The sequence below is a fragment of the Microtus oregoni genome, unplaced genomic scaffold (assembly GCF_018167655.1).
Source record: "Microtus oregoni isolate MIOR12 unplaced genomic scaffold, Mior012 000051F_ref0000332, whole genome shotgun sequence".
Lineage (NCBI taxonomy): Eukaryota > Metazoa > Chordata > Mammalia > Rodentia > Cricetidae > Microtus > Microtus oregoni.
Window position 1 is genome coordinate 326,514 of NW_024543811.1, and position 144,179 is coordinate 470,692.

The window sequence follows — 144,179 nt, forward strand, 5'->3', positions numbered from 1 at the left end:
CTGAGTACTGAGCACCGATCACCCTGAGCACTGAGCTCCCAGCACCCTGAGTACTGAGCACCCAGCACCCTGAGCACTGTGCGCCCAGCACCCTGAGTACTGAGCACCCAGCACCCTGAGCACTGAGCACCCAGCACCCTGAGTACTGAGCACCCAGCACCCTGAGCACTGAGCACCCAGCACCATGAGTACTGCGCACCCAGCACCCCGAGCACTGAGCACCCAGCACCCCAAGAATGAGCACCCAGCACCCCGAGTACTGAGCACTGAGCACCCTGAGAACTGAGTACCCAGCACCCTGAGCACTGAGCACCCAGCACCCTGAGTACTGAGCACCCAGCACCCTGAGTACTGAGCACCCAGCACCCTGAGCAATGAGCACCGAGCACCCCGAGTACTGAGCACCCAGCACCCTGAGTACTGAGCACCCAGCACGCTGAGTACTGAACACCCAGCACCCTGAGCACTGAGCACTGAGCACCCTGAGCACTGAGTACTGAGCACCGAGCACCCCGAGCACTGAGCACCCAGCACCCGGAGTACTGAGCACCCAGCACCCTGAGTACTAAGCACCGAGCACCCTGAGTTCTGAGCACCCAGCACCCTGAACACTGAACAGACAGCACCCTGAGTACTGAGCAGCTCGAGCACTGAGCACCCAGCACACTGAGTCCTGAGCACCGAGCACATCGAGCACTTAGCACCCAGCACCCCGAGCACTGAGCACCCAGCACCCTGAGCACTGAGCACCGAGCACCCCGAGTACTGAGCACCCAGCCCCCTGAGTACTGAGCACCCAGCACCCTGAGTACTGAACACCCAGCACCCTGTACACTGAACATACAGCACCCTGAGTACTGAGCACCTCGAGCACTGAGCACCCAGCACCCTGAGTACTGAGCACCGAGCACCCCGAGCACTGAGCACCCAGCACCCCGAGCACTGAGCACCCAGCACCCCGAGCACTGAGCACCCAGCACCCTGAGCACTGAGCACCCAGCACCCTGAGTACTGAGCACCCAGTACCCTGAGCACTGAGTACCCAGCAACCTGAGCACTGAGCACCCAGCACCCTTAGCACTGAGCACCCAGCACCCTGAGCACTGAGCACCCAGCAGCCTGAGTACTGAGCACTGAGCACCTAGCACCCCGAGTACTGAGCACCCAGCACCCTGAGTACTGAGCACTGAGCACCCAGCACCCCGAGCACTGAGCACCCAGCACCCTGAGCACTGAGCACCCAGCACCCCAGTACTGAGCACACAGCACCCTGAGTACTGAGCACCCAGCACCCTGAGCACTGAGCACCCAGCACCCTGAGTAATGAGCACCCAGCACCCTGAGTATTGAGCAACCAGCACCCTGAGCACTGAGCACTGAGCACCCAGCACCCTGAGCACTGAGCACTGAACACCCAGCACCCCGAGCACTGAGCACCCAGCACCCCGAGCACTGAGCACCCAGCACCCTGAGCACTGAGTACCCTGTGGACTGAACACCCAGCACCCTGAGCACTGAGCACCCAGCACCCTGAGTACTGAGCACCGATCACCCTGAGCACTGAGCACCCAGCACCTCGAGCACTGAGCACCCAGCACCCTGAGTACTGAGCTCCCAGCACCCCGAGCACTGAGCACCCAGTACCCTGAGTACTGAGCACCCTGAGTACTGAGCACCGATCACCCTGAGCACTGAGCTCCCAGCACCCTGAGTACTGAGCACCCAGCACCCTGAGCACTGTGCGCCCAGCACCCTGAGTACTGAGCACCCAGCACCCTGAGCACTGAGCCCCCAGCACCCTGAGTACTGTGCACCAAGCACCCCGAGCACTGAGCACCCAGCACCCCAAGGATGAGCACGCAGCACCCCGAGTACTGAGCACCGAGCACCCTGAGCACTGAGAACCCAGCACCCTGAGCACTGAGCACCCAGCACCCTGAGTACTGAGCACCCAGCACACTGAGTACTGAGCACCCAGCACCCTGAGCAATGAGCACCGAGCACCCCGAGTACTGAGCACCCAGCACCCTGAGTACTGGGCACTCAGCACCCTGAGTACTGAACACCCAGCACCCTGAGCACTGAGCACTGAGCACCCTGAGCACTGAGTACTGAGCACCGAGCACCCCGAGCACTGAGCACCCAGCACCCGGAGTACTGAGCACCCAGCACCCTGAGTACTAAGCACCGAGCACCCTGAGTACTGAGCACCCAGCACCCTGAACACTGAACATACAGCACCCTGAGTACTGAGCACCTCGAGCACTGAGCACCCAGCACACTGAGTACTGAGCACCGAGCACATCGAGCACTGAGCACCCAGCACCCTGAGCACTGAGCACCCAGCACCCCGAGCACTGAGCACCCAGCACCCTGAGCACTGAGCACCCAGTACCCTGAGTACTGAGCACCCAGCACCCTGAGCACTGAGTACCCAGCACCCTGAGCACTGAGCACCCAGCACCCTGAGCACTGAGCACCCAGCACCCTGGGCACTGAGCACCCAGCACCCTGAGTACTGAGCACTGAGCACCCAGCACCCCGAGTACTAAGCACCCAGCACCCTGAAAACTGAGCACTGAGCACCCAGCACCCCGAGCACTGACCACCCAGCACCCTGAGCACTGAGCACTGAACACCCAGCACCCCGAGCACTGAGCACCCAGCACCCCGAGCACTAAGAACCCAGCACCCTGAGCACTGAGCACCCTGTGGAATGAACACCCAGCACCCTGAGCACTGAGCACCCAGCACCCTGAGTACTGAGCACCGATCACACTGAGCACTGAGCACCCAGCACCCCGAGCACTGAGCACCCAGCACCCTGAGTACTGAGCTCCCAGCACCCCGAGCACTGAGCACCCAGTACCCTGAATACTGAGCACCCTGAGTACTGAGCTCCCAGCACCCTGAGTACTGAGCACCCAGCACCCTGAGCACTGTGCGCCCAGCACCCTGAGTACTGAGCACCCAGCACCCTGAGCACTGAGCACCCAGCACCCTGAGTACTGAGCACCCAGCACCCTGAGCACTGAGCACCCAGCACCATGAGTACTGCGCACCCAGCACCCCGAGCACTGAGCACCCAGCACCCTGAGTACTGAGCACCCAGCACCCTGAGCACTGAGCACCCAGCACCATGAGTACTGCGCACCCAGCACCCCGAGCACTGAGCACCCAGCACCCCAAGAATGAGCACCCAGCACCCCGAGTACTGAGCACTGAGCACCCTGAGAACTGAGTACCCAGCACCCTGAGCACTGAGCACCCAGCACCCTGAGTACTGAGCACCCAGCACCCTGAGTACTGAGCACCCAGCACCCTGAGCAATGAGCACCGAGCACCCCGAGTACTGAGCACCCAGCACCCTGAGCACTGAGCTCCCAGCACCCTGAGTACTGAGCACCCAGCACCCTGAGCACTGTGCGCCCAGCACCCTGAGTACTGAGCACCCAGCACCCTGAGCACTGAGCACCCAGCACCCTGAGTACTGAGCACCCAGCACCCTGAGCACTGAGCACCCAGCACCATGAGTACTGCGCACCCAGCACCCCGAGCACTGAGCACCCAGCACCCCAAGAATGAGCACCCAGCACCCCGAGTACTGAGCACTGAGCACCCTGAGAACTGAGTACCCAGCACCCTGAGCACTGAGCACCCAGCACCCTGAGTACTGAGCACCCAGCACCCTGAGTACTGAGCACCCAGCACCCTGAGCAATGAGCACCGAGCACCCCGAGTACTGAGCACCCAGCACCCAGAGTACTGAGCACCCAGCACGCTGAGTACTGAACACCCAGCACCCTGAGCACTGAGCACTGAGCACCCTGAGCACTGAGTACTGAGCACCGAGCACCCCGAGCACTGAGCACCCAGCACCCGGAGTACTGAGCACCCAGCACCCTGAGTACTAAGCACCGAGCACCCTGAGTACTGAGCACCCAGCACCTTGAACACTGAACACCCAGCACCCTGAGCACTGAGCACTGAGCACCCTGAGCACTGAGTACTGAGCACACAGCACACTGAGTCCTGAGCACCGAGCACCCCGAGCACTGAGCACCCAGCACCCCGAGCACTGAGCACCCAGCACCCCGAGCACTGAGCACCCAGCACCCTGAGCACTGAGCACCCAGCACCCTGAGTAGTGAGCACCCAGTACCCTGAGCACTGAGTACCCAGCAACCTGAGCACTGAGCACCCAGCACCCTAAGCACTGAGCACCCAGCACCCTGAGCACTGAGCACCCAGCACCCTGAGTACTGAGCACTGAGCACCTAGCACCCCGAGTACAGAGCACCCAGCACCCTGAGTACTGAGCACTGAGCACCCAGCACCCCGAGCACTGAGCACCCAGCACCCTGAGCTCTGAGCACCCAGCACCCGAGCACTGAGCACCCAGCACCCTGAGTACTGAGCACCCAGCACCCTGAGTACTGAGCACCCAGCACCCCGAGTACTGAGCACCCAACACCCTGAGTACTGAGCACCCAGCACCCTGAGCACTGAGCACCCAGCACCCCGAGCACTGAGCACCCAGCACCCTGAGTACTGAGCACCCAGTACCCTGAGCACTGAGCACATAGCACCCTGAGCACTGAGCACCCAGCACCCTGAGCACTGAGCACACAGCACCCTGAGTACTGAGCACCCAGGACCCTGAGTACTGAGCACTGAGCACGCACCACCCCGAGCACTGAGCACCCAGCACCCTGAGTACTGAGCACTGAGCACCCAGCACCCCGAGCACTGAGCACCCAGCACCCTGAGCACTGAGCACCCAGCACCCGAGTACTGAGCACCCAGCACAATGAGTACTGAGCACCCAGCACCCTGAATACTGAACACCCATCACCCCGAGTACTGAGCACCCAGCACCCTGAGTACTGAGCACCCAGCACCCTGAGCACTGAGCACCCAGCACCCTGAGCACTGAGCACCCAGCACCCTGAGCACTGAGCACCCAGCACCCTGAGCACTGAGCACCCAGCACCCTGAGTAGTGAGCACCCAACGTACTGAGCACCGAGCACCCCGAGCACTGAGCACCCAGCACCCTGAGCACTGAGCACCCAGCACCCTGAGCACTGAGCACCCAGCACCCGAGTAATGAGCACCCACCACCCTGAGTACAGAGCACCCAGCACCCTGAGTACTGAGCACCCAGCACCCTGAGCACTGAGCACCCAGCACGCTGAGCACTGAGCACACAGCACCCTGAGCACCGAGCACCCAGCACCCTGAGTAGTGAGCACCCAACGTACTGAGCACCGAGCACCCCGAGCACTGAGCACCCAGCACCCTGAGTACTGAGCACCGATCACCCCGAGCACTGAGCACCCAGCACCCTGAGTACTGAGCTCCGAGCACCCAGAGCACTGAGCACCCAGCGCCCCGAGCACTGAGCACCCAGCACCCTGAGCACTGAGCACCCAGCACCCTGAGTACTGAGCACCCAGCACCCTGAGTACTGAACACCCAGCACCCTGAGCACTGAGCACTGAGCACCCTGAGCACTGAGTACTGAGCACTGAGCAACCTGAGCACTTAGCACCCAGCACCCCGAGTACTGAGCACCCAGCAAGCCGAGCACTGAGCACCCAGCGCCCTGAGCACTGAGCACCCAGCACCCCGAGCACTGATCACTGAGCACCCTGAGCACTGAGCACCCAGCACACCGAGTACTGAGCACTGAGCACCCTGAGTACTGAGCACCAAGCACCCTAAGTACTGAGCACTGAGCACCCTGAGTACTGAGCACCCAGCACCCTGAGCACTGAGCACCCAGCACCCTGAGTACTGAGCACCCAGCACCCTGAGCACTGAGCACCCAGCACCCTGAGCACTGAGCACGCAGCACCCTGAGCACTGCGCACCCAGCACCCCGAGCACTGAGCACCCAGCACCCCAAGAATGAGCACCCAGCACCCCGAGTACTGAGCACTGAGCACCCTGAGAACTGAGTACCCAGCACCCTGAGCACTGAGCACCCAGCACCCTGAGTACTGAGCACCCAGCACCCTGAGTACTGAGCACCCAGCACCCTGAGCAATGAGCACCGAGCACCCCGAGTACTGAGCACCCAGCACCCTGAGTACTGAGCACCCAGCACGCTGAGTACTGAACACCCAGCACCCTGAGCACTGAGCACTGAGCACCCTGAGCACTGAGTACTGAGCACCGAGCACCCCGAGCACTGAGCACCCAGCACCCGGAGTACTGAGCACCCAGCACCCTGAGTACTAAGCACCGAGCACCCTGAGTTCTGAGCACCCAGCACCCTGAACACTGAACAGACAGCACCCTGAGTACTGAGCAGCTCGAGCACTGAGCACCCAGCAAACTGAGTCCTGAGCACCGAGCACATCGAGCACTTAGCACCCAGCACCCCGAGCACTGAGCACCCAGCACCCTGAGCACTGAGCACCGAGCACCCCGAGTACTGAGCACCCAGCCCCCTGAGTACTGAGCACCCAGCACCCTGAGTACTGAACACCCAGCACCCTGTACACTGAACATACAGCACCCTGAGTACTGAGCACCTCGAGCACTGAGCACCCAGCACCCTGAGTACTGAGCACCGAGCACCCCGAGCACTGAGCACCCAGCACCCCGAGCACTGAGCACCCAGCACCCCGAGCACTGAGCACCCAGCACCCTGAGCACTGAGCACCCAGCACCCTGAGTACTGAGCACCCAGTACCCTGAGCACTGAGTACCCAGCAACCTGAGCACTGAGCACCCAGCACCCTTAGCACTGAGCACCCAGCACCCTGAGCACTGAGCACCCAGCAGCCTGAGTACTGAGCACTGAGCACCTAGCACCCCGAGTACTGAGCACCCAGCACCCTGAGTACTGAGCACTGAGCACCCAGCACCCCGAGCACTGAGCACCCAGCACCCTGAGCACTGAGCACCCAGCACCCGAGTACTGAGCACACAGCACCCTGAGTACTGAGCACCCAGCACCCTGAGCACTGAGCACCCAGCACCCTGAGTAATGAGCACCCAGCACCCTGAGTATTGAGCAACCAGCACCCTGAGCACTGAGCACTGAGCACCCAGCACCCTGAGCACAGACACTGAACACCCAGCACCCCGAGCACTGAGCACCCAGCACCCCGAGCACTGAGCACCCAGCACCCTGAGCACTGAGTACCCTGTGGACTGAACACCCAGCACCCTGAGCACTGAGCACCCAGCACCCTGAGTACTGAGCACCGATCACCCTGAGCACTGAGCACCCAGCACCCCGAGCACTGAGCACCCAGCACCCTGAGTACTGAGCTCCCAGCACCCCGAGCACTGAGCACCCAGTACCCTGAGTACTGAGCACCCTGAGTACTGAGCACCGATCACCCTGAGCACTGAGCTCCCAGCACCCTGAGTACTGAGCACCCAGCACCCTGAGCACTGTGCGCCCAGCACCCTGAGTACTGAGCACCCAGCACCCTGAGCACTGAGCCCCCAGCACCCTGAGTACTGCGCACCAAGCACCCCGAGCACTGAGCACCCAGCACCCCAAGGATGAGCACGCAGCACCCCGAGTACTGAGCACCGAGCACCCTGAGCACTGAGAACCCAGCACCCTGAGCACTGAGCACCCAGCACCCTGAGTACTGAGCACCCAGCACACTGAGTACTGAGCACCCAGCACCCTGAGCAATGAGCACCGAGCACCCCGAGTACTGAGCACCCAGCACCCTGAGTACTGGGCACCCAGCACCCTGAGTACTGAACACCCAGCACCCTGAGCACTGAGCACTGAGCACCCTGAGCACTGAGTACTGAGCACCGAGCACCCCGTGCACTGAGCACCCAGCACCCTGAACACTGAACATACAGCACCCTGAGTACTGAGCACCTCGAGCACTGAGCACCCAGCACACTGAGTACTGAGCACCGAGCACATCGAGCACTGAGCACCCAGCACCCCGAGCACTGAGCACCCAGCACCCCGAGCACTGAGCACCCAGCACCCTGAGCACTGAGCACCCAGTACCCTGAGTACTGAGCACCCAGCACCCTGAGCACTGAGTACCCAGCACCCTGAGCACTGAGCACCCAGCACCCTGAGCACTGAGCACCCAGCACCCTGGGCACTGAGCACCCAGCACCCTGAGTACTGAGCACTGAGCACCCAGCACCCCGAGTACTAAGCACCCAGCACCCTGAGTACTGAGCACTGAGCACCCAGCACCCCGAGCACTGACCACCCAGCACCCTGAGCACTGAGCATTGAACACCCAGCACCCCGAGCACTGAGCACCCAGCACCCCGAGCACTAAGCACCCAGCACCCTGAGCACTGAGCACCCTGTGGAATGAACACCCAGCACCCTGAGCACTGAGCACCCAGCACCCTGAGTACTGAGCACCGATCACACTGAGCACTGAGCACCCAGCACCCCGAGCACTGAGCACCCAGCACCCTGAGTACTGAGCTCCCAGCACCCCGAGCACTGAGCACCCAGTACCCTGAATACTGAGCACCCTGAGTACTGAGCTCCCAGCACCCTGAGTACTGAGCACCCAGCACCCTGAGCACTGTGCGCCCAGCACCCTGAGTACTGAGCACCCAGCACCCTGAGCACTGAGCACCCAGCACCCTGAGTACTGAGCACCCAGCACCCTGAGCACTGAGCACCCAGCATCATGAGTACTGCGCACCCAGCACCCCGAGCACTGAGCACCCAGCACCCTGAGTACTGAGCACCCAGCACCCTGAGCACTGAGCACCCAGCACCATGAGTACTGCGCACCCAGCACCCCGAGCACTGAGCACCCAGCACCCCAAGAATGAGCACCCAGCACCCCGAGTACTGAGCACCCAGCACCCAGAGTACTGAGCACCCAGCACGCTGAGTACTGAACACCCAGCACCCTGAGCACTGAGTACTGAGCACACAGCACACTGAGTCCTGAGCACCGAGCACCCCGAGCACTGAGCACCCAGCACCCCGAGCACTGAGCACCCAGCACCCCGAGCACTGAGCACCCAGCACCCTGAGCACTGAGCACCCAGCACCCTGAGTAGTGAGCACCCAGTACCCTGAGCACTGAGTACCCAGCAACCTAAGCACTGAGCACCCAGCACCCTAAGCACTGAGCACCCAGCACCCTGAGCACTGAGCACCCAGCACCCTGAGTACTGAGCACTGAGCACCTAGCACCCCGAGTACAGAGCACCCAGCACCCTGAGTACTGAGCACTGAGCACCCAGCACCCCGAGCACTGAGCACCCAGCACCCTGAGCTCTGAGCACCCAGCACCCGAGCACTGAGCACCCAGCACCCTGAGTACTGAGCACCCAGCACCCTGAGTACTGAGCACCCAGCACCCCGAGTACTGAGCACCCAACACCCTGAGTACTGAGCACCCAGCACCCTGAGCACTGAGCACCCAGCACCCCGAGCACTGAGCACCCAGCACCCTGAGTACTGAGCACCCAGTACCCTGAGCACTGAGCACATAGCACCCTGAGCACTGAGCACCCAGCACCCTGAGCACTGAGCACACAGCACCCTGAGTACTGAGCACCCAGGACCCTGAGTACTGAGCACTGAGCACGCACCACCCCGAGCACTGAGCACCCAGCACCCTGAGTACTGAGCACTGAGCACCCAGCACCCCGAGCACTGAGCACCCAGCACCCTGAGCACTGAGCACCCAGCACCCGAGTACTGAGCACCCAGCACAATGAGTACTGAGCACCCAGCACCCTGAATACTGAACACCCATCACCCCGAGTACTGAGCACCCAGCACCCTGAGCACTGAGCACCCAGCACCCTGAGCACTGAGCACCCAGCACCCTGAGCACTGAGCACCCAGCACCCTGAGCACTGAGCACCCAGCACCCTGAGTAGTGAGCACCCAACGTACTGAGCACCGAGCACCCCGAGCACAGAGCACCCAGCACCCTGAGCACTGAGCACCCAGCACCCTGAGCACTGAGCACCCAGCACCCGAGTAATGAGCACCCAGCACCCTGAGTACAGAGCACCCAGCACCCTGAGTACTGAGCACCCAGCACCCTGAGCACTGAGCACCCAGCACGCTGAGCACTGAGCACACAGCACCCTGAGCACCGAGCACCCAGCACCCTGAGTAGTGAGCACCCAACGTACTGAGCACCGAGCACCCCGAGCACTGAGCACCCAGCACCCTGAGTACTGAGCACCGATCACCCCGAGCACTGAGCACCCAGCACCCTGAGTACTGAGCTCCGAGCACCCAGAGCACTGAGCACCCAGCGCCCCGAGCACTGAGCACCCAGCACCCTGAGCACTGAGCACCCAGCACCCTGAGTACTGAGCACCCAGCACCCTGAGTACTGAACACCCAGCACCCTGAGCACTGAGCACTGAGCACCCTGAGCACTGAGTACTGAGCACTGAGCAACCTGAGCACTTAGCACCCAGCACCCCGAGTACTGAGCACCCAGCAAGCCGAGCACTGAGCACCCAGCGCCCTGAGCACTGAGCACCCAGCACCCCGAGCACTGATCACTGAGCACCTTGAGCACTGAGCACCCAGCACACCGAGTACTGAGCACTGAGCACCCTGAGTACTGAGCACCAAGCACCCTAAGTACTGAGCACTGAGCACCCTGAGTACTGAGCACCCAGCACCCTGAGCACTGAGCACCCAGCACCCTGAGTACTGAGCACCCAGCACCCTGAGCACTGAGCACCCAGCACCCTGAGCACTGAGCACGCAGCACCCTGAGCACTGAGCACCCAGCACCCTGAGCACTGAGCCCCCAGCACCCCGAGCACTGAGCACCCAGCACCCTGAGTACTGAGCACCCAGCACCCTGAGCACTGAGCACCCAGCACCCTGAGCACTGAGCACCCAGCACCCTGAGTAGTGAGCACCCAACGTACTGAGCACCGAGGACCCCGAGCCCTGAACACCCAGCACCCTGAGCACTGAGCACCCAGCACCCTGAGCACTGAGCACAAAGCACCCGAGTACTGAGCACCCAGCACCCTGAGTACTGAGCACCCAGCACCCTGAGTACTGAGCACCCAGCACCCCGAGTACTGAGCACCCAGCACCCTGAGTACTGAGCAGCCAGCACCCTAAGCACTGAGCACCCAGCACCCCGAGCACTGAGCACCCAGCACCCTGAGTACTGAGCACCCAGCACCCTGAGCACTGAGCACCCAGCACCCTGAGCACTGAGCACCCAGCACCCTGAGCACTGAGCACCCAGCACCCTGAGTAGTGAGCACCCAACGTACTGAGCATCGAGCACCCCGAGCACTGAGCACCCAGCACCCTGAGTACTGAGCACCGAGCACCCCGAGCACTGAGCACCCAGCACCCTGAGTACTGAGCTCCGAGCACCCTGAGCACTGAGCACCCAGCGCCCCAAGCACCGAGCACCCTGAGCACTGAGCACACAGCACCCTGACTACTGAGCACCCAGCACCCTGAGTACTGAACACCCAGCACCCTGAGCACTGAGCACTGAGCACCCTGAGCACTGAGTACTGAGCACTGAGCACCGTGAGCACTGAGCACCCAGCAACCTGAGTACTGAGCACCCAGCACCCCGAGCACTGAGCACCCAGCACCCCGAGCACTGAGCACCCAGCACCCCGAGCACTGAGCACTGAGCACCCAGCACCCCGAGTACTGAGCACTGAGCACCCTGAGCACTGAGCACCCAGCACCCCGAGTACTGAGCACTGAGCACCCTGAGTACTGAGCACCCAGCACCCTGAGCACTGAGTACCCAGCACCCTGAGCACTGAGCACCCAGCACCCTGAGCACTGAGCACCCAGCACCCTGAGTACTGAGCACCCAGCACCCTGAGTACTGAGCACCCAGCACCCCGAGTACTGAGCACCCAGCACCCTGAGTACTGAGCACCCAGCAACCTGAGTATTGAGCACTGAGCACACAGCACCCTGAGCACTGAGCACCCAGCACCCTGAGTACTGAGCACTGAGCACCCAGCACCCCGAGCACTGAGCACCCAGCACCCTGAGCACTGAGCACCCAGCACCCTGAGTACTGAGCACCCAGCACCCTAAGCAATGAGCACCCTGAGTACTGAGCACCCAGCACCTTGAGCACTGAGCACCGAGCACCCCGAGCACTGAGCACCCAGCACCCGGAGTACTGAGCACCCAGCACCCTGAGTACTACGCACCGAGCACCCTGAGTACTGAGCACCCAGCACCCTGAGCACCGAACACACAGCACCCTGAGTACTGAGCACATCGAGCACTGAGCACCCAGCACCCTGAGTACTGAGCACCGAGCACCCCGAGCACTGAGCACCCAGCACCGCGAGCACTGAGCACCCAGCACCCTGAGTACTGAGCACCCAGCACCCCGAGCACTGATCACCCAGCACCCTGAGTACTGAGCACCCAGCACCCTGAGCACTGAGCACCCAGCACCCTGAGTACTGAGCACCCAGCACCCTGAGTACTGAGCAACCAGCACCCTGAGCACTGAGCACCCAGCACCCTGAGCACTGAGCACCCAGCACCCCGAGCACTGAGCACCCAGCACCCCGAGCACTGAGCACCCAGCACCCTGAGTACTGAGCACCCTGTGGACTGAACACCCAGCACCCTGAGCACTGAGCACCCAGCACCCTGAGTACTGAGCACCGATCACCCTGAGCACTGAGCACCCAGCACCCCGAGCACTGAGCACCCAGTACCCTGAGTACTGAGCACCCTGGGTACTGAGCACCGATCACCCTGAGCACTGAGCTCCCAGCACCCTGAGTACTGAGCACCCAGCACCCTGAGCACTGAGCACCCAGCACCCCGAGCACTGAGCACCCAGCACCCTGAGCACTGTGCACCCAGCACCCTGAGCACTGAGCACCCAGCACCCTGAGCACTGAGCACCCAGCACCCTGAGTAGTGAGCACCCAACGTACTGAGCACCGAGCACCCCGAGCACTGAGCACCCAGCACCCTGAGTACTGAGCACCGAGCACCCTGAGCACTGAGCACCCAGCACCCTGAGTACTGAGCATACAGCACCCTGAGCAATGAGCACCCTGAGTACTGAGCACACAGCACCTTGAGCACTGAGCACCGAGCACCCCGAGCACTGAGCACCCAGCACCCGGAGTACTGAGCACCCAGCACCCTGAGTACTAAGCACCGAGCACCCTGAGTACTGAGCACCCAGCACCCTGAGCACTGAATACAAAGCACCCTGAGTACTGAGCACCTCGAGCACTGAGCACCCAGCACCGCGAGCACTGAGCACATAGCACCCCGAGCACTGAGCACCCAGCACCCTGAGTACTGAGCACCCAGCACCCTGAGTACTGAGCACCCAGCACCCTGAGCACTGAGTACCCAGCACCCTGAGCACTGAGCACCCAGCACCCTGAGCACTGAGCACACAGCACCCTGAGCACTGAGCACCCAGCACCCTGAGTACTGAGCACTGAGCACCCAGCACCCGAGCACTGAGCACCCAGCACCCTGAGTACTAAGCACCGAGCACCCCGAGTACTGAGCACCCAGCACCCTGAGTACTGAGCTCCGAGCACCCCGAGCACTGAGCAACCAGCACCCTGAGTACTGAGCACCCAGCACCCTAAGCAATGAGCACCCTGAGTACTGAGCACCCAGCACCTTGAGCACTGAGCATCGAGCACCCCGAGCACTGAGCACCCAGCACCCGGAGTACTGAGCACCCAGCACCCTGAGTACTAAGCACCGAGCACCCTGAGTACTGAGCACCCAGCACCCTGAGCACCGAACACACAGCACCCTGAGTACTGAGCACATCGAGCACTGAGGACCCAGCACCCTGAGTACTGAGCACCGAGCACCCCGAGCACTGAGCACCCAGCACCGTGAGCACTGAGCACCCAGCACCCTGAGTACTGAGCACCCAGCACCCCGAGCACTGATCACCCAGCACCCTGAGTACTGAGCACCCAGCACCCTGAGCACTGAGCACCCAGCACCCTGAGTACTGAGCACCCAGCACCCTGAGTACTGAGCAACCAGCACCCTGAGCACTGAGCACCCAGCACCCTGAGCACTGAGCACCCAGCACCCCGAGCACTGAGCACCCAGCACCCCGAGCACTGAGCACCTAGCACCCTGAGTACTGAGCACCCTGTGGACTGAACACCCAGCACCCTGAGCACTGAGCACCCAGCACCCTGAGTACTGAGCACCGATCACCCTGAGCACTGAGCACCCAGCACCCCGAGCACTGAGCACCCAGTACCCTGAGTACCTAGCACCCTGGGTACTGAGCACCGATCACCCTGAGCACTGAGGTCCCAGCACCCTGAGTACTGAGCACCCAGCACCCTGAGCACTGAGCACCCAGCACCCTGAGTACTGAGCACCCAGCACCCTGAGCACTGAGCACCCAGCACCCTGAGTACTGAGCACCCAGCACCCTGAGCACTGAGCACCCAGCACCCTGAGTACTGAGCACCCAGCACCCTGAGCACTGAGCTCCCAGCACCCCGAGAATGAGCACCCAGCACCCCGAGTACTGAGCACCGAGCACCCTGAGCACTGAGTACCCAGCACCCTGGGCACTGAGCACCCAGCACCCTGAGTACTGAGCACCCAGCCCCCTGAGCACTGAGCACCGAGCACCCCGAGAACTGAGCACCCAGCCCCCTGAGTACTGAGCACCCAGCACCCTGAGTACTGAACACCCAGCACCCTGATCACTGAGCACTGAGCACCCTGAACACTGAGTACTGAGCACCGAGCACCCCGAGCACTGAGCACCCAGTACCCTGAGTACTGAGCACCCTGAGTACTGAGCACCGATCACCCTGAGCACTGAGCTCCCAGCACCCTGAGTACTGAGCACCCAGCACCCTGAGCACTGAGCACCCAGCACCCTGAGTACTGAGCACCCAGCACCCTGAGCACTGAGCACCCAGCACCCTGAGTACTGAGCACCCAGCACCCTGAGCACTGAGCACCCAGCACCCTGAGTACTGAGCATCCAGCACCCCGAGCACTGAGCTCCCAGCACCCCGAGAATGAGCACCCAGGACCCCGAGTACTGAGCACCGAGCACCCTGAGCACTGAGTACCCAGCACCCTGAGCACTGAGCACCCAGCACCCTGAGTACTGAGCACCCAGCACCCTGAGTACTGAGCACCCAGCACCCTGAGCACTGAGCTCTGAGCACCCCGAGAACTGAGCACCCAGCCCCCTGAGTACTGAGCACCCTGCACCCTGAGTACTGAAGACCCAGCACCCTGATCACTGAGCTCTGAGCACCCTGAGCACTGAGCACACAGCACCCTGAGTACTGAGCACCCAGGACCCTGAGTACTGAGCACTGAGCACGCAGCACCCTGAGCACTGAGCACCCAGCACCCTGAGTACTGAGCACTGAGCACCCAGCACCCCGAGCACTGAGCACCCAGCACCCTGAGCACTGAGCACCCAGCACCCGAGTACTGAGCACCCAGCACAATGAGTACTGAGCAGCCAGCACCCTGAATACTGAGCACCCAGCACCCCGAGTACTGAGCACCCAGCATCCTGAGTACTGAGCACCCAGCACCCTGAGCACTGAGCACCCAGCACCCTTAGCACTGAGCACCCAGCACGGTGAGCACTGAGCACCAAGCACCCTGAGCACTGAGCACCCAGCACCCTGAGCACTGAGCACCCAGCACCCTGAGCACTGAGCACCCAGCACCCTGAGTAGTGAGCACCCAACGTACTGAGCACCGAGCACCCCGAGCACTGAGCACCCAGCACTCTGAGCACTGAGCACCCAGCACCCTGAGCACTGAGCACCCAGCACCCGAGTACTGAGCACCCAGCACCCTGAGTACTGAGCACCCAGCACCCTGAGTACTGAGCACCCAGCACCCTGAGCACTGAGCACCCAGCACCCTGAGCACTGAGCACCCAGCACCCTGAGCACTGAGCACCCAGCACCCTGAGTAGTGAGCACCCAACGTACTGAGCACCGAGCACCCCGAGCACTGAGCACCCAGCACCCTGAGTACTGAGCACCCAGCACCCTGAGCACTGAATACAAAGCACCCTGAGTACTGAGCACCTCGAGCACTGAGCACCCAGCACCGCGAGCACTGAGCACATAGCACCCCGAGCACTGAGCACCCAGCACCCTGAGTACTGAGCACCCAGCACCCTGAGTACTGAGCACCCAGCACCCTGAGCACTGAGTACCCAGCACCCTGAGCACTGAGCACCCAGCACCCTGAGCACTGAGCACACAGCACCCTGAGCACTGAGCACCCAGCACCCTGAGTACTGAGCACTGAGCACCCAGCACCCGAGCACTGAGCACCCAGCACCCTGAGTACTAAGCACCGAGCACCCCGAGTACTGAGCACCCAGCACCCTGAGTACTGAGCTCCGAGCACCCCGAGCACTGAGCAACCAGCACCCTGAGTACTGAGCACCCAGCACCCTAAGCAATGAGCACCCTGAGTACTGAGCACCCAGCACCTTGAGCACTGAGCATCGAGCACCCCGAGCACTGAGCACCCAGCACCCGGAGTACTGAGCACCCAGCACCCTGAGTACTAAGCACCGAGCACCCTGAGTACTGAGCACCCAGCACCCTGAGCACCGAACACACAGCACCCTGAGTACTGAGCACATCGAGCACTGAGGACCCAGCACCCTGAGTACTGAGCACCGAGCACCCCGAGCACTGAGCACCCAGCACCGTGAGCACTGAGCACCCAGCACCCTGAGTACTGAGCACCCAGCACCCCGAGCACTGATCACCCAGCACCCTGAGTACTGAGCACCCAGCACCCTGAGCACTGAGCACCCAGCACCCTGAGTACTGAGCACCCAGCACCCTGAGTACTGAGCAACCAGCACCCTGAGCACTGAGCACCCAGCACCCTGAGCACTGAGCACCCAGCACCCCGAGCACTGAGCACCCAGCACCCCGAGCACTGAGCACCTAGCACCCTGAGTACTGAGCACCCTGTGGACTGAACACCCAGCACCCTGAGCACTGAGCACCCAGCACCCTGAGTACTGAGCACCGATCACCCTGAGCACTGAGCACCCAGCACCCCGAGCACTGAGCACCCAGTACCCTGAGTACCTAGCACCCTGGGTACTGAGCACCGATCACCCTGAGCACTGAGGTCCCAGCACCCTGAGTACTGAGCACCCAGCACCCTGAGCACTGAGCACCCAGCACCCTGAGTACTGAGCACCCAGCACCCTGAGCACTGAGCACCCAGCACCCTGAGTACTGAGCACCCAGCACCCTGAGCACTGAGCACCCAGCACCCTGAGTACTGAGCACCCAGCACCCTGAGCACTGAGCTCCCAGCACCCCGAGAATGAGCACCCAGCACCCCGAGTACTGAGCACCGAGCACCCTGAGCACTGAGTACCCAGCACCCTGGGCACTGAGCACCCAGCACCCTGAGTACTGAGCACCCAGCCCCCTGAGCACTGAGCACCGAGCACCCCGAGAACTGAGCACCCAGCCCCCTGAGTACTGAGCACCCAGCACCCTGAGTACTGAACACCCAGCACCCTGATCACTGAGCACTGAGCACCCTGAACACTGAGTACTGAGCACCGAGCACCCCGAGCACTGAGCACCCAGTACCCTGAGTACTGAGCACCCTGAGTACTGAGCACCGATCACCCTGAGCACTGAGCTCCCAGCACCCTGAGTACTGAGCACCCAGCACCCTGAGCACTGAGCACCCAGCACCCTGAGTACTGAGCACCCAGCACCCTGAGCACTGAGCACCCAGCACCCTGAGTACTGAGCACCCAGCACCCTGAGCACTGAGCACCCAGCACCCTGAGTACTGAGCATCCAGCACCCCGAGCACTGAGCTCCCAGCACCCCGAGAATGAGCACCCAGGACCCCGAGTACTGAGCACCGAGCACCCTGAGCACTGAGTACCCAGCACCCTGAGCACTGAGCACCCAGCACCCTGAGTACTGAGCACCCAGCACCCTGAGTACTGAGCACCCAGCACCCTGAGCACTGAGCTCTGAGCACCCCGAGAACTGAGCACCCAGCCCCCTGAGTACTGAGCACCCTGCACCCTGAGTACTGAAGACCCAGCACCCTGATCACTGAGCTCTGAGCACCCTGAGCACTGAGCACACAGCACCCTGAGTACTGAGCACCCAGGACCCTGAGTACTGAGCACTGAGCACGCAGCACCCTGAGCACTGAGCACCCAGCACCCTGAGTACTGAGCACTGAGCACCCAGCACCCCGAGCACTGAGCACCCAGCACCCTGAGCACTGAGCACCCAGCACCCGAGTACTGAGCACCCAGCACAATGAGTACTGAGCAGCCAGCACCCTGAATACTGAGCACCCAGCACCCCGAGTACTGAGCACCCAGCATCCTGAGTACTGAGCACCCAGCACCCTGAGCACTGAGCACCCAGCACCCTTAGCACTGAGCACCCAGCACGGTGAGCACTGAGCACCAAGCACCCTGAGCACTGAGCACCCAGCACCCTGAGCACTGAGCACCCAGCACCCTGAGCACTGAGCACCCAGCACCCTGAGTAGTGAGCACCCAACGTACTGAGCACCGAGCACCCCGAGCACTGAGCACCCAGCACTCTGAGCACTGAGCACCCAGCACCCTGAGCACTGAGCACCCAGCACCCGAGTACTGAGCACCCAGCACCCTGAGTACTGAGCACCCAGCACCCTGAGTACTGAGCACCCAGCACCCTGAGCACTGAGCACCCAGCACCCTGAGCACTGAGCACCCAGCACCCTGAGCACTGAGCACCCAGCACCCTGAGTAGTGAGCACCCAACGTACTGAGCACCGAGCACCCCGAGCACTGAGCACCCAGCACCCTGAGTACTGAGCACCGATCACCCCGAGCACTGAGCACCCAGCACCCTGAGTACTGAGCTCCGAGCACCCCGAGCACTGAGCACCCAGCGCCCCGAGCACTGAGCACCCAGCACCCTGAGCACTGAGCACCCAGGACCCTGAGTACTGAGCACCCAGCACCCTGAGTACTGAACACCCAGCACCCTGAGCACTGAGCACTGAGCACCCTGAGCACTGAGTACTGAGCACTGAGCAACCTGAGCACTGAGCACCCAGCACCCCGAGTACTGAGCACCCAGCACCCCGAGCACTGAGCACCCAGCGCCCTGAGCACTGAGCACCCAGCACCCCGAGCCCTGAGCACTGAGCACCCTGAGCACTGAGCACCCAGCACACCGAGTACTGAGCACTGAGCACCCTGAGTACTGAGCACCAAGCACCCTAAGTACTGAGCACTGAGCACCCTGAGTACTGAGCACCCAGCACCCTGAGCACTTTGCACCCAGCACCCTGAGTACTGAGCACCCAGCACCCTGAGTACTGAACACCCAGCACCCTGAGCACTGAGCACTGAGCACCCTGAGCACTGAGTACTGAGCACTGAGCAACCTGAGCACTGAGCACCCAGCACCCCGAGTACTTAGCACCCAGCACACCGAGCACTGAGCACCCAGCGCCCTGAGCACTGAGCACCCAGCACCCCGAGCACTGAGCACTGAGCACCCTGAGCACTGAGCACCCAGCACACCGAGTACTGAGCACTGAGCACCCTGAGTACTGATCACCAGGCACCCTAAGTACTGAGCACTGAGCACCCTGAGTACTGAGCACCCAGCACCCTGAGCACTGAGCACCCAGCACCCTGAGTACTGAGCACCCAGCACCCTGAGCACTGAGCACCCAGCACCCTGAGAACTGAGCACCCAGCACCCTGAGCACTGAGCACCCAGCACCCTGAGTAGTGAGCACCCAACGTACTGAGCACCGAGCACCCCGAGCACTGAGCACCCAGCACCCTGAGTACTGAGCACCGATCACCCCGAGCACTGAGCACCCAGCACCCTGAGTACTGAGCTCCGAGCACCCCGAGCACTGAGCACCCAGCGCCCCGAGCACTGAGCACCCAGCACCCTGAGCACTGAGCACCCAGGACCCTGAGTACTGAGCACCCAGCACCCTGAGTACTGAGCACCCAGCACCCCGAGTACTGAGCACCCAGCACCCTGAGCACTGAGCACCCAGCACCCTGAGTACTGAGCACCCAGCACCCTGAGTACTGAGCACCCAGCACCCCGAGTACTGAGCACCCAGCACCCTGAGTACTGAGCACCCAGCAACCTGAGTATTGAGCACTGAGCACACAGCACCCTGAGCACTGAGCACCCAGCACCCTGAGTACTGAGCACTGAGCACCCAGCACCCCGAGCACTGAGCACCCAGCACCCTGAGCACTGAGCACCCAGCACCCTGAGTACTGAGCACCCAGCACCCTAAGCAATGAGCACCCTGAGTACTGAGCACCCAGCACCTTGAGCACTGAGCACCGAGCACCCCGAGCACTGAGCACCCAGCACCCGGAGTACTGAGCACCCAGCACCCTGAGTACTACGCACCGAGCACCCTGAGTACTGAGCACCCAGCACCCTGAGCACCGAACACACAGCACCCTGAGTACTGAGCACATCGAGCACTGAGCACCCAGCACCCTGAGTACTGAGCACCGAGCACCCCGAGCACTGAGCACCCAGCACCGCGAGCACTGAGCACCCAGCACCCTGAGTACTGAGCACCCAGCACCCCGAGCACTGATCACCCAGCACCCTGAGTACTGAGCACCCAGCACCCTGAGCACTGAGCACCCAGCACCCTGAGTACTGAGCACCCAGCACCCTGAGTACTGAGCAACCAGCACCCTGAGCACTGAGCACCCAGCACCCTGAGCACTGAGCACCCAGCACCCCGAGCACTGAGCACCCAGCACCCCGAGCACTGAGCACCCAGCACCCTGAGTACTGAGCACCCTGTGGACTGAACACCCAGCACCCTGAGCACTGAGCACCCAGCACCCTGAGTACTGAGCACCGATCACCCTGAGCACTGAGCACCCAGCACCCCGAGCACTGAGCACCCAGTACCCTGAGTACTGAGCACCCTGGGTACTGAGCACCGATCACCCTGAGCACTGAGCTCCCAGCACCCTGAGTACTGAGCACCCAGCACCCTGAGCACTGAGCACCCAGCACCCCGAGCACTGAGCACCCAGCACCCTGAGCACTGTGCACCCAGCACCCTGAGCACTGAGCACCCAGCACCCTGAGCACTGAGCACCCAGCACCCTGAGTAGTGAGCACCCAACGTACTGAGCACCGAGCACCCCGAGCACTGAGCACCCAGCACCCTGAATACTGAGCACCGAGCACCCTGAGCACTGAGCACCCAGCACCCTGAGTACTGAGCATACAGCACCCTGAGCAATGAGCACCCTGAGTACTGAGCACACAGCACCTTGAGCACTGAGCACCGAGCACCCCGAGCACTGAGCACCCAGCACCCGGAGTACTGAGCACCCAGCACCCTGAGTACTAAGCACCGAGCACCCTGAGTACTGAGCACCCAGCACCCTGAGCACTGAATACAAAGCACCCTGAGTACTGAGCACCTCGAGCACTGAGCACCCAGCACCGCGAGCACTGAGCACATAGCACCCCGAGCACTGAGCACCCAGCACCCTGAGTACTGAGCACCCAGCACCCTGAGTACTGAGCACCCAGCACCCTGAGCACTGAGTACCCAGCACCCTGAGCACTGAGCACCCAGCACCCTGAGCACTGAGCACACAGCACCCTGAGCACTGAGCACCCAGCACCCTGAGTACTGAGCACTGAGCACCCAGCACCCGAGCACTGAGCACCCAGCACCCTGAGTACTAAGCACCGAGCACCCCGAGTACTGAGCACCCAGCACCCTGAGTACTGAGCTCCGAGCACCCCGAGCACTGAGCAACCAGCACCCTGAGTACTGAGCACCCAGCACCCTAAGCAATGAGCACCCTGAGTACTGAGCACCCAGCACCTTGAGCACTGAGCATCGAGCACCCCGAGCACTGAGCACCCAGCACCCGGAGTACTGAGCACCCAGCACCCTGAGTACTAAGCACCGAGCACCCTGAGTACTGAGCACCCAGCACCCTGAGCACCGAACACACAGCACCCTGAGTACTGAGCACATCGAGCACTGAGCACCCAGCACCCTGAGTACTGAGCACCGAGCACCCCGAGCACTGAGCACCCAGCACCGTGAGCACTGAGCACCCAGCACCCTGAGTACTGAGCACCCAGCACCCCGAGCACTGATCACCCAGCACCCTGAGTACTGAGCACCCAGCACCCTGAGCACTGAGCACCCAGCACCCTGAGTACTGAGCACCCAGCACCCTGAGTACTGAGCAACCAGCACCCTGAGCACTGAGCACCCAGCACCCTGAGCACTGAGCACCCAGCACCCCGAGCACTGAGCACCCAGCACCCCGAGCACTGAGCACCTAGCACCCTGAGTACTGAGCACCCTGTGGACTGAACACCCAGCACCCTGAGCACTGAGCACCCAGCACCCTGAGTACTGAGCACCGATCACCCTGAGCACTGAGCACCCAGCACCCCGAGCACTGAGCACCCAGTACCCTGAGTACCTAGCACCCTGGGTACTGAGCACCGATCACCCTGAGCACTGAGGTCCCAGCACCCTGAGTACTGAGCACCCAGCACCCTGAGCACTGAGCACCCAGCACCCTGAGTACTGAGCACCCAGCACCCTGAGCACTGAGCACCCAGCACCCTGAGTACTGAGCACCCAGCACCCTGAGCACTGAGCACCCAGCACCCTGAGTACTGAGCACCCAGCACCCTGAGCACTGAGCTCCCAGCACCCCGAGAATGAGCACCCAGCACCCCGAGTACTGAGCACCGAGCACCCTGAGCACTGAGTACCCAGCACCCTGGGCACTGAGCACCCAGCACCCTGAGTACTGAGCACCCAGCCCCCTGAGCACTGAGCACCGAGCACCCCGAGAACTGAGCACCCAGCCCCCTGAGTACTGAGCACCCAGCACCCTGAGTACTGAACACCCAGCACCCTGATCACTGAGAACTGAGCACCCTGAACACTGAGTACTGAGCACCGAGCACCCCGAGCACTGAGCACCCAGTACCCTGAGTACTGAGCACCCTGAGTACTGAGCACCGATCACCCTGAGCACTGAGCTCCCAGCACCCTGAGTACTGAGCACCCAGCACCCTGAGCACTGAGCACCCAGCACCCTGAGTACTGAGCACCCAGCACCCTGAGCACTGAGCACCCAGCACCCTGAGTACTGAGCACCCAGCACCCTGAGCACTGAGCACCCAGCACCCTGAGTACTGAGCATTCAGCACCCCGAGCACTGAGCTCCCTGCACCCCGAGAATGAGCACCCAGGACCCCGAGTACTGAGCACCGAGCACCCTGAGCACTGAGTACCCAGCACCCTGAGCACTGAGCACCCAGCACCCTGAGTACTGAGCACCCAGCACCCTGAGTACTGAGCACCCAGCACCCTGAGCACTGAGCTCTGAGCACCCCGAGAACTGAGCACCCAGCCCCCTGAGTACTGAGCACCCTGCACCCTGAGTACTGAAGACCCAGCACCCTGATCACTGAGCACTGAGCACCCTGAGCACTGAGTACTGAGCACCGAACAGCCCGAGCACTGAGCACCCCGCACCCGGAGTACTGAGCACCCAGCTCCCTGAGTACTAAGCACCGAGCACCCTGAGTACTGAGCACCCAGCACCCTGAACACTGAACATACAGCACCCTGAGTACTGAGCACCTCGAGCACTGAGCACCCAGCACCCTGAGTACTGAGCACCGAGCACCCCGAGCACTGAGCACCCAGCACCCCTAGCACTGAGCACCCAGCACCCCGAGCACTGAGCACCCAGCACCCTGAGCACTGAGCACCCAGCACCCTGAGTACTGAGCACCCAGCACCCTGAGCACTGAGTACCCAGCACCCTGAGCACTGAGCACCCAGCACCCTGAGTACTGAGCACCCAGCACCCTGAGCACTGAGCACCCAGCACCATGAGTACTGAGCACTGAGCACCTAGCACCCAGAGTACTGAGCACCCAGCACCCTGAGTACTGAGCACTGAGCACCCAGCACCCCGAGCACTGAGCACCCAGCACCCTGAGCACTGAGCACCCAGCACCCGAGTACTGAGCACCCAGCGCCCTGAGTACTGAGCACCCAGCACCCTGAGTACTGAGCACCAAGCACCCCGAGTACTGAGCACCCAACACCCTGAGTACTGAGCACCCAGCACCCTGAGCACTGAGCACCCAGCACCCCGAGCACTGAGCACCCAGCACCCTGAGTACTGAGCACCCAGCACCCTGAGCACTGAGCACCCAGCACCCTGAGCACTGAGCACCCAGCACCCTGAGCACTGAGCACACAGCACCCTGAGTACTGAGCACCCAGGACCCTGAGTACTGAGCACTGAGCACGCAGCACCCTGAGCACTGAGCACCCAGCACCCTGAGTACTGAGCACTGAGCACCCAGCACCCCGAGCACTGAGCACCCAGCACCCTGAGCACTGAGCACCCAGCACCCGAGTACTGAGCACCCAGCACAATGAGTACTGAGCAGCCAGCACCCTGAATACTGAGCACCCAGCACCCCGAGTACTGAGCACCCAGCACCCTGAGTACTGAGCACCCAGCACCCTGAGCACTGAGCACCCAGCACCCTTAGCACTGAGCACCCAGCACCCTGAGCACTGAGCACCCAGCACCCTGAGCACTGAGCACCCAGCACCCTGAGCACTGAGCACCCAGCACCCTGAGCACTGAGCACCCAGCACCCTGAGTAGTGAGCACCCAACGTACTGAGCACCGAGCACCCCGAGCACTGAGCACCCAGCACTCTGAGCACTGAGCACCCAGCACCCTGAGCACTGAGCACCCAGCACCCGAGTACTGAGCACCCAGCACCCTGAGTACTGAGCACCCAGCACCCTGAGTACTGAGCACCCAGCACCCTGAGCACTGAGCACCCAGCACCCTGAGCACTGAGCACCCAGCACCCTGAGCACTGAGCACCCAGCACCCTGAGTAGTGAGCACCCAACGTACTGAGCACCGAGCACCCCGAGCACTGAGCACCCAGCACCCTGAGTACTGAGCACCGATCACCCCGAGCACTGAGCACCCAGCACCCTGAGTACTGAGCTCCGAGCACCCCGAGCACTGAGCACCCAGCGCCCCGAGCACTGAGCACCCAGCACCCTGAGCACTGAGCACCCAGGACCCTGAGTACTGAGCACCCAGCACCCTGAGTACTGAACACCCAGCACCCTGAGCACTGAGCACTGAGCACCCTGAGCACTGAGTACTGAGCACTGAGCAACCTGAGCACTGAGCACCCAGCACCCCGAGTACTGAGCACCCAGCACCCCGAGCACTGAGCACCCAGCGCCCTGAGCACTGAGCACCCAGCACCCCGAGCCCTGAGCACTGAGCACCCTGAGCACTGAGCACCCAGCACACCGAGTACTGAGCACTGAGCACCCTGAGTACTGAGCACCAAGCACCCTAAGTACTGAGCACTGAGCACCCTGAGTACTGAGCACCCAGCACCCTGAGCACTTTGCACCCAGCACCCTGAGTACTGAGCACCCAGCACCCTGAGTACTGAACACCCAGCACCCTGAGCACTGAGCACTGAGCACCCTGAGCACTGAGTACTGAGCACTGAGCAACCTGAGCACTGAGCACCCAGCACCCCGAGTACTTAGCACCCAGCACACCGAGCACTGAGCAACCAGCGCCCTGAGCACTGAGCACCCAGCACCCCGAGCACTGAGCACTGAGCACCCTGAGCACTGAGCACCCAGCACACCGAGTACTGAGCACTGAGCACCCTGAGTACTGATCACCAGGCACCCTAAGTACTGAGCACTGAGCACCCTGAGTACTGAGCACCCAGCACCCTGAGCACTGAGCACCCAGCACCCTGAGTACTGAGCACCCAGCACCCTGAGCACTGAGCACCCAGCACCCTGAGCATTGAGCACCCAGCACCCTGAGCACTGAGCACCCAGCACCCTGAGTAGTGAGCACCCAACGTACTGAGCACCGAGCACCCCGAGCACTGAGCACCCAGCACCCTGAGTACTGAGCACCGATCACCCCGAGCACTGAGCACCCAGCACCCTGAGTACTGAGCTCCGAGCACCCCGAGCACTGAGCACCCAGCGCCCCGAGCACTGAGCACCCAGCACCCTGAGCACTGAGCACCCAGGACCCTGAGTACTGAGCACCCAGCACCCTGAGTACTGAACACCCAGCACCCTGAGCACTGAGCACTGAGCACCCAGAGCACTGAGTACTGAGCACTGAGCAACCTGAGCACTGAGCACCCAGCACCCCGAGTACTGAGCACCCAGCACACCGAGCACTGAGCACCCAGCGCCCTGAGCACTGAGCACCCAGCACCCCGAGCACTGAGCACTGAGCACCCTGAGCACTGAGCACCCAGCACACCGAGTACTGAGCACTGAGCACCCTGAGTACTGAGCACCAAGCACCCTAAGTACTGAGCACTGAGCACCCTGAGTACTGAGCACCTAGCACCCTGAGCACTCTGCACCCAGCACCCTGAGTACTGAGCACCCAGCACCCTGAGTACTGAACACCCAGCACCCTGAGCACTGAGCACTGAGCACCCTGAGCACTGAGTACTGAGCACTGAGCAACCTGAGCACTGAGCACCCAGCACCCCGAGTACTGAGCACCCAGCACACCGAGCACTGAGCACCCAGCGCCCTGAGCACTGAGCACCCAGCACCCCGAGCACTGAGCACTGAGCACCCTGAGCACTGAGCACCCAGCACACCGAGTACTGAGCACTGAGCACCCTGAGTACTGATCACCAGGCACCCTAAGTACTGAGCACTGAGCACCCTGAGTACTGAGCACCCAGCACCCTGAGCACTGAGCACCCAGCACCCTGAGTACTGAGCACCCAGCACCCTGAGCACTGAGCACCCAGCACCCTGAGCACTGAGCACGCAGCACCCTGAGTAGTGAGCACCCAAAATACTGAGCATTGAGCACCCTGAGCACTGAGCACCCAGCACCCTGAGTACTGAGCACCGAGCACCCCGAGCACTGAGCACCCAGCGCCCCGAGCACCGAGCACCCTGAGCACTGAGCACCCAGCACCCTGAGTACTGAGCACCCAGCACCCTGAGTACTGAGCACAGAGCACCCCGAGCACTGAGCACCCAGCGCCCCGAGCACCGAGCACCCTGAGCACTGAGCACCCAGCACCCTGACTACTGAGCACCCAGCACCCTGAGTACTGAACACCCAGCACCCCGAGTACTGAGCACTGAGCACCCTGAGTACTGAGCACCCAGCACCCTGAGCACTGAGTACCCAGCACCCTGAGCACTGAGCACCCAGCACCCTGAGCACTGAGCACCCAGCACCCTGAGCACTGAGCACCCAGCACCCTGAGTATTGAGCACTGAGCACCGAGCACCCCGAGCACTGAGCACCCAGCACCCTGAGTACTGAGCACTGAGCACCCAGAGTACTGAGCACCCAGCACCCTGAGTACTGAGCACCCAGCACCCTGAGTACTGAGCACCCAGCACCCCGAGTACTGAGCACCCAGCACCCTGAGTACTGAGCACCCAGCAACCTGAGCACTGAGCACCCAGCACCCCGAGCACTGAGCACCCAGCATCCTGAGTACTGAGCACCCAGCACCCTGAGCACTGAGCACCCAGCACCCTGAGCACTGAGCACCCAGCACCCTGAGCACTGAGCACCCAGCACCCTGAGTAGTGAGCACCCAACGTACTGAGCACCGAGCACCCCGAGCACTGAGCACCCAGCACCCTGAGTACTGAGCACCGAGCACCCCGAGCACTGAGCACCCAGCACCCTGAGTCCTGAGCTCCGAGCACCCTGAGCACTGAGCACCCAGCGCCCCGAGCACCGAGCACCCTGAGCACTGAGCACCCAGCACCCTGAGTACTGAGCATACAGCACCCTGAGCAATGAGCACCCTGAGAACTGAGCACCCAGCACCTTGAGCACTGAGCACCGAGCACCCCGAGCACTGAGCACCCAGCACCCGGAGTACTGAGCACCCAGCACCCTGAGTACTAAGCACCTAGCACCCTGAGTACTGAGCACCCAGCACCCTGAGCACTGAATACAAAGCAACCTGAGTACTGAGCACCCTGAGTACTGAGCACCCAGCACCCTGAGTCCTGAGCACCCAGCACCCTGAGCACTGAGGACCGAGCACCCTGAGTACTAAGCACCCAGCACCCTGAGTACTGAGCACCCAGCACCCTGAGCACTGAGTACCCAGCACCTGAGCACTGAGCACCCAGCATCCTGAGCACTGAGCACACAGCACCCTGAGCACTGAGCACCCAGCACCCTGAGTACTGAGCACTGAGCACCCAGCACCCGAGCACTGAGCACCCAGCACCCTGAGTACTGAGCACCGAGCACCCCGAGTACTGAGCACCCAGCACCCTGAGTACTGAGCTCCGAGCACCCCGAGCACTGAGCACCTAGCACCCTGAGTACTGAGCACATAGCACCCTAAGCAATGAGCACCCTGAGTACTGAGCACCCAGCACCTTGAGCACTGAGCACCGAGCACCCCGAGCACTGAGCACCCAGCACCCGGAGTACTGAGCACCCAGCACCCTGAGTACTAAGCACCGAGCACCCTGAGTACTGAGCACCCAGCACCCTGAGCACTGAACACACAGCACCCTGAGTACTGAGAACCTCGAGCACTGAGCACCCAGCACCCTGAGTACTGAGCACCGAGCACCCCGTGCACTGAGCACCCAGCACCGCGAGCACTGAGCACCCAGCACCCTGAGTACTGAGCACCCAGCACCCCGAGCACTGATCACCCAGCACCCTGAGTACTGAGCACCCAGCACCCTGAGCACTGAGCACCCAGCACCCTGAGTACTGAGCACCCAGCACCCTGAGTACTGAGCAACCAGCACCCTGAGCACTGAGCACTGAGCACCCAGCACCCTGAGCACTGAGCACCCAGCACCCCGAGCACTGAGCACCCAGCACCCCGAGCACTGAGCACCCAGCACCCTGAGCACTGAGCACCCTGTGGACTGAACACCCAGCACCCTGAGCACTGAGCACCCAGCACCCTGAGTACTGAGCACTGATCACCCTGAGCACTGAGCACCCAGCACCCCGAGCACTGAGCACCCAGTACCCTGAGTACTGAGCACCCTGAGTACTGAGCACCGATCACCCTGAGCACTGAGCTCCCAGCACCCTGAGTACTGAGCACCCAGCACCCTGAGCACTGAGCACCCAGCACCCTGAGTACTGAGCACCCAGCACCCTGAGCACTGAGCACCCAGCACCCTGAGTACTGAGCACCCAGCACCCTGAGCACTGAGCACCCAGCACCCTGAGTACTGAGCACCCAGCACCCCGAGCACTGAGCTCCCAGCACCCCGAGAATGAGCACCCAGCACCCCGAGTACTGAGCACCGAGCACCCTGAGCACTGAGTACCCAGCACCCTGAGCACTGAGCACCAAGCACCCTGAGTAATGAGCACCCAGCACCCTGAGTACTGAGCACCCAGCACCCTGAGCACTGAGCACCGAGCACCCCGAGTACTGAGCACCCAGCCCCCTGAGTACTGAGCACCCAGCACCCTGAGTACTGAACACCCAGCACCCTGAGCACTGAGCACTGAGCACCCTGAGCACTGAGTACTGAGCACCGAGCACCCCGAGCACTGAGCACCCAGCACCCGGAGTACTGAGCACCCAGCACCCTGAGTACTAAGCACCGAGCACCCTGAGTACTGAGCACCCAGCACCCTGAACACTGAACATACAGCACCCTGAGTACTGAGCACCTCGAGCACTGAGCACCCAGCACCCTGAGTACTGAGCACCGAGCACCCCGAGCACTGAGCACCCAGCACCCCGAGCACTGAGCACCCAGCACCCCGAGCACTGAGCACCCAGCACCCTGAGCACTGAGCACCCAGCACCCTGAGTACTGAGCACCCAGTACCCTGAGCACTGAGTACCCATCACCCTGAGCACTGAGCACCCAGCACCCTGAGCACTGAGCACCCAGCACCCTGAGCACTGAGCACCCAGCACCCTGAGTACTGAGCACTGAGCACCTAGTACCCCGAGTACTGAGCACCCAGCACCCTGAGTACTGAGCACTGAGCACCCAGCACCCCGAGCACTGAGCACCCAGCACCCTGAGTACTGAGCACCCAGCACACTGAGCACTGAGCACCCAGCACCCTGAGCACTGAGCACCCAGCACCCTGAGTACTGAGCACTCAGCACCCTGAGCACTGAGCACCCAGCACCCTGAGCACTGAGCACCCAGCACCCCGAGTACTGAGCACCCAACACCCTGAGTACTGAGCACCCAGCACCCTGAGCACGGAGCACCCAGCACCCAGAGCACTGAGCACCCAGCAGCCTGAGTACTGAGCACCCAGCACCCTGAGCACTGAGCACCCAGCACCCTGAGCACTGAGCACCCAGCACCCTAAGCACTGAGCACACAGCACCCTGAGTACTGAGCACCCAGGACCCTGAGTACTGAGCACTGAGCACGCAGCACCCTGAGCACTGAGCACCCAGCACCCTGAGTACTGAGCACTGAGCACCCAGCACCCCGAGCACTGAGCACCCAGCACCCTGAGCACTGAGCACCCAGCACCCGAGTACTGAGCACCCAGCACAATGAGTACTGAGCACCCAGCACCCTGAATACTGAGCACCCAGCACCCCGAGTACTGAGCACCCAGCACCCTGAGTACTGAGCACCCAGCACCCTGAGCACTGAGCACCCAGCACCCTTAGCACTGAGCACCCAGCACCCTGAGTACTGAGCACCCAGCACCCTGAGCACTGAGCACCCAGCACCCTGAGCACTGAGCACCCAGCACCCTGAGCACTGAGCACCCAGCACCCTGAGTAGTGAGCACCCAACGTACTGAGCACCGAGCACCCCGAGCACTGAGCACCCAGCACTCTGAGCACTGAGCACCCAGCACCCTGAGCACTGAGCACCCAGCACCCGAGTACTGAGCACCCAGCACCCTGAGTATTGAGCACCCAGCACCCTGAGTAGTGAGCACCCAGCACCCTGAGCACTGAGCACCCCGAGCACTGAGCACCCAGCACCCTGAGCACTGAGCACCCAGCACCCCGAGCACTGAGCACCCAGCACCCTGAGTAGTGAGCACCCAACGTACTGAGCACCGAGCACCCCGAGCACTGAGCACCCAGCACCCTGAGTACTGAGCACCGATCACCCCGAGCACTGAGCACCCAGCACCCTGAGTACTGAGCTCCGAGCACCCCGAGCACTGAGCACCCAGCGCTCCGAGCACTGAGCACCCAGCACCCTGAGCACTGAGCACCCAGCACCCTGAGTACTGAGCACCCAGCACCCTGAGTACTGAACACCCAGCATCCTGAGCACTGAGCACTGAGCACCCTGAGCACTGAGTACTGAGCACTGAGCAACCTGAGCACTGAGCACCCAGCAACCCGAGTACTGAGCACCCAGCACCCCGAGCACTGAGCACCCAGCGCCCTGAGCACTGAGCACCCAGCACCCCGAGCACTGAGCACTGAGCACATTGAGCACTGAGCACCCAGCACACCGAGTACTGAGCACTGAGCACCCTGAGTACTGAGCACCAAGCACCCTAAGTACTGAGCACTGAGCACCCTGAGTACTGAGCACCCAGCACCCTGAGCACTTTGCACCCAGCACCCTGAGTACTGAGCACACAGCACCCTGAGTACTGAACACCCAGCACCCTGAGCACTGAGCACTGAGCACCCTGAGCACTGAGTACTGAGCACTGAGCAACCTGAGCACTGAGCACCCAGCACCCCGAGCACTGAGCACCCAGCGCCCTGAGCACTGAGCACCCAGCACCCCGAGCACTGAGCACTGAGCACCCTGAGCACTGAGCACCCAGCACCCTGAGCACTGAGCACGCAGCACCCTGAGTAGTGAGCACCCAACGTACTGAGCATCGAGCACCCTGAGCACTGAGCACCCAGCACCCTGAGTACTGAGCACCGAGCACCCCGAGCACTGAGCAGCCAGCACCCTGCGTACTGAGCTCCGAGCACCCCGAGCACTGAGCACCCAGCGCCCCGAGCACCGAGCACCCTGAGCACTGAGCACCCAGCACCCTGAGTACTTAGCACCCAGCACCCTGAGCAATGAGCACCCTGAGGTCTGAGCACCCAGCACCCTGAGCACTGAGCACACAGCACCCTGAGCACTGAGCACCCAGCACCCTGAGTACTGAGCACTGCGCACCCAGCACCCCGAGCACTGAGCACCCAGCACCCTGAGCACTGAGCACCAGCACCCGAGTACTGAGCACCCAGCACCCTGAGTACTGAGCACCCAGCACCCTGAGTACTGAGCACACAGCACCCCGAGTACTGAGCACCAAGCACCCTGAGTACTGAGCATCCAGCACCCTGAGCACTGAGCACCCAGCACCCCGAGCACTGAGCACCCAGCACCCTGAGTACTGAGCACCCAGCACCCTGAGCACTGAGCTCCCAGCACCCAGAGCACTGAGCACCCAGCACCCTGAGCACTGAGCACCCAGCAACCTGAGTAGTGAGCACCCAACGTACTGAGCACCGAGCACCCCGAGCACTGAGCACCCAGCACCCTGAGCACTGAGCACCCAGCACCCTGAGCACTGAGCACCCACCACCCGAGTACTGAGCACCCAGCACCCTGAGTACTGAGCACCCAGCACCCTGAGTGCTGAGCACCCAGCACCCCGAGTACTGAGCACCCAGCACCCTGAGTACTGAGCACCCAGCACCCTGAGCACTGAGCACCCAGCACCCTGAGCACTGAGCACCCAGCACCCTGAGTACTGAGCACCCAGCACCCTGAGCACTGAGCACCCAGCACCCTGAGTACTGAGCACCCAGCACCCTGAGCACTGAGCACCCAGCACCCCAAGCACTGAGCACCCAGCACCCTGAGTACTGAGCACCCAGCACCCTGAGCACTGAGCACCCAGCACCCTGAGCACTGAGCACCCAGCACCCTGAGCACTGAGCACCCAGCACCCTGAGTACTGAGCTCCGAGCACCCCGAGCACTGAGCACCCAGCGCCCCGAGCACCGAGCACCCTGAGCACTGAGCACCCAGCACCCTGACTACTGAGCACCCAGCATCCTGAGTACTGAACACCCAGCACCCTGAGCACTGAGCACTGAGCACCCTGAGCACTGAGTACTGAGCACTGAGCACCCTGAGCACTGAGCACCCAGCACCCCGAGCACTGAGCACTGAGCACCCTGAGCACTGAGCACCCAGCACCCCGTGTACTGAGCACTGAGCACCCTGAGCACTGAGCACCCAGCACCCCGAGTACTGAGCACTGAGCACCCTGAGTACTGAGCACCCAGCACCCTGAGCACTGAGTACCCAGCATCCTGAGCACTGAGCACCCAGCACCCTGAGCACTGAGCACCCAGCACCCTGAGCACTGAGCACCCAGCACCCTGAGTATTGAGCACTGAGCACCGAGCACCCCGAGCACTGAGCACCCAGCACCCTGAGTACTGAGCACTGAGCACCCAGCACCCCGAGCACTGAGCACCCAGCACCCTGAGCACTGAGCACCCAGCACCCTGAGTACTGAGCACCCAGTACCCTGAGCACTGAGTACCCATCACCCTGAGCACTGAGCACCCAGCACCCTGAGCACTGAGCACCCAGCACCCTGAGCACTGAGCACCCAGCACCCTGAGTTCTGAGCACTGAGCACCTAGTACCCCGAGTACTGAGCACCCAGCACCCTGAGTACTGAGCACTGAACACCCAGCACCCCGAGCACTGAGCACCCAGCACCCTGAGTACTGAGCACCCAGCACACTGAGCACTGAGCACCCAGCACCCTGAGCACTGAGCACCCAGCACCCTGAGTACTGAGCACTCAGCACCCTGAGCACTGAGCACCCAGCACCCTGAGCACTGAGCACCCAGCACCCCGAGTACTGAGCACCCAACACCCTGAGTACTGAGCACCCAGCACCCTGAGCACGGAGCACCCAGCACCCAGAGCACTGAGCACCCAGCAGCCTGAGTACTGAGCACCCAGCACCCTGAGCACTGAGCACCCAGCACCCTGAGCACTGAGCACCCAGCACCCTAAGCACTGAGCACACAGCACCCTGAGTACTGAGCACCCAGGACCCTGAGTACTGAGCACTGAGCACGCAGCACCCTGAGCACTGAGCACCCAGCACCCTGAGTACTGAGCACTGAGCACCCAGCACCCCGAGCACTGAGCACCCAGCACCCTGAGCACTGAGCACCCAGCACCCGAGTACTGAGCACCCAGCACAATGAGTACTGAGCACCCAGCACCCTGAATACTGAGCACCCAGCACCCCGAGTACTGAGCACCCAGCACCCTGAGTACTGAGCACCCAGCACCCTGAGCACTGAGCACCCAGCACCCTTAGCACTGAGCACCCAGCACCCTGAGTACTGAGCACCCAGCACCCTGAGCACTGAGCACCCAGCACCCTGAGCACTGAGCACCCAGCACCCTGAGCACTGAGCACCCAGCACCCTGAGTAGTGAGCACCCAACGTACTGAGCACCGAGCACCCCGAGCACTGAGCACCCAGCACTCTGAGCACTGAGCACCCAGCACCCTGAGCACTGAGCACCCAGCACCCGAGTACTGAGCACCCAGCACCCTGAGTATTGAGCACCCAGCACCCTGACTAGTGAGCACCCAGCACCCTGAGCACTGAGCACCCCGAGCACTGAGCACCCAGCACCCTGAGCACTGAGCACCCAGCACCCCGAGCACTGAGCACCCAGCACCCTGAGTAGTGAGCACCCAACGTACTGAGCACCGAGCACCCCGAGCACTGAGCACCCAGCACCCTGAGTACTGAGCACCGATCACCCCGAGCACTGAGCACCCAGCACCCTGAGTACTGAGCTCCGAGCACCCCGAGCACTGAGCACCCAGCGCTCCGAGCACTGAGCACCCAGCACCCTGAGCACTGAGCACCCAGCACCCTGAGTACTGAGCACCCAGCACCCTGAGTACTGAACACCCAGCATCCTGAGCACTGAGCACTGAGCACCCTGAGCACTGAGTACTGAGCACTGAGCAACCTGAGCACTGAGCACCCAGCAACCCGAGTACTGAGCACCCAGCACCCCGAGCACTGAGCACCCAGCGCCCTGAGCACTGAGCACCCAGCACCATGAGCACTGAGCACTGAGCACATTGAGCACTGAGCACCCAGCACACCGAGTACTGAGCACTGAGCACCCTGAGTACTGAGCACCAAGCACCCTAAGTACTGAGCACTGAGCACCCTGAGTACTGAGCACCCAGCACCCTGAGCACTTTGCACCCAGCACCCTGAGTACTGAGCACTGAGCAACCTGAGCACTGAGCACCCAGCAACCCGAGTACTGAGCACCCAGCACCCCGAGCACTGAGCACCCAGCGCCCTGAGCACTGAGCACCCAGCACCATGAGCACTGAGCACTGAGCACATTGAGCACTGAGCACCCAGCACACCGAGTACTGAGCACTGAGCACCCTGAGTACTGAGCACCAAGCACCCTAAGTACTGAGCACTGAGCACCCTGAGTACTGAGCACCCAGCACCCTGAGCACTGAGCACCCTGAGCACTGAGTACTGAGCACTGAGCAACCTGAGCACTGAGCACCCAGCACCCCGAGCACTGAGCACCCAGCGCCCTGAGCACTGAGCACCCAGCACCCCGAGCACTGAGCACCCAGCACCCCGAGCACTGAGCACCCAGCGCCCTGAGCACTGAGCACCCAGCACCCCGAGCACTGAGCACTGAGCACCCTGAGCACTGAGCACCCAGCACCCTGAGCACTGAGCACGCAGCACCCTGAGTAGTGAGCACCCAACGTACTGAGCATCGAGCACCCTGAGCACTGAGCACCCAGCACCCTGAGTACTGAGCACCGAGCACCCCGAGCACTGAGCAGCCAGCACCCTGCGTACTGAGCTCCGAGCACCCCGAGCACTGAGCTCCCAGCGCCCTGAGCACCGAGCACCCTGAGCACTGAGCACCCAGCACCCTGAGTACTTAGCACCCAGCACCCTGAGCAATGAGCACCCTGAGGTCTGAGCACCCAGCACCCTGAGCACTGAGCACACAGCACCCTGAGCACTGAGCACCCAGCACCCTGAGTACTGAGCACTGCGCACCCAGCACCCCGAGCACTGAGCACCCAGCACCCTGAGCACTGAGCACCAGCACCCGAGTACTGAGCACCCAGCACCCTGAGTACTGAGCACCCAGCACCCTGAGTACTGAGCACACAGCACCCCGAGTACTGAGCACCAAGCACCCTGAGTACTGAGCATCCAGCACCCTGAGCACTGAGCACCCAGCACCCCGAGCACTGAGCACCCAGCACCCTGAGTACTGAGCACCCAGCACCCTGAGCACTGAGCTCCCAGCACCCAGAGCACTGAGCACCCAGCACCCTGAGCACTGAGCACCCAGCAACCTGAGTAGTGAGCACCCAACGTACTGAGCACCGAGCACCCCGAGCACTGAGCACCCAGCACCCTGAGCACTGAGCACCCAGCACCCTGAGCACTGAGCACCCACCACCCGAGTACTGAGCACCCAGCACCCTGAGTACTGAGCACCCAGCACCCTGAGTGCTGAGCACCCAGCACCCCGAGTACTGAGCACCCAGCACCCTGAGTACTGAGCACCCAGCACCCTGAGCACTGAGCACCCAGCACCCTGAGCACTGAGCACCCAGCACCCTGAGCACTGAGCACCCAGCACCCTGAGCACTGAGCACCCAGCACCCTGAGCACTGAGCACCCAGCACCCTGAGTAGTGAGCACCCAACGTACTGAGCACCGAGCACCCCGAGCACTGAGCACCCAGCACTCTGAGCACTGAGCACCCAGCACCCTGAGCACTGAGCACCCAGCACCCGAGTACTGAGCACCCAGCACCCTGAGTATTGAGCACCCAGCACCCTGAGTAGTGAGCACCCAGCACCCTGAGCACTGAGCACCCCGAGCACTGAGCACCCAGCACCCTGAGCACTGAGCACCCAGCACCCCGAGCACTGAGCACCCAGCACCCTGAGTAGTGAGCACCCAACGTACTGAGCACCGAGCACCCCGAGCACTGAGCACCCAGCACCCTGAGTACTGAGCACCGATCACCCCGAGCACTGAGCACCCAGCACCCTGAGTACTGAGCTCCGAGCACCCCGAGCACTGAGCACCCAGCGCTCCGAGCACTGAGCACCCAGCACCGTGAGCACTGAGCACCCAGCACCCTGAGTACTGAGCACCCAGCACCCTGAGTACTGAACACCCAGCATCCTGAGCACTGAGCACTGAGCACCCTGAGCACTGAGTACTGAGCACTGAGCAACCTGAGCACTGAGCACCCAGCAACCCGAGTACTGAGCACCCAGCACCCCGAGCACTGAGCACCCAGCGCCCTGAGCACTGAGCACCCAGCACCCCGAGCACTGAGCACTGAGCACATTGAGCACTGAGCACCCAGCACACCGAGTACTGAGCACTGAGCACCCTGAGTACTGAGCACCAAGCACCCTAAGTACTGAGCACTGAGCACCCTGAGTACTGAGCACCCAGCACCCTGAGCACTTTGCACCCAGCACCCTGAGTACTGAGCACACAGCACCCTGAGTACTGAACACCCAGCACCCTGAGCACTGAGCACTGAGCACCCTGAGCACTGAGTACTGAGCACTGAGCAACCTGAGCACTGAGCACCCAGCACCCCGAGCACTGAGCACCCAGCGCCCTGAGCACTGAGCACCCAGCACCCCGAGCACTGAGCACTGAGCACCCTGAGCACTGAGCACCCAGCACCCTGAGCACTGAGCACGCAGCACCCTGAGTAGTGAGCACCCAACGTACTGAGCATCGAGCACCCTGAGCACTGAGCACAAAGCACCCTGAGTACTGAGCACCGAGCACCCCGAGCACTGAGCAGCCAGCACCCTGCGTACTGAGCTCCGAGCACCCCGAGCACTGAGCACCCAGCGCCCCGAGCACCGAGCACCCTGAGCACTGAGCACCCAGCACCCTGAGTACTTAGCACCCAGCACCCTGAGCAATGAGCACCCTGAGGTCTGAGCACCCAGCACCCTGAGCACTGAGCACACAGCACCCTGAGCACTGAGCACCCAGCACCCTGAGTACTGAGCACTGCGCACCCAGCACCCCGAGCACTGAGCACCCAGCACCCTGAGCACTGAGCACCAGCACCCGAGTACTGAGCACCCAGCACCCTGAGTACTGAGCACCCAGCACCCTGAGTACTGAGCACACAGCACCCCGAGTACTGAGCACCAAGCACCCTGAGTACTGAGCATCCAGCACCCTGAGCACTGAGCACCCAGCACCCCGAGCACTGAGCACCCAGCACCCTGAGTACTGAGCACCCAGCACCCTGAGCACTGAGCTCCCAGCACCCAGAGCACTGAGCACCCAGCACCCTGAGCACTGAGCACCCAGCAACCTGAGTAGTGAGCACCCAACGTACTGAGCACCGAGCACCCCGAGCACTGAGCACCCAGCACCCTGAGCACTGAGCACCCAGCACCCTGAGCACTGAGCACCCACCACCCGAGTACTGAGCACCCAGCACCCTGAGTACTGAGCACCCAGCACCCTGAGTGCTGAGCACCCAGCACCCCGAGTACTGAGCACCCAGCACCCTGAGTACTGAGCACCCAGCACCCTGAGCACTGAGCACCCAGCACCCTGAGCACTGAGCACCCAGCACCCTGAGTACTGAGCACCCAGCACCCTGAGCACTGAGCACCCAGCACCCTGAGTACTGAGCACCCAGCACCCTGAGCACTGAGCACCCAGCACCCCAAGCACTGAGCACCCAGCACCCTGAGTACTGAGCACCCAGCACCCTGAGCACTGAGCACCCAGCACCCTGAGCACTGAGCACCCAGCACCCTGAGCACTGAGCACCCAGCACCCTGAGTACTGAGCTCCGAGCACCCCGAGCACTGAGCACCCAGCGCCCCGAGCACCGAGCACCCTGAGCACTGAGCACCCAGCACCCTGACTACTGAGCACCCAGCATCCTGAGTACTGAACACCCAGCACCCTGAGCACTGAGCACTGAGCACCCTGAGCACTGAGTACTGAGCACTGAGCACCCTGAGCACTGAGCACCCAGCACCCCGAGCACTGAGCACTGAGCACCCTGAGCACTGAGCACCCAGCACCCCGTGTACTGAGCACTGAGCACCCTGAGCACTGAGCACCCAGCACCCCGAGTACTGAGCACTGAGCACCCTGAGTACTGAGCACCCAGCACCCTGAGCACTGAGTACCCAGCATCCTGAGCACTGAGCACCCAGCACCCTGAGCACTGAGCACCCAGCACCCTGAGCACTGAGCACCCAGCACCCTGAGTATTGAGCACTGAGCACCGAGCACCCCGAGCACTGAGCACCCAGCACCCTGAGTACTGAGCACTGAGCACCCAGCACACCGAGCACTGAGCACCCAGCACCCTGAGCACTGAGCACCCAGCACCCTGAGTACTGAGCACCGAGCACCCTGAGTACTGAGCACCCAGCACCCTGAGTACTGAGCACCCAGCACCCTGAGTACTGAGCACCCAGCAACCTGAGCACTGAGCACCCAGCACCCCGAGCACTGAGCACCCAGCATCCTGAGTACTGAGCACCCAGCACCCTGAGCACTGAATACAAAGCACCCTGAGTACTGAGCATCTCGAGCACTGAGCACCCAGCACCGCGAGCACTGAGCACATAGCACCCCGAGCACTGAGCACCCAGCACCCTGAGTACTGAGCACCCAGCACCCTGAGTACTGAGCACCCAGCACCCTGAGCACTGAGTACCCAGCACCTGAGCACTGAGCACCCAGCACCCTGAGCACTGAGCACACAGCACCCTGAGCACTGAGCACCCAGCACCCTGAGTACTGAGCACTGAGCACCCAGCACCCGAGCACTGAGCACCCAGCACCCTGAGTACTGAGCACCGAGCACCCCGAGTACTGAGCACCCAGCACCCTGAGTACTGAGCTCCGAGCACCCCGAGCACTGAGCACCTAGCACCCTGAGTACTGAGCACATAGCACCCTAAGCAATGAGCACCCTGAGTACTGAGCACCCAGCACATTGAGCACTGAGCACCGAGCACCCCGAGCACTAAGCACCCAGCACCCGGAGTACTGAGCACCCAGCACCCTGAGTACTAAGCACCGAGCACCCTGAGTACTGAGCACCCAGCACCCTGAGCACTGAACACACAGCACCCTGAGTACTGAGCACCTCGAGCACTGAGCACCCAGCACCCTGAGTACTGAGCACCGAGCACCCCGAGCACTGAGCACCCAGCACCGCGAGCACTGAGCACCCAGCACCCTGAGTACTGAGCACCCAGCACCCCGAGCACTGATCACCCAGCACCCTGAGTACTGAGCACCCAGCACCCTGAGCACTGAGCACCCAGCACCCTGAGTACTGAGCACCCAGCACCCTGAGTACTGAGCAACCAGCACCCTGAGCACTGAGCACTGAGCACCCAGCACCCTGAGCACTGAGCACGCAGCACCCCGAGCACTGAGCACCCAGTACCCCGAGCACTGAGCACCCAGCACCCTGAGCACTGATCACCCTGTGGACTGAACACCCAGCACCCTGAGCACTGAGCACCCAGCACCCTGAGTACTGAGCACTGATCACCCTGAGCACTGAGCACCCAGCACACCGAGCACTGAGCACCCAGCACCCTGAGTACTGAGCTCCCAGCACCCCGAGCACTGAGCACCCAGTACCCTGAGTACTGAGCACCCTGAGTACTGAGCACCGATCACCCTGAGCACTGAGCTCCCAGCACCCTGAGTACTGAGCACCCAGCACCCTGAGCACTGAGCACCCAGCACCCTGAGTACTGAGCACCCAGCACCCTGAGCACTGAGCACCCAGCACCCTGAGTACTGAGCACCCAGCACCCTGAGCACTGAGCACCCAGCACCCTGAGTACTGAGCACCCAGCACCCTGAGCACTGAGCTCCCAGCACCCCGAGAATGAGCACCCAGCACCCCGAGTACTGAGCACCGAGCACCCTGAGCACTGAGTACCCAGCACCCTGAGCACTGAGCACCCAGCACCCTGAGTACTGAGCACCCAGCACCCTGAGTACTGAGCACCCAGCACCCTGAGCACTGAGCACCGAGCACCCCGAGTACTGAGCACCCAGCCCCCTGAGTACTGAGCACCCAGCACCCTGAGTACTGAACACCCAGCACCCTGAGCACTGAGCACTGAGCACCCTGAGCACTGAGTACTGAGCACCGAGCACCCCGAGCACTGAGCACCCAGCACCCGGAGTACTGAGCACCCAGCACCCTGAGTACTAAGCACCGAGCACCCTGAGTACTGAGCACCCAGCACCCTGAACACTGAACATACAGCACCCTGAGTACTGAGCACCTCGAGCACTGAGCACCCAGCACCCTGAGTACTGAGCACCGAGCACCCCGAGCACTGAGCACCCAGCACCCCGAGCACTGAGCACCCAGCACCCCGAGCACTGAGCACCCAGCACCCTGAGCACTGAGCACCCAGCACCCTGAGTACTGAGCACCCAGTACCCTGAGCACTGAGTACCCAGCACCCCGAGCACTGAGCACCCAGCACCCTGAGTACTGAACACCCAGCACCCTGAGCACTGAGCACTGAGCACCCTGAGCACTGAGTACTGAGCACTGAGCAACCTGAGCACTGAGCACCCAGCACCCCGAGCACTGAGCACCCAGCGCCCTGAGCACTGAGCACCCAGCACCCCGAGCACTGAGCACTGAGCACCCTGAGCACTGAGCACCCAGCACCCTGAGCACTGAGCACGCAGCACCCTGAGTAGTGAGCACCCAACGTACTGAGCATCGAGCACCCTGAGCACTGAGCACCCAGCACCCTGAGTACTGAGCACCGAGCACCCCGAGCACTGAGCAGCCAGCACCCTGCGTACTGAGCTCCGAGCACCCCGAGCACTGAGCACCCAGCGCCCCGAGCACCGAGCACCCTGAGCACTGAGCACCCAGCACCCTGAGTACTTAGCACCCAGCACCCTGAGCAATGAGCACCCTGAGGTCTGAGCACCCAGCACCCTGAGCACTGAGCACACAGCACCCTGAGCACTGAGCACCCAGCACCCTGAGTACTGAGCACTGAGCACCCAGCACCCCGAGCACTGAGCACCCAGCACCCTGAGCACTGAGCACCAGCACCCGAGTACTGAGCACCCAGCACCCTGAGTACTGAGCACCCAGCACCCTGAGTACTGAGCACACAGCACCCCGAGTACTGAGCACCAAGCACCCTGAGTACTGAGCATCCAGCACCCTGAGCACTGAGCACCCAGCACCCCGAGCACTGAGCACCCAGCACCCTGAGTACTGAGCACCCAGCACCCTGAGCACTGAGCTCCCAGCACCCAGAGCACTGAGCACCCAGCACCCTGAGCACTGAGCACCCAGCAACCTGAGTAGTGAGCACCCAACGTACTGAGCACCGAGCACCCCGAGCACTGAGCACCCAGCACCCTGAGCACTGAGCACCCAGCACCCTGAGCACTGAGCACCCACCACCCGAGTACTGAGCACCCAGCACCCTGAGTACTGAGCACCCAGCACCCTGAGTACTGAGCACCCAGCACCCCGAGTACTGAGCACCCAGCACCCTGAGTACTGAGCACCCAGCACCCTGAGCACTGAGCACCCAGCACCCTGAGCACTGAGCACCCAGCACCCTGAGTACTGAGCACCCAGCACCCTGAGCACTGAGCACCCAGCACCCTGAGTACTGAGCACCCAGCACCCTGAGCACTGAGCACCCAGCACCCCAAGCACTGAGCACCCAGCACCCTGAGTACTGAGCACCCAGCACCCTGAGCACTGAGCACCCAGCACCCTGAGCACTGAGCACCCAGCACCCTGAGCACTGAGCACCCAGCACCCTGAGTACTGAGCTCCGAGCACCCCGAGCACTGAGCACCCAGCGCCCCGAGCACCGAGCACCCTGAGCACTGAGCACCCAGCACCCTGACTACTGAGCACCCAGCATCCTGAGTACTGAACACCCAGCACCCTGAGCACTGAGCACTGAGCACCCTGAGCACTGAGTACTGAGCACTGAGCACCCTGAGCACTGAGCACCCAGCACCCCGAGCACTGAGCACTGAGCACCCTGAGCACTGAGCACCCAGCACCCCGTGTACTGAGCACTGAGCACCCTGAGCACTGAGCACCCAGCACCCCGAGTACTGAGCACTGAGCACCCTGAGTACTGAGCACCCAGCACCCTGAGCACTGAGTACCCAGCATCCTGAGCACTGAGCACCCAGCACCCTGAGCACTGAGCACCCAGCACCCTGAGCACTGAGCACCCAGCACCCTGAGTATTGAGCACTGAGCACCGAGCACCCCGAGCACTGAGCACCCAGCACCCTGAGTACTGAGCACTGAGCACCCAGCACACCGAGCACTGAGCACCCAGCACCCTGAGCACTGAGCACCCAGCACCCTGAGTACTGAGCACCGAGCACCCTGAGTACTGAGCACCCAGCACCCTGAGTACTGAGCACCCAGCACCCTGAGTACTGAGCACCCAGCAACCTGAGCACTGAGCACCCATCACCCTGAGCAATGAGCACCCTGTGGACTGAACACCCAGCACCCTGAGCACTGAGCACCCAGCACCCTGAGTACTGAGCACTGATCACCCTGAGCACTGAGCACCCAGCACCCCGAGCACTGAGCACCCAGCACCCTGAGTACTGAGCTCCCAGCACCCCGAGCACTGAGCACCCAGTACCCTGAGTACTGAGCACCCTGAGTACTGAGCACCGATCACCCTGAGCACTGAGCTCCCAGCACCCTGAGTACTGAGCACCCAGCACCCTGAGCACTGAGCACCCAGCACCCTGAGTACTGAGCACCCAGCACCCTGAGCACTGAGCACCCAGCACCCTGAGTACTGAGCACCCAGCACCCTGAGCACTGAGCACCCAGCACCCTGAGTACTGAGCACCCAGCACCCCGAGCACTGAGCTCCCAGCACCCCGAGAATGAGCACCCAGCACCCCGAGTACTGAGCACCGAGCACCCTGAGCACTGAGTACCCAGCACCCTGAGCACTGAGCACCCAGCACCCTGAGTACTGAGCACCCAGCACCCTGAGTACTGAGCACCCAGCACCCTGAGCACTGAGCACCGAGCACCCCGAGTACTGAGCACCCAGCCCCCTGAGTACTGAGCACCCAGCACCCTGAGTACTGAACACCCAGCACCCTGAGCACTGAGCACTGAGCACCCTGAGCACTGAGTACTGAGCACCGAGCACCCCGAGCACTGAGCACCCAGCACCCGGAGTACTGAGCACCCAGCACCCTGAGTACTAAGCACCGAGCACCCTGAGTACTGAGCACCCAGCACCCTGTACACTGAACATACAGCACCCTGAGTACTGAGCACCTCGAGCACTGAGCACCCAGCACCCTGAGTACTGAGCACCGAGCACCCCGAGCACTGAGCACCCAGCACCCCGAGCACTGAGCACCCAGCACCCCGAGCACTGAGCACCCAGCACCCTGAGCACTGAGCACCCAGCACCCTGAGTACTGAGCACCCAGTACCCTGAGCACTGAGTACCCAGCACCCTGAGCACTGAGCACCTAGCACCCTGTGTACTGAGCACTGACCACCTAGCACCCCGAGTACTGAGCACCCAGCACCCTGTGTACCGAGCACTGACCACCTAGCACCCCGAGTACTGAGCACCCAGCACCCTGAGCACTGAGCACCCAGCACCCCGAGCACTGAGCACCCAGCACCCTGAGTACTGAGCACCCAGCACCCGAGTACTGAGCACCCAGCACCCTGAGTACTGAGCACCCAGCACCCTGAGTACTGAGCACCCAGCACCCTGAGTACTGAGCACCCAGTACCCCGAGTACTGAGCACCCAACACCCTGAGTACTGAGCACCCAGCACCCTGAGTACTGAGCACCCAGCACCCTGAGCACTGAGCACCCAGCACCCTGAGTACTGAGCACCCAGCACCCTGAGCACTGAGCACCCAGCACCCTGAGCACTGAGTACCCAGGACCCTGAGTACTGAGCACTGAGCACGCAGCACCCTGAGTACTGAGCACCCAGGACCCTGAGTACTGAGCACCCAGCACCCCAGCACCCTGAGCACTGAGCACCCAGCACCCTGAGTACTGAGCACCCAGCACCCGAGTACTGAGCACCCAGCACCCTGAGCACTGAGCACCCATCACCCGAGTACTGAGCACCCAGCACAATGAGTACTGAGCACCCAGCAGCCTGAATACTGAGCACTCAGCACCCCGAGTACTGAGCACCCAGCACCCTGAGTACTGAGCACCCAGCACCCTGAGCACTGAGCACCCAGCACCCCGAGCACTGAGCACCCAGCACCCTGAGTACTGAGCACCCAGCACCCTGATCACTGAGCACCCAGAACCCTGAGTAGTGAGCACCCAACGTACTGAGCACCGAGCACCCTGAGCACTGAGCACCCAGAACCCTGAGCACCGAGCACCCCGAGCACTGAGCACCGAGCACCCCGAGCACTGAGCACCCAGCACCCTGATCACTGATCACCCAGCACCCTGAGCACTGAGCACCCAGCACCCGAGTACTGAGCACCCAGCACCCTGAGTACTGAGCACCCAGCACCCTGAGTACTGAGCACCCAGCACCCTGAGCACTGAGCACCCAGCACCCTGAGCACTGAGCACCCAGCACCCTGAGCACTGAGCACGCAGCACCCTGAGTAGTGAGCACCCAACGTACTGAGCACCGAGCACCCCGAGCACTGAGCACCCAGCACCCTGAGTACTGAGCACCGATCACCCCGAGCACTGAGCACCCAGCACCCTGAGTACTGAGCTCCGAGCACCCCGAGCACTGAGCACCCAGCGCCCCGAGCACTGAGCACCCAGCACCCTGAGCACTGAGCACCCAGCACCCTGAGTACTGAGCACCCAGCACCCTGAGTACTGAACACCCAGCACCCTGAGCACTGAGCACTGAGCACCCTGAGCACTGAGTACTGAGCACTGAGCAACCTGAGCACTGAGCACCCAGCACCCCGAGTACTGAGCACCCAGCACGCCGAGCACTGAGCACCCAGCGCCCTGAGCACTGAGCACCCAGCACCCCGAGCACTGAGCACTGAGCACCCTGAGCACTGAGCACCCAGCACACCGAGTACTGAGCACTGAGCACCCTGAGTACTGAGCACCAAGCACCCTAAGTACTGAGCACTGAGCACCCTGAGTACTGAGCACACAGCACCCTGAGCACTGAGTACCCAGCACCCTGAGTACTGAGCACTGAGAACCCTGATTACTGAGCACGGAGCACTCTGAGTACTGAGCACCCAGCACCCTGATCACTGAGCACCCAGCACCCTGAGCACTGAGCACCCAGCACCTTGAGTACTGAGCACCGAGCACCCTGAGCACTGAGCACCCTGCACCCTGAGTACTGAGCACCCAGCACACTGAGCACTGAGCACCCAGCACCCTGAGCACTGAGCACCCAGCAGCCCGAGCACTGATCACCCAGCACCCTGAGTACTGAGCACCCAGCACCCTGAGCACTGAGCACCCAGCACCCTGAGTACTGAGCACCCAGCACCCTGAGTACTGAGCAACCAGCACCCTGAGCACTGAGCACTGAGCACCCAGCACCCTGAGCACTGAGCACTGAACACCCAGCACCCCGAGCACTGAGCACCCAGCACCCCGAGCACTGAGCACCCAGCACCCTGAGCACTGAGCACCCTGTGGACTGAACACCCAGCACCCTGAGCACTGAGCACCCAGCACCCTGAGTACTGAGCACCGATCACCCTGAGCACTGAGCACCCAGCACCCCGAGCACTGAGCACCCAGCACCCTGAGTACTGAGCTCCCAGCACCCCGAGTACTGAGCACCCAGCACCCTGAGCACTGAGCACCCAGCACCCTGAGTACTGAGCACCCAGCACCCTGAGCACTGAGCACCCAGCACCATGAGTACTGCGCACCCAGCACCCCGAGCACTGAGCACCCAGCACCCCAAGAATGAGCACCCAGCACCCCGAGTACTGAGCACCGAGCACCCTGAGCACTGAGTACCAAGCACCCTGAGCACTGAGCACCCAGCACCCTGAGTACTGAGCACCCAGCACCCTGAGTACTGAGCACCCAGCACCCTGAGCACTGAGCACCGAGCACCCCGAGTACTGAGCACCCAGCAACCTGAGTACTGAGCACCCAGCACCCTGAGTACTGAACACCCAGCACCCTGAGCACTGAGCACTGAGCACCCTGAGCACTGAGTACTGAGCAAGGAGCACCCCGAGCACTGAGCACCCAGCACCCGGAGTACTGAGCACCCAGCACCCTGAGTACTAAGCACCGAGCACCCTGAGTACTGAGCACCCAGCACCCTGAACACTGAACATACAGCACCCTTAGTACTGAGCACCTCGAGCACTGAGCACCCAGCACCCTGAGCACTGAGCACCGAGCACCCCGAGTACTGAGCACCCAGCAACCTGAGTACTGAGCACCCAGCACCCTGAGTACTGAACACCCAGCACCCTGAGCACTGAGCACTGAGCACCCTGAGCACTGAGTACTGAGCAAGGAGCACCCCGAGCACTGAGCACCCAGCACCCGGAGTACTGAGCACCCAGCACCCTGAGTACTAAGCACCGAGCACCCTGAGTACTGAGCACCCAGCACCCTGAACACTGAACATACAGCACCCTTAGTACTGAGCACCTCGAGCACTGAGCACCCAGCACCCTGAGTACTGAGCACCGAGCACCCCGAGCACTGAGCACCCAGCACCCCGAGCACTGAGCACCCAGCACCCCGAGCACTGAGCACCCAGCACCCTGAGCACTGAGCACCCAGCACCCTGAGTACTGAGCACCTCGAGCACTGAGCACCCAGCACCCTGAGTACTGAGCACCGAGCACCCCGAGCACTGAGCACCCAGCACCGCGAGCACTGAGCACCCAGCACCCTGAGTACTGAGCACCCAGCACCCCGAGCACTGATCACCCAGCACCCTGAGTACTGAGCACCCAGCACCCTGAGCACTGAGCAACCAGCACCCTGAGCACTGAGCACTGAGCACCCAGCACCCTGAGCACTGAGCACCCAGCACCCCGAGCACTGAGCACCCAGCACCCCGAGCACTGAGCACCCATCACCCTGAGCAATGAGCACCCTGTGGACTGAACACCCAGCACCCTGAGCACTGAGCACCCAGCACCCTGAGTACTGAGCACTGATCACCCTGAGCACTGAGCACCCAGCACCCCGAGCACTGAGCACCCAGCACCCTGAGTACTGAGCTCCCAGCACCCCGAGCACTGAGCACCCAGTACCCTGAGTACTGAGCACCCTGAGTACTGAGCACCGATCACCCTGAGCACTGAGCTCCCAGCACCCTGAGTACTGAGCACCCAGCACCCTGAGCACTGAGCACCCAGCACCCTGAGTACTGAGCACCCAGCACCCTGAGCACTGAGCACCCAGCACCCTGAGTACTGAGCACCCAGCACCCTGAGCACTGAGCACCCAGCACCCTGAGTACTGAGCACCCAGCACCCCGAGCACTGAGCTCCCAGCACCCCGAGAATGAGCACCCAGCACCCCGAGTACTGAGCACCGAGCACCCTGAGCACTGAGTACCCAGCACCCTGAGCACTGAGCACCCAGCACCCTGAGTACTGAGCACCCAGCACCCTGAGTACTGAGCACCCAGCACCCTGAGCACTGAGCACCGAGCACCCCGAGTACTGAGCACCCAGCCCCCTGAGTACTGAGCACCCAGCACCCTGAGTACTGAACACCCAGCACCCTGAGCACTGAGCACTGAGCACCCTGAGCACTGAGTACTGAGCACCGAGCACCCCGAGCACTGAGCACCCAGCACCCGGAGTACTGAGCACCCAGCACCCTGAGTACTAAGCACCGAGCACCCTGAGTACTGAGCACCCAGCACCCTGTACACTGAACATACAGCACCCTGAGTACTGAGCACCTCGAGCACTGAGCACCCAGCACCCTGAGTACTGAGCACCGAGCACCCCGAGCACTGAGCACCCAGCACCCCGAGCACTGAGCACCCAGCACCCCGAGCACTGAGCACCCAGCACCCTGAGCACTGAGCACCCAGCACCCTGAGTACTGAGCACCCAGTACCCTGAGCACTGAGTACCCAGCACCCTGAGCACTGAGCACCTAGCACCCTGTGTACTGAGCACTGACCACCTAGCACCCCGAGTACTGAGCACCCAGCACCCTGTGTACCGAGCACTGACCACCTAGCACCCCGAGTACTGAGCACCCAGCACCCTGAGCACTGAGCACCCAGCACCCCGAGCACTGAGCACCCAGCACCCTGAGTACTGAGCACCCAGCACCCGAGTACTGAGCACCCAGCACCCTGAGTACTGAGCACCCAGCACCCTGAGTACTGAGCACCCAGCACCCTGAGTACTGAGCACCCAGTACCCCGAGTACTGAGCACCCAACACCCTGAGTACTGAGCACCCAGCACCCTGAGTACTGAGCACCCAGCACCCTGAGCACTGAGCACCCAGCACCCTGAGTACTGAGCACCCAGCACCCTGAGCACTGAGCACCCAGCACCCTGAGCACTGAGTACCCAGGACCCTGAGTACTGAGCACTGAGCACGCAGCACCCTGAGTACTGAGCACCCAGGACCCTGAGTACTGAGCACCCAGCACCCCAGCACCCTGAGCACTGAGCACCCAGCACCCTGAGTACTGAGCACCCAGCACCCGAGTACTGAGCACCCAGCACCCTGAGCACTGAGCACCCATCACCCGAGTACTGAGCACCCAGCACAATGAGTACTTAGCACCCAGCACCCTGAATACTGAGCACTCAGCACCCCGAGTACTGAGCACCCAGCACCCTGAGTACTGAGCACCCAGCACCCTGAGCACTGAGCACCCAGCACCCCGAGCACTGAGCACCCAGCACCCTGAGTACTGAGCACCCAGCACCCTGATCACTGAGCACCCAGAACCCTGAGTAGTGAGCACCCAACGTACTGAGCACCGAGCACCCTGAGCACTGAGCACCCAGAAGCCTGAGCACCGAGCACCCCGAGCACTGAGCACCGAGCACCCCGAGCACTGAGCACCCAGCACCCTGATCACTGATCACCAAGCACCCTGAGCACTGAGCACTCAGCACCCGAGTACTGAGCACCCAGCACCCTGAGTACTGAGCACCCAGCACCCTGAGTACTGAGCACCCAGCACCCTGAGCACTGAGCACCCAGCACCCTGAGCACTGAGCACCCAGCACCCTGAGCACTGAGCACGCAGCACCCTGAGTAGTGAGCACCCAACGTACTGAGCACCGAGCACCCCGAGCACTGAGCAACCAGCACCCTGAGTACTGAGCACCGATCACCCCGAGCACTGAGCACCCAGCACCCTGAGTACTGAGCTCCGAGCACCCCGAGCACTGAGCACCCAGCGCCCCGAGCACTGAGCACCCAGCACCCTGAGCACTGAGCACCCAGCACCCTGAGTACTGAGCACCCAGCACCCTGAGTACTGAACACCCAGCACCCTGAGCACTGAGCACTGAGCACCCTGAGCACTGAGTACTGAGCACTGAGCAACCTGAGCACTGAGCACCCAGCACCCCGAGTACTGAGCACCCAGCACGCCGAGCACTGAGCACCCAGCGCCCTGAGCACTGAGCACCCAGCACCCCGAGCACTGAGCACTGAGCACCCTGAGCACTGAGCACCCAGCACACCGAGTACTGAGCACTGAGCACCCTGAGTACTGAGCACCAAGCACCCTAAGTACTGAGCACTGAGCACCCTGAGTACTGAGCACACAGCACCCTGAGCACTGAGTACCCAGCACCCTGAGTACTGAGCACTGAGAACCCTGATTACTGAGCACGGAGCACTCTGAGTACTGAGCACCCAGCACCCTGATCACTGAGCACCCAGCACCCTGAGCACTGAGCACCCAGCACCTTGAGTACTGAGCACCGAGCACCCTGAGCACTGAGCACCCAGCACCCTGAGTATTGAGCACCCAGCACCCTGAGCACTGAGCACCCAGCACCCTGAGCACTGAGCACCCAGCAGCCCGAGCACTGATCACCCAGCACCCTGAGTACTGAGCACCCAGCACCCTGAGCACTGAGCACCCAGCACCCTGAGTACTGAGCACCCAGCACCCTGAGTACTGAGCAACCAGCACCCTGAGCACTGAGCACTGAGCACCCAGCACCCTGAGCACTGAGCACTGAACACCCAGCACCCCGAGCACTGAGCACCCAGCACCCCGAGCACTGAGCACCCAGCACCCTGTGCACTGAGCACCCTGTGGACTGAACACCCAGCACCCTGAGCACTGAGCACCCAGCACCCTGAGTACTGAGCACCGATCACCCTGAGCACTGAGCACCCAGCACCCCGAGCACTGAGCACCCAGCACCCTGAGTACTGAGCTCCCAGCACCCCGAGTACTGAGCACCCAGCACCCTGAGCACTGAGCACCCAGCACCCTGAGTACTGAGCACCCAGCACCCTGAGCACTGAGCACCCAGCACCATGAGTACTGCGCACCCAGCACCTCGAGCACTGAGCACCCAGCACCCCAAGAATGAGCACCCAGCACCCCGAGTACTGAGCACCGAGCACCCTGAGCACTGAGTACCAAGCACCCTGAGCACTGAGCACCCAGCACCCTGAGTACTGAGCACCCAGCACCCTGAGTACTGAGCACCCAGCACCCTGAGCACTGAGCACCGAGCACCCCGAGTACTGAGCACCCAGCAACCTGAGTACTGAGCACCCAGCACCCTGAGTACTGAACACCCAGCACCCTGAGCACTGAGCACTGAGCACCCTGAGCACTGAGTACTGAGCACGGAGCACCCCGAGCACTGAGCACCCAGCACCCGGAGTACTGAGCACCCAGCACCCTGAGTACTAAGCACCGAGCACTCTGAGTACTGAGCACCCAGCACCCTGAACACTGAACATACAGCACCCTTAGTACTGAGCACCTCGAGCACTGAGCACCCAGCACCCTGAGTACTGAGCACCGAGCACCCCGAGCACTGAGCACCCAGCACCCCGAGTACTGAGCACCCAGCACCCCGAGCACTGAGCACCCAGCACCCTGAGCACTGAGCACCCAGCACCCTGAGTACTGAGCACCCAGTACCCTGAGCACTGAGTACCCAGCACCCTGAGCACTGAGCACCCAGCGCCCCGAGCACCGAGCACCCTGAGCACTGAGCACCCAGCACCCTGACTACTGAGCACCCAGCACCCTGAGTACTGAACACCCAGCATCCTGAGCACTGAGCACTGAGCACCCTGAGCACTGAGTACTGAGCACTGAGCACCCTGAGCACTGAGCACCCAGCACCCCGAGTACTGAGCACCCAGCACCCCGAGCACTGAGCACCCAGCACCCCGAGCACTGAGCACCCAGCACCCCGAGCACTGAGCACCCAGCACCCCGAGTACTGAGCACTGAGCACCCTGAGTACTGAGCACCCAGCACCCTGAGCACTGAGCACCCAGCACCCCGAGTACTGAGCACTGAGCACCCTGAGTACTGAGCACCCAGCACCCTGAGCACTGAGTACCCAGCACCCTGAGCACTGAGCACCCAGCACCCTGAGCACTGAGCACCCAGCACCCTGAGCACTGAGCACCCAGCACCCTGAGTATTGAGCACTGAGCACCGAGCACCCCGAGCACTGAGCACCCAGCACCCTGAGTACTGAGCACTGAGCACCCAGCACACCGAGCACTGAGCACCCAGCACCCTGAGCACTGAGCACCCAGCACCCTGAGTACTGAGCACCGAGCACCCTGAGTACTGAGCACCCAGCACCCTGAGTACTGAGCACCCAGCACCCTGAGTACTGAGCACCCAGCAACCTGAGCACTGAGCACCCAGCACCCTGAGCACTGAGCACCCAGCATCCTGAGTACTGAGCACCCAGCACCCTGAGCACTGAGCACCCAGCACCCTGAGCACTGAGCACCCAGCACCCTGAGCACTGAGCACCCAGCACCCTGAGTAGTGAGCACCCAACGTACTGAGCACCGAGCACCCCGAGCACTGAGCACCCAGCACCCTGAGTACTGAGCTCCGAGCACCCTGAGCACTGAGCACCCAGCGCCCCGAGCACCGAGCACCCTGAGCACTGAGCACCCAGCACCCTGAGTACTGAGCATACAGCACCCTGAGCAATGAGCACCCTGAGTACTGAGCACCCAGCACCTTGAGCACTGAGCACCCAGCACCGCGAGCACTGAGCACATAGCACCCCGAGCACTGAGCACCCAGTACCCTGAGTACTGAGCACCCAGCACCCTGAGTACTGAGCACCCAGCACCCTGAGCACTGAGTACCCAGCACCTGAACACTGAGCACCCAGCACCCCGAGCACTGAGCACCCAGCACCCTGAGTACTGAGCTCCCAGCACCCCGAGCACTGAGCACCCAGTACCCTGAGTACTGAGCACCCAGAGTACTGAGCACCGATCACCCTGAGCACTGAGCTCCCAGCACCCTGAGTACTGAGCACCCAGCACCCTGAGCACTGAGCACCCAGCACCCTGAGTACTGAGCACCCAGCACCGTGAGCACTGAGCACCCAGCACCCTGAGTACTGAGCACCCAGCACCCTGAGCACTGAGCACCCAGCACCCTGAGTACTGAGCACCCAGCACCCCGAGCACTGAGCTCCCAGCACCCCGAGAATGAGCACCCAGCACCCCGAGTACTGAGCACCGAGCACCCTGAGCACTGAGTACCCAGCACCCTGAGCACTGAGCACCCAGCACCCTGAGTACTGAGCACCCAGCACCCTGAGTACTGAGCACCCAGCACCCTGAGTACTGAACACCCAGCACCCTGAGCACTGAGCACTGAGCACCCTGAGAACTGAGTACTGAGCACCGAGCACCCCGAGCACTGAGCACCCAGCACCCGGAGTACTGAGCACCCAGCACCCTGAGTACTAAGCACCGAGCACCCTGAGTACTGAGCACCCAGCACCCTGTACACTGAACATACAGCACCCTGAGTACTGAGCACCTCGAGCACTGAGCACCCAGCACCCTGAGTACTGAGCACCGAGCACCCCGAGCACTGAGCACCCAGCACCCCGAGCACTGAGCACCCAGCACCCCGAGCACTGAGCACCCAGCACCCTGAGCACTGAGCACCCAGCACCCTGAGTACTGAGCACCCAGTACCCTGAGCACTGAGTACCCAGCACCCTGAGCACTGAGCACCTAGCACCCTGTGTACTGAGCACTGACCACCTAGCACCCCGAGTACTGAGCACCCAGCACCCTGTGTACTGAGCACTGACCACCTAGCACCCCGAGTACTGAGCACCCAGCACCCTGAGCACTGAGCACCCAGCACCCCGAGCACTGAGCACCCAGCACCCTGAGTACTGAGCACCCAGCACCCGAGTACTGAGCACCCAGCACCCTGAGTACTGAGCACCCAGCACCCTGAGTACTGAGCACCCAGCACCCTGAGTACTGAGCACCCAGCACCCTGAGTACTGAGCTCCCAGCACCCCGAGAATGAGCACCCAGCACCCCGAGTACTGAGCACCGAGCACCCTGAGCACTGAGTACCCAGCACCCTGAGCACTGAGCACCCAGCACCCTGAGTACTGAGCACCCAGCACCCTGAGTACTGAGCACCCAGCACCCTGAGCACTGAGCACCGAGCACCCCGAGTACTGAGCACCCAGCCCCCTGAGTACTGAGAACCCAGCACCCTGAGTACTGAACACCCAGCACCCTGAGCACTGAGCACTGAGCACCCTGAGCACTGAGTACTGAGCACCGAGCACCCCGAGCACTGAGCACCCAGCACCCAGAGTACTGAGCACCCAGCACCCTGAGTACTAAGCACCGAGCACCCTGAGTACTGAGCACCCAGCACCCTGTACACTGAACATGCAGCACCCTGAGTACTGAGCACCTCGAGCACTGAGCACCCAGCACCCTGAGTACTGAGCACCGAGCACCCCGAGCACTGAGCACCCAGCACCCCGAGCACTGAGCACCCAGCACCCCGAGCACTGAGCACCCAGCACCCTGAGCACTGAGCACCCAGCACCCTGAGTACTGAGCACCCAGTACCCTGAGCACTGAGTACCCAGCACCCTGAGCACTGAGCACCTAGCACCCTGTGTACTGAGCACTGACCACCTAGCACCCCGAGTACTGAGCACCCAGCACCCTGTGTACCGAGCACTGACCACCTAGCACCCCGAGTACTGAGCACCCAGCACCCTGAGCACTGAGCACCCAGCACCCTGAGCACTGAGCCCCCAGCACCCTGAGTACTGAGCACCCAGCACCCGAGTACTGAGCACCCAGCACCCTGAGTACTGAGCACCCAGCACCCTGAGTACTGAGCACCCAGCACCCTGAGTACTGAGCACCCAGTACCCCGAGTACTGAGCACCCAACACCCTGAGTACTGAGCACCCAGCACCCTGAGTACTGAGCACCCAGCACCCTGAGCACTGAGCACCCAGCACCCTGAGTACTGAGCACCCAGCACCCTGAGCACTGAGCACCCAGCACCCTGAGCACTGAGTAGCCAGGACCCTGAGTACTGAGCACTGAGCACGCAGCACCCTGAGTACTGAGCACCCAGGACCCTGAGTACTGAGCACCCAGCACCCAGCTCCCTGAGCACTGAGCACCCAGCACCCTGAGTACTGAGCACCCAGCACCCGAGTACTGAGCACCCAGCACCCTGAGCACTGAGCACCCATCACCCGAGTACTGAGCACCCAGCACAATGAGTACTGAGCACCCAGCACCCTGAATACTGAGCACTCAGCACCCCGAGTACTGAGCACCCAGCACCCTGAGTACTGAGCACCCAGCACCCTGAGCACTGAGCACCCAGCACCCCGAGCACTGAGCACCCAGCACCCTGAGTACTGAGCACCCAGCACCCTGATCACTGAGCACCCAGAACCCTGAGTAGTGAGCACCCAACGTACTGAGCACCGAGCACCCTGAGCACTGAGCACCCAGAACCCTGAGCACCGAGCACCCCGAGCACTGAGCACCGAGCACCCCGAGCACTGAGCACCCAGCACCCTGATCACTGATCACCCAGCACCCTGAGCACTGAGCACCCAGCACCCGAGTACTGAGCACCCAGCACCCTGAGTACTGAGCACCCAGCACCCTGAGTACTGAGCACCCAGCACCCTGAGCACTGAGCACCCAGCACCCTGAGCACTGAGCACCCAGCACCCTGAGCACTGAGCACGCAGCACCCTGAGTAGTGAGCACCCAACGTACTGAGCACCGAGCACCCCGAGCAATGAGCACCCAGCACCCTGAGTACTGAGCACCGATCACCCCGAGCACTGAGCACCCAGCACCCTGAGTACTGAGCTCCGAGCACCCCGAGCACTGAGCACCCAGCGCCCCGAGCACTGAGCACCCAGCACCCTGAGCACTGAGCACCCAGCACCCTGAGTACTGAGCACCCAGCACCCTGAGTACTGAACACCCAGCACCCTGAGCACTGAGCACTGAGCACCCTGAGCACTGAGTACTGAGCACTGAGCAACCTGAGCACTGAGCACCCAGCACCCCGAGTACTGAGCACCCAGCACGCCGAGCACTGAGCACCCAGCGCCCTGAGCACTGAGCACCCAGCACCCCGAGCACTGAGCACTGAGCACCCTGAGCACTGAGCACCCAGCACACCGAGTACTGAGCACTGAGCACCCTGAGTACTGAGCACCAAGCACCCTAAGTACTGAGCACTGAGCACCCTGAGTACTGAGCACACAGCACCCTGAGCACTGAGTACCCAGCACCCTGAGTACTGAGCACTGAGAACCCTGATTACTGAGCACGGAGCACCCTGAGTACTGAGCACCCAGCACCCTGATCACTGAGCACCCAGCACCCTGAGCACTGAGCACCCAGCAACTTGAGTACTGAGCACCGAGCACCCCGAGCACTGAGCACCCAGCACCCTGAGTACTGAGCACCCAGCACCCTGAGCACTGAGCACCCAGCACCCTGAGCACTGAGCACCCAGCAGGGCGAGCACTGATCACCCAGCACCCTGAGTACTGAGCACCCAGCACCCTGAGCACTGAGCACCCAGCACCCTGAGTACTGAGCACCCAGCACCCTGAGTACTGAGCAACCAGCACCCTGAGCACTGAGCACTGAGCACCCAGCACCCTGAGCACTGAGCACTGAACACCCAGCACCCAGAGCACTGAGCACCCAGCACCCCGAGCACTGAGCACCCAGCACCCTGAGCACTGAGCACCCTGTGGACTGAACACCCAGCACCCTGAGCACTGAGCACCCAGCACCCTGAGTACTGAGCACCGATCACCCTGAGCACTGAGTACCCAGCACCCCGAGCACTGAGCACCCAGCACCCTGAGTACTGACCTCCCAGCACCCCGAGTACTGAGCACCCAGCACCCTGAGCACTGAGCACCCAGCACCCTGAGTACTGAGCACCCAGCACCCTGAGCACTGAGCACCCAGCAACATGAGTACTGCGCACCCAGCACCCCGAGCACTGAGCACCCAGCACCCCAAGAATGAGCACCCAGCACCCCGAGTACTGAGCACCGAGCACCCTGAGCACTGAGTACCAAGCACCCTGAGCACTGAGCACCCAGCACCCTGAGTACTGAGCACCCAGCACCCTGAGTACTGAGCACCCAGCACCCTGAGCACTGAGCACCGAGCACCCCGAGTACTGAGCACCCAGCAACCTGAGTACTGAGCACCCAGCACCCTGAGTACTGAACACCCAGCACCCTGAGCACTGAGCACTGAGCACCCTGAGCACTGAGTACTGAGCACGGAGCACCCCGAGCACTGAGCACCCAGCACCCGGAGTACTGAGCACCCAGCACCCTGAGTACTAAGCACCGAGCACCCTGAGTACTGAGCACCCAGCACCCTGAACACTGAACATACAGCACCCTGAGTACTGAGCACCTCGAGCACTGAGCACCCAGCACCCTGAGTACTGAGCACCGAGCACCCTGAGCACTGAGCACCCAGCACCCCGAGCACTGAGCACCCAGCACCCCGAGCACTGAGCACCCAGCACCCTGAGCACTGAGCACCCAGCACCCTGAGTACTGAGCACCCAGTACCCTGAGCACTGAGTACCCAGCACCCTGAGCACTGAGCACCCAGCGCCCCGAGCACCGAGCACCCTGAGCACTGAGCACCCAGCACCCTGACTACTGAGCACCCAGCACCCTGAGTACTGAACACCCAGCATCCTGAGCACTGAGCACTGAGCACCCTGAGCACTGAGTACTGAGCACTGAGCACCCTGAGCACTGAGCACCCAGCACCCTGAGTACTGAGCACCCAGCACCCCGAGCACTGAGCACCCAGCACCCTGAGCACTGAGCACCCAGCACCCCGAGCACTGAGCACCCAGCACCCTGAGCACTGAGCACCGGCACCCGAGTACTGAGCACCCAGCACCCTGAGTACTGAGCACCCAGCACCCTGAGTACTGAGCACACAGCACCCCGAGTACTGAGCACCCAGCACCCTGAGTACTGAGCATCCAGCACACTGAGCACTGAGCACCCAGCACCCCGAGCACTGAGCACCCAGCACCCTGAGTACTGAGCACCCAGCACCCTGAGCACTGAGCACCCAGCACCCTGAGCACTGAGCACCCAGAACCCTGAGCACTGAGCACCCAGCACCCTGAGTAGTGAGCACCCAACGTACTGAGCACCGAGCACCCCGAGCACTGAGCACCCAGCACCCTGAGCACTGAGCACCCAGCACCCTGAGCACTGAGCACCCAGCACCCTGAGCACTGAGCACCCAGCACCCTGAGCACTGAGCACCCAGCACCCTGAGGACTGAGCACTGAGCACCCAGCACACCGAGCACTGAGCACCCAGCACCCTGAGCACTGAGCACCCAGCACCCTGAGTACTGAGAACCGAGCACCCTGAGTACTGAGCACCCAGCACCCTGAGTACTGAGCACCCAGCACCCTGAGTACTGAGCACCCAGCAACCTGAGCACTGAGCACCCAGCACCCCGAGCACTGAGCACCCAGCATCCTGAGTACTGAGCACCCAGCACCCTGAGCACTGAGCACCCAGCACCCTGAGCACTGAGCACCCAGCACCCTGAGCACTGAGCACCCAGCACCCTAAGTAGTGAGCACCCAACGTACTGAGCACCCAGCACCCTGAGCACTGAGCACCCAGCACCCTGAGTACTGAGCACCGAGCACCCCGAGCACTGAGCACCCAGCACCCTGAGTACTGAGCTCCGAGCACCCTGTGCACTGAGCACCCAGCGCCCCGAGCACCGAGCACCCTGAGCACTGAGCACCCAGCACCCTGAGTACTGAGCATACAGCACCCTGAGCAATGAGCACCCTGAGTACTGAGCACCCAGCACCTTGAGCACTGAGCACCTAGCACCCCGAGCACTGAGCACCCAGCACCCGGAGTACTGAGCACCCAGCACCCTGAGTACTAAGCACCTAGCACCCTGAGTACTGAGCACCCAGCACCCTGAGCACTGAATACAAAGCACCCTGAGTACTGAGCACCTCGAGCACTGAGCACCCAGCACCGCGAGCACTGAGCACATAGCACCCCGAGCACTGAGCACCCAGCACCCTGAGTACTGAGCACCCAGCACCCTGAGTACTGAGCACCCAGCACCCTGAGCACTGAGTACCCAGCACCTGAGCACTGAGCACCCAGCACCCTGAGCACTGAGCACACAGCACCCTGAGCACTGAGCACCCAGCACCCTGAGTACTGAGCACTGAGCACCCAGCACGCGAGCACTGAGCACCCAGCACCCTGAGTACTGAGCACCGAGCACCCCGAGTACTGAGCACCCAGCACCCTGAGTACTGAGCTCCGAGCACCCCGAGCACTGAGCACCGAGCACCCTGAGTACTGAGCACATAGCACCCTAAGCAATGAGCACCCTGAGTACTGAGCACCCAGCACCTTGAGCACTGAGCACCGAGCACCCCGAGCACTGAGCACCCAGCACCCGGAGTACTGAGCACCCAGCACCCTGAGTACTAAGCACCGAGCACCCTGAGTACTGAGCACCCAGCACCCTGAGCACTGAACACACAGCACCCTGAGTACTGAGCACCTCGAGCACTGAGCACCCAGCACCCTGAGTACTGAGCACCGAGCACCCCGAGCACTGAGCACCCAGCACCGCGAGCACTGAGCACCCAGCACCCTGAGTACTGAGCACCCAGCACCCCGAGCACTGATCACCCAGCACCCTGAGTACTGAGCACCCAGCACCCTGAGCACTGAGCAACCAGCACCCTGAGCACTGAGCACTGAGCACCCAGCACCCTGAGCACTGAGCACCCAGCACCCCGAGCACTGAGCACCCAGTACCCCGAGCACTGAGCACCCATCACCCTGAGCACTGAGCACCCTGTGGACTGAACACCCAGCACCCTGAGCACTGAGCACCCAGCACCCTGAGTACTGAGCACTGATCACCCTGAGCACTGAGCACCCAGCACCCCGAGCACTGAGCACCCAGCACCCTGAGTACTGAGCTCCCAGCACCCCGAGCACTGAGCACCCAGTACCCTGAGTACTGAGCACCCTGAGTACTGAGCACCGATCACCCTGAGCACTGAGCTCCCAGCACCCTGAGTACTGAGCACCCAGCACCCTGAGCACTGAGCACCCAGCACCCTGAGTACTGAGCACCCAGCACCCTGAGCACTGAGCACCCAGCACCCTGAGTACTGAGCACCCAGCACCCTGAGCACTGAGCACCCAGCACCCTGAGTACTGAGCACCCAGCACCCCGAGCACTGAGCTCCCAGCACCCCGAGAATGAGCACCCAGCACCCCGAGTACTGAGCACCGAGCACCCTGAGCACTGAGTACCCAGCACCCTGAGCACTGAGCACCCAGCACCCTGAGTACTGAGCACCCAGCACCCTGAGTACTGAGCACCCAGCACCCTGAGCACTGAGCACCGAGCACCCCGAGTACTGAGCACCCAGCCCCCTGAGTACTGAGCACCCAGCACCCTGAGTACTGAACACCCAGCACCCTGAGCACTGAGCACTGAGCACCCTGAGCACTGAGTACTGAGCACCGAGCACCCCGAGCACTGAGCACCCAGCACCCGGAGTACTGAGCACCCAGCACCCTGAGTACTAAGCACCGAGCACCCTGAGTACTGAGCACCCAGCACCCTGTACACTGAACATACAGCACCCTGAGTACTGAGCACCTCGAGCACTGAGCACCCAGCACCCTGAGTACTGAGCACCGAGCACCCCGAGCACTGAGCACCCAGCACCCCGAGCACTGAGCACCCAGCACCCCGAGCACTGAGCACCCAGCACCCTGAGCACTGAGCACCCAGCACCCTGAGTACTGAGCACCCAGTACCCTGAGCACTGAGTACCCAGCACCCTGAGCACTGAGCACCTAGCACCCTGTGTACTGAGCACTGACCACCTAGCACCCCGAGTACTGAGCACCCAGCACCCTGTGTACCGAGCACTGACCACCTAGCACCCCGAGTACTGAGCACCCAGCACCCTGAGCTCTGAGCACCCAGCACCCCGAGCACTGAGCACCCAGCACCCTGAGTACTGAGCACCCAGCACCCGAGTACTGAGCACCCAGCACCCTGAGTACTGAGCACCCAGCACCCTGAGTACTGAGCACCCAGCACCCTGAGTACTGAGCACCCAGTACCCCGAGTACTGAGCACCCAACACCCTGAGTACTGAGCACCCAGCACCCTGAGTACTGAGCACCCAGCACCCTGAGCACTGAGCACCCAGCACCCTGAGTACTGAGCACCCAGCACCCTGAGCACTGAGCACCCAGCACCCTGAGCACTGAGTACCCAGGACCCTGAGTACTGAGCACTGAGCACGCAGCACCCTGAGTACTGAGCACCCAGGACCCTGAGTACTGAGCACCCAGCACCCCAGCACCCTGAGCACTGAGCACCCAGCACCCTGAGTACTGAGCACCCAGCACCCGAGTACTGAGCACCCAGCACCCTGAGCACTGAGCACCCATCACCCGAGTACTGAGCACCCAGCACAATGAGTACTGAGCACCCAGCACCCTGAATACTGAGCACTCAGCACCCCGAGTACTGAGCACCCAGCACCCTGAGTACTGAGCACCCAGCACCCTGAGCACTGAGCACCCAGCACCCCGAGCACTGAGCACCCAGCACCCTGAGTACTGAGCACCCAGCACCCTGATCACTGAGCACCCAGAACCCTGAGTAGTGAGCACCCAACGTACTGAGCACCGAGCACCCTGAGCACTGAGCACCCAGAACCCTGAGCACCGAGCACCCCGAGCACTGAGCACCGAGCACCCCGAGCACTGAGCACCCAGCACCCTGATCACTGATCACCCAGCACCCTGAGCACTGAGCACCCAGCACCCGAGTACTGAGCACCCAGCACCCTGAGTACTGAGCACCCAGCACCCTGAGTACTGAGCACCCAGCACCCTGAGCACTGAGCACCCAGCACCCTGAGCACTGAGCACCCAGCACCCTGAGCACTGAGCACGCAGCACCCTGAGTAGTGAGCACCCAACGTACTGAGCACCGAGCACCCCGAGCACTGAGCACCCAGCACCCTGAGTACTGAGCACCGATCACCCCGAGCACTGAGCACCCAGCACCCTGAGTACTGAGCTCCGAGCACCCCGAGCACTGAGCACCCAGCGCCCCGAGCACTGAGCACCCAGCACCCTGAGCACTGAGCACCCAGCACCCTGAGTACTGAGCACCCAGCACCCTGAGTACTGAGTACCCAGCACCCTGAGCACTGAGCACCCAGCAGCCCGAGCACTGATCACCCAGCACCCTGAGTACTGAGCAACCAGCACCCTGAGCACTGAGCACTGAGCACCCAGCACCCTGAGCACTGAGCACTGAACACCCAGCACCCCGAGCACTGAGCACCCAGCACCCCGAGCACTGAGCACCCAGCACCCTGAGCACTGAGCACCCAGCACCCTGAGCACTGAGCACCCAGCAGCCCGAGCACTGATCACCCAGCACCCTGAGTACTGAGCACCCAGCACCCTGAGCACTGAGCACCCAGCACCCTGAGTACTGAGCACCCAGCACCCTGAGTACTGAGCAACCAGCACCCTGAGCACTGAGCACTGAGCACCCAGCACCCTGAGCACTGAGCACTGAACACCCAGCACCCCGAGCACTGAGCACCCAGCACCCCGAGCACTGAGCACCCAGCACCCTGAGCACTGAGCACCCTGTGGACTGAACACCCAGCACCCTGAGCACTGAGCACCCAGCACCCTGAGTACTGAGCACCGATCACCCTGAGCACTGAGCACCCAGCACCCCGAGCACTGAGCACCCAGCACCCTGAGTACTGACCTCCCAGCACCCCGAGTACTGAGCACCCAGCACCCTGAGCACTGAGCACCCAGCACCCTGAGTACTGAGCACCCAGCACCCTGAGCACTGAGCACCCAGCACCATGAGTACTGCGCACCCAGCACCCCGAGCACTGAGCACCCAGCACCCCAAGAATGAGCACCCAGCACCCCGAGTACTGAGCACCGAGCACCCTGAGCACTGAGTACCAAGCACCCTGAGCACTGAGCACCCAGCACCCTGAGTACTGAGCACCCAGCACCCTGAGTACTGAGCACCCAGCACCCTGAGCACTGAGCACCGAGCACCCCGAGTACTGAGCACCCAGCCCCCTGAGTACTGAGCACCCAGCACCCTGAGTACTGAACACCCAGCACCCTGAGCACTGAGCACTGAGCACCCTGAGCACTGAGTACTGAGAACCGAGCACCCCGAGCACTGAGCACCCAGCACCCGGAGTACTGAGCACCCAGCACCCTGAGTACTAAGCACCGAGCACCCTGAGTACTGAGCACCCAGCACCCTGTACACTGAACATACAGCACCCTGAGTACTGAGCACCTCGAGCACTGAGCACCCAGCACCCTGAGTACTGAGCACCGAGCACCCCGAGCACTGAGCACCCAGCACCCCGAGCACTGAGCACCCAGCACCCCGAGCACTGAGCACCCAGCACCCTGAGCACTGAGCACCCAGCACCCTGAGTACTGAGCACCCAGTACCCTGAGCACTGAGTACCCAGCACCCTGAGCACTGAGCACCTAGCACCCTGTGTACTGAGCACTGACCACCTAGCACCCCGAGTACTGAGCACCCAGCACCCTGTGTACCGAGCACTGACCACCTAGCACCCCGAGTACTGAGCACCCAGCACCCTGAGCACTGAGCACCCAGCACCCCGAGCACTGAGCACCCAGCACCCTGAGTACTGAGCACCCAGCACCCCGAGCACTGATCACCCAGCACCCTGAGTACTGAGCACCCAGCACCCTGAGCACTGAGCAACCAGCACCCTGAGCACTGAGCACTGAGCACCCAGCACCCTGAGCACTGAGCACCCAGCACCCCGAGCACTGAGCACCCAGTACCCCGAGCACTGAGCACCCATCACCCTGAGCACTGAGCACCCTGTGGACTGAACACCCAGCACCCTGAGCACTGAGCACCCAGCACCCTGAGTACTGAGCACTGATCACCCTGAGCACTGAGCACCCAGCACCCCGAGCACTGAGCACCCAGCACCCTGAGTACTGAGCTCCCAGCACCCCGAGCACTGAGCACCCAGTACCCTGAGTACTGAGCACCCTGAGTACTGAGCACCGATCACCCTGAGCACTGAGCTCCCAGCACCCTGAGTACTGAGCACCCAGCACCCTGAGCACTGAGCACCCAGCACCCTGAGTACTGAGCACCCAGCACCCTGAGCACTGAGCACCCAGCACCCTGAGTACTGAGCACCCAGCACCCTGAGCACTGAGCACCCAGCACCCTGAGTACTGAGCACCCAGCACCCCGAGCACTGAGCTCCCAGCACCCCGAGAATGAGCACCCAGCACCCCGAGTACTGAGCACCGAGCACCCTGAGCACTGAGTACCCAGCACCCTGAGCACTGAGCACCCAGCACCCTGAGTACTGAGCACCCAGCACCCTGAGTACTGAGCACCCAGCACCCTGAGCACTGAGCACCGAGCACCCCGAGTACTGAGCACCCAGCCCCCTGAGTACTGAGCACCCAGCACCCTGAGTACTGAACACCCAGCACCCTGAGCACTGAGCACTGAGCACCCTGAGCACTGAGTACTGAGCACCGAGCACCCCGAGCACTGAGCACCCAGCACCCGGAGTACTGAGCACCCAGCACCCTGAGTACTAAGCACCGAGCACCCTGAGTACTGAGCACCCAGCACCCTGTACACTGAACATACAGCACCCTGAGTACTGAGCACCTCGAGCACTGAGCACCCAGCACCCTGAGTACTGAGCACCGAGCACCCCGAGCACTGAGCACCCAGCACCCCGAGCACTGAGCACCCAGCACCCCGAGCACTGAGCACCCAGCACCCTGAGCACTGAGCACCCAGCACCCTGAGTACTGAGCACCCAGTACCCTGAGCACTGAGTACCCAGCACCCTGAGCACTGAGCACCTAGCACCCTGTGTACTGAGCACTGACCACCTAGCACCCCGAGTACTGAGCACCCAGCACCCTGTGTACCGAGCACTGACCACCTAGCACCCCGAGTACTGAGCACCCAGCACCCTGAGCTCTGAGCACCCAGCACCCCGAGCACTGAGCACCCAGCACCCTGAGTACTGAGCACCCAGCACCCGAGTACTGAGCACCCAGCACCCTGAGTACTGAGCACCCAGCACCCTGAGTACTGAGCACCCAGCACCCTGAGTACTGAGCACCCAGTACCCCGAGTACTGAGCACCCAACACCCTGAGTACTGAGCACCCAGCACCCTGAGTACTGAGCACCCAGCACCCTGAGCACTGAGCACCCAGCACCCTGAGTACTGAGCACCCAGCACCCTGAGCACTGAGCACCCAGCACCCTGAGCACTGAGTACCCAGGACCCTGAGTACTGAGCACTGAGCACGCAGCACCCTGAGTACTGAGCACCCAGGACCCTGAGTACTGAGCACCCAGCACCCCAGCACCCTGAGCACTGAGCACCCAGCACCCTGAGTACTGAGCACCCAGCACCCGAGTACTGAGCACCCAGCACCCTGAGCACTGAGCACCCATCACCCGAGTACTGAGCACCCAGCACAATGAGTACTGAGCACCCAGCACCCTGAATACTGAGCACTCAGCACCCCGAGTACTGAGCACCCAGCACCCTGAGTACTGAGCACCCAGCACCCTGAGCACTGAGCACCCAGCACCCCGAGCACTGAGCACCCAGCACCCTGAGTACTGAGCACCCAGCACCCTGATCACTGAGCACCCAGAACCCTGAGTAGTGAGCACCCAACGTACTGAGCACCGAGCACCCTGAGCACTGAGCACCCAGAACCCTGAGCACCGAGCACCCCGAGCACTGAGCACCGAGCACCCCGAGCACTGAGCACCCAGCACCCTGATCACTGATCACCCAGCACCCTGAGCACTGAGCACCCAGCACCCGAGTACTGAGCACCCAGCACCCTGAGTACTGAGCACCCAGCACCCTGAGTACTGAGCACCCAGCACCCTGAGCACTGAGCACCCAGCACCCTGAGCACTGAGCACCCAGCACCCTGAGCACTGAGCACGCAGCACCCTGAGTAGTGAGCACCCAACGTACTGAGCACCGAGCACCCCGAGCACTGAGCACCCAGCACCCTGAGTACTGAGCACCGATCACCCCGAGCACTGAGCACCCAGCACCCTGAGTACTGAGCTCCGAGCACCCCGAGCACTGAGCACCCAGCGCCCCGAGCACTGAGCACCCAGCACCCTGAGCACTGAGCACCCAGCACCCTGAGTACTGAGCACCCAGCACCCTGAGTACTGAACACCCAGCACCCTGAGCACTGAGCACTGAGCACCCTGAGCACTGAGTACTGAGCACTGAGCAACCTGAGCACTGAGCACCCAGCACCCCGAGTACTGAGCACCCAGCACGCCGAGCACTGAGCACCCAGCGCCCTGAGCACTGAGCACCCAGCACCCCGAGCACTGAGCACTGAGCACCCTGAGCACTGAGCACCCAGCACACCGAGTACTGAGCACTGAGCACCCTGAGTACTGAGCACCAAGCACCCTAAGTACTGAGCACTGAGCACCCTGAGTACTGAGCACACAGCACCCTGAGCACTGAGTACCCAGCACCCTGAGTACTGAGCACTGAGAACCCTGATTACTGAGCACGGAGCACTCTGAGTACTGAGCACCCAGCACCCTGATCACTGAGCACCCAGCACCCTGAGCACTGAGCACCCAGCACCTTGAGTACTGAGCACCGAGCACCCTGAGCACTGAGCACCCAGCACCCTGAGTACTGAGCACCCAGCACCCTGAGCACTGAGCACCCAGCACCCTGAGCACTGAGCACCCAGCAGCCCGAGCACTGATCACCCAGCACCCTGAGTACTGAGCACCCAGCACCCTGAGCACTGAGCACCCAGCACCCTGAGTACTGAGCACCCAGCACCCTGAGTACTGAGCAACCAGCACCCTGAGCACTGAGCACTGAGCACCCAGCACCCTGAGCACTGAGCACTGAACACCCAGCACCCCGAGCACTGAGCACCCAGCACCCCGAGCACTGAGCACCCAGCACCCTGAGCACTGAGCACCCTGTGGACTGAACACCCAGCACCCTGAGCACTGAGCACCCAGCACCCTGAGTACTGAGCACCGATCACCCTGAGCACTGAGCACCCAGCACCCCGAGCACTGAGCACCCAGCACCCTGAGTACTGACCTCCCAGCACCCCGAGTACTGAGCACCCAGCACCCTGAGCACTGAGCACCCAGCACCCTGAGTACTGAGCACCCAGCACCCTGAGCACTGAGCACCCAGCACCATGAGTACTGCGCACCCAGCACCCCGAGCACTGAGCACCCAGCACCCCAAGAATGAGCACCCAGCACCCCGAGTACTGAGCACCGAGCACCCTGAGCACTGAGTACCAAGCACCCTGAGCACTGAGCACCCAGCACCCTGAGTACTGAGCACCCAGCACCCTGAGTACTGAGCACCCAGCACCCTGAGCACTGAGCACCGAGCACCCCGAGTACTGAGCACCCAGCCCCCTGAGTACTGAGCACCCAGCACCCTGAGTACTGAACACCCAGCACCCTGAGCACTGAGCACTGAGCACCCTGAGCACTGAGTACTGAGCACCGAGCACCCCGAGCACTGAGCACCCAGCACCCGGAGTACTGAGCACCCAGCACCCTGAGTACTAAGCACCGAGCACCCTGAGTACTGAGCACCCAGCACCCTGTACACTGAACATACAGCACCCTGAGTACTGAGCACCTCGAGCACTGAGCACCCAGCACCCTGAGTACTGAGCACCGAGCACCCCGAGCACTGAGCACCCAGCACCCCGAGCACTGAGCACCCAGCACCCCGAGCACTGAGCACCCAGCACCCTGAGCACTGAGCACCCAGCACCCTGAGTACTGAGCACCCAGTACCCTGAGCACTGAGTACCCAGCACCCTGAGCACTGAGCACCTAGCACCCTGTGTACTGAGCACTGACCACCTAGCACCCCGAGTACTGAGCACCCAGCACCCTGTGTACCGAGCACTGACCACCTAGCACCCCGAGTACTGAGCACCCAGCACCCTGAGCACTGAGCACCCAGCACCCCGAGCACTGAGCACCCAGCACCCTGAGTACTGAGCACCCAGCACCCGAGTACTGAGCACGCAACACCCTGAGTACTGAGCACCCAGCACCCTGAGTACTGAGCACCCAGCACCCTGAGCACTGAGCACCCAGCACCCTGAGTACTGAGCACCCAGCACCCTGAGCACTGAGCACCCAGCACCCTGAGCACTGAGTACCCAGGACCCTGAGTACTGAGCACTGAGCACGCAGCACCCTGAGTACTGAGCACCCAGGACCCTGAGTACTGAGCACCCAGCACCCCAGCACCCTGAGCACTGAGCACCCAGCACCCTGAGTACTGAGCACCCAGCACCCGAGTACTGAGCACCCAGCACCCTGAGCACTGAGCACCCATTACCCGAGTACTGAGCACCCAGCACAATGTGTACTGAGCACCCAGCACCCTGAATACTGAGCACTCAGCACCCCGAGTACTGAGCACCCAGCACCCTGAGTACTGAGCACCCAGCACCCTGAGCACTGAGCACCCAGCACCCCGAGCACTGAGCACCCAGCACCCTGAGTACTGAGCACCCAGCACCCTGATCACTGAGCACCCAGAACCCTGAGTAGTGAGCACCCAACGTACTGAGCACCGAGCACCCTGAGCACTGAGCACCCAGAACCCTGAGCACCGAGCACCCCGAGCACTGAGCACCGAGCACCCCGAGCACTGAGCACCCAGCACCGTGATCACTGATCACCCAGCACCCTGAGCACTGAGCACCCAGCACCCGAGTACTGAGCACCCAGCACCCTGAGTACTGAGCACCCAGCACCCTGAGTACTGAGCACCCAGCACCCTGAGCACTGAGCACCCAGCACCCTGAGCACTGAGCACCCAGCACCCTGAGAACTGAGCACGCAGCACCCTGAGTAGTGAGCACCCAACGTACTGAGCACCGAGCACCCGAGCACTGAGCACCCAGCACCCTGAGTACTGAGCACCGATCACCCCGAGCACTGAGCACCCAGCACCCTGAGTACTGAGCTCCGAGCACCCCGAGCACTGAGCACCCAGCGCCCCGAGCACTGAGCACCCAGCACCCTGAGCACTGAGCACCCAGCACCCTGAGTACTGAGCACCCAGCACCCTGAGTACTGAACACCCAGCACCCTGAGCACTGAGCACTGAGCACCCTGAGCACTGAGTACTGAGCACTGAGCAACCTGAGCACTGAGCACCCAGCACCCCGAGTACTGAGCACCCAGCACGCCGAGCACTGAGCACCCAGCGCCCTGAGCACTGAGCACCCAGCACCCCGAGCACTGAGCACTGAGCACCCTGAGCACTGAGCACCCAGCACACCGAGTACTGAGCACTGAGCACCCTGAGTACTGAGCACCAAGCACCCTAAGTACTGAGCACTGAGCACCCTGAGTACTGAGCACACAGCACCCTGAGCACTGAGTACCCAGCACCCTGAGTACTGAGCACTGAGAACCCTGATTACTGAGCACGGAGCACTCTGAGTACTGAGCACCCAGCACCCTGATCACTGAGCACCCAGCACCCTGAGCACTGAGCACCCAGCACCTTGAGTACTGAGCACCGAGCACCCTGAGCACTGAGCACCCAGCACCCTGAGTACTGAGCACCCAGCACCCTGAGCACTGAGCACCCAGCACCCTGAGCACTGAGCACCCAGCAGCCCGAGCACTGATCACCCAGCACCCTGAGTACTGAGCACCCAGCACCCTGAGCACTGAGCACCCAGCACCCTGAGTACTGAGCACCCAGCACCCTGAGTACTGAGCAACCAGCACCCTGAGCACTGAGCACTGAGCACCCAGCACCCTGAGCACTGAGCACTGAACACCCAGCACCCCGAGCACTGAGCACCCAGCACCCCGAGCACTGAGCACCCAGCACCCTGAGCACTGAGCACCCTGTGGACTGAACACCCAGCACCCTGAGCACTGAGCACCCAGCACCCCGAGCACTGAGCACCCAGCACCCTGAGTACTGAGCACCCAGCACCCTGATCACTGAGCACCCAGAACCCTGAGTAGTGAGCAACCAACGTACTGAGCACCGAGCACCCTGAGCACTGAGCACCCAGAACCCTGAGCACCGAGCACCCCGAGCACTGAGCACCGAGCACCCCGAGCACTGAGCACCCAGAACCCTGATCACTGATCACCCAGCACCCTGAGCACTGAGCACCCAGCACCCGAGTACTGAGCACCCAGCACCCTGAGTACTGAGCACCCAGCACCCTGAGTACTGTGCACCCAGCACCCTGAGCACTGAGCAACCAGCACCCTGAGCACTGAGCACCCAGCACCCTGAGCACTGAGCACGCAGCACCCTGAGTAGTGAGCACCCAACGTACTGAGCACCGAGCACCCCGAGCACTGAGCACCCAGCACCCTGAGTACTGAGCACCGATCACCCCGAGCACTGAGCACCCAGCACCCTGAGTACTGAGCTCCGAGCACCCCGAGCACTGAGCACCCAGCGCCCCGAGCACTGAGCACCCAGCACCCTGAGCACTGAGCACCCAGCACCCTGAGTACTGAGCACCCAGCACCCTGAGTACTGAACACCCAGCACCCTGAGCACTGAGCACTGAGCACCCTGAGCACTGAGTACTGAGCACTGAGCAACCTGAGCACTGAGCACCCAGCACCCCGAGTACTGAGCACCCAGCACGCCGAGCACTGAGCACCCAGCGCCCTGAGCACTGAGCACCCAGCACCCCGAGCACTGAGCACTGAGCACCCTGAGCACTGAGCACCCAGCACACCGAGTACTGAGCACTGAGCACCCTGAGTACTGAGCACCAAGCACCCTAAGTACTGAGCACTGAGCACCCTGAGTACTGAGCACACAGCACCCTGAGCACTGAGTACCCAGCACCCTGAGTACTGAGCACTGAGAACCCTGATTACTGAGCACGGAGCACTCTGAGTACTGAGCACCCAGCACCCTGATCACTGAGCACCCAGCACCCTGAGCACTGAGCACCCAGCACCTTGAGTACTGAGCACCGAGCACCCTGAGCACTGAGCACCCAGCACCCTGAGTACTGAGCACCCAGCACCCTGAGCACTGAGCACCCAGCACCCTGAGCACTGAGCACCCAGCAGCCCGAGCAATGATCACCCAGCACCCTGAGTACTGAGCACCCAGCACCCTGAGCACTGAGCACCCAGTACCCTGAGTACTGAGCACCCAGCACCCTGAGTACTGAGCAACCAGCACCCTGAGCACTGAGCACTGAGCACCCAGCACCCTGAGCACTGAGCACTGAAGACCCAGCACCCCGAGCACTGAGCACCCAGCACCCCGAGCATTGAGCACCCAGCACCCTGAGCACTGAGCACCCTGTGGACTGAACACCCAGCACCCTGAGCACTGAGCACCCAGCACCCTGAGTACTGAGCACCGATCACCCTGAGCACTGAGCACCCAGCACCCCGAGCACTGAGCACCCAGCACCCTGAGTACTGACCTCCCAGCACCCCGAGTACTGAGCACCCAGCACCCTGAGCACTGAGCACCCAGCACCCTGAGTACTGAGCACCCAGCACCCTGAGCACTGAGCACCCAGCACCATGAGTACTGCGCACCCAGCACCCCGAGCACTGAGCACCCAGCACCCCAAGAATGAGCACCCAGCACCCCGAGTACTGAGCACCGAGCACCCTGAGCACTGAGTACCAAGCACCCTGAGCACTGAGCACCCAGCACCCTGAGTACTGAGCACCCAGCACCCTGAGTACTGAGCACCCAGCACCCTGAGCACTGAGCACCGAGCACCCCGAGTACTGAGCACCCAGCAACCTGAGTACTGAGCACCCAGCACCCTGAGTACTGAACACCCAGCACCCTGAGCACTGAGCACTGAGCACCCTGAGCACTGAGTACTGAGCACGGAGCACGCCGAGCACTGAGCACCCAGCACCCGGAGTACTGAGCACCCAGCACCCTGAGTACTATGCACCGAGCACCCTGAGTACTGAGCACCCAGCACCCTGAACACTGAACATACAGCACCCTGAGTACTGAGCACCTCGAGCACTGAGCACCCAGCACCCTGAGTACTGAGCACCGAGCACCCCGAGCACTGAGCACCCAGCACCCCGAGCACTGAGCACCCAGCACCCCGAGCACTGAGCACCCAGCACCCTGAGCACTGAGCACCCAGCACCCTGAGTACTGAGCACCCAGTACCCTGAGCACTGAGTACCCAGCACCCTGAGCACTGAGCACCCAGCGCCCCGAGCACCGAGCACCCTGAGCACTGAGCACCCAGCACCCTGACTACTGAGCACCCAGCACCCTGAGTACTGAACACCCAGCATCCTGAGCACTGAGCACTGAGCACCCTGAGCACTGAGTACTGAGCACTGAGCACCCTGAGCACTGAGCACCCAGCACCCCGAGTACTGAGCACCCAGCACCCCGAGCACTGAGCACCCAGCACCCCGAGCACTGAGCACCCAGCACCCCGAGCACTGAGCACCCAGCACCCCGAGTACTGAGCACTGAGCACCCTGAGTACTGAGCACCCAGCACCCTGAGCACTGAGCACCCAGCACCCCGAGTACTGAGCACTGAGCACCCTGAGTACTGAGCACCCAGCACCCTGAGCACTGAGTACCCAGCACCCTGAGCACTGAGCACCCAGCACCCTGAGCACTGAGCACCCAGCACCCTGAGCACTGAGCACCCAGCACCCTGAGTATTGAGCACTGAGCACCGAGCACCCCGAGCACTGAGCACCCAGCACCCTGAGTACTGAGCACTGAGCACCCAGCACACCGAGCACTGAGCACCCAGCACCCTGAGCACTGAGCACCCAGCACCCTGAGTACTGAGCACCGAGCACCCTGAGTACTGAGCACCCAGCACCCTGAGTACTGAGCACCCAGCACCCTGAGTACTGAGCACCCAGCAACCTGAGCACTGAGCACCCAGCACCCTGAGCACTGAGCACCCAGCATCCTGAGTACTGAGCACCCAGCACCCTGAGCACTGAGCACCCAGCACCCTGAGCACTGAGCACCCAGCACCCTGAGCACTGAGCACCCAGCACCCTGAGTAGTGAGCACCCAACGTACTGAGCACCGAGCACCCCGAGCACTGAGCACCCAGCACCCTGAGTACTGAGCTCTGAGCACCCTGAGCACTGAGCACCCAGCGCCCCGAGCACCGAGCACCCTGAGCACTGAGCACCCAGCACCCTGAGTACTGAGCATACAGCACCCTGAGCAATGAGCACCCTGAGTACTGAGCACCCAGCACCTTGAGCACTGAGCACCCAGCACCGCGAGCACTGAGCACATAGCACCCCGAGCACTGAGCACCCAGTACCCTGAGTACTGAGCACCCAGCACCCTGAGTACTGAGCACCCAGCACCCTGAGCACTGAGTACCCAGCACCTGAGCACTGAGCACCCAGCACCCCGAGCACTGAGCACCCAGCACCCTGAGTACTGAGCTCCCAGCACCCCGAGCACTGAGCACCCAGTACCCTGAGTACTGAGCACCCAGAGTACTGAGCACCGATCACCCTGAGCACTGAGCTCCCAGCACCCTGAGTACTGAGCACCCAGCACCCTGAGCACTGAGCACCCAGCACCCTGAGTACTGAGCACCCAGCACCGTGAGCACTGAGCACCCAGCACCCTGAGTACTGAGCACCCAGCACCCTGAGCACTGAGCACCCAGCACCCTGAGTACTGAGCACCCAGCACCCCGAGCACTGAGCTCCCAGCACCCCGAGAATGAGCACCCAGCACCCCGAGTACTGAGCACCGAGCACCCTGAGCACTGAGTACCCAGCACCCTGAGCACTGAGCACCCAGCACCCTGAGTACTGATCACCCAGCACCCTGAGTACTGAGCACCCAGCACCCTGAGTACTGAACACCCAGCACCCTGAGCACTGAGCACTGAGCACCCTGAGCACTGAGTACTGAGCACCGAGCACCCCGAGCACTGAGCACCCAGCAGCCGGAGTACTGAGCACCCAGCACCCTGAGTACTAAGCACCGAGCACCCTGAGTACTGAGCACCCAGCACCCTGTACACTGAACATACAGCACCCTGAGTACTGAGCACCTCGAGCACTGAGCACCCAGCACCCTGAGTACTGAGCACCGAGCACCCCGAGCACTGAGCACCCAGCACCCCGAGCACTGAGCACCCAGCACCCCGAGCACTGAGCACCCAGCACCCTGAGCACTGAGCACCCAGCACCCTGAGTACTGAGCACCCAGTACCCTGAGCACTGAGTACCCAGCACCCTGAGCACTGAGCACCTAGCACCCTGTGTACTGAGCACTGACCACCTAGCACCCCGAGTACTGAGCACCCAGCACCCTGTGTACTGAGCACTGACCACCTAGCACCCCGAGTACTGAGCACCCAGCACCCTGAGCACTGAGCACCCAGCACCCCGAGCACTGAGCACCCAGCACCCTGAGTACTGAGCACCCAGCACACGAGTACTGAGCACCCAGCACCCTGAGTACTGAGCACCCAGCACCCTGAGTACTGAGCACCCAGCACCCTGAGTACTGAGCACCCAGCACCCTGAGTACTGAGCTCCCAGCACCCCGAGAATGAGCACCCAGCACCCCGAGTACTGAGCACCGAGCACCCTGAGCACTGAGTACCCAGCACCCTGAGCACTGAGCACCCAGCACCCTGAGTACTGAGCACCCAGCACCCTGAGTACTGAGCACCCAGCACCCTGAGCACTGAGCACCGAGCACCCCGAGTACTGAGCACCCAGCCCCCTGAGTATTGAGCACCCAGCACCCTGAGTACTGAACACCCAGCACCCTGAGCACTGAGCACTGAGCACCCTGAGCACTGAGTACTGAGCACCGAGCACCCCGAGCACTGAGCACCCAGCACCCAGAGTACTGAGCACCCAGCACCCTGAGTACTAAGCACCGAGCACCCTGAGTACTGAGCACCCAGCACCCTGTACACTGAACATACAGCACCCTGAGTACTGAGCACCTCGAGCACTGAGCACCCAGCACCCTGAGTACTGAGCACCGAGCACCCCGAGCACTGAGCACCCAGCACCCCGAGCACTGAGCACCCAGCACCCCGAGCACTGAGCACCCAGCACCCTGAGCACTGAGCACCCAGCACCCTGAGTACTGAGCACCCAGTACCCTGAGCACTGAGTACCCAGCACCCTGAGCACTGAGCACCTAGCACCCTGTGTACTGAGCACTGACCACCTAGCACCCCGAGTACTGAGCACCCAGCACCCTGTGTACCGAGCACTGACCACCTAGCACCCCGAGTACTGAGCACCCAGCACCCTGAGCACTGAGCACCCAGCACCCTGAGCACTGAGCACCCAGCACCCTGAGTACTGAGCACCCAGCACCCGAGTACTGAGCACCCAGCACCCTGAGTACTGAGCACCCAGCACCCTGAGTACTGAGCACCCAGCACCCTGAGTACTGAGCACAAAGTACCCCGAGTACTGAGCACCCAACACCCTGAGTACTGAGCACCCAGCACCCTGAGTACTGAGCACCCAGCACCCTGAGCACTGAGCACCCAGCACCCTGAGTACTGAGCACCCAGCACCCTGAGCACTGAGCACCCAGCACCCTGAGCACTGAGTAGCCAGGACCCTGAGTACTGAGCACTGAGCACGCAGCACCCTGAGTACTGAGCACCCAGGACCCTGAGTACTGAGCACCCAGCACCCAGCTCCCTGAGCACTGAGCACCCAGCACCCTGAGTACTGAGCACCCAGCACCCGAGTACTGAGCACCCAGCACCCTGAGCACTGAGCACCCATCACCCGAGTACTGAGCACCCAGCACAATGAGTACTGAGCACCCAGCACCCTGAATACTGAGCACTCAGCACCCCGAGTACTGAGCACCCAGCACCCTGAGTACTGAGCACCCAGCACCCTGAGCACTGAGCACCCAGCACCCCGAGCACTGAGCACCCAGCACCCTGAGTACTGAGCACCCAGCACCCTGATCACTGAGCACCCAGAACCCTGAGTAGTGAGCACCCAACGTACTGAGCACCGAGCACCCTGAGCACTGAGCACCCAGAACCCTGAGCACCGAGCACCCCGAGCACTGAGCACCGAGCACCCCGAGCACTGAGCACCCAGCACCCTGATCACTGATCACCCAGCACCCTGAGCACTGAGCACCCAGCACCCGAGTACTGAGCACCCAGCACCCTGAGTACTGAGCACCCAGCACCCTGAGTACTGAGCACCCAGCACCCTGAGCACTGAGCACCCAGCACCCTGAGCACTGAGCACCCAGCACCCTGAGCACTGAGCACGCAGCACCCTGAGTAGTGAGCACCCAACGTACTGAGCACCGAGCACCCCGAGCACTGAGCACCCAGCACCCTGAGTACTGAGCACCGATCACCCCGAGCACTGAGCACCCAGCACCCTGAGTACTGAGCTCCGAGCACCCCGAGCACTGAGCACCCAGCGCCCCGAGCACTGAGCACCCAGCACCCTGAGCACTGAGCACTCAGCACCCTGAGTACTGAGCAACCAGCACCCTGAGTACTGAACACCCAGCACCCTGAGCACTGAGCACTGAGCACCCTGAGCACTGAGTACTGAGCACTGAGCAACCTGAGCACTGAGCACCCAGCACCCCGAGTACTGAGCACCCAGCACGCCGAGCACTGAGCACCCAGCGCCCTGAGCACTGAGCACCCAGCACCCCGAGCACTGAGCACTGAGCACCCTGAGCACTGAGCACCCAGCACACCGAGTACTGAGCACTGAGCACCCTGAGTACTGAGCACCAAGCACCCTAAGTACTGAGCACTGAGCACCCTGAGTACTGAGCACACAGCACCCTGAGCACTGAGTACCCAGCACCCTGAGTACTGAGCACTGAGAACCCTGATTACTGAGCACGGAGCACCCTGAGTACTGAGCACCCAGCACCCTGATCACTGAGCACCCAGCACCCTGAGCACTGAGCACCCAGCACCTTGAGTACTGAGCACCGAGCACCCCGAGCACTGAGCACCCAGCACCCTGAGTACTGAGCACCCAGCACCCTGAGCACTGAGCACCCAGCACCCTGAGCACTGAGCACCCAGCAGCCCGAGCACTGATCACCCAGCACCCTGAGTACTGAGCACCCAGCACCCTGAGCACTGAGCACCCAGCACCCTGAGTACTGAGCACCCAGCACCCTGAGTACTGAGCAACCAGCACCCTGAGCACTGAGCACTGAGCACCCAGCACCCTGAGCACTGAGCACTGAACACCCAGCACCCAGAGCACTGAGCACCCAGCACCCCGAGCACTGAGCACCCAGCACCCTGAGCACTGAGCACCCTGTGGACTGAACACCCAGCACCCTGAGCACTGAGCACCCAGCACCCTGAGTACTGAGCACCGATCACCCTGAGCACTGAGTACCCAGCACCCCGAGCACTGAGCACCCAGCACCCTGAGTACTGACCTCCCAGCACCCCGAGTACTGAGCACCCAGAACCCTGAGCACTGAGCACCCAGCACCCTGAGTACTGAGCACCCAGCACCCTGAGCACTGAGCACCCAGCAACATGAGTACTGCGCACCCAGCACCCCGAGCACTGAGCACCCAGCACCCCAAGAATGAGCACCCAGCACCCCGAGTACTGAGCACCGAGCACCCTGAGCACTGAGTACCAAGCACCCTGAGCACTGAGCACCCAGCACCCTGAGTACTGAGCACCCAGCACCCTGAGTACTGAGCACCGAGCACCCTGAGCACTGAGCACCGAGCACCCCGAGTACTGAGCACCCAGCAACCTGAGTACTGGCACCCAGCACCCTGAGTACTGAACACCCAGCACCCTGAGCACTGAGCACTGAGCACCCTGAGCACTGAGTACTGAGCACGGAGCACCCCGAGCACTGAGCACCCAGCACCCGGAGTACTGAGCACCCAGCACCCTGAGTACTAAGCACCGAGCACCCTGAGTACTGAGCACCCAGCACCCTGAACACTGAACATACAGCACCCTGAGTACTGAGCACCTCGAGCACTGAGCACCCAGCACCCTGAGTACTGAGCACCGAGCACCCCGAGCACTGAGCACCCAGCACCCCGAGCACTGAGCACCCAGCACCCCGAGCACTGAGCACCCAGCACCCTGAGCACTGAGCACCCAGCACCCTGAGTACTGAGCACCAAGTACCCTGAGCACTGAGTACCCAGCACCCTGAGCACTGAGCACCCAGCGCCCCGAGCACCGAGCACCCTGAGCACTGAGCACCCAGCACCCTGACTACTGAGCACCCAGCACCCTGAGTACTGAACACCCAGCATCCTGAGCACTGAGCACTGAGCACCCTGAGCACTGAGTACTGAGCACTGAGCACCCTGAGCACTGAGCACCCAGCACCCCGAGTACTGAGCACCCAGCACCCCGAGCACTGAGCACCCAGCACCCCGAGCACTGAGCACCCAGCACCCCGAGCACTGAGCACCGAGCACCCCGAGTACTGAGCACCGAGCACCCCGAGCACTGAGCACCCAGCACCCCAAGAATGAGCACCCAGCACCCCGAGTACTGAGCACCGAGCACCCTGAGCACTGAGTACCAAGCACCCTGAGCACTGAGCACCCAGCACCCTGAGTACTGAGCACCCAGCACCCTGAGTACTGAGCACCCAGCACCCTGAGCACTGAGCACCGAGCACCCCGAGTACTGAGCAGCCAGCAACCTGAGTACTGAGCACCCAGCACCCTGAGTACTGAACACCCAGCACCCTGAGCACTGAGCACTGAGCACCCTGAGCACTGAGTACTGAGCACGGAGCACCCCGAGCACTGAGCACCCAGCACCCGGAGTACTGAGCACCCAGCACCCTGAGTACTAAGCACCGAGCACCCTGAGTACTGAGCACCCAGCACCCTGAACACTGAACATACAGCACCCTGAGTACTGAGCACCTCGAGCACTGAGCACCCAGCACCCTGAGTACTGAGCACCGAGCACCCCGAGCACTGAGCACCCAGCACCCTGAGCACTGAGCACCCAGCACCCCGAGCACTGAGCACCCAGCACCCTGAGCACTGAGCACCCAGCACCCTGAGTACTGAGCACCCAGTACCCTGAGCACTGAGTACCCAGCACCCTGAGCACTGAGCACCCAGCGCCCCGAGCACCGAGCACCCTGAGCACTGAGCACCCAGCACCCTGACTACTGAGCACCCAGCACCCTGAGTACTGAACACCCAGCATCCTGAGCACTGAGCACTGAGCACCCTGAGCACTGAGTACTGAGCACTGAGCACCCTGAGCACTGAGCACCCAGCACCCCGAGTACTGAGCACCCAGCACCCCGAGCACTGAGCACCCAGCACCCCGAGCACTGAGCACCCAGCACCCCGAGCACTGAGCACCCAGCACCCCGAGTACTGAGCACTGAGCACCCTGAGTACTGAGCACCCAGCACCCTGAGCACTGAGCACCCAGCACCCCGAGTACTGAGCACTGAGCACCCTGAGTACTGAGCACCCAGCACCCTGAGCACTGAGTACCCAGCACCCTGAGCACTGAGCACCCAGCACCCTGAGCACTGAGCACCCAGCACCCTGAGCACTGAGCACCCAGCACCCTGAGTATTGAGCACTGAGCACCGAGCACCCCGAGCACTGAGCACCCAGCACCCTGAGTACTGAGCACTGAGCACCCAGCACACCGAGCACTGAGCACCCAGCACCCTGAGCACTGAGCACCCAGCACCCTGAGTACTGAGCACCGAGCACCCTGAGTACTGAGCACCCAGCACCCTGAGTACTGAGCACCCAGCACCCTGAGTACTGAGCACCCAGCAACCTGAGCACTGAGCACCCAGCACCCTGAGCACTGAGCACCCAGCATCCTGAGTACTGAGCACCCAGCACCCTGAGCACTGAGCACCCAGCACCCTGAGCACTGAGCACCCAGCACCCTGAGCACTGAGCACCCAGCACCCTGAGTAGTGAGCACCCAACGTACTGAGCACAGAGCACCCCGAGCACTGAGCACCCAGCACCCTGAGTACTGAGCTCCGAGCACCCTGAGCACTGAGCACCCAGCGCCCCGAGCACCGAGCACCCTGAGCACTGAGCACCCAGCACCCTGAGTACTGAGCATACAGCACCCTGAGCAATGAGCACCCTGAGTACTGAGCACCCAGCACCTTGAGCACTGAGCACCCAGCACCGCGAGCACTGAGCACATAGCACCCCGAGCACTGAGCACCCAGCACCCTGAGTACTGAGCACCCAGCACCCTGAGTACTGAGCACCCAGCACCCTGAGCACTGAGTACCCAGCACCTGAGCACTGAGCACCCAGCACCCCGAGCACTGAGCACCCAGCACCCTGAGTACTGAGCTCCCAGCACCCCGAGCACTGAGCACCCAGTACCCTGAGTACTGAGCACCCTGAGTACTGAGCACCGATCACCCTGAGCACTGAGCTCCCAGCACCCTGAGTACTGAGCACCCAGCACCCTGAGCACTGAGCACCCAGCACCCTGAGTACTGAGCACCCAGCACCCTGAGCACTGAGCACCCAGCACCCTGAGTACTGAGCACCCAGCACCCTGAGCACTGAGCACCCAGCACCCTGAGTACTGAGCACCCAGCACCCCGAGCACTGAGCTCCCAGCACCCCGAGAATGAGCACCCAGCACCCCGAGTACTGAGCACCGAGCACCCTGAGCACTGAGTACCCAGAACCCTGAGCACTGAGCACCCAGCACCCTGAGTACTGAGCACCCAGCACCCTGAGTATTGAGCACCCAGCACCCTGAGCACTGAGCACCGAGCACAACGAGTACTGAGCACCCAGCCCTCTGAGTACTGAGCACCCAGCACCCTGAGTACTGAACACCCAGCACCCTGAGCACTGAGCACTGAGCACCCTGAGCACTGAGTACTGAGCACCGAGCACCCCGAGCACTGAGCACCCAGCACCCGGAGTACTGAGCACCCAGCACCCTGAGTACTAAGCACCGAGCACCCTGAGTACTGAGCACCCAGCACCCTGTACACTGAACATACAGCACCCTGAGTACTGAGCACCTCGAGCACTGAGCACCCAGCACCCTGAGTACTGAGCACCGAGCACCCCGAGCACTGAGCACCCAGCACCACGAGCACTGAGCACCCTGCACCCCGAGCACTGAGCACCCAGCACCCTGAGCACTGAGCACCCAGCACCCTGAGTACTGAGCACCCAGTACCCTGAGCACTGAGTACCCAGCACCCTGAGCACTGAGCACCTAGCACCCTGTGTACTGAGCACTGACCACCTAGCACCCCGAGTACTGAGCACCCAGCACCCTGTGTACTGAGCACTGACCACCTAGCACCCCGAGTACTGAGCACCCAGCACCCTGAGCACCCAGCACCCCGAGCACTGAGCACCCAGCACCCTGAGTACTGAGCACCCAGCACCCGAGTACTGAGCACCCAGCACCCTGAGTACTGAGCACCCAGCACCCTGAGTACTGAGCACCCAGCACCCTGAGTACTGAGCACCCAGTACCCCGAGTACTGAGCACCCAACACCCTGAGTACTGAGCACCCAGCACCCTGAGTACTGAGCACCCAGCACCCTGAGCACTGAGCACCCAGCACCCTGAGTACTGAGCACCCAGCACCCTGAGCACTGAGCACCCAGCATCCTGAGCACTGAGTACCCAGGACCCTGAGTACTGAGCACTGAGCACGCAGCACCCTGAGTACTGAGCACCCAGGACCCTGAGTACTGAGCACCCAGCACCCAGCACCCTGAGCAGTGAGCACCCAGCACCCTGAGTACTGAGCACCCAGCACCCGAGTACTGAGCACCCAGCACCCTGAGCACTGAGCACCCATCACCCGAGTACTGAGCACCCAGCACAATGAGTACTGAGCACCCAGCACCCTGAATACTGAGCACTCAGCACCCCGAGTACTGAGCACCCAGCACCCTGAGTACTGAGCACCCAGCACCCTGAGCACTGAGCACCCAGCACCCCGAGCACTGAGCACCCAGCACCCTGAGTACTGAGCACCCAGCAACCTGATCACTGAGCACCCAGAACCCTGAGTAGTGAGCACCCAACGTACTGAGCACCGAGCACCCTGAGCACTGAGCACCCAGAACCCTGAGCACCGAGCACCCCGAGCACTGAGCACCGAGCACCCCGAGCACTGAGCACCCAGCACCCTGATCACTGATCACCCAGCACCCTGAGCACTGAGCACCCAGCACCTGAGTACTGAGCACCCAGCACCCTGAGTACTGAGCACCCAGCACCCTGAGTACTGAGCACCCAGCACCCTGAGCACTGAGCACCCAGCACCCTGAGCACTGAGCACCCAGCACCCTGAGCACTGAGCACGCAGCACCCTGAGTAGTGAGCACCCAACGTACTGAGCACCGAGCACCCCGAGCACTGAGCACCCAGCACCCTGAGTACTGAGCACCGATCACCCCGAGCACTGAGCACCCAGCACCCTGAGTACTGAGCTCCGAGCACCCCGAGCACTGAGCACCCAGCGCCCCGAGCACTGAGCACCCAGCACCCTGAGCACTGAGCACCCAGCACCCTGAGTACTGAGCACCCAGCACCCTGAGTACTGAACACCCAGCACCCTGAGCACTGAGCACTGAGCACCCTGAGCACTGAGTACTGAGCACTGAGCAACCTGAGCACTGAGCACCCAGCACCCCGAGTACTGAGCACCCAGCACGCCGAGCACTGAGCACCCAGCGCCCTGAGCACTGAGCACCCAGCACCCCGAGCACTGAGCACTGAGCACCCTGAGCACTGAGCACCCAGCACACCGAGTACTGAGCACTGAGCACCCTGAGTACTGAGCACCAAGCACGCTAAGTACTGAGCACTGAGCACCCTGAGTACTGAGCACACAGCACCCTGAGCACTGAGTACCCAGCACCCTGAGTACTGAGCACTGAGAACCCTGATTACTGAGCACGGAGCACCCTGAGTACTGAGCACCCAGCACCCTGATCACTGAGCACCCAGCACCCTGAGCACTGAGCACCCAGCACCTTGAGTACTGAGCACCGAGCACCCCGAGCACTGAGCACCCAGCACCCTGAGTACTGAGCACCCAGCACCCTGAGCACTGAGCACCCAGCACCCTGGGCACTGAGCACCCAGCAGGGCGAGCACTGATCACCCAGCACCCTGAGTACTGAGCACCCAGCACCCTGAGCACTGAGCACCCAGCACCCTGAGTACTGAGCACCCAGCACCCTGAGTACTGAGCAACCAGCACCCTGAGCACTGAGCACTGAGCACCCAGCACCCTGAGCACTGAGCACTGAACACCCAGCACCCAGAGCACTGAGCACCCAGCACCCCGAGCACTGAGCACCCAGCACCCTGAGCACTGAGCACCCTGTGGACTGAACACCCAGCACCCTGAGCACTGAGCACCCAGCACCCTGAGTACTGAGCACCGATCACCCTGAGCACTGAGCACCCAGCACCCCGAGCACTGAGCACCCAGCACCCTGAGTACTGACCTCCCAGCACCCCGAGTACTGAGCACCCAGCACCCTGAGCACTGAGCACCCAGCACCCTGAGTACTGAGCACCCAGCACCCTGAGCACTGAGCACCCAGCACCATGAGTACTGCGCACCCAGCACCCCGAGCACTGAGCACCCAGCACCCCAAGAATGAGCACCCAGCACCCCGAGTACTGAGCACCGAGCACCCTGAGCACTGAGTACCAAGCACCCTGAGCACTGAGCACCCAGCACCCTGAGTACTGAGCACCCAGCACCCTGAGTACTGAGCACCCAGCACCCTGAGCACTGAGCACCGAGCACCCCGAGTACTGAGCACCCAGCAACCTGAGTACTGAGCACCCAGCACCCTGAGTACTGAACACCCAGCACCCTGAGCACTGAGCACTGAGCACCCTGAGCACTGAGTACTGAGCACGCAGCACCCCGAGCACTGAGCACCCATCACCCGGAGTACTGAGCACCCAGCACCCTGAGTACTAAGCACCGAGCACCCTGAGTACTGAGCACCCAGCACCCTGAACACTGAACATACAGCACCCTGAGTACTGAGCACCTCGAGCACTGAGCACCCAGCACCCTGAGTACTGAGCACCGAGCACCCCGAGCACTGAGCACCCAGCACCCCGAGCACTGAGCACCCAGCACCCCGAGCATTGAGCACCCAGCACCCTGAGCACTGAGCACCCAGCACCCTGAGTACTGAGCACCCAGTACCCTGAGCACTGAGTACCCAGCACCCTGAGCACTGAGCACCCAGCGCCCCGAGCACCGAGCACCCTGAGCACTGAGCACCCAGCACCCTGACTACTGAGCACCCAGCACCCTGAGTACTGAACACCCAGCATCCTGAGCACTGAGCACTGAGCACCCTGAGCACTGAGTACTGAGCACTGAGCACCCTGAGCACTGAGCACCCAGCACCCCGAGTACTGAGCACCCAGCACCCCGAGCACTGAGCACCCAGCACCCCGAGCACTGAGCACCCAGCACCCCGAGCACTGAGCACCCAGCACCCCGAGTACTGAGCACTGAGCACCCTGAGTACTGAGCACCCAGCACCCTGAGCACTGAGCACCCAGCACCCCGAGTACTGAGCACTGAGCACCCTGAGTACTGAGCACCCAGCACCCTGAGCACTGAGTACCGAGCACCCTGAGCACTGAGCACCCAGCACCCTGAGCACTGAGCACCCAGCACCCTGAGCACTGAGCACCCAGCACCCTGAGTATTGAGCACTGAGCACCGAGCACCCCGAGCACTGAGCACCCAGCACCCTGAGTACTGAGCACTGAGCACCCAGCACACCGAGCACTGAGCACCCAGCACCCTGAGCACTGAGCACCCAGCACCCTGAGTACTGAGCACCGAGCACCCTGAGTACTGAGCACCCAGCAACCTGAGTACTGAGCACCCAGCACCCTGAGTACTGAGCACCCAGCAACCTGAGCACTGAGCACCCAGCACCCTGAGCACTGAGCACCCAGCATTCTGAGTACTGAGCACCCAGCACCCTGAGCACTGAGCACCCAGCACCCTGAGCACTGAGCACCCAGCACCCTGAGCACTGAGCACCCAGCACCCTGAGTAGTGAGCACCCAACGTACTGAGCACCGAGCACCCCGAGCACTGAGCACCCAGCACCCTGAGTACTGAGCTCCGAGCACCCTGAGCACTGAGCACCCAGCGCCCCGAGCACCGAGCACCCTGAGCACTGAGCACCCAGCACCCTGAGTACTGAGCATACAGCACCCTGAGCAATGAGCACCCTGAGTACTGAGCACCCAGCACCTTGAGCACTGAGCACCCAGCACCGCGAGCACTGAGCACATAGCACCCCGAGCACTGAGCACCCAGCACCCTGAGTACTGAGCACCCAGCACCCTGAGTACTGAGCACCCAGCACCCTGAGCACTGAGTACCCAGCACCTGAGCACTGAGCACCCAGCACCCCGAGCACTGAGCACCCAGCACCCTGAGTACTGAGCTCCCAGCACCCCGAGCACTGAGCACCCAGTACCCTGAGTACTGAGCACCCTGAGTACTGAGCACCGATCACCCTGAGCACTGAGCTCCCAGCACCCTGAGTACTGAGCACCCAGCACCCTGAGCACTGAGCACCCAGCACCCTGAGTACTGAGCACCCAGCACCCTGAGCACTGAGCACCCAGCACCCTGAGTACTGAGCACCCAGCACCCTGAGCACTGAGCACCCAGCACCCTGAGTACTGAGCACCCAGCACCCCGAGCACTGAGCTCCCAGCACCCCGAGAATGAGCACCCAGCACCCCGAGTACTGAGGACCGAGCACCCTGAGCACTGAGTACCCAGCACCCTGAGCACTGAGCACCCAGCACCCTGAATACTGAGCACCCAGCACCCTGAGTACTGAGCACCCAGCACCCTGAGCACTGAGCACCGAGCACCCCGAGTACTGAGCACCCAGCCCCCTGAGTACTGAGCACCCAGCACCCTGAGTACTGAACACCCAGCACCCTGAGCACTGAGCACTGAGCACCCTGAGCACTGAGTACTGAGCACCGAGCACCCCGAGCACTGAGCACCCAGCACCCGGAGTACTGAGCACCCAGCACCCTGAGTACTAAGCACCGAGCACCCTGAGTACTGAGCACCCAGCACCCTGTACACTGAACATACAGCACCCTGAGTACTGAGCACCTCGAGCACTGAGCACCCAGCACCCTGAGTACTGAGCACCGAGCACCCCGAGCACTGAGCACCCAGCACCCCGAGCACTGAGCACCCAGCACCCCGAGCACTGAGCACCCAGCACCATGAGCACTGAGCACCCAGCACCCTGAGTACTGAGCACCCAGTACCCTGAGCACTGAGTACCCAGCACCCTGAGCACTGAGCACCTAGCACCCTGTGTACTGAGCACTGACCACCTAGCACCCCGAGTACTGAGCACCCAGCACCCTGTGTACTGAGCACTGACCACCTAGCACCCCTAGTACTGAGCACCCAGCACCCTGAGCACCCAGCACCCCGAGCACTGAGCACCCAGCACCCTGAGTACTGAGCACCCAGCACCCGAGTACTGAGCACCCAGCACCCTGAGTACTGAGCACCCAGCACCCTGAGTACTGAGCACCCAGCACCCTGAGTACTGAGCACCCAGTACCCCGAGTACTGAGCACCCAACACCCTGAGTACTGAGCACCCAGCACCCTGAGTACTGAGCACCCAGCACCCTGAGCACTGAGCACCCAGCACCCTGAGTACTGAGCACCCAGCACCCTGAGCACTGAGCACCCAGCACCCTGAGCACTGAGTACCCAGGACCCTGAGTACTGAGCACTGAGCACGCAGCACCCTGAGTACTGAGCACCCAGGACCCTGAGTACTGAGCACCCAGCACCCAGCACCCTGAGCACTGAGCACCCAGCACCCTGAGTACTGAGCACCCAGCACCCGAGTACTGAGCACCCAGCACCCTGAGCACTGAGCACCCATCACCCGAGTTCTGAGCACCCAGCACAATGAGTACTGAGCACCCAGCACCCTGAATACTGAGCACTCAGCACCCCGAGTACTGAGCACCCAGCACCCTGAGTACTGAGCACCCAGCACCCTGAGCACTGAGCACCCAGCACCCCGAGCACTGAGCACCCAGCACCCTGAGTACTGTGCACCCAGCACCCTGATCACTGAGCACCCAGAACCCTGAGTAGTGAGCACCCAACGTACTGAGCACCGAGCACCCTGAGCACTGAGCACCCAGAACCCTGAGCACCGAGCACCCCGAGCACTGAGCACCGAGCACCCCGAGCACTGAGCACCCAGCACCCTGATCACTGATCACCCAGCACCCTGAGCACTGAGCACCCAGCACCCGAGTACTGAGCACCCAGCACCCTGAGTACTGAGCACCCAGCACCCTGAGTACTGAGCACCCAGCACCCTGAGCACTGAGCACCCAGCACCCTGAGCACTGAGCACCCAGCACCCTGAGCACTGAGCACGCAGCACCCTGAGTAGTGAGCACCCAACGTACTGAGCACCGAGCACCCCGAGCACTGAGCACCCAGCACCCTGAGTACTGAGCACCGATCACCCCGAGCACTGAGCACACAGCACCCTGAGTACTGAGCTCCGAGCACCCCGAGCACTGAGCACCCAGCGCCCCGAGCACTGAGCACCCAGCACCCTGAGCACTGAGCACCCAGCACCCTGAGTACTGAGCACCCAGCACCCTGAGTACTGAACACCCAGCACCCTGAGCACTGAGCAATGAGCACCCTGAGCACTGAGTACTGAGCACTGAGCAACCTGAGCACTGAGCACCCAGCACCCCGAGTACTGAGCACCCAGCACGCCGAGCACTGAGCACCCAGCGCCCTGAGCACTGAGCACCCAGCACCCCGAGCACTGAGCACTGAGCACTGAGCACCCAGCACACCGAGTACTGAGCACTGAGCACCCTGAGTACTGAGCACCAAGCACCCTAAGTACTGAGCACTGAGCACCCTGAGTACTGAGCACACAGCACCCTGAGCACTGAGTACCCAGCACCCTGAGTACTGAGCACTGAGAACCCTGATTACTGAGCACGGAGCACCCTGAGTACTGAGCACCCAGCACCCTGATCACTGAGCACCCAGCACCCTGAGCACTGAGCACCCAGCACCTTGAGTACTGAGCACCGAGCACCCCGAGCACTGAGCACCCAGCACCCTGAGTACTGAGCACCCAGCACCCTGAGCACTGAGCACCCAGCACCCTGAGCACTGAGCACCCAGCAGCCCGAGCACTGATCAATCAGCACCCTGAGTACTGAGCACCCAGCACCCTGAGCACTGAGCACCCAGCACCCTGAGTACTGAGCACCCAGCACCCTGAGTACTGAGCAACCAGCACCCTGAGCACTGAGCACTGAGCACCCAGCACCCTGAGCACTGAGCACTGAACACCCAGCACCCCGAGCACTGAGCACCCAGCACCCCGAGCACTGAGCACCCAGCACCCTGAGCACTGAGCACCCTGTGGACTGAACACCCAGCACCCTGAGCACTGAGCACCCAGCACCCTGAGTACTGAGCACCGATCACCCTGAGCACTGAGCACCCAGCACCCCGAGCACTGAGCACCCAGCACCCTGAGTACTGAGCTCCCAGCACCCCGAGTACTGAGCACCCAGCACCCTGAGCACTGAGCACCCAGCACCCTGAGTACTGAGCACCCAGCACCCTGAGCACTGAGCACCCAGCACCATGAGTACTGCGCACCCAGCACCCCGAGCACTGAGCAACCAGCACCCCAAGAATGAGCACCCAGCACCCCGAGTACTGAGCACCGAGCACCCTGAGCACTGAGTACCAAGCACCCTGAGCACTGAGCACTCAGCACCCTGAGTACTGAGCACCCAGCACCCTGAGTACTGAGCACCCAGCACCCAGAGCACTGAGCACCGAGCACCCCGAGTACTGAGCACCCAGCAACCTGAGTACTGAGCACCCAGCACCCTGAGTACTGAACACCCAGCACCCTGAGTACTGAGCACTGAGCACCCTGAGCACTGAGTACTGAGCACGGAGCACCCCGAGCACTGAGCACCCAGCACCCGGAGTACTGAGCACCCAGCACCCTGAGTACTAAGCACCGAGCACCCTGAGTACTGAGCACCCAGCACCCTGAACACTGAACATACAGCACCCTGAGTACTGAGCACCTCGAGCACTGAGCACCCAGCACCCTGAGTACTGAGCACCGAGCACCCCGAGCACTGAGCACTCAGCACCCCGAGCACTGAGCACCCAGCACCCCGAGCACTGAGCACCCAGCACCCTGAGCACTGAGCACCCAGCACCCTCAGTACTGAGCACCCTGTACCCTGAGCACTGAGTACCCAGCACCCTGAGCACTGAGCACCCAGCGCCCCGAGCACCGAGCACCCTGAGCACTGAGCACCCAGCACCCTGACTACTGAGCACCCAGCACCCTGAGTACTGAACACCCAGCATCCTGAGCACTGAGCACTGAGCACCCTGAGCACTGAGTACTGAGCACTGAGCACCCTGAGCACTGAGCACCCAGCACCCCGAGTACTGAGCACCCAGCACCCCGAGCACTGAGCACCCAGCACCCCGAGCACTGAGCACCCAGCACCCCGAGCACTGAGCACCCAGCACCCCGAGTACTGAGCACTGAGCACCCTGAGTACTGAGCACCCAGCACCCTGAGCACTGAGCACCCAGCACCCCGAGTACTGAGCACTGAGCACCCTGAGTACTGAGCACCCAGCACCCTGAGCACTGAGTACCCAGCACCCTGAGCACTGAGCACCCAGCACCCTGAGCACTGAGCACCCAGCACCCTGAGCACTGAGCACCCAGCACCCTGAGTATTGAGCACTGAGCACCGAGCACCCCGAGCAATGAGCACCCAGCACCCTGAGTACTGAGCACTGAGCACCCAGCACACCGAGCACTGAGCACCCAGCACCCTGAACACTGAGCACCCAGCACCCTGAGTACTGAGCACCGAGCACCCTGAGTACTGAGCACCCAGCACCCTGAGTACTGAGCACCCAGCACCCTGAGTACTGAGCACCCAGCAACCTGAGCACTGAGCACCCAGCACCCTGAGCACTGAGCACCCAGCATCCTGAGTACTGAGCACCCAGCACCCTGAGCACTGAGCACCCAGCACCCTGAGCACTGAGCACCCAGCACCCTGAGCACTGAGCACCCAGCACCCTGAGTAGTGAGCACCCAACGTACTGAGCACCGAGCACCCCGAGCACTGAGCACCCAGCAACCTGAGTACTGAGCTCCGAGCACCCTGAGCACTGAGCACCCAGCGCCCCGAGCACCGAGCACCCTGAGCACTGAGCACCCAGCACCCTGAGTACTGAGCATACAGCACCCTGAGCAATGAGCACCCTGAGTACTGAGCACCCAGCACCCCGAGCACTGAGCACCCAGCACCCGGAGAACTGAGCACCCAGCACCCTGAGTACTAAGCACCTAGCACCCTGAGTACTGAGCACCCAGCACCCTGAGCACTGAATACAAAGCACCCTGAGTACTGAGCACCTCGAGCACTGAGCACCCAGCACCGCGAGCACTGAGCACATAGCACCCCGAGCACTGAGCACCCAGCACCCTGAGCACTGAGTACCCAGCACCTGAGCACTGAGCACCCAGCACCCTGAGCACTGAGCACACAGCACCCTGAGCACTGAGCACCCAGCACCCTGAGTACTGAGCACTGAGCACCCAGCACCCGAGCACTGAGCACCCAGCACCCTGAGTACTGAGCACCGAGCACCCCGAGTACTGAGCACCCAGCACCCTGAGTACTGAGCTCCGAGCACCCCGAGCACTGAGCACCCAGCACCCTGAGTACTGAGCACATAGCACCCTAAGCAATGAGCACCCTGAGTACTGAGCACCCAGCACCTTGAGCACTGAGCACCGAGCACCCCGAGCACTGAGCACCCAGCACCCGGAGTACTGAGCACCCAGCAACCTGAGTACTAAGCACCGAGCACCCTGAGTACTGAGCACCCAGCACCCTGAGCACTGAACACACAGCACCCTGAGTACTGAGCACCGCGAGCACTGAGCACCCAGCACCCTGAGTACTGAGCACCGAGCACCCCGAGAACGGAGCACCCAGCACCGCGAGCACTGAGCACCCAGCACCCTGAGTACTGAGCACCCAGCACCCGAGCACTGATCACCCAGCACCCTGAGTACTGAGCACCCAGCACCCTGAGCACTGAGCACCCAGCACCCTGAGTACTGAGCACCCAGCACCCTGAGTACTGAGCAACCAGCACCCTGAGCACTGAGCACTGAGCACCCAGCACCCTGAGCACTGAGCACCCAGCACGCCGAGCACTGAGCACCCAGCACCCCGAGCACTGAGCACCCAGCACCCTGAGCACTGAGCACCCAGCACCCTGAGTACTGAGCACTGATCACCCTGAGCACTGAGCACCCAGCACCCCGAGCACTGAACACCCAGCACCCTGAGTACTGAGCTCCCAACACCCCGAGCACTGAGCACCCAGTACCCTGAGTACTGAGCACCCTGAGTACTGAGCACCGATCACCCTGAGCACTGAGCTCCCAGCACCCTGAGTACTGAGCACCCAGCAACCTGAGCACTGAGCACCCAGCACCCTGAGTACTGAGCACCCAGCACCCTGAGCACTGAGCACCCAGCACCCTGAGTACTGAGCACCCAGCACCCTGAGCACTGAGCACCCAGCACCCTGAGTACTGATCACCCAGCACCCCGAGCACTGAGCTCCCAGCACCCCGAGAATGAGCACCCAGCACCCTGAGTACTGAGCACCGAGCACCCTGAGCACTGAGCACCCAGCACCCTGAGCACTGAGCACCCAGCACCCTGAGCACTGAGCACCCAGCACCCTGAGCACTGAGCACGCAGCACCCTGAGTAGTGAGCACCCAACGTACTGAGCACCGAGCACCCCGAGCACTGAGCACCCAGCACCCTGAGTACTGAGCACCGATCACCCCGAGCACTGAGCACCCAGCACCCTGAGTACTGAGCTCCGAGCACCCCGAGCACTGAGCACCCAACGCCCCGAGCACTGAGCACCCAGCACCCTGAGCACTGAGCACCCAGCACCCTGAGTACTGAGCACCCAGCACCCTGAGTACTGAACACCCAGCACCCTGAGCACTGAGCACTGAGCACCCTGAGCACTGAGTACTGAGCACTGAGCAACCTGAGCACTGAGCACCCAGCACCCCGAGTACTGAGCACCCAGCACGCCGAGCACTGAGCACCCAGCGCCCTGAGCACTGAGCACCCAGCGCCCTGAGCACTGAGCACCCAGCACCCCGAGCACTGAGCACTGAGCACCCTGAACACTGAGCACCCAGCACACCGAGTACTGAGCACTGAGCACCCTGAGTACTGAGCACCAAGCACCCTAAGTACTGAGCACTGAGCACCCTGAGTACTGAGCACACAGCACCCTGAGCGCTGAGTACCCAGCACCCTGAGTACTGAGCACTGAGAACCCTGATTACTGAGCACGGAGCACCCTGAGTACTGAGCACCCAGCACCCTGATCACTGAGCACCCAGCACCCTGAGCACTGAGCACCCAGCACCTTGAGTACTGAGCACCGAGCACCCCGAGCACTGAGCACCCAGCACCCTGAGTACTGAGCACCCAGCACCCTGAGCACTGAGCACCCAGCACCCTGAGCACTGAGCACCCAGCAGCCCGAGCACTGATCACCCAGCACCCTGAGTACTGAGCACCCAGCACCCTGAGCACTGAGCACCCAGCACCCTGAGTACTGAGCACCCAGCACCCTGAGTAATGAGCAACCAGCACCCTGAGCACTGAGCACTGAGCACCCAGCACCCTGAGCACTGAGCACTGAACACCCAGCACCCCGAGCACTGAGCACCCAGCACCCCAAGCACTGATCACCCAGCACCCTGAGCACTGAGCACCCTGTGGTCTGAACACCCAGCACCCTGAGCACTGAGCACCCAGCACCCTGAGTACTGAACACCGATCACCCTGAGCACTGAGCACCCAGCACCCCGAGCACTGAGCACCCAGCACCCTGAGTACTGAGCTCCCAGCACCCCGAGTACTGAGTACCCAGCACCCTGAGCACTGAGCACCCAGCACCCTGAGTACTGAGCACCCAGCACCCTGAGCACTGAGCACCCAGCACCATGAGTACTGTGCACCCAGCACCCCGAGCACTGAGCACCCAGCACCCCAAGAATGAGCACCCAGCACCCCGAGTACTGAGCAAAGAGCACCCTGAGCACTGAGTACCAAGCACCCTGAGCACTGAGCACCCAGCACCCTGAGTACTGAGCACCCAGCACCCTGAGTACTGAGCACCCAGCACCCTGAGCACTGAGCACCGAGCACCCCGAGTACTGAGCACCCAGCAACCTGAGTACTGAGCACCCAGCACCCTGAGTCCTGAACACCCAGCACCCTGAGCACTGAGCACTGAGCACCCTGAGCACTGAGTACTGAGCACGGAGCACCCCGAGCACTGAGCACCCAGCACCCGGAGTACTGAGCACCCAGCACCCTGAGTACTAAGCACCGAGCACCCTGAGTACTGAGCACCCAGCACCCTGAACACTGAACATACAGCACCCTGAGTACTGAGCACCTCGAGCACTGAGCACCCAGCACCCTGAGTACTGAGCACCGAGCACCCCGAGCACTGAGCACCCAGCACCCCGAGCACTGAGCACCCAGCACCCCGAGCACCGAGCACCCTGAGCACTGAGCACCCAGCACCCTGACTACTGAGCACCCAGCACCCTGAGCACTGAGTACCCAGCACCCTGAGCACTGAGCACCCAGCGCCCCGAGCACCGAGCACCCTGAGCACTGAGCACCCAGCACCCTGACTACTGAGCACCCAGCACCCTGAGTACTGAACACCCAGCACCCTGAGCACTGAGCACTGAGCACCCTGAGCACTGAGTACTGAGCACTGAGCACCCTGAGCACTGAGCACGCAGCACCCCGAGTACTGAGCACCCAGCACCCCGAGCACTGAGCACCCAGCACCCCGAGCACTGAGCACCCAGCACCCCGAGCACTGAGCACCCAGCACCCCGAGTACTGAGCACTGAGCACCCTGAGCACTGAGCACCCAGCACCCCGAGTACTGAGCACTGAGCACCCTGAGTACTGAGCACCCAGCACCCTGAGCACTGAGTACCCAGCACCCTGAGCACTGAGCACCCAGCACCCTGAGCACTGAGCACCCAGCACCCTGAGCACTGAGCACCCAGCACCCTGAGTATTGAGCACTGAGCACCGAGCACCCCGAGCACTGAGCACCCAGCACCCTGAGTACTGAGTACTGAGCACCCAGCACACCGAGGACTGAGCACCCAGCACCCTGAGCACTGAGCACCCAGCACCCTGAGTACTGAGCACCGAGCACCCTGAGTACTGAGCACCCAGCACCCTGAGTACTGAGCACCCAGCACCCTGAGTACTGAGCACCCAGCAACCTGAGCACTGAGCACCCAGCACCCTGAGCACTGAGCACCCAGCATCCTGAGTACTGAGCACCCAGCACCCTGAGCACTGAGCACCCAGCACCCTGAGCACTGAGCACCCAGCACCCTGAGCACTGAGCACCCAGCACCCTGAGTAGTGAGCACCCAACGTACTGAGCACCGAGCACCCCGAGCACTGAGCACCCAGCACCCTGAGTACTGAGCTCCGAGCACCCTGAGCACTGAGCACCCAGCGCCCCGAGCACCGAGCACCCTGAGCACTGAGCACCCAGCACCCTGAGTACTGAGCATACAGCACCCTGAGCAATGAGCACCCTGAGTACTGAGCACCCAGCACCTTGAGCACTGAGCACCTAGCACCCCGAGCACTGAGCACCCAGCACCCGGAGTACTGAGCAGCCACCACCCTGAGTACTAAGCATTTAGCACCCTGAGTACTGAGCACCCAGCACACTGAGCACTGAATACAAAGCACCCTGAGTACTGAGCACCTCGAGCACTGAGCACCCAGCACCGCGAGCACTGAGCACATAGCACCCCGAGCACTGAGCACCCAGCACCCTGAGTACTGAGCACCCAGCACCCTGAGTACTGAGCACCCAGCACCCTGAGCACTGAGTACCCAGCACCTGAGCACTGAGCACCCAGCACCCTGAGCACTGAGCACACAGCACCCTGAGCACTGAGCACCCAGCACCCTGAGTACTGAGCACTGAGCACCCAGCACCCGAGCACTGAGCACCCAGCACCCTGAATACTGAACACCGAGCACCCCGAGTACTGAGCACCCAGCACCCTGAGTACTGAGCTCCGAGCACCCCGAGCACTGAGCACCCAGCACCCTGAGTACTGAGCACATAGCACCCTAAGCAATGAGCACCCTGAGTACTGAGCACCCAGCACATTGAGCACTGAGCACCGAGCACCCCGAGCACTGAGCACCCAGCACCCGGAGTACTGAGCACCCAGCACCCTGAGTACTAAGCACCGAGCACCCTGAGTACTGAGCACCCAGCACCCTGAGCACTGAACACACAGCACCCTGAGTACTGAGCACCTCGAGCACTGAGCACCCAGCACCCTGAGTACTGAGCACCGAGCACCCTGAGAACTGAGCACCCAGCACCGCGAGCACTGAGCACCCAGCACCCTGAGTACTGAGCACCCAGCACCCCGAGCACTGATCACCCAACAGCCTGAGTACTGAGCACCCAGCACCCTGAGCACTGAGCACCCAGCACCCTGAGTACTGAGCAACCAGCACCCTGAGCACTGAGCACTGAGCACCCAGCACCCTGAGCACTGAGCAATCAGCACCCCGAGCACTGAGCACCCAGCACCCCGAGCACTGAGCACCCAGCACCCTGAGCACTGAGCACCCTGTGGACTGAACACCCAGCACCCTGAGCACTGAGCACCCATCACCCTGAGTACTGAGCACTGATCACCCTGAGCACTGAGCACCCAGCACTCCGAGCACTGAGGACCCAGCACCCTGAGTACTGAGCTCCCAGCACCCCGAGCACTGAGCACCCAGTACCCTGAGTACTGAGCACCCTGAGTACTGAGCACCGATCACCCTGAGCACTGAGCTCCCAGCACCCTGAGTACTGAGCACCCAGCACCCTGAGCACTGAGCACCAAGCACCCTGAGTACTGAGCACCCAGCACCCTGAGCACTGAGCACCCAGCACCCTGAGTACTGAGCACCCAGCACCCTGAGCACTGAGCACCCAGCACCCTGAGTACTGATCACCCAGCACCCCGAGCACTGAGCTCCCAGCACCCCGAGAATGAGCACCCAGCACCCCGAGTACTGAGCACCGAGCACCCTGAGCACTGAGTACCCAGCACCCTGAGCACTGAGCACCCAGCACCCTGAGTACTGAGCACCCAGCACCCTGAGTACTGAGCACCCAGCACCCTGAGCACTGAGCACCGAGCACCCCGAGTACTGAGCACCCAGCCCCCTGAGTACTGAGCACCCAGCGCCCTGAGTACTGAACACCCAGTACCCTGAGCACTGAGCACTGAGCACCCTGAGCACTGAGTACTGAGCACCGAGCACCCCGAGCACTGAGCACCCAGCACCCGGACTACTGAGCACCCAGCACCCTGAGTACTAAGCACCGAGCACCCTGAGTACTGAGAACCAAGCACCCTGAACACTGAACATACAGCACCCTGAGCAATGAGCACCCAGCACCCTGAGTACTGAGCACTGACCACCTAGCACCCCGAGTACTGAGCACCCAGCACCCTGAGTACTGAGCACTGAGCACCCAGCACCCCGAGCACTGAGCACCCAGCACCTGAGCACTGAGCACCCAGCACCCTGAGCACTGAGCACCCAGCACCCTGAGTACTGAACACTGACCACCTAGCACCCCGAGTACTGAGCACCCAGCACCCTGAGTACTGAGCACTGAGCACCCAGCACCCCGAGCACTGAGCACCCAGCACCCTGAGCACTGAGCACCCAGCACCCGAGTACTGAGCACCCAGCACCCTGAGTACTGAGCACCCAGCACCCTGAGTACTGAGCACCCAGTACCCCGAGTACTGAGCACCCAACACCCTGAGTACTGAGCACCCAGCACCCTGAGCACTGAGCACCCAGCACCCTGAGCACTGAGCACCCAGCACCCTGAGTACTGAGCACCCAGCACCCTGAGCACTGAGCACCCAGCACCCTGAGCACTGAGCACCCAGCACCCTGAGCACTGAGCACACAGCACCCTGAGCACTGAGCACTGAGCACCCAGCACCCTGAGCACTGAGCAATCAGCACCCCGAGCACTGAGCACCCAGCAACCCGAGCACTGTGCACCCAGCACCCTGAGCACTGAGCACCCTGTGGACTGAACACCCAGCACCCTGAGCACTGAGCACCCAGCACCCTGAGTACTGAGCACTGATCACCCTGAGCACTGAGCACCCAGCACCCTGAGTACTGAGCACCCAGCACCCTGAGTACTGAGCTCCCAGCACCCTGAGCACTGAGCACCCAGTACCCTGAGTACTGAGCACCCTGAGTACTGAGCACCGATCACCCTGAGCACTGAGCTCCCAGCACCCTGAGTACTGAGCACCCAGCACCCTGAGCACTGAGCACCAAGCACCCTGAGTACTGAGCACCCAGCACCCTGAGCACTGAGCACCCAGCACCCTGAGTACTGAGCACCCAGCACCCTGAGCACTGAGCACCCAGCACCCTGAGTACTGATCACCCAGCACCCCGAGCACTGAGCTCCCAGCACCCCGAGAATGAGCACCCAGCACCCCGAGTACTGAGCACCGAGCACCCTGAGCACTGAGTACCCAGCACCATGAGCACTGAGCACCCAGCACCCTGAGTACTGAGCACCCAGCACCCTGAGCACTGAGCACCGAGCACCCCGAGTACTGAGCACCCAGCCCCCTGAGTACTGAGCACCCAGCACCCTGAGTACTGAACACCCAGCACCCTGAGCACTGAGCACTGAGCACCCTGAGCACTGAGTACTGAGCACCGAGCACCCCGAGCACTGAGCACCCAGCACCCGGAGTACTGAGCACCCAGCACCCTGAGTACTAAGCACCGAGCACCCTGAGTACTGAGCACCAAGCACCCTGAACACTGAACATACAGCACCCTGAGCAATGAGCACCCAGCACCCTGAGTACTGAGCACTGACCACCTAGCACCCCGAGTACTGAGCACCCAGCACCCTGAGTACTGAGCACTGAGCACCCAGCACCCCGAGCACTGAGCACCCAGCACCGTGAGCACTGAGCACCCAGCACCCTGAGCACTGAGCACCCAGCACCCTGAGTACTGAGCACTGACCACCTAGCACCCCGAGTACTGAGCACCCAGCACCCTGAGTACTGAGCACTGAGCACCCAGCACCCCGAGCACTGAGCAACCAGCACCCTGAGCACTGAGCACCCAGCACCCGAGTACTGAGCACCCAGCACCCTGAGTACTGAGCACCCAGCACCCTGAGTACTGAGCACCCAGTACCCCGAGTACTGAGCACCCAACACCCTGAGTACTGAGCACCCAGCACCCTGAGCACTGAGCACCCAGCACCCTGAGCACTGAGCACCCAGCACCCTGAGTACTGAGCACCCAGCACCCTGAGCACTGATCACCCAACACCCTGAGCACTGAGCACCCAGCACCCTGAGCACTGAGCACACAGCACCCTGAGTACTGAGCACCCAGGACCCTGAGTACTGAGCACTGAGCACGCAGCACCCTGAACACTGAGCACCCAGCACCCTGAGTACTGAGCACTGAGCACCCAGCACCCCGAGCACTGAGCACAAAGCACCCTGAGCACTGAGCACCAAGCACCCGACTACTGAGCACCCAGCACAATGAGTACTGAGCACCCAGCACCCTGAATACTGAGCACTCAGCACGCCGAGTACTGAGCACCCAGCACCCTGAGTACTGAGCATCAAGCACCCTAAGTACTGAGCACTGAGCACCCTGAGTACTGAGCACACAGCACCCTGAGCACTGAGTACCCAGCACCCTGAGTACTGAGCACTGAGAACCCTGAGTACTGAGCACCGAGCACCCTGAGTACTGAGCACCCAGCACCCTGATCACTGAGCACCCAGCACCCTGAGCACTGAGCACCCAGCACCTTGACTACTGAGCACCGAGCACCCCGAGCACTGAGCACCCAGCACCCTGAGTACTGAGCACCCAGCACCCTGAGCACTGAGCACCCAGCACCCTGAGCACTGAGCACCCAGCAGCCCGGGCACTGATCACCCAGCACCCTGAGTACTGAGCACCCAGCACCCTGAGCACTGAGCACCCAGCACCCTGAGTACTGAGCACCCAGCACCCTGAGTACTGAGCAACCAGCACCCTGAGCACTGAGCACTGAGCACCCAGCACCCTGAGCACTGAGCACTGAACACCCAGCACCCCGAGCACTGAGCACCCAGCACCCCGAGCACTGAGCACCCAGCACCCTGAGCACTGAGCACCCTGTGGACTGAACACCCAGCAACCTGAGCACTGAGCACCCAGCACCCTGAGTACTGAGCACCGATCACCCTGAGCACTGAGCACCCAGCACCCTGAGTACTGAGCACCCAGCACCCTGAGCACTGAGCACCCAGCACCCTGAGTACTGCGCACCCAGCACCCCGAGTACTGAGCACCAAGCACCCTGAGCACTGAGCACCCAGCACCCTGAGTTCTGAGCACCCAGCACCCTGAGCACTGAGCACCCAGCACCCTGAGTACTGCGCACCCAGCACCCCGAGCACTGAGCACCCAGCACCCCAAGAATGAGCACCCAGCACCCCGAGTACTGAGCACCGAGCACCCTGAGCACTGAGTACCCAGCACCCTGAGCACAGAGCACCCAGCACCCTGAGTACTGAGCACCCAGCACCCTGAGCACTGAGCACCGAGCACCCCGAGTACTGAGCACCCAGCAACCTGAGTACTGAACACCCAGCACCCTGTGCACTGAGCACTGAGCACCCTGAGCACTGAGTACTGAGCACCGAGCACCCCGAGCACTGAGCACCCAGCACCCGGAGTACTGAGCAACCAGCACCCTGAGTACTAAGCACCGAGCACCCTGAGTACTGAGCACCCAGCACCCTGAACACTGAACATACAGCACCCTGAGTACTGAGCACCTCGAGCACTGAGCACCCAGCACCCTGAGTACTGAGCACCGAGCACCCCGAGCACTGAGCACCCAGCACCCCGAGCACTGAGGACCCAGCACCCCGAGGACTGAGCACCCAGCACCCTGAGCACTGAGCACCCAGCACCCTGAGTACTGAGCACCCAGCACCCTGAGCACTGAGTACCCAGCACCCTGAGCACTGAGCACCCAGCACCCTGAGCACTGAGCACCCAGCACCCTGAGTACTGAGCACCCAGCACCCTGAGCACTGAGCACCGAGCACCCCGAGTACTGAGCACCCAGCAACCTGAGTACTGAGCACCCAGCACCCTGAGCACTGAGCACTGAGCACCCTGAGCACTGAGTACTGAGCACGGAGCACCCCGAGCACTGAGCACCCAGCACCCGGAGTACTGAGCACCCAGCACCCTGAGTACTAAGCACCGAGCACCCTGAGTACTGAGCACCCAGCACCCTGAACACTGAACATACAGCACCCTGAGTACTGAGCACCTCGAGCACTGAGCACCCAGCACCCTGAGTACTGAGCACCGAGCACCCCGAGCACTGAGCACCCAGCACCCCGAGCACTGAGCACCCAGCACCCCGAGCACTGAGCACCCAGCACCCTGAGCACTGAGCACCCAGCACCCTGAGTACTGAGCACCCAGTACCCTGAGCACTGAGTACCCAGCACCCTGAGCACTGAGCACCCAGCGCCCCGAGCACCGAGCACCCTGAGCACTGAGCACCCAGCACCCTGACTACTGAGCACCCAGCACCCTGAGTACTGAACACCCAGCACCCTGAGCACTGAGCACTGAGCACCCTGAGCACTGAGTACTGAGCACTGAGCACCCTGAGCACTGAGCACCCAGCACCCCGAGTACTGAGCACCCAGCACCCCGAGCACTGAGCACCCAGCACCCCGAGCACTGAGCACCCAGCACCCCGAGCACTGAGCACCCAGCACCCCGAGTACTGAGCACTGAGCACCCTGAGCACTGAGCACCCAGCACCCCGAGTACTGAGCACTGAGCACCCTGAGTACTGAGCACCCAGCACCCTGAGCACTGAGTACCCAGCACCCTGAGCACTGAGCACCCAGCACCCTGAGCACTGAGCACCCAGCACCCTGAGCACTGAGCACCCAGCACCCTGAGTATTGAGCACTGAGCACTGAGCACCCCGAGCACTGAGCACCCAGCACCCTGAGTACTGAGTACTGAGCACCCAGCACACCGAGGACTGAGCACCCAGCACCCTGAGCACTGAGCACCCAGCACCCTGAGTACTGAGCACCGAGCACCCTGAGTACTGAGCACCCAGCACCCTGAGTACTGAGCACCCAGCACCCTGAGTACTGAGCACCCAGCAACCTGAGCACTGAGCACCCAGCACCCTGAGCACTGAGCACCCAGCATCCTGAGTACTGAGCACCCAGCACCCTGAGCACTGAGCACCCAGCACCCTGAGCACTGAGCACCCAGCACCCTGAGCACTGAGCACCCAGCACCCTGAGTAGTGAGCACCCAACGTACTGAGCACCGAGCACCCCGAGCACTGAGCACCCAGCACCCTGAGTACTGAGCTCCGAGCACCCTGAGCACTGAGCACCCAGCGCCCCGAGCACCGAGCACCCTGAGCACTGAGCACCCAGCACCCTGAGTACTGAGCATACAGCACCCTGAGCAATGAGCACCCTGAGTACTGAGCACCCAGCACCTTGAGCACTGAGCACCTAGCACCCCGAGCACTGAGCACCCAGCACCCGGAGTACTGAGCAGCCACCACCCTGAGTACTAAGCATTTAGCACCCTGAGTACTGAGCACCCAGCACCCTGAGCACTGAATACAAAGCACCCTGAGTACTGAGCACCTCGAGCACTGAGCACCCAGCACCGCGAGCACTGAGCACATAGCACCCCGAGCACTGAGCACCCAGCACCCTGAGTACTGAGCACCCAGCACCCTGAGTACTGAGCACCCAGCACCCTGAGCACTGAGTACCCAGCACCTGAGCACTGAGCACCCAGCACCCTGAGCACTGAGCACACAGCACCCTGAGCACTGAGCACCCAGCACCCTGAGTACTGAGCACTGAGCACCCAGCACCCGAGCACTGAGCACCCAGCACCCTGAATACTGAACACCGAGCACCCCGAGTACTGAGCACCCAGCACCCTGAGTACTGAGCTCCGAGCACCCCGAGCACTGAGCACCCAGCACCCTGAGTACTGAGCACATAGCACCCTAAGCAATGAGCACCCTGAGTACTGAGCACCCAGCACATTGAGCACTGAGCACCGAGCACCCCGAGCACTGAGCACCCAGCACCCGGAGTACTGAGCACCCAGCACCCTGAGTACTAAGCACCGAGCACCCTGAGTACTGAGCACCCAGCACCCTGAGCACTGAACACACAGCACCCTGAGTACTGAGCACCTCGAGCACTGAGCACCCAGCACCCTGAGTACTGAGCACCGAGCACCCTGAGAACTGAGCACCCAGCACCGCGAGCACTGAGCACCCAGCACCCTGAGTACTGAGCACCCAGCACCCCGAGCACTGATCACCCAACAGCCTGAGTACTGAGCACCCAGCACCCTGAGCACTGAGCACCCAGCACCCTGAGTACTGAGCAACCAGCACCCTGAGCACTGAGCACTGAGCACCCAGCACCCTGAGCACTGAGCAATCAGCACCCCGAGCACTGAGCACCCAGCACCCCGAGCACTGAGCACCCAGCACCCTGAGCACTGAGCACCCTGTGGACTGAACACCCAGCACCCTGAGCACTGAGCACCCATCACCCTGAGTACTGAGCACTGATCACCCTGAGCACTGAGCACCCAGCACTCCGAGCACTGAGGACCCAGCACCCTGAGTACTGAGCTCCCAGCACCCCGAGCACTGAGCACCCAGTACCCTGAGTACTGAGCACCCTGAGTACTGAGCACCGATCACCCTGAGCACTGAGCTCCCAGCACCCTGAGTACTGAGCACCCAGCACCCTGAGCACTGAGCACCAAGCACCCTGAGTACTGAGCACCCAGCACCCTGAGCACTGAGCACCCAGCACCCTGAGTACTGAGCACCCAGCACCCTGAGCACTGAGCACCCAGCACCCTGAGTACTGATCACCCAGCACCCCGAGCACTGAGCTCCCAGCACCCCGAGAATGAGCACCCAGCACCCCGAGTACTGAGCACCGAGCACCCTGAGCACTGAGTACCCAGCACCCTGAGCACTGAGCACCCAGCACCCTGAGTACTGAGCACCCAGCACCCTGAGTACTGAGCACCCAGCACCCTGAGCACTGAGCACCGAGCACCCCGAGTACTGAGCACCCAGCCCCCTGAGTACTGAGCACCCAGCGCCCTGAGTACTGAACACCCAGTACCCTGAGCACTGAGCACTGAGCACCCTGAGCACTGAGTACTGAGCACCGAGCACCCCGAGCACTGAGCACCCAGCACCCGGACTACTGAGCACCCAGCACCCTGAGTACTAAGCACCGAGCACCCTGAGTACTGAGAACCAAGCACCCTGAACACTGAACTTACAGCACCCTGAGCAATGAGCACCCAGCACCCTGAGTACTGAGCACTGACCACCTAGCACCCCGAGTACTGAGCACCCAGCACCCTGAGTACTGAGCACTGAGCACCCAGCACCCCGAGCACTGAGCACCCAGCACCTGAGCACTGAACACCCAGCACCCTGAGCACTGAGCACCCAGCACCCTGAGTACTGAACACTGACCACCTAGCACCCCGAGTACTGAGCACCCAGCACCCTGAGTACTGAGCACTGAGCACCCAGCACCCCGAGCACTGAGCACCCAGCACCCTGAGCACTGAGCACCCAGCACCCGAGTACTGAGCACCCAGCACCCTGAGTACTGAGCACCCAGCACCCTGAGTACTGAGCACCCAGTACCCCGAGTACTGAGCACCCAACACCCTGAGTACTGAGCACCCAGCACCCTGAGCACTGAGCACCCAGCACCCTGAGCACTGAGCACCCAGCACCCTGAGTACTGAGCACCCAGCACCCTGAGCACTGAGCACCCAGCACCCTGAGCACTGAGCACCCAGCACCCTGAGCACTGAGCACACAGCACCCTGAGCACTGAGCACTGAGCACCCAGCACCCTGAGCACTGAGCAATCAGCACCCCGAGCACTGAGCACCCAGCAACCCGAGCACTGAGCACCCAGCACCCTGAGCACTGAGCACCCTGTGGACTGAACACCCAGCACCCTGAGCACTGAGCACCCAGCACCCTGAGTACTGAGCACTGATCACCCTGAGCACTGAGCACCCAGCACCCTGAGTACTGAGCACCCAGCACCCTGAGTACTGAGCTCCCAGCACCCTGAGCACTGAGCACCCAGTACCCTGAGTACTGAGCACCCTGAGTACTGAGCACCGATCACCCTGAGCACTGAGCTCCCAGCACCCTGAGTACTGAGCACCCAGCACCCTGAGCACTGAGCACCAAGCACCCTGAGTACTGAGCACCCAGCACCCTGAGCACTGAGCACCCAGCACCCTGAGTACTGAGCACACAGCACCCTGAGCACTGAGCACCCAGCACCCTGAGTACTGATCACCCAGCACCCCGAGCACTGAGCTCCCAGCACCCCGAGAATGAGCACCCAGCACCCCGAGTACTGAGCACCGAGCACCCTGAGCACTGAGTACCCAGCACCATGAGCACTGAGCACCCAGCACCCTGAGTACTGAGCACCCAGCACCCTGAGCACTGAGCACCGAGCACCCCGAGTACTGAGCACCCAGCCCCCTGAGTACTGAGCACCCAGCACCCTGAGTACTGAACACCCAGCACCCTGAGCACTGAGCACTGAGCACCCTGAGCACTGAGTACTGAGCACCGAGCACCCCGAGCACTGAGCACCCAGCACCCGGAGTACTGAGCACCCAGCACCCTGAGTACTAAGCACCGAGCACCCTGAGTACTGAGCACCAAGCACCCTGAACACTGAACATACAGCACCCTGAGCAATGAGCACCCAGCACCCTGAGTACTGAGCACTGACCACCTAGCACCCCGAGTACTGAGCACCCAGCACCCTGAGTACTGAGCACTGAGCACCCAGCACCCCGAGCACTGAGCACCCAGCACCGTGAGCACTGAGCACCCAGCACCCTGAGCACTGAGCACCCAGCACCCTGAGTACTGAGCACTGACCACCTAGCACCCCGAGTACTGAGCACCCAGCACCCTGAGTACTGAGCACTGAGCACCCAGAACCCCGAGCACTGAGCAACCAGCACCCTGAGCACTGAGCACCCAGCACCCGAGTACTGAGCACCCAGCACCCTGAGTACTGAGCACCCAGCACCCTGAGTACTGAGCACCCAGTACCCCGAGTACTGAGCACCCAACACCCTGAGTACTGAGCACCCAGCACCCTGAGCACTGAGCACCCAGCACCCTGAGCACTGAGCACCCAGCACCCTGAGTACTGAGCACCCAGCACCCTGAGCACTGATCACCCAGCACCCTGAGCACTGAGCACCCAGCACCCTGAGCACTGAGCACACAGCACCCTGAGTACTGAGCACCCAGGACCCTGAGTACTGAGCACTGAGCACGCAGCACCCTGAACACTGAGCACCCAGCACCCTGAGTACTGAGCACTGAGCACCCAGCACCCCGAGCACTGAGCACAAAGCACCCTGAGCACTGAGCACCAAGCACCCGACTACTGAGCACCCAGCACAATGAGTACTGAGCACCCAGCACCCTGAATACTGAGCACTCAGCACGCCGAGTACTGAGCACCCAGCACCCTGAGTACTGAGCATCAAGCACCCTAAGTACTGAGCACTGAGCACCCTGAGTACTGAGCACACAGCACCCTGAGCACTGAGTACCCAGCACCCTGAGTACTGAGCACTGAGAACCCTGAGTACTGAGCACCCAGCACCCTGAGTACTGAGCACCCAGCACCCTGATCACTGAGCACCCAGCACCCTGAGCACTGAGCACCCAGCACCTTGACTACTGAGCACCGAGCACCCCGAGCACTGAGCACCCAGCACCCTGAGTACTGAGCACCCAGCACCCTGAGCACTGAGCACCCAGCACCCTGAGCACTGAGCACCCTGCAGCCCGGGCACTGATCACCCAGCACCCTGAGTACTGAGCACCCAGCACCCTGAGCACTGAGCACCCAGCACCCTGAGTACTGAGCACCCAGCACCCTGAGTACTGAGCAACCAGCACCCTGAGCACTGAGCACTGAGCACCCAGCACCCTGAGCACTGAGCACTGAACACCCAGCACCCCGAGCACTGAGCACCCAGCACCCCGAGCACTGAGCACCCAGCACCCTGAGCACTGAGCACCCTGTGGACTGAACACCCAGCAACCTGAGCACTGAGCACCCAGCACCCTGAGTACTGAGCACCGATCACCCTGAGCACTGAGCACCCAGCACCCTGAGTACTGAGCACCCAGCACCCTGAGCACTGAGCACCCAGCACCCTGAGTACTGCGCACCCAGCACCCCGAGTACTGAGCACCAAGCACCCTGAGCACTGAGCACCCAGCACCCTGAGTACTGAGCACCCAGCACCCTGAGCACTGAGCACCCAGCACCCTGAGTACTGCGCACCCAGCACCCCGAGCACTGAGCACCCAGCACCCCAAGAATGAGCACCCAGCACCCCGAGTACTGAGCACCGAGCACCCTGAGCACTGAGTACCCAGCACCCTGAGCACAGAGCACCCAGCACCCTGAGTACTGAGCACCCAGCACCCTGAGCACTGAGCACCGAGCACCCCGAGTACTGAGCACCCAGCAACCTGAGTACTGAACACCCAGCACCCTGTGCACTGAGCACTGAGCAACCTGAGCACTGAGTACTGAGCACCGAGCACCCCGAGCACTGAGCACCCAGCACCCGGAGTACTGAGCAACCAGCACCCTGAGTACTAAGCACCGAGCACCCTGAGTACTGAGCACCCAGCACCCTGAACACTGAACATACAGCACCCTGAGTACTGAGCACCTCGAGCACTGAGCACCCAGCACCCTGAGTACTGAGCACCGAGCACCCCGAGCACTGAGCACCCAGCACCCCGAGCACTGAGGACCCAGCACCCCGAGGACTGAGCACCCAGCACCCTGAGCACTGAGCACCCAGCACCCTGAGTACTGAGCACCCAGCACCCTGAGCACTGAGTACCCAGCACCCTGAGCACTGAGCACCCAGCACCCTGAGCACTGAGCACCCGGCACCCTGAGCACTGAGCACCCAGCACCCTGAGTACTGAGCACCGAGCACCCCGAGCACTGAGGGCCCAGCACACTGAGCACTGAGCACCCTGAGGACTGAGCACCCAGCACCCTTAGCACTGAGCACCCAGCACCCTGAGTACTGAGCACTGATCACCCTGAGCACTGAGCACCCAGAACCCCGAGCACTGAGCAACCAGCACCCTGAGTACTGAGCACCCAGCACCCCGAGCACTGAGCACACAGCACCCTGAGTACTGAGCACCCTGAGTACTGAGCAACGATCACACTGAGCACTGAGCTCACAGCACCCTGAGTACTGAGCACCCAGCACCCTGAGCACTGAGCACCCAGCACCCTGAGTACTGAGCACCCAGCACCCTGAGCACCCAGCACCCTTAGTACTGAGCACCCAGCACCCTGAGCACTGAGCACCCAGCACCCTGAGTACTGAGCACCCAGCACCCTGAGCACTGAGCACCCAGCAACCCGAGAATGAGCACCCAGCACCCCGAGTACTGAGCACCGAGCACTCTGATCACTGAGTACCCATCACCCTGAGCACTGAGCACCCAGCACCCTGAGTACTGAGCACCCAGCACCATGAGTACTGAGCACCCAGCACCCTGAGCACTGAGCACCGAGCACCCCGAGTACTGAGCACCCAGCACCCTGAGCACTGAGCACCCAGCACCCTGAGAACTGAGCACCCAGCACCCCGTGCACTGAGCACCCAGCAAACTGAGCACTGAGCACCCAGCACCCTGAGTACTGAGCACCCAGCACCCTGAGTACTGAGCACCCAGCACCCTGAGTACTGAGCACTCAGCACCCTGAGCACTGAGCACCGAGCACCCCGAGCACTGAGCACCCAGCACCCTGAGCACTGAGCACCCTGACGACTGAGCACCCAGCACCCTGAGCACTGAGCACCCAGCACCCTGAGTACTGCGCACCGAACACCCTGAGTACTGAGCCCAGAACCCCGAGCACTGAGCACCCAGCACCCTGAGTACTGAGCACCCAGCACCCCGAGCACTGAGCACTCAGCACCCTGAGTACTGAGCACCCTGAGAACTGAGCAAAGATCACCCTGAGCACTGAGCTCCCAGCACCCTGAGTACTGAGCACCCAGCACCCTGAGCACTGAGCACCCAGCACCCTGAGTACTGAGCACCCAGCACCCTGAGTACTGAGCACCCAGCACCCAGCACCCTGAGCACTGAGCACCCAGCACCCGAGTACTGAGCACCCAGCACCCTGAGTACTGAGCACCCAGCACCCTGAGCACTGAGCACCCAGCACCCTGAGAACTGAGCACCCAGCACCCTGAGTACTGAGCACCCAGCACCCTGAGTACTGAGCACTCAGCACCCTGAGTACTGAGCACCGAGCACCCCGAGCACTGAGCACCCAGCACCCTGAGCACTGAGCACCCTGAGGACTGAGCACCCAGCACCCTGAGCACTGAGCACCCAGCACCCTGAGTACTGAGCACCGATCACCCTGAGCACTGAGCACCCAGAACCCTGAGTACTGAGCACCCAGCACCCTGAGTACTGAGCACCCAGCACCCTGAGTACTGAGCACTGAGCACCCCGAGTACCTTGCACCGGGCACCCCGAGCACTAAGCACCCAGCACCCCGAGCACCGAGCACCCAGCACCCTGAGCACTGAGCACCCAGCACCCTGAGCACTGAGCACCCAGCACCCTGAGCACTGAGCACCCAGCACCCTGAGCACTGAGCACCCAGCACCCTGAGTACTGAGCACCCAACGTACTGAGCACCGAGCACCCTGAGCACTGAGCACCCAGCACCCCGAGCCATGAGCGCCCTGAGTACTGAGCACCCAGCTCCTTCAGCACTGAGCACTGAGCACCCCGAGCACTGAGCACCCAGCACCCCGAGTACTGAGCACCCAGCACCCTGAGTACAAAGCACCGAGCACCCTGAGTACTGAGCACCCAGCACCCTGAGCACTGAACACACAGCACCCTGAGTACTGAGCACCTCGAGCACTGAGCACCCAGCACCCTGAGTACTGAGCACCGAGCACCCCGAGCACTGAGCACCCAGCACCGCGAGCACTGAGCACCCAGCACCCCGAGCACTGAGCACCCAGCACCCTGAGTACTGAGCACCCAGCACCCTGAGTACTGAGCACCCAGCACCCTGAGCACTGAGTACCCAGCACCCTGAGCACTGAGCACCCAGCACCCTGAGCACTGAGCACACAGCACCCTGAGCACTGAGCACCCAGCACCCGAGTACTGAGCACCCAGCACCCGGAGTACTGAGCACCCAGCACCCTGAGTACTGAGCACTGAGCACCCAAAACCCCGAGCAATGAGCACCCAGCACCCTGAGCCCTGAGCACCCAGCACCCCGAGTACTGAGCACCCAGCACCCTGTGTACTGAGCACCCAGCACCCCGAGCACTGAGAACCCAGCACCCTGAGTACTGAGCACCCAGCACCCCGAGCACTGAGAACCCAGCACCCCGAGCACTGAGCACCCAGCACCCTGAGCACTGAGCACCCTGAGGACTGAGCACCCAGCACCCTGAGCACTGAGCACCCAGCACCCTGAGTACTGAGCACCGATCACCCTGAGCACTGAGCACCCAGAACCCCGAGCACTGAGCACCCAGCACCCTGAGTACTGAGCACCCAGCACCCCGAGCACTGAGCACCCAGCACCCTGAGTACTGAGCACCCTGAGTACTGAGCAAAGATCACCCTGAGCACTGAGCACCCAGCACCCTGAGTACTGAGCACCCAGCACCCTGAGCACTGAGCACCAAGCACCCTGAGTACTGAGCACCCAGCACCCTGAGCACTGAGCACCCAGCACCCTGAGTACTGAGCACCCAGCACCCCGAGCACTGAGCACCCAGCACCCCGAGAATGAGCACCCAGCACCCCGAGTTCTGAGCACCGAGCACTCTGAGCACTGAGTACCCAGCACCCTGAGCACTGAGCACCCAGCACCCTGAGTACTGTGCACCCAGCACCATGAGTACTGAGCACCCAGCACCCTGAGCACTGAGCACCGAGCACCCCGAGTACTGAGCACCCAGCACCCTGAGCACTGAGCACCCAGCACCCTGAGTACTGAGCACCCAGCACCCTGAGTACTGAGCACCCAGTACCCCGAGTACTGAGCACCCAACACCCTGAGTACTGAGCACCCAGCACCCTGAGTACTGAGCACCCAGTACCCCGAGTACTGAGCACCCAGCACCCTGAGTACTGAGCACCCAGCACCCGAGTACTGAGCACCCAGCACCCTGAGTACTGAGCACCCAGCACCCTGAGTACTGAGCACCCAGCACCCTGAGTACTGAACACCCAGTACCCCGAGTACTGAGCACCCAACACCCTGAGTACTGAGCACCCAGCACCCTGAGTACTGAGCACCCAGCACCCTGAGCACTGAGCACCCAGCACCCTGAGTACTGAGCACCCAGCACCCTGAGCACTGAGCACCCAGCACCCTGAGCACTGAGCACCCAGGACCCTGAGTACTGAGCACTGAGCACGCAGCACCCTGAGTACTGAGCACCCAGGACTATGAGTACTGAGCACCCAGCACCCCAGCACACTGAGCACTGAGCACCCAGCACCCCGAGCACTGAGCACCGAGCACCCCGAGCACTGAGCACCCAGCACCCTGAGCACTGATCACCCAGCACCCTGAGCACTGAGCACCCAGCACCCGAGTACTGAGCACCCAGCACCCTGAGTACTGAGCACCCAGCACCCTGAGTACTGAGCACCCAGCACCCTGAGCACTGAGCACCCAGCACCCTGAGCACTGAGCACCCAGCACCCTGAGCACTGAGCACGCAGCACCCTGAGTAGTGAGCACCCAACGTACTGAGCACCGAGCACCCCGAGCACTGAGCACCCAGCACCCTGAGTACTGAGCACCGATCACCCCGAGCACTGAGCACCCAGCACCCTGAGTGCTGAGCTCCGAGCACCCCGAGCACTGAGCACCCAGCGCCCTGAGCACTGAGCACCCAGCACCCTGAGCACTGAGCACCCAGCACCCTGAGTACTGAGCACCCAGCACCCTGAGTACTGAACACCCAGCACCTTGAGCACTGAGCAGTGAGCACCCTGAGCACTGAGTACTGAGCACTGAGCAACCTGAGCACTGAGCACCCAGCACCCCGAGTACTGAGCACCCAGCACGCCGAGCACTGAGCACCCAGCGCCCTGAGCACTGAGCACCCAGCACCCCGAGCACTGAGCACTGAGCACCCTGAGCACTGAGCACCCAGCACACCGAGTACTGAGCACTGAGCACCCTGAGTACTGAGCACCAAGCACCCTAAGTACTGAGCACTGAACACCCTGAGTACTGAGCACACCGCACCCTGAGCACTGAGTACCCAGCACCCTGAGTACTGAGCACTGAGATCCCTGATTACTGAGCACGGAGCACCCTGAGTACTGAGCACCCAGCACCCTGATCACTGAGCACCCAGCACCCTGAGCACTGAGCACCCAGCACCCTGAGTACTGAGCACCCAGCACCCTGAGCACTGACTACCCAGCACCATGAGCACTGAGCACCCAGCACCCTGAGCACTGAGCACCCAGCACCCTGAGCACTGAGCACCCAGCACCCTGAGTATTGAGCACTGAGCACCGAGCACCCCGAGCACTGAGCACCCAGCACCCTGAGTACTGAGCACTGAGCACCCAGCACACCGAGCACTGAGCACCCAGCACCCTGAGCACTGAGCACCCAGCACCCTGAGTACTGAGCACCGAGCACCCTGAGTACTTAGCACCCAGCACCCTGAGTACTGAGCACCAAGCACCCTGAGTACTGAGCACCCAGCAACCTGAGCACTGAGCACCCAGCACCCTGAGCACTGAGCACCCAGCATCCTGAGTACTGAGCACCCAGCACCCTGAGCACTGAGCACCCAGCACCCTGAGCACTGAGCACCCAGCACCCTGAGCACTGAGCACCCAGCACCCTGAGTAGTGAGCACCCAACGTACTGAGCACCGAGCACCCCGAGCACTGAGCACCCAGCACCCTGAGTACTGAGCTCCGAGCACCCTGAGCACTGAGCACCCAGCGCCCCGAGCACCGAGCACCCTGAGCACTGAGCACCCAGCACCCTGAGTACTGAGCATACAGCACCCTGAGCAATGAGCACCCTGAGTACTGAGCACCCAGCACCTTGAGCACTGAGCACCTAGCACCCCGAGCACTGAGCACCCAGCACCCGGAGTACTGAGCACCCAGCACCCTGAGTACTAAGCACCTAGCACCCTGAGTACTGAGCACCCAGCACCCTGAGCACTGAATACAAGGCACCCTGATTACTGAGCACCTCGAGCACTGAGCACCCAGCACCGCGAGCACTGAGCACATAGTACCCCGAGCACTGAGCACCCAGCACCCTGAGTACTGAGCACCCAGCACCCTGAGTACTGAGCACCCAGCACCCTGAGCACTGAGTACCCAGCACCTGAGCACTGAGCACCCAGCACCCTGAGCACTGAGCACACAGCACCCTGAGCACTGAGCACCCAGCACCCTGAGTACTGAGCACTGAGCACCCAGCACCCGAGCACTGAGCACCCAGCAACCTGAGTACTGAGCACCGAGCACCCCGAGTACTGAGCACCCAGCACCCTGAGTACTGAGCTCCGAGCACCCCGAGCATTGAGCACCCAGAAACCTGAGTACTGAGCACATAGCACCCTAAGCAATGAGCACCCTGAGTACTGAGCACCCAGCACCTTGAGCACTGAGCACCGAGCACCCCGAGCACTGAGCACCCAGCACCTGGAGTACTGAGCACCCAGCGCCCTGAGTACTAAGCACCGAGCACCCTGAGTACTGAGCACCCAGCACCCTGAGCACTGAACACACAGCACCCTGAGTACTGAGCACCTCGAGCACTGAGCACCCAGCACCCTGAGTACTGAGCACCGAGCACCCCGAGCACTGAGCACCCAGCACCGCGAGCACTGAGCACCCAGCACCCTGAGTACTGAGCACCCAGCACCCCGAGCACTGATCACCCAGCACCCTGAGTACTGAGCACCCAGCACCCTGAGCACTGAGCACCCAGCACCCTGAGTACTGAGCACCCAGCACCCTGAGTACTGAGCAACCAGCACCCTGAGCACTGAGCACTGAGCACCCAGCACCCTGAGCACTGAGCACCCAGCACCCCGAGCACTGAGCACCCAGCACCCCGAGCACTGAGCACCCAGCACACTGATCACCCAGCACCCTGAGTACTGAGCACCCAGCACCCTGAGCACTGAGCACCCAGCACCCTGAGTACTGAGCACTGATCACCCTGAGCACTGAGCACCCAGCACCCCGAGCACTGAGCACCCAGCACCCTGAGTACTGAGCTCCCAGCACCCCGAGCACTGAGCACCCAGTACCCTGAGTACTGAGCACCCTGAGTACTGAGCACCGATCACCCTGAGCACTGAGCTCCCAGCACCCTGAGTACTGAGCACCCAGCACCCTGAGCACTGAGCACCCAGCACCCTGAGTACTGAGCACCCAGCACCCTGAGCACTGAGCACCCAGCACCCTGAGTACTGAGCACCCAGCACCCTGAGTACTGAGCACTGAGCACCCAGCACCCCGAGCACTGAGCACCCAGCACCCTGAGCACTGAGCACCCAGCACCCTGAGCACTGAGCACCCAGCACCCTGAGTACTGATCACTGACCACCTAGCACCCCGAGTACTGAGCACCCAGCACCCTGAGTACTGAGCACTGAGCACCCAGCACCCCGAGCACTGAGCACCCAGCACCCTGAGCACTGAGCACCCAGCACCCGAGTACTGAGCACCCAGCACCCTGAGTACTGAGCACCCAGCACCCTGAGTACTGAGCACCCAGTACCCCGAGTACTGAGCACCCAACACCCTGAGTACTGAGCACCCAGCACCCTGAGCACTGAGCACCCAGCACCCTGAGCACTGAGCACCCAGCACCCTGAGTACTGAGCACCCAGCACCCTGAGCACTGAGCACCCAGCACCCTGAGCACTGAGCACCCAGCACCCTGAGCACTGAGCACACAGCACCCTGAGTACTGAGCACCCAGGACCCTGAGTACTGAGCACTGAGCACGCAGCACCCTGAGCACTGAGCACCCAGCACCCTGAGTACTGAGCACTGAGCACCCAGCACCCCGAGCACTGAGCACCCAGCACACTGAGCACTGAGCACCCAGCACCCTGAGCACTGAGCACCCAGCACCCTGAGCACTGAGCACCCAGCACCGGAGTACTGAGCACCCAGCACCCTGAGTACTGAGCACACAGCACCCTGAGTACTGAGCACCCAGCACCCTGAGCACTGAGCACCCAGCACCCTGAGCACTGAGCACCCAGCACCCTGAGCACTGAGCACCCAGCACCCTGAGTAGTGAGCACCCAAGGTACTGAGCACCGAGCACCCCGAGCACTGAGCACCCAGCACCCTGAGTACTGAGCACCGATCACCCCGAGCACTGAGCACCCAGCACCCTGAGTACTGAGCTCCGAGCACCCCGAGCACTGAGCACCCAGCGCCCCGAGCACTGAGCACCCAGCACCCTGAGCACTGAGCACCCAGCACCCTGAGTACTGAGCACCCAGCACCCTGAGTACTGAACACCCAGCACCCTGAGCACTGAGCACTGAGCACCCTGAGCACTGAGTACTGAGCACTGAGCAACCTGAGCACTGAGCACCCAGCACCCCGAGTACTGAGCACCCAGCACGCCGAGCACTGAGCACCCAGCGCCCTGAGCACTGAGCACCCAGCACCCCGAGCACTGAGCACTGAGCACCCTGAGCACTGAGCACCCAGCACACCGAGTACTGAGCACTGAGCACCCTGAGTACTGAGCACCAAGCACCCTAAGTACTGAGCACTGAGCACCCTGAGTACTGAGCACACAGCACCCTGAGCACTGAGTACCCAGCACCCTGAGTACCGAGCACTGAGAACACTGAGTACTGAGCACCGAGCACCCTGAGTACTGAGCACCCAGCACCCTGATCACTGAGCACACAGCACCCTGAGCACTGAGCACCCAGCACCTTGAGTACTGAGCACCGAGCACCCCGAGCACTGAGCACCCAGCACCCTGAGTACTGAGCACCCAGCACCCTGAGCACTGAGCACCCAGCACCCTGAGCACTGAGCACCCAGCAGCCCGAGCACTGATCACCCAGCACCCTGAGTACTGAGCACCCAGCACCCTGAGCACTGAGCACCCAGCACCCTGAGTACTGAGCACCCAGCATCCTGAGTACTGAGAAACCAGCACCCTGAGCACTGAGCACTGAGCACCCAGCACCCTGAGCACTGAGCACTGAACACCCAGCACCCCGAGCACTGAGCACCCAGCACCCCGAGCACTGAGCACCCAGCACCCTGAGCACTGAGCACCCTGTGGACTGAACACCCAGCACCCTGAGCACTGAGCACCCAGCACCCTGAGTACTGAGCACCGATCACCCTTAGCACTGAGCACCCAGCACCCCGAGCACTGAGCACCCAGCACCCTGAGTACTGAGCTCCCAGCACCCCGAGTACTGAGCACCCAGCACCCTGAGCACTGAGAACACAGCACCCTGAGTACTGAGCACCCAGCACCCTGAGCACTGAGCACCCAGCACCCTGAGTACTGCGCACCCAGCACCCCGAGCACTGAGCACCCAGCACCCCAAGAATGAGCACCCAGGACACCGAGTACTGAGCACCGAGCACCCTGAGCACTGAGTACCCAGCACCCTGAGCACAGAGCACCCAGCACCCTGAGTACTGAGCAACCAGCACCCTGAGTACTGAGCACCCAGCACCCTGAGCACTGAGCACCGAGCACCCCGAGTACTGAGCACCCATCAACCTGAGTACTGAACACCCAGCACCCTGTGCACTGAGCACTTAGCACCCTGAGCACTGAGTACTGAGCACCGAGCACCCCGAGCACTGAGCACCCAGCACCCGGAGTACTGAGCACCCAGCACCCTGAGTACTAAGCACCGAGCACCCTGAGTACTGAGCACCCAGCACCCTGAACACTGAACATACAGCACCCTGAGTACTGAGCACCTCGAGCACTGAGCACCCAGCACCCTGAGTACTGAGCACCGAGCACCCCGAGCACTGAGCACCCAGCACCCCGAGCACTGAGCACCCAGCACCCCGAGCACTGAGCACCCAGCACCCTGAGCACTGAGCACCCAGCACCCTGAGTACTGAGCACCCAGCACCCTGAGCACTGAGTACCCAGCACCCTGAGCACTGAGCACCCAGCACCCTGAGCACTGAGCACCCGGCACCCTGAGCACTGAGCACCCAGCACCCTGAGTACTGAGCACTGAGCACCCAGCACCCCAAGTACTGAGCACCCAGCACCCTGAGTACTGAGCACTGAGCACCCAGCAACCCGAGCACTGAGCACCCAGCACCCTGAGCACTGAGCACCCAGCACCCGAGTACTGGGCACCCAGCACCCTGAGTACTGAGCACCCAGCACCCTGAGTACTGAGCACAAAGCACCCCGAGTGCTGGGCAACCAACACCCTGAGTACTGAGCACCCAGCACCCTGAGCACTGAGCACCCAGCACCCCGAGCACTGAGCACCCAGCACCCTGAGTACTGAGTACCCAGCACCCTGAGCACTGAGCACCCAGCACCCTGAGCACGGAGCACCCAGCACCCTGAGCACTGAGCACGCAGCACCCTGAGTAGTGAGCACCCAGCACCCTGAGTACTGAGCTCGGAGCACCCCGAGCACTGAGCACCCAGCGCCCCGAGCACTAAGCACCCTGAGCACTGAGCACCCAGCACCCTGAGTACTGAGCACCCAGCACCCTGAGCAATGAGCACCCTGAGGACTGAGCACCCAGCACCCTGAGCACTGAGCACACAGCACCCTGAGCACTGAGCACCCAGCACCCTGAGTACTGAGCACTGAGCACGCAGCACCCCGAGCACTGAGCACCCAGCACCCTGAGTACTGAGCACTGAGCACCCAGCACCCCGAGCACTGAGCACCCAGCACCCTGAGCACTGAGCACCCAGCACCCGAGTACTGAGCACCCAGCACCCTGAGTACTGAGCACCCCGCACCCTGAGTACTAAGCACACAGCACCCCGAGTACTGAGCACCCAGCACCCTGAGTACTGAGCACCCAGCACCCTGAGCACTGAGCACCCAGCACCCCGAGCACTGAGCACCCAGCACCCTGAGTACTGAGCACCCAGCACCCTGAGCACTGAGCACCCAGCACCCTGAGCACTGAGCACCCAGCACCCTGAGCACTGAGCACCCAGCACCCCGAGCACTGAGCACCCAGCACCCCGAGTACTGATCACCCAGCACCCTGAGTACTGAGCAGACAGCACCCTGAGCACTGAGCACCTAGCACCCCGAGCACTGAGCACCCAGCACCCTGAGTACTGAGCACCCAGCACCCTGAGCATTGAGCACCCAGCACCCTGAGTACTGAGCACCGAGCACCCCGAGCACTGAGCACCCAGCACCCTGAGTACTGAGCTCCGAGCACCCCGAGCACTGAGCACCCAGCGCCCCGAGCACCGAGCACCCTGAGCACTGAGCACCCAGCACCCTGAGTACTGAGCACCCAGCACCCTGAGTACTGAACACCCAGCACCCTGAGCACTGAGCACACTCAGCACTGAGTACTGAGCTCCGAGCACCCCGAGCACTGAGCACCCAGCGCCCCGAGCACCGAGCACCCTGAGCACTGAGCACCCAGCACCCCGAGCACTGAGCACCCAGTACCCTGAGTACTGAGCACCCTGAGTACTGAGCACCGATCACCCTGAGCACTGAGCTCCCAGCACCCTGAGTACTGAGCACCCAGCACGCTGAGCACTGAGCACCCAGGACCCTGAGTACTGAGCACCCAGCATCCTGATCACTGAGCACCCAGCACCCTGAGTACTGAGCACCCAGCACCCTGAACACTGAGCACCCAGCACCCTGAGTACTGCGCACCCAGCACCCCGAGCACTGAGCACCCAGCACCCCAAGAATGAGCACCCAGCACCCCGAGTACTGAGCACCGAGCACCCTGAGCACTGAGTACCCAGCACCCTGAGTACTGAGCTCCCAGCACCCTGAGTACTGAACACCCAGCACCCTGAGCACTGAGCACTGAGCACCCTGAGCACTGAGTACTGAGCACTGAGCACCCCGAGCACTGAGCACCCAGCACCCGGAGTACTGAGCACCCAGCACCCTGAGTACTAAGCACCGAGCACCCTGAGTACTGAGCACCCAGCACCCTGAACACTGAACATACAGCACCCTGAGTACTGAGCACCTCGAGCACTGAGCACGCAGCACCCTGAGTACTGAGCACCGAGCACCCAGAGCACTGAGCACCCAGCACCCCGAGCACTGAGCACCCAGCACCCCGAGCACTGAGCACCCAGCACCCTGAGCACTGAGCACCCAGCACCCTGAGTACTGAGCACCCAGCACCCTGAGCACTGAGTACCCAGCACCCTGAGCACTGAGCACCCAGCACCCTGAGCACTGAGCACCCGGCACCCTGAGCACTGAGCACCCAGCACCCTGAGTACTGAGCACTGAGCACCCAGCACCCCGAGTACTGAGCACCCAGCACCCTGAGTACTGAGCACTGAGCACCCAGCACCCCGAGCACTGAGCACCCAGCACCCTGAGCACTGAGCACCCAGCACCCGAGTACTGGGCACCCAGCACCCTGAGTACTGAGCACCCAGCACCCTGAGTACTGAGCACAAAGCACCCCGAGTGCTGGGCAACCAACACCCTGAGTACTGAGCACCCAGCACCCTGAGCACTGAGCACCCAGCACCCCGAGCACTGAGCACCCAGCACCCTGAGTACTGAGCACCCAGCACCCTGAGCACTGAGCACCCAGCACCCTGAGCACTGAGCACCCAGCACCCTGAGCACTGAGCACGCAGCACCCTGAGTAGTGAGCACCCAACGTACTGAGCATGGAGCACCCTGAGCACTGAGCACCCAGCACCCTGAGTACTGAGCACCGAGCACCCCGAGCACTGAGCAGCCAGCACCCTGAGTACTGAGCTCCGAGCACCCCGAGCACTGAGCACCCAGCGCCCCGAGCACCGAGCACCCTGAGCACTGAGCACTCAGCACCCTGAGTACTGAGCACCCAGCACCCTGAGCAATGAGCACCCTGAGGACTGAGCACCCAGCACCCTGAGCACTGAGCACACAGCACCCTGAGCACTGAGCACCCAGCACCCTGAGTACTGAGCACTGAGCACGCAGCACCCCGAGCACTGAGCACCCAGCACCCTGAGTACTGAGCACCCAGCACCCCGAGCACTGAGCACCCAGCACCCAGAGCACTGAGCACCCAGCACCCGAGTACTGAGCACCCAGCACCCTGAGTACTGAGCACCCAGCACCCTGAGTACTGAGCACACAGCACCCCGAGTACTGAGCACCCAGCACCCTGAGTACTGAGCACCCAGCACGCTGAGCACTGAGCACCCAGCACCCCGTGCACTGAGCACCCAGCACCCTGAGTACTGAGCACCCAGCACCCTGAGCACTGAGCACCCAGCACCCTGAGCACTGAGCACCCAGCACCCTGAGTACTGAGCACCCAGCACCCTGAGTAGTGTGCACCCAACGTACTGAGCACAGAGCACCCCGAGCACTGAGCACCCAGCACCCTGAGCACTGAGCACCCAGCACCCTGTGCACTGAGCACCCAGCACCCGAGTACTGAGCACCCAGCACCCTGAGTACTGAGCACCCAGCACCCTGAGTACTGAGCACCCAGCACCCCGAGTAATGAGCACCCAGCACCCTGAGTACTGAGCAGCCAGCACCCTGAGCACTGAGCACCTAGCACCCCGAGCACTGCGCACCCAGCACCCTGAGCACTGAGCACCCAGCACCCTGAGCACTGAGCACCCAGCACCCTGAGCACTGAGCACCCAGGACCCTGAGTAGTGAGCACTCAACGTACTGAGCACCGAGCACCCCGAGCACTGAGCACCCAGCACCCTGAGTACTGAGCACCGAGCACCCCGAGCACTGAGCACCCAGCACCCTGAGTACTGAGCTCCGAGCACCCCGAGCACTGAGCACCCAGCGCCCTGAGTACTGAGCACCCAGCACCCTGAGTACTGAACACCCAGCACCCTGAGCACTGAGCACTGAGCACACTCAGCACTGAGTACTGAGCACTGAGCACCCTGAGCACTGAGCAACCAGCACCCTGAGTACTGAGCAACCAGCACCCTGAGCACTGAGCACCCAGCACCCTGAGTACTGAGCACCCAGCACCCTGAGTACTGAACACCCAGCACCCAGAGCACTGAGCACTGAGCACACTCAGCAGTGAGTACTGAGCACTGAGCACCCTGAGCACTGAGTACCCAGCACCCTGAGTACTGAGCAACCAGCACCCTGAGCACTGAGCACTGAGCACCCAGCACCCTGAGCAATGAGCACTGAACACCCAGCACCCCGAGCACTGAGCACCCAGCACCCCGAGCACTGAGCACCCAGCACCCTGAGTACTGAGCACTGAGCACCCAGCACCCTGAGCACTGAGCACCCGGCACCCTGAGCACTGAGCACCCAGCACCCTGAGTACTGAGCACCCAGCACCCTGAGCACTGAGTACCCAGCACCCTGAGCACTGAGCACCCAGCACCCTGAGCACTGAGCACCCGGCACCCTGAGCACTGAGCACCCAGCACCCTGAGTACTGAGCATTGAGCACCCAGCACCCCGAGTACTGAGCACCCAGCCCCCTGAGTACTGAGCACTGAGCACCCAGCACCCCGAGCACTGAGCACCCAGCACCCTGAGCACTGAGCACCCAGCACCCGAGTACTGGGCACCCAGCACCCTGAGTACTGAGCACCCAGCACCCTGAGTACTGAGCACAAAGCACCCCGAGTGCTGGGCAACCAACACCCTGAGTACTGAGCACCCAGCACCCTGAGCACTAAGCACCCAGCACCCCGTGCACTGAGCACCCAGCACCCTGAGTACTGAGAACCCAGCACCCTGAGCACTGAGCACCCAGCACCCTGAGCACTGAGCACCCAGCACCCTGAGCACTGAGCACGCAGCACCCTGAGTAGTGAGCACCCAACGTACTGAGCATCGAGCACCCTGAGCTCTGAGCACCCAGCACCCTGAGTACTGAGCACCGAGCACCCCGAGCACTGAGCACCCAGCACCCTGAGTACTGAGCTCCGTGCACCCCGAGCACTGAGCACCCAGCGCCCCGAGCACCGAGCACCCTGAGCACTGAGCACCCAGCACCCTGAGTACTGAGCACCCAGCACCCTGAGCAATGAGCACCCTGAGGACTGAGCACCCAGCACCCTGAGCACTGAGCACACAGCACCCTGAGCACTGAGCACCCAGCACCCTGAGTAATGAGCACTGAGCACGCAGCACCCCGAGCACTGAGCACCCAGCACCCTGAATACTGAGCACTGAGCACCCAGCACCCCGAGCACTGAGCACCCAGCACCCTGAGTACTGAGCACCCAGCACCCTGAGCACTGAGCACCCAGCACCCTGAGCACGGAGCACCCAGCACCCTGAGCACTGAGCACGCAGCACCCTGAGTAGTGAGCACCCAACGTACTGAGCATCGAGCACCCTGAGCACTGAGCACCCAGCACCCTGAGTACTGAGCACCGAGCACCCCGAGCACTGAGCACCCAGCACCCTGAGTACTGAGCTCCGAGCACCCCGAGCACTGAGCACAAAGCGCCCCGAGCACTGAGCACCCTGAGCACTGAGCACCCAGCACCCTGAGTACTGAGCACCCAGCACCCTGAGCAATGAGCACCCTGAGGACTGAGCACCCAGCACCCTGAGCACTGAGCACACAGCACCCTGAGCACTGAGCACCCAGCACCCTGAGTACTGAGCACCCAGCACACTGAGTACTGAGCACCCAGCACACTGAGCACTGAGCACCGAGCACCCCGAGTACTGAGCACCCAGCACCCTGAGTACTGAGCTCCCAGCACCCTGAGTACTGAACACCCAGCACCCTGAGCACTGAGCACTGAGCACCCTGAGCACTGAGTACTGAGCACTGAGCACCCCGAGCACTGAGCACCCAGCACCCGGAGTACTGAGCACCCAGCACCCTGAGTACTAAGCACCGAGCACCCTGAGTACTGAGCACCCAGCACCCTGAACAATGAACATACAGCACCCTGAGTACTGAGCACCGAGCACCCAGAGCACTGAGCACCCAGCACCCCGAGCACTGAGCACCCAGCACCCCGAGCACTGAGCACCCAGCACCCTGAGCACTGAGCACCCAGCACCCTGAGTACTGAGCACCCAGCACCCTGAGCACTGAGTACCCAGCACCCTGAGCACTGAGCACCCAGCACCCTGAGCACTGAGCACCCGGCACCCTGAGCACTGAGCACCCAGCACCCTGAGTACTGAGCACTGAGCACCCAGCACCCCGAGTACTGAGCACCCAGCACCCTGAGTACTGAGCACTGAGCACCCAGCACCCCGAGCACTGAGCACCCAGCACCCTGAGCACTGAGCACCCAGCACCCGAGTACTGGGCACCCAGCACCCTGAGTACTGAGCACCCAGCACCCTGAGTACTGAGCACAAAGCACCCCGAGTGCTGGGCAACCAACACCCTGAGTACTGAGCACCCAGCACCCTGAGCACTGAGCACCCAGCACCCCGAGCACTGAGCACCCAGCACCCTGAGTACTGAGCACCCAGCACCCTGAGCACTGAGCACCCAGCACCCTGAGCACTGAGCACCCAGCACCCTGAGCACTGAGCACGCAGCACCCTGAGTAGTGAGCACCCAACGTACTGAGCATCGAGCACCCTGAGCACTGAGCACCCAGCACCCTGAGTACTGAGCACCGAGCACCCCGAGCACTGAGCAGCCAGCACCCTGAGTACTGAGCTCCGAGCACCCCGAGCACTGAGCACCCAGCGCCCCGAGCACCGAGCACCCTGAGCACTGAGCACTCAGCACCCTGAGTAATGAGCACCCAGCACCCTGAGCAATGAGCACCCTGAGGACTGAGCACCCAGCACCCTGAGCACTGAGCACACAGCACCCTGAGCACTGAGCACCCAGCACCCTGAGTACTGAGCACTGAGCACGCAGCACCCCGAGCACTGAGCACCCAGCACCCTGAGTACTGAGCACCCAGCACCCCGAGCACTGAGCACCCAGCACCCAGAGCACTGAGCACCCAGCACCCGAGTACTGAGCACCCAGCACCCTGAGTACTGAGCACCCAGCACCCTGAGTACTGAGCACACAGCACCCCGAGTACTGAGCACCCAGCACCCTGAGTACTGAGCACCCAGCACGCTGAGCACTGAGCACCCAGCACCCCGTGCACTGAGCACCCAGCACCCTGAGTACTGAGCACCCAGCACCCTGAGCACTGAGCACCCAGCACCCTGAGCACTGAGCACCCAGCACCCTGAGCACTGAGCACCCAGCACCCTGAGTAGTGTGCACCCAACGTACTGAGCACAGAGCACCCCGAGCACTGAGCACCCAGCACCCTGAGCACTGAGCACCCAGCACCCTGTGCACTGAGCACCCAGCACCCGAGTACTGAGCACCCAGCACCCTGAGTACTGAGCACCCAGCACCCTGAGTACTGAGCACCCAGCACCCCGAGTAATGAGCACCCAGCACCCTGAGTACTGAGCAGCCAGCACCCTGAGCACTGAGCACCTAGCACCCCGAGCACTGCGCACCCAGCACCCTGAGCACTGAGCACCCATCACCGTGAGCACTGAGCACCCAGCACCCTGAGCACTGAGCACCCAGGACCCTGAGTAGTGAGCACTCAACGTACTGAGCACCGAGCACCCCGAGCACTGAGCACCCAGCAACCTGAGTACTGAGCACCGAGCACCCCGAGCACTGAGCACCCAGCACCCTGAGTACTGAGCTCCGAGCACCCCGAGCACTGAGCACCCAGCGCCCTGAGTACTGAGCACCCAGCACCCTGAGTACTGAACACCCAGCACCCTGAGCACTGAGCACTGAGCACACTCAGCACTGAGTACTGAGCACTGAGCACCCTGAGCACTGAGCAACCAGCACCCTGAGTACTGAGCAACCAGCACCCTGAGCACTGAGCACCCAGCACCCTGAGTCCTGAGCACCCAGCACCCTGAGTACTGAACACCCAGCACCCAGAGCACTGAGCACTGAGCACACTCAGCAGTGAGTACTGAGCACTGAGCACCCTGAGCACTGAGTACCCAGCACCCTGAGTACTGAGCAACCAGCACCCTGAGCACTGAGCACTGAGCACCCAGCACCCTGAGCAATGAGCACTGAACACCCAGCACCCCGAGCACTGAGCACCCAGCACCCCGAGCACTGAGCACCCAGCACCCTGAGTACTGAGCACCCTGAGTACTGAGCACCGATCACCCTGAGCACTGAGCTCCCAGCTCCCTGAGTACTGAGCACCCAGCACCCTGAGCACTGAGCACACAGCACCCTGAGTACTGAGCACCCAGCACCCTGAGCACTGAGCACCCAGCACCCTGAGTACTGAGCACCCAGCACCCTGAGCACTGAGCACCCAGCACCCTGAGTACTGCGCACCCAGCACCCCGAGCACTGAGCACCCAGCACCCCAAGAATGAGCACCCAGCACCCCGAGTACTGAGCACCGAGCACCCTGAGCACTGAGTACCCAGCACCCTGAGCACTGAGCACCCAGCACCCTGAGTACTGAGCACCCAGCACACTGAGTACTGAGCACCCAGCACACTGAGCACTGAGCACCGAGCACCCCGAGTACTGAGCACCCAGCACCCTGAGTACTGAGCTCCCAGCACCCTGAGTACTGAACACCCAGCACCCTGAGCACTGAGCACTGAGCACCCTGAGCACTGAGTACTGAGCACTGAGCACCCCGAGCACTGAGCACCCAGCACCCGGAGTACTGAGCACCCAGCACCCTGAGTACTAAGCACCGAGCACCCTGAGTACTGAGCACCCAGCACCCTGAACACTGAACATACAGCACCCTGAATACTGAGCACCTCGAGCACTGAGCACCCAGCACCCTGAGTACTGAGCACCGAGCACCCAGAGCACTGAGCACCCAGCACCCCGAGCACTGAGCACCCAGCACCCCGAGCACTGAGCACCCAGCACCCTGAGCACTGAGCACCCAGCACCCTGAGCACTGAGCACCCGGCACCCTGAGCACTGAGCACCCAGCACCCTGAGTACTGAGCACTGAGCACCCAGCACCCCGAGTACTGAGCACCCAGCACCCTGAGTACTGAGCACTGAGCACCCAGCACCCCGAGCACTGAGCACCCAGCACCCTGAGCACTGAGCACCCAGCACCCGAGTACTGGGCACCCAGCACCCTGAGTACTGAGCACCCAGCACACTGAGTACTGAGCACAAAGCACCCCGAGTGCTGGGCAACCAACACCCTGAGTACTGAGCACCCAGCACCCTGAGCACTGAGCACCCAGCACCCCGAGCACTGAGCACCCAGCACCCTGAGTACTGAGCACCCAGCACCCTGAGCACTGAGCACCCAGCACCCTGAGCACTGAGCACCCAGCACCCTGAGCACTGAGCACGCAGCACCCTGAGTAGTGAGCACCCAACGTACTGAGCATCGAGCACCCTGAGCACTGAGCACCCAGCACCCTGAGTACTGAGCACCCAGCACCCCGAGCACTGAGCAGCCAGCACCCTGAGTACTGAGCTCCGAGCACCCCGAGCACTGAGCACCCAGCGCCCCGAGCACCGAGCACCCTGAGCACTGAGCACTCAGCACCCTGAGTACTGAGCACCCAGCACTCTGAGCAATGAGCACCCTGAGGACTGAGCACCCAGCACCCTGAGCACTGAGCACACAGCACCCTGAGTACTGAGCACCCAGCACCCCGAGCACTGAGCACACAGCACCCAGAGCACTGAGCACCCAGCACCCGAGTACTGAGCACCCAGCACCCTGAGTACTGAGCACCCAGCACCCTGAGTACTGAGCACACAGCACTCTGAGCAATGAGCACCCTGAGCACTGAGCACGCAGCACCCCGAGCACTGAGCACACAGCACCCTGAGTACTGAGCACCCAGCACCCCGAGCACTGAGCACCCAGCACCCAGAGCACTGAGCACCCAGCACCCGAGTACTGAGCACCCAGCACCCTGAGTACTGAGCACCCAGCACCCTGAGTACTGAGCACACAGCACCCCGAGTACTGAGCACCCAGCACCCTGAGTACTGAGCACCCAGCACGCTGAGCACTGAGCACCCAGCACCCCGTGCACTGAGCACCCAGCACCCTGAGTACTGAGCACCCAGCACCCTGAGCACTGAGCACCCATCACCCTGAGCACTGAGCACCCAGCACCCTGAGCACTGAGCAACCAGCACCCTGAGTAGTGTGCACCCAACGTACTGAGCACAGAGCACCCCGAGCACTGAGCACCCAGCACCCTGAGCACTGAGCACCCAGCACCCTGTGCACTGAGCACCCAGCACCCGAGTACTGAGCACCCAGCACCCTGAGTACTGAGCACCCAGCACCCTGAGTACTGAGCACCCAGCACCCCGAGTAATGAGCACCCAGCACCCTGAGTACTGAGCAGCCAGCACCCTGAGCACTGAGCACCTAGCACCCCGAGCACTGCGCACCCAGCACCCTGAGCACTGAGCACCCAGCACCCTGAGCACTGAGCACCCAGCACCCTGAGCACTGAGCACCCAGGACCCTGAGTAGTGAGCACTCAACGTACTGAGCACCGAGCACCCCGAGCACTGAGCACCCAGCACCCTGAGTACTGAGCACCGAGCACCCCGAGCACTGAGCACCCAGCACCCTGAGTACTGAGCTCCGAGCACCCCGAGCACTGAGCACCCAGCGCCCTGAGTACTGAGCACCCAGCACCCTGAGTACTGAACACCCAGCACCCTGAGCACTGAGCACTGAGCACACTCAGCACTGAGTACTGAGCACTGAGCACCCTGAGCACTGAGCAACCAGCACCCTGAGTACTGAGCAACCAGCACCCTGAGCACTGAGCACCCAGCACCCTGAGTACTGAGCACCAAGCACCCTGAGTACTGAACACCCAGCACCCAGAGCACTGAGCACTGAGCACACTCAGCAGTGAGTACTGAGCACTGAGCACCCTGAGCACTGAGTACCCAGCACCCTGAGTACTGAGCAACCAGCACCCTGAGCACTGAGCACTGAGCACCCAGCACCCTGAGCAATGAGCACTGAACACCCAGCACCCCGAGCACTGAGCACCCAGCACCCCGAGCACTGAGCACCCAGCACCCTGAGTACTGAGCACCCTGAGTACTGAGCACCGATCACCCTGAGCACTGAGCTCCCAGCTCCCTGAGTACTGAGCACCCAGCACCCTGAGCACTGAGCACACAGCACCCTGAGTACTGAGCACCGAGCACCCTGAGCACTGAGCACCCAGCACCCTGAGTACTGAGCACCCAGCACCCTGAGCACTGAGCACCCAGCACCCTGAGTACTGCGCACCCAGCACCCCGAGCACTGAGCACCCAGCACCCCAAGAATGAGCACCCAGCACCCCGAGTACTGAGCACCGAGCACCCTGAGCACTGAGTACCCAGCACCCTGAGCACTGAGCACCCAGCACCCTGAGCACTGAGCACCCAGCACCCTGAGTACTGAGCACCCAGCACCCTGAGCACTGAGTACCCAGCACCCTGAGCACTGAGCACCCAGCACCCTGAGCACTGAGCACCCGGCACCCTGAGCACTGAGCACCCAGCACCCTGAGTACTGAGAACCCAGCACCCTGAGCACTGAGTACCCAGCACCCTGAGCACTGAGCACCCAGCACCCTGAGCACTGAGCACCCGGCACCCTGAGCACTGAGCACCCAGCACCCTGAGTACTGAGCACTGAGCACCCAGCACCCCGAGTACTGAGCACCCAGCACCCTGAGTACTGAGCACTGAGCACCCAGCACCCCGAGCACTGAGCACCCAGCACCCTGAGCACTGAGCACCCAGCACCCGAGTACTGGGCACCCAGCACCCTGAGTACTGAGCACCCAGCACCCTGAGTACTGAGCACAAAGCACCCCGAGTGCTGGGCAACCAACACCCTGAGTACTGAGCACCCAGCACCCTGAGCACTAAGCACCCAGCACCCCGTGCACTGAGCACCCAGCACCCTGAGTACTGAGAACCCAGCACCCTGAGCACTGAGCACCCAGCACCCTGAGCACTGAGCACCCAGCACCCTGAGCACTGAGCACGCAGCACCCTGAGTAGTGAGCACCCAACGTACTGAGCATCGAGCACCCTGAGCACTGAGCACCCAGAACCCTGAGTACTGAGCACCGAGCACCCCGAGCACTGAGCACCCAGCACCCTGAGTACTGAGCTCCGTGCACCCCGAGCACTGAGCACCCAGCGCCCCGAGCACCGAGCACCCTGAGCACTGAGCACCCAGCACCCTGAGTACTGAGCACCCAGCACCCTGAGCAATGAGCACCCTGAGGACTGAGCACCCAGCACCCTGAGCACTGAGCACACAGCACCCTGAGCACTGAGCACCCAGCACCCTGAGTAATGAGCACTGAGCACGCAGCACCCCGAGCACTGAGCACCCAGTACCCTGAATACTGAGCACTGAGCACCCAGCACCCCGAGCACTGAGCACCCAGCACCCAGAGCACTGAGCACGCAGCACCTGAGTACTGAGCACCCAGCACCCTGAGTAATGAGCACTGAGCACGCAGCACCCCGAGCACTGAGCACCCAGCACCCTGAGTACTGAGCACCCAGCACCCCGAGCACTGAGCACCCAGCACCCTGAGTACTGAGCACCCAGCACCCTGAGCACTGAGCACCCAGCACCCTGAGCACGGAGCACCCAGCACCCTGAGCACTGAGCACGCAGCACCCTGAGTAGTGTGCACCCAACGTACTGAGCATCGAGCACCCTGAGCACTGAGCACCCAGCACCCTGAGTACTGAGCACCCAGCACCCTGAGTACTGAACACCCAGCACCCAGAGCACTGAGCACTGAGCACACTCAGCAGTGAGTACTGAGCACTGAGCACCCTGAGCACTGAGTACCCAGCACCCTGAGTACTGAGCAACCAGCACCCTGAGCACTGAGCACTGAGCACCCAGCACCCTGAGCAATGAGCACTGAACACCCAGCACCCCGAGCACTGAGCACCCAGCACCATGAGCACTGAGCACCCAGCACCCTGAGTACTGAGCACCCTGAGTACTGAGCACCGATCACCCTGAGCACTGAGCTCCCAGCTCCCTGAGTACTGAGCACCCAGCACCCTGAGCACTGAGCACACAGCACCCTGAGTACTGAGCACCGAGCACCCTGAGCACTGAGCACCCAGCACCCTGAGTACTGAGCACCCAGCACCCTGAGCACTGAGCACCCAGCACCCTGAGTACTGCGCACCCAGCACCCCGAGCACTGAGCACCCAGCACCCCAAGAATGAGCACCCAGCACCCCGAGTACTGAGCACCGAGCACCCTGAGCACTGAGTACCCAGCACCCTGAGCACTGAGCACCCAGCACCCTGAGCACTGAGCACCCAGCACCCTGAGTACTGAGCACCCAGCATCCTGAGCACTGAGTACCCAGCACCCTGAGCACTGAGCACCCAGCACCCTGAGCACTGAGCACCCGGCACCCTGAGCACTGAGCACCCAGCACCCTGAGTACTGAGAACCCAGCACCCTGAGCACTGAGTACCCAGCACCCTGAGCACTGAGCACCCAGCACCCTGAGCACTGAGCACCCGGCACCCTGAGCACTGAGCACCCAGCACCCTGAGTACTGAGCACTGAGCACCCAGCACCCCGAGTACTGAGCACCCAGCACCCTGAGTACTGAGCACTGAGCACCCAGCACCCCGAGCACTGAGCACCCAGCACCCTGAGCACTGAGCACCCAGCACCCGAGTACTGGGCACCCAGCACCCTGAGTACTGAGCACCCAGCACCCTGAGTACTGAGCACAAAGCACCCCGAGTGCTGGGCAACCAACACCCTGAGTACTGAGCACCCAGCACCCTGAGCACTAAGCACCCAGCACCCCGTGCACTGAGCACCCAGCACCCTGAGTACTGAGAACCCAGCACCCTGAGCACTGAGCACCCAGCACCCTGAGCACTGAGCACCCAGCACCCTGAGCACTGAGCACGCAGCACCCTGAGTAGTGAGCACCCAACGTACTGAGCATCGAGCACCCTGAGCACTGAGCACCCAGAACCCTGAGTACTGAGCACCGAGCACCCCGAGCACTGAGCACCCAGCACCCTGAGTACTGAGCTCCGTGCACCCCGAGCACTGAGCACCCAGCGCCCCGAGCACCGAGCACCCTGAGCACTGAGCACCCAGCACCCTGAGTACTGAGCACCCAGCACCCTGAGCAATGAGCACCCTGAGGACTGAGCACCCAGCACCCTGAGCACTGAGCACACAGCACCCTGAGCACTGAGCACCCAGCACCCTGAGTAATGAGCACTGAGCACGCAGCACCCCGAGCACTGAGCACCCAGTACCCTGAATACTGAGCACTGAGCACCCAGCACCCCGAGCACTGAGCACCCAGCACCCAGAGCACTGAGCACGCAGCACCTGAGTACTGAGCACCCAGCACCCTGAGTAATGAGCACTGAGCACGCAGCACCCCGAGCACTGAGCACCCAGCACCCTGAGTACTGAGCACCCAGCACCCCGAGCACTGAGCACCCAGCACCCTGAGTACTGAGCACCCAGCACCCTGAGCACTGAGCACCCAGCACCCTGAGCACGGAGCACCCAGCACCCTGAGCACTGAGCACGCAGCACCCTGAGTAGTGTGCACCCAACGTACTGAGCATCGAGCACCCTGAGCACTGAGCACCCAGCACCCTGAGTACTGAGCACCGAGCACCCCGAGCACTGAGCACCCAGCACCCTGAGTACTGAGCTCCGAGCACCCCGAGCACTGAGCACAAAGCGCCCCGAGCACTGAGCACCCTGAGCACTGAGCACCCAGCACCCTGAGTACTGAGCACCCAGCACCCTGAGCAATGAGCACCCTGAGGACTGAGCACCCAGCACCCTGAGCACTGAGCACACAGCACCCTGAGCACTGAGCACCCAGCACCCTGAGTACTGAGCACTGAGCACGCAGCACCCCGAGCACTGAGCACCCAGCACCCTGAGTATTGAGCACTGAGCACCCAGCACACCGAGCACTGAGCACCCAGCACCCTGAGCACTGAGCACCCAGCACCCGAGTACTGAGCACCCAGCACCCTGAGTACTGAGCACCCAGCACCCTGAGTACTGAGCACACAGCACCCCGAGTACTGAGCACCCAGCACCCTGAGTACTGAGCACCCAGCACCCTGAGCACTGAGCACCCAGCACCCCGAGCACTGAGCACCCAGCACCCTGAGTACTGAGCACCCAGCACCCTGAGCACTGAGCACCCAGCACCCTGAGCACTGAGCACCCAGCACCCTGAGCACTGAGCACCCAGCACCCCGAGCACTGAGCACCCAGCACCCCGAGTACTGATCACCCAGCACCCTGAGTACTGAGCAGCCAGCACCCTGAGCACTGAGCACCTAGCACCCCGAGCACTGAGCACCCAGCACCCTGAGTACTGAGCACCCAGCACCCTGAGCACTGAGCACCCAGCACCCTGAGTACTGAGCACCGAGCACCCCGAGCACTGAGCACCCAGCACCCTGAGTACTGAGCTCCGAGCACCCCGAGCACTGAGCACCCAGCGCCCCGAGCACCGAGCACCCTGAGCACTGAGCACCCAGCACCCTGAGTACTGAGCACCCAGCACCCTGAGTACTGAACACCCAGCACCCTGAGCACTGAGCACACTCAGCACTGAGTACTGAGCTCCGAGCACCCCGAGCACTGAGCACCCAGCGCCCCGAGCACCGAGCACCCTGAGCACTGAGCACCCAGCACCCCGAGCACTGAGCACCCAGTACCCTGAGTACTGAGCACCCTGAGTACTGAGCACCGATCACCCTGAGCACTGAGCTCCCAGCACCCTGAGTACTGAGCACCCAGCACCCTGAGCACTGAGCACCCAGGACCCTGAGTACTGAGCACCCAGCATCCTGATCACTGAGCACCCAGCACCCTGAGTACTGAGCACCCAGCACCCTGAACACTGAGCACCCAGCACCCTGAGTACTGCGCACCCAGCACCCCGAGCACTGAGCACCCAGCACCCCAAGAATGAGCACCCAGCACCCCGAGTACTGAGCACCGAGCACCCTGAGCACTGAGTACCCAGCACCCTGAGCACCGAGCACCCTGAGCACTGAGCACCCAGCACCCCGAGTACTGAGCTCCGAGCACCCCGAGCACTGAGCACCCAGCGCCCCGAGCACCGAGCACCCTGAGCACTGAGCACTCAGCACCCTGAGTAATGAGCACCCAGCACCCTGAGCAATGAGCACCCTGAGGACTGAGCACCCAGCACCCTGAGCACTGAGCACACAGCACCCTGAGCACTGAGCACCCAGCACCCTGAGTACTGAGCACTGAGCACGCAGCACCCCGAGCACTGAGCACCCAGCACCCTGAGTACTGAGCACCCAGCACCCCGAGCACTGAGCACCCAGCAACCTGAGTACTGAGCACACAGCACCCCGAGTACTGAGCACCCAGCACCCTGAGTACTGAGCACCCAGCACGCTGAGCACTGAGCACCCAGCACCCCGTGCACTGAGCACCCAGCACCCTGAGTACTGAGCACCCAGCACCCTGAGCACTGAGCACCCAGCACCCTGAGCACTGAGCACCCAGCACCCTGAGCACTGAGCACCCAGCACCCTGAGTAGTGTGCACCCAACGTACTGAGCACCGAGCACCCCGAGCACTGAGCACCCAGCACCCTGAGCACTGAGCACCCAGCACCCTGTGCACTGAGCACCCAGCACCCGAGTACTGAGCACCCAGCACCCTGAGTACTGAGCACCCAGCACCCTGAGTACTGAGCACCCAGCACCCCGAGTAATGAGCACCCAGCACCCTGAGTACTGAGCAGCCAGCACCCTGAGCACTGAGCACCTAGCACCCCGAGCACTGCGCACCCAGCACCCTGAGCACTGAGCACCCAGCACCCTGAGCACTGAGCACCCAGCACCCTGAGCACTGAGCACCCAGGACCCTGAGTAGTGAGCACTCAACGTACTGAGCACCGAGCACCCCGAGCACTGAGCACCCAGCACCCTGAGTACTGAGCACCGAGCACCCCGAGCACTGAGCACCCAGCACCCTGAGTACTGAGCTCCGAGCACCCCGAGCACTGAGCACCCAGCGCCCTGAGTACTGAGCACCCAGCACCCTGAGTACTGAACACCCAGCACCCTGAGCACTGAGCACTGAGCACACTCAGCACTGAGTACTGAGCACTGAGCACCCTGAGCACTGAGCACCCAGCACCCTGAGTACTGAGCAACCAGCACCCTGAGCACTGAGCACCCAGCACCCTGAGTACTGAGCACCCAGCACCCTGAGTACTGAACACCCAGCACCCAGAGCACTGAGCACTGAGCACACTCAGCAGTGAGTACTGAGCACTGAGCACCCTGAGCACTGAGTACCCAGCACCCTGAGTACTGAGCAACCAGCACCCTGAGCACTGAGCACTGAGCAGCCAGCACCCCGAGCAATGAGCACTGAACACCCAGCACCCCGAGCACTGAGCACCCAGCACCCCGAGCACTGAGCACCCAGCACCCTGAGTACTGAGCACCATGAGTACTGAGCACCGATCACCCTGAGCACTGAGCTCCCAGCTCCCTGAGTACTGAGCACCCAGCACCCTGAGCACTGAGCACCCAGCACCCTGAGTACTGAGCACCCAGCACCCTGAGCACTGAGCACCCAGCACCCTGAGTACTGAGCACCCAGCACCCTGAGAACTGAACACCCAGCACCCTGAGTACTGCGCACCCAGCACCCCGAGCACTGAGCACCCAGCACCCCAAGAATGAGCACCCAGCACCCCGAGTACTGAGCACCGAGCACCCTGAGCACTGAGTACCCAGCACCTGAGCACTGAGCACCCAGCACCCTGAGCACTGAGCACCCAGCACCCTGAGTACTGAGCACCCAGCACCCTGAGCACTGAGTACCCAGCACCCTGAGCACTGAGCACCCAGCACCCTGAGCACTGAGCACCCGGCACCCTGAGCACTGAGCACCCAGCACCCTGAGTACTGAGCACCCAGCACCCTGAGCACTGAGTACCCAGCACCCTGAGCACTGAGCACCCAGCACCCTGAGCACTGAGCACCCGGCACCCTGAGCACTGAGCACCCAGCACCCTGAGTACTGCGCACCCAGCACCCCGAGCACTGAGCACCCAGCACCCCAAGAATGAGCACCCAGCACCCCGAGTACTGAGCACCGAGCACCTTGAGCACTGAGTACCCAGCACCCTGAGCACTGAGCACCCAGCACCCTGAGCACTGAAAACCCAGCACCCTGAGTACTGAGCACCCAGCACCCTGAGCACTGAGCACCCAGCACCCTGAGCACTGAGCACCCAGGACCCTGAGCACTGAGCACCCGGCACCCTGAGCACTGAGCACCCAGCACCCTGAGTACTGAGCACCCAGCACCCTGAGCACTGAGTACCCAGCACCCTGAGCACTGAGCACCCAGCACCCTGAGCACTGAGCACCCGGCACCCTGAGCACTGAGCACCCAGCACCCTGAGTACTGAGCACTGAGCACCCAGCACCCCGAGTACTGAGCACCCAGCACCCTGAGTACTGAGCACTGAGCACCCAGCACCCCGAGCACTGAGCACCCAGCACCCTGAGCACTGAGCACCCAGCACCCGAGTACTGGGCACCCAGCACCCTGAGTACTGAGCACCCAGCACCCTGAGTACTGAGCACAAAGCACCCCGAGTGCTGGGCAACCAACACCCTGAGTACTGAGCACCCAGCACCCTGAGCACTAAGCACCCAGCACCCCGTGCACTGAGCACCCAGCACCCTGAGTACTGAGAACCCAGCACCCTGAGCACTGAGCACCCAGCACCCTGAGCACTGAGCACCCAGCACCCTGAGCACTGAGCACGCAGCACCCTGAGTAGTGAGCACCCAACGTACTGAGCATCGAGCACCCTGAGCACTGAGCACCCAGCACCCTGAGTACTGAGCACCGAGCACCCCGAGCACTGAGCACCCAGCAACCTGAGTACTGAGCTCCGTGCACCCCGAGCACTGAGCACCCAGCGCCCCGAGCACCGAGCACCCTGAGCACTGAGCACCCAGCACCCTGAGTACTGAGCACCCAGCACCCTGAGCAATGAGCACCCTGAGGACTGAGCACCCAGCACCCTGAGCACTGAGCACACAGCACCCTGAGCACTGAGCACCGAGCACCCTGAGTAATGAGCACTGAGCACGCAGCACCCCGAGCACTGAGCACCCAGCACCCTGAGTACTGAGCACTGAGCACCCAGCACCCCGAGCACTGAGCACCCAGCACCCAGAGCACTGAGCACGCAGCACCTGAGTACTGAGCACCCAGCACCCTGAGAACTGAGCACCCAGCACCCTGAGTACTGAGCACACAGCACCCCGAGTACTGAGCACACAGCACCCTGAGTACTGAGCACCCAGAACCCTGAGCACTGAGCACCCAGCACCCCGAGCACTGAGCACCCAGCACCCTGAGTACTGAGCACCCAGCACCCTGAGCACTGAGCACCCAGCACCCTGAGCACTGAGCACCCAGCACCCTGAGCACTGAGCACCCAGCACCCTGAGTAGTGTGCACCCAACGTACTGAGCACCGAGCACCCCGAGCACTGAGCACCCAGCACCCTGAGCACTGAGCACCCAACACCCTGAGCACTGAGCACCCAGCACCCGAGTACTGAGCACCCAGCACCCTGAGTACTGAGCACCCAGCACCCTGAGTACTGAGCACCCAGCACCCCGAGTACTGAGCACCCAGCACCCTGAGTACTGAGCAGCCAGCACCCTGAGCACTGAGCACCCAGCACCCCGAGCACTGCGCACCCAGCACCCTGAGAACTGAGCACCCAGCACCCTGAGCACTGAGCACCCAGCACCCTGAGCACTGAGCACCCAGCACCCTGAGCACTGAGCACCCAGGACCCTGAGTAGTGAGCACTCAACGTACTGAGCACCGAGCACCCCGAGCACTGAGCACCCAGCACCCTGAGTACAGAGCACCGAGCACCCCGAGCACTGAGCACCCAGCACCCTGAGTACTGAGCTCCGAGCACCCCGAGCACTGAGCACCCAGCTCCCCGAGCACCGAGCACCCTGAGCACTGAGCACCCAGCACCCTGAGTACTGAGCACCCAGCACCCTGAGTACTGAACACCCAGCACCCTGAGCACTGAGCACTGAGCACACTCAGCACTGAGTACTGAGCACTGAGCACCCTGAGCACTGAGCACCCAGTACCCTGAGTACTGAGCAACCAGCACCCTGAGCACTGAGCACTGAGCACCCAGCACCCTGAGCAATGAGCACTGAACACCCAGCACCCCGAGCACTGAGCACCCAGCACCCCGAGCACTGAGCACCCAGCACCCTGAGCACTGAGCACCCTGGGGACTGAACACCCAGCACCCTGAGCACTAAGCACCCAGCACCCTGAGTACTGAGCACCGATCACCCTGAGCACTGAGCACCCAGCACCCCGAGCACTGAGCACCCAGCACCTTGAGTACTGAGCTCCCAGCACCCCGAGCACTGAGCACCCAGTACCCTGAGTACTGAGCACCCTGAGTACTGAGCACCGATCACCCTGAGCACTGAGCTCCCAGCTCCCTGAGTACTGAGCACCCAGCACCCTGAGCACTGAGCACCCAGCACCCTGAGTACTGAGCACCCAGCACCCTGAGCACTGAGCACCCAGCACCCTGAGTACTGAGAACCCAGCACCCTGAGCACTGAGCACCCAGCACCCTGAGTACTGCGCACCCAGCACCCCGAGCACTGAGCACCCAGCACCGCAAGAATGAGCACCCAGCACCACGAGTACTGAGCACCGAGCACCCTGAGCACTGAGTACCCAGCACCCTGAGCACTGAGCACCCAGTACCCTGTGTACTGAGCACCCAGCACCCTGAGTACTGAGCACCCAGCACCCTGAGCACTGAGCACCGAGCACCCCGAGTACTGAGCACCCAGCACCCTGAGTACTGAGCACCCAGCACCCTGAGTACTGAACACCCAGCACCCTGAGCACTGAGCACTGAGCACCCTGAGCACTGAGTACTGAGCACCAAGCACCCCGAGCACTGAGCACCCAGCACCCGGAGTACTGAGCACCCAGCACCCTGAGTACTAAGCACCGAGCACCCTGAGTACTGAGCACCCAGCACCTTGAACACTGAACATACAGCACCCTGAGAACTGAGCACCTCGAGCACTGAGCACCCAGCACCCAGAGTACTGAGCACCGAGCACCCCGAGCACTGAGCACCCAGCACCCCGAGCACTGAGCACCCAACACCCCGAGCACTGAGCACCCAGCACCCTGAGCACTGAGCACCCAGCACCCTGAGTACTGAGCACCCAGCACCCTGAGCACTGAGTACCCAGCACCCTGAGCACTGAGCACCCAGCACCCTGAGCACTGAGCACCCAGCACCCTGAGTACTGAGCACTGAGCACCCAGCACCCCGAGTACTGAGCACCCAGCACCCTGAGTACTGAGCACTGAGCACCCAGCACCCCGAGCACTGAGCACCCAGCACCCCGAGTACTGAGCACCCAGCACCCTGAGTACTGAGCACTGAGCACCCAGCACCCCGAGCACTGAGCACCCAGCACCCTGAGCACTGAGCACCCAGCACCCGAGTACTGAGCACCCAGCACCCTGAGTACTGAGCACCCAGCACCCTGAGTACTGAGCACAAAGCACCCCGAGTACTGGGCAACCAACACCCTGAGTACTGAGCACCCAGCACCCTGAGCACTGAGCACCCAGCACCCCGAGCACTGAGCACCCAGCACCCTGAGTACTGAGCACCCAGCACCCTGAGCACTGTGCACCCAGCACCCTGAGCACTGAGCACGCAGCACCCTGAGTAGTGAGCACCCAACGTACTGAGCATCGAGCACCCTGAGCACTGAGCACTGAGCACCCTGAGTACTGAGCACCGAGCACCCCGAGCACTGAGCACCCAGCACCCTGAGTACTGAGCTCCGAGCACCCCGAGCACTGAGCACCCAGCGCCCCGAGCACCGAGCACCCTGAGCACTGAGCACCCAGCACCCTGAGTACTGAGCACCCAGCACCCTGAGCAATGAGCACCCTGAGGACTGAGCACCCAGCACCCTGAGCACTGAGCACGCAGCACCCCGAGCACTGAGCACCCAGCACCCTGAGTACTGAGCACTGAGCACCCAGCACCCCGAGCACTGAGCACCCAGCACCCTGAGCACTGAGCACCCAGCACCCGAGTACTGAGCACCCAGCTCCCTGAGTACTGAGCACCCAGCAACCTGAGCACTGAGCACCCAGCACCCTGAGTACTGAGCACCCAGCACCCTGAGCCCTGAGCACCCTGAGCACTGAGTACTGAGCACCGAGCACCCCGAGTACTGAGCACCCAGCACCCTGAGTACTGAGCACCCAGCACCCTGAGCACTGAGCACTGAGCACCCTGAGCACTGAGTACTGAGCACCGAGCACCCCGAGTACTGAGCACCCAGCACCCTGAGTACTGAGCACCCAGCACCCTGAGTACTGAACACCCAGCACCCTGAGCACTGAGCACTGAGCACCCTGAGCACTGAGTACTGAGCACCAAGCACCCCGAGCACTGAGCACCCAGCACCCGGAGTACTGAGCACCCAGCACCCTGAGTACTAAGCACCGAGCACCCTGAGTACTGAGCACCCAGCACCTTGAACACTGAACATACAGCACCCTGAGAACTGAGCACCTCGAGCACTGAGCACCCAGCACCCAGAGTACTGAGCACCGAGCACCCCGAGCACTGAGCACCCAGCACCCCGAGCACTGAGCACCCAACACCCCGAGCACTGAGCACCCAGCACCCTGAGCACTGAGCACCCAGCACCCTGAGTACTGAGCACCCAGCACCCTGAGCACTGAGTACCCAGCACCCTGAGCACTGAGCACCCAGCACCCTGAGCACTGAGCACCCAGCACCCTGAGTACTGAGCACTGAGCACCCAGCACCCCGAGTACTGAGCACCCAGCACCCTGAGTACTGAGCACTGAGCACCCAGCACCCCGAGCACTGAGCACCCAGCACCCCGAGTACTGAGCACCCAGCACCCTGAGTACTGAGCACTGAGCACCCAGCACCCCGAGCACTGAGCACCCAGCACCCTGAGCACTGAGCACCCAGCACCCGAGTACTGAGCACCCAGCACCCTGAGTACTGAGCACCCAGCACCCTGAGTACTGAGCACAAAGCACCCCGAGTACTGGGCAACCAACACCCTGAGTACTGAGCACCCAGCACCCTGAGCACTGAGCACCCAGCACCCCGAGCACTGAGCACCCAGCACCCTGAGTACTGAGCACCCAGCACCCTGAGCACTGTGCACCCAGCACCCTGAGCACTGAGCACGCAGCACCCTGAGTAGTGAGCACCCAACGTACTGAGCATCGAGCACCCTGAGCACTGAGCACTGAGCACCCTGAGTACTGAGCACCGAGCACCCCGAGCACTGAGCACCCAGCACCCTGAGTACTGAGCTCCGAGCACCCCGAGCACTGAGCACCCAGCGCCCCGAGCACCGAGCACCCTGAGCACTGAGCACCCAGCACCCTGAGTACTGAGCACCCAGCACCCTGAGCAATGAGCACCCTGAGGACTGAGCACCCAGCACCCTGAGCACTGAGCACGCAGCACCCCGAGCACTGAGCACCCAGCACCCTGAGTACTGAGCACTGAGCACCCAGCACCCCGAGCACTGAGCACCCAGCACCCTGAGCACTGAGCACCCAGCACCCGAGTACTGAGCACCCAGCTCCCTGAGTACTGAGCACCCAGCAACCTGAGCACTGAGCACCCAGCACCCTGAGTACTGAGCACCCAGCACCCTGAGCCCTGAGCACCCTGAGCACTGAGTACTGAGCACCGAGCACCCCGAGTACTGAGCACCCAGCACCCTGAGTACTGAGCACCCAGCACCCTGAGCACTGAGCACTGAGCACCCTGAGCACTGAGTACTGAGCACCGAGCACCCCGAGAACTGAGCACCCAGCACCCGGAGTAATGAGCACCCAGCACCCTGAGTACTGAGCACCCAGCACCCCGAGCACTGAGCACCCAGCATCCCGAGCACTGAGCACCCAGCACCCTGAGCACTGAGCACCCTGAGTACTGAGCACCCAGCACCCTGAGCACTGAGCACCGAGCACCCTGAGCACTGAGCACCCAGCACCCTGAGTACTGAGCACCGATCACCCTGAGCACTGAGCACCCAGAACCCCGAGCACTGAGCACCCAGCACCCTGAGTACTGAGCACCCAGCACCCCGAGCACTGAGCACCCAGCACCCTGAGTAATGAGCACCCTGAGTACTGAGCACCGATCACCCTGAGCACTGAGCTCCCAGCACCCTGAGTACTGAGCACCCAGCACCCTGAGCACTGAGCACCGAGCACCCTGAGCACTGAGCACCCAGCACCCTGAGTACTGAGCACCGATCACCCTGAGCACTGAGCACCCAGAACCCCGAGCACTGAGCACCCAGCACTCTGAGTACTGAGCACCCAGCACCCCGAGCACTGAGCACCCAGCACCCTGAGTAATGAGCACCCTGAGTACTGAGCACCGATCACACTGATCACTGAGCTCTCAGCACCCTGAGTACTGAGCACCCAGCACGCTGAGCACTGAGCACCCAGCACCCGAGTACTGAGCACCCAGCACCCTGAGTACTGAGCACCCAGCACCCTGAGTACTGAGCACCCAGCACCCCGAGTACTGAGCACCCAGCACCCTGAGTACTGAGCAGCCAGCACCCTGAGCACTGAGCACCCAGCTCCCCGAGCACTGCGCACCCAGCACCCTGAGTACTGAGCACCCAGCACCCTGAGCACTGAGCACCCAGCACCCTGAGCACTGAGCACCCAGCACCCTGAGGACTGAGCACCCAGGACCCTGAGTAGTGAGCACTCAACGTACTGAGCACCGAGCACCCCGAGCACTGAGCACCCAGCACCCTGAGTACAGAGCACCGAGCACCCCGAGCACTGAGCACCCAGCACCCTGAGTACTGAGCTCCGAGCACCCCGAGCACTGAGCACCCAGCGCCCCGAGCACCGAGCACCCTGAGCACTGAGCACCCAGCACCCTGAGTACTGAGCACCCAGCACCCTGAGTACTGAACACCCAGCACCCTGAGCACTGAGCACTGAGCACACTCAGCACTGAGTACTGAGCACTGAGCACCCTGAGCACTGAGCACCCAGTACCCTGAGTACTGAGCAACCAGCACCCTGAGCACTGAGCACTGAGCACCCAGCACCCTGAGCAATGAGCACTGAACACCCAGCACCCCGAGCACTGAGCACCCAGCACCCCGAGCACTGAGCACCCAGCACCCTGAGCACTGAGCACCCTGGGGACTGAACACCCAGCACCCTGAGCACTAAGCACCCAGCACCCTGAGTACTGAGCACCGATCACCCTGAGCACTGAGCACCCAGCACCCCGAGCACTGAGCACCCAGCACCTTGAGTACTGAGCTCCCAGCACCCCGAGCACTGAGCACCCAGTACCCTGAGTACTGAGCACCCTGAGTACTGAGCACCGATCACCCTGAGCACTGAGCTCCCAGCTCCCTGAGTACTGAGCACCCAGCACCCTGAGCACTGAGCACCCAGCACCCTGAGTACTGAGCACCCAGCACCCTGAGCACTGAGCACCCAGCACCCTGAGTACTGAGAACCCAGCACCCTGAGCACTGAGCACCCAGCACCCTGAGTACTGCGCACCCAGCACCCCGAGCACTGAGCACCCAGCACCCCAAGAATGAGCACCCAGCACCACGAGTACTGAGCACCGAGCACCCTGAGCACTGAGTACCCAGCACCCTGAGCACTGAGCACCCAGTACCCTGTGTACTGAGCACCCAGCACCCTGAGTACTGAGCACCCAGCACCCTGAGCACTGAGCACCGAGCACCCCGAGTACTGAGCACCCAGCACCCTGAGTACTGAGCACCCAGCACCCTGAGTACTGAACACCCAGCACCCTGAGCACTGAGCACTGAGCACCCTGAGCACTGAGTACTGAGCACCGAGCACCCCGAGCACTGAGCACCCAGCACCCGGAGTACTGAGCACCCAGCACCCTGAGTACTAAGCACCGAGCACCCTGAGTACTGAGCACCCAGCACCTTGAACACTGAACATACAGCACCCTGAGTACTGAGCACCTCGAGCACTGAGCACCCAGCACCCTGAGTACTGAGCACCGAGCACCCCGAGCACTGAGCACCCAGCACCCCGAGCACTGAGCACCCAACACCCCGAGCACTGAGCACCCAGCACCCTGAGCACTGAGCACCCAGCACCCTGAGTACTGAGCACCCAGCACCCTGAGCACTGAGTACCCAGCACCCTGAGCACTGAGCACCCAGCACCCTGAGCACTGAGCACCCAGCACCCTGAGTACTGAGCACTGAGCACCCAGCACCCCGAGT